Source organism: Thalia democratica, chromosome 5 (assembly GCF_965202585.1).
Source record: "Thalia democratica chromosome 5, ktThaDemo2.hap1.1, whole genome shotgun sequence".
Taxonomy (NCBI): Eukaryota; Metazoa; Chordata; class Thaliacea; order Salpida; family Salpidae; genus Thalia; species Thalia democratica.
In genome coordinates, this window is record NC_139169.1 from 75727308 (window position 1) to 75871486 (window position 144179).

The following is a 144179-nucleotide window of genomic DNA, read 5'->3' on the forward strand; positions in this document are numbered from 1 at the left end:
ACGTCTGGCAACCTTGTTTAATTATTATAATCGTTTTTATTTTTTGTGCACAAAATTGTTTAAATTAAAACATACAAATTTTGTAACTTGTAGGTTTAAAAAATATCTAGGTTTTTTTGCATAAAACATATATGTTTAAAAAAACTTGTAGTTAAAATTAGTATCTAGTTAATAAAATGTTTTTGTTTTTAGTTTTTTGTGTAAATTTTATCAACAACAGAATTTTTATTTCAATAATATTTGAAATTTTTTTATCTAAATTTTTATTTTATCAACAACTATTTTAAAGAAAAAGAAAAACATCTAAAAATTCTTATAATATATGACCAGAAATAAGAATAAGTTTTGTTGTGATAAAGAATTATTTATGACAGTTAAAGTCATTTCGAGTGTGATGAAAAACAAACAACAAATTTTTAATGTTTAAAAGTTGTATTATTGTAACATTAAAATCTAAAAAAAAAGTATATTTTTGTTTAAGACACTTTTTATTTAAGTATGCATACCACGCACATATAAAGTCTAGTTTTTTATAGCAACTTAAAATTAAGCGTTTTAAAAACCATCGATATAATTTTTTAAAGTTTTATTTTGTAACGACTAAAAAAATAATATTTATAATGTTTATTATGTATGGTTAGAATACAAGTTATTTCACCTAACATACAATTTCACCGAACAAAACCATAAATAACTTAAAGAAAAACTTCACATGCTACTCTATGTAATTTATAAACTTTTAAAGTGTATATTTGTAGTTAAAAAGTGAAGAAATCCTTTGGGAAATAACTGCTTCAGTTACCTTTTGTGCTTTCAATTGTTTCTATTATTTTTGAATTAAGGCATGACAAAAAGTCTCAGATCTATTTAATTAGTTGTGTATTGGCATCGTAAAGGTTCAATATTGAAATAAGTCAAATGAAAATGAAAAACAAATACTTGTAAAATATCTAGACATAGTTCAACTCGGTAAATTAAATTACCATTCAAACAAATAAAGATGCCCTATACGCAGAAATATTTAAATTGAACAAATTTTGACCATTTGAATTATAAGAAAAAACGTTTAGCTTTTAGTTAAGAAGTATTTTGTTCTTAAGAAGTAGTTTTGCTTCTACATATGTTTTGCTTTAACATTTTTCGTTTAAAAGTATTATGAATTAAAACTGTAAATATGCTAGAAACTAATTTTTTAAATAGGTGAATTGTAGATAATAAACTGTTTTATTCTCGACTTCAAACTTCAGATACAGAAAAAGTTGTCTGTTTACAGTAGTTTGTTTTCGAGTTCTATACTTATGTATATCATGTAAAAAAAAAGTTTTCAGCCAAATGATTTTTACTTATCAAATAAACTTTCTAAACTCTTTATTAACTTGTGGTTAATTTTTGTTTTACATTACAAATTTTTTTAAGAAAACAACTGTTGTTGTGTATATTGAGTAAAATCAAATTAAATATTAAACTGTTGTTTAAATATAAAAACTTTTATGCAATTATAAAATAAAATGGTTTGTACGATAAAAAAAAGTAAAGGAGTTTATTTTAAGAATGCTATTGATACTATACTTTTGATTTTACGTATAGCTTAGTCACTGTTTTAACTCTTAATAGATCTAAATAAAAAATTTTTTTTATAAACTTTACTTTTAATTTAAACAAAACAAAAAAATATAACTGAAAAACATAAAATATATATTTTGTCTTATAAATTAAAATACAATAGAAAATTTAGTTATAGAGTAAAATTAAGTTTAGGGTAAAACATAGTTAGCTAAACTAGGTGATCCTTATAATTAATTTTAAAAATTAAATAATTTTTATCTAGTAAATAAGGCCAGTGCTTATAAGATTCTAAAAGATACTGACTACGATCTACTTTTTTTAATTTTTTTTTGTTATTTGTGTGAGACTAACTGTAAAAGATTACAAAAGTAACAAAAGCTTTCAAAAAGTAAAATAAGCGTTTTTAGTTTTAGATTAGTATTTTTTTACTTATTGTGAAAACAAAACCTTATTGGAATATTCAAAAACTTTTAGTTAATTAATAAGGATATCATTTGGAGTTTTAATTCAGCTGTTGAAGAATGTTTTTACTATAAAAACGTTGTCAATATATTTCAAATTGAACCTAAACTAACTAAGCTGATTATTAAGTTCCTTTTATATCGTAGAAAATATTTACACACCTGATTAATAAAAACGTTGGTTCAAGCAAGTTTAATTATTAGTTTTGATAATTAGTTTTTTAATCACACAGTAAGTTATTTAAGTTAAATGGTTAAATATCCTTATTAAATAACAAATTTCCATCACAAGAATAATCTTAAAATTTGCAATGTTAGTTGCAAGTTGTAGAATAAAGTAATAATAAACTTTTGGTTTATATAACAGGTTACTTGTAATTAGGCAATGAAAGATATTAATTGAGCTCATTACCAAAACCCAGGTAAAAGTTCAAATGAAACCACTTTAAAACTTACCACTGTTAACCTTAAATATTTAAACTTTTCGCATTTTAGAGTGCGCAATATACAGAGCTAATTGCTGTAAAATTTTCTTGCTAGAAAGAGCCCTCTCTTTATTTTAGTTGCAAACAAATTGGTTGGAAAATCGATCAGCCTTGCGATTAATTAGCTTCTGGATTCGAGATAATTAGGATGCAGATTATAAAAATAAATCGATCAAGTTCGTGATTTCATCAAGAAAAAGTCTCACTACACTCACTTGTTGAAGTAAAAGATTAAGAGATGTTGCTGAAATAAATTGCCAGTCAAAACTTGTTTTTTATTGTCATTATGTACAAGTAAGAAGTTTTGTTAAATACAGAAAGGGTTGATACCTCGTTTGTTTTAATGTTTTACTACTTCAGTAATTCATAAAACTAAACAGGCAGGTGGTGAACTACTTAATCAGCAGTTTTAGTTTATATAAATATTATATAATTTATATAAACTGTTATATTTATAATTTATTACAGCGTTTGTACAAAATAGCTATTATGTTTTAAGTACAGTTAGAACTAAACTTTATAAACATAATGAGTTTTTATTTGGTTAGTTTAATTATCAGCTATACTGTTAAAAGAGCTTATTCAAATACTGGTGTTTGTGAAATAAAAAAAAAAGGAAAACATAAAAAAATATCATAACTTTCATATATATTTTATACTATTAATCATGTAATCAGTGTTAAAGTGACAACAAAACTGTTTAAGTAAAAAATTCTTTATAAACTTGTTTTAATTACTTAAGAAGCTTTAAAATGGTCTTATTGCATGAGATTAACTTTAGAAATGATTTTTGAAATACTTTAGCATTAGTTAACAGTATACAATTTTTGCAGTTTACCCGAAACTTCTTTCTTTTAAACTGATAAAAAGTAAAATAAAGCTTGTAAAAAATATATATATTTTCTCATAACTACTTGTATGTATTATTAATATAGTTTACATGCAGTAGAAACAAGTAAAGCTCATTAATTTTTTTAATTTTTATTTTAAAAAGTTTTTTGCTTATCATAGAATTTCTTTTTGTTTTTAACTTTTTATATTGCATCTGACGTCAATCCGAACCGGTAATGCAATTAAACCATAAATTAATTTATTCAAGTTTTATCTAGCAATAGAACTTTGTAATCGATATTTTTTACTGTGACTTTTCTATTTTTTATTTTTAAAGTTTGTTTAAAAACTGATGCTTTGCTACTTGAAATAAAAATAGTTCTTGAGTGATTAAGAAATAGTTTACTAGATTGTACTTAGTTTGCGTAACTTTTTTTGAAACTTTTTCATTATTTTTAAAATATTCTTTTTTATTTTAAAAAGTTCGATTGTAGTAGAATAACTTTTTTAATGCTTTTTAGCAGCAGTAAGGGTTTTAAGAGTAATTTGTGAAAAGCTTAGTTTCATAGTTTGTCTTTTGATTGTACTGGTATTATATATACCAGTAAATTATATATTTCTCTATTCTGGGCTTACTTATTTTTAAAATACTTTAGTATACTAAAACTTCCTAACTTCCGTACATAAAAATTTCCCTTTTCTTAAATTCAAATTATATCACTTGAAATACTGTTAAGGATGATTTAAGCTTAAAATATTTTTTTATCTAGAACTACAATAAAAACTACACTTTAAAGTACTAATTAATTAAGATATTATCAACATCAAAAGCGATATTTTATAAAATGTTAATAAGTTATAGTTAAACTGTCCAATGTACTGAAAAGTTAATCAAGTTAACATCTAGTTACAAATTTGTTGAAGATTGTTTTCAGGATGTCTGACGTGATATTTTTTTAACTTATAAAGTTATGTTTTTAAAAGAGTTGTTAGGTCATCTACTTTCAAACAATTTAATAATTTGTTCATGTTTAATACATTTAAAATTAGATACAAAACTTTTTTGCTTATTACAACAGTTCGTTTATTTGTATCCCTTACGATCAGACATTTTTTAACTTTTTTTGTGTAAAGTGGACTTTATTTGAATTAAGAATTTTTTGTGTCGGGTCGGTAAGTAAATGCTAATACTATTTGCTTAATTTTAAGTTTCCTATAGTATTATGTTATTATAAAATGTGATGTAGCATATACGTAAAGTGCATAGAGATGCTTTCAATATAATTCAAACAAAGTTAAACTAATTCAATGTAACTTTATTTAAATAAAGTATGTAATTATTTTTCTTGTTTAATGCTAAATATAAAAACAAAATTCAAATAAAGTTTTTTAACTCTAGAAAAAACTATTTAAGTCTCTAGAGATCTTTTTTGATGACCTACTACTCTAAAGAAAAATACAATAATAATAACTATTTTATTTTGTTTACCAGTTTAGAACTATTAATAAAAAGATTTGGGTAACACACAGGTGTTTGCTCTTTGCAAATCGTCTATCAATTTAGACTAAATGAAGAAATGGTAAAAGTTTACTAAAAATCTCCGAAACAAAAGTATTACATATCAAAGTTAGTTGCAACTATTTAATATCGAATTTTTAATGACTGAAATTACAAAACTTTGAAAATAGTTCATGATAAAAAAGAATTAAACATAATACAGTTAAACTTATTTAGGTTTTTTTATAACAAAGCAGGCTGAATTTTATTAAAAAATTTGGTTGTAAAAGTTAAGCAAAGTTTTATCTAATCATACTTTTTTAGAAATGCACGACTAAATTGTTGAAACAGTCAAAGTGCTAGCAACAAGTTTTTCACACAAAAATATAAACAATCGCTCTGTTTACTAACACATGTTGGTCTTTTTCAACACAAAAACTTATGTTTAGTCTAGCTAAAACGTTTTAGAAAAATCTAAAATATCACAATATTTTTTATCCAAACTTACGAACGTAACAACATGTCAGACAAATTTAAAATGTGGACACACGGGCTGAACTCACGAAACACGCACCTGACCGACAAGCTCACGTCCAGTTTTAAGAGTTTGCAGAAGAGCAGCAAAAAAACTTGCCAGAACATGGAGCTGCAAATAGTTGGTTTCTTTGATTTATAATAAAAATAATGATTGATTTAAAATCAAATTTGGACAAAAATTAGATTCAGTTTCTAAAAATGTTAATGCGTTTAATCGACAGTTTTTTTCAGTTAAGTTTTAGAAGGCATAGTTTTCTCTTTCGTCAGTTTATTAACCATGACTTAAGTCTGCAAGTTCAATAAAATGAGCTTATTGTTCAAATTTATAAGAAAAAAAAATGGAAACTACTCAGTACTTATGAAAAATATATAAAACTACTCAGGTGTTATTTGTTAAACGTTTAATTATTTTCACTGCATATAGTCAGAAAATATAACAGTTACAAGGTTTAACAGTAACACCTGAGTTTTTTTAATATATTTCGATTAATTTACAATAGACTGATGTTTGTGTCATAAAAAAATTGTTAAAAAAAATGTTAATATAATACTACTTCTTTTTATCTCATTACATATTCTTAGAACTACTTTATCATGTTTGAAAAGCATAGAATAACCAATCTTTTAACTCAATAATATAAACTAGCTAACATTTTGAATTTTTTTAAACTTTTGTTCAAATGTGAGCAACTACTTTAAATTGGATGTTGTTTCTAACAAAAAAATAAACTGAGATATTAGAGTAAATTATGTAAGTTGTGATACTTAATCAGTTTGAAACACAAGTTGAATGCGCAATAAAAACAAACTTTAAAACAACCTTCATTGGGTAAACAACTTTAAAAGTGCTAAAACTAAAAAAAAACCTTAAAAACTACTTTTATGTCTCACAGTGTAAAATAAACAAAAGTATTAGTTTTGTGTTGTAAAACTGAAAATGTTCATAATATACGTCTCATATAAAGAAAATTTACAAGTTATGAAACTATGTACTTCGCTGTTAATATACATCGTCAGTTGACGCATTTTGAAACTGTACAAATTGAAATTAATTAGAAGGGTCGACGTTAGAACACAAGCCAGATTGTTTAATTACATGGATGCGATTAATAATAAAGCTTATACAAAGCCCTTTGATTATCTTTTTTTACTGAAATAAAAAAAACTTTAAATTCTGACATTAAAAATAGCTAGTTGTATGCTTTCAGATCATTTAATTTATAAATTTCTTTTAAATTTAAATAATTTTTTTATAAATTTTGATAGACGTTTTTTTTTAATTTATATAAACATGTTGTATAAAACTGTTAGTATGTTTTATTAAAACGTTGACTAAAACATTTGACACCACAATGTAAAAAGTTGTTTGATACTTACTTACTTAAACTTTACTTACCGTCTTTATTTTAATGCTTTAGGCGACTAAAAAAAAAGATTATTTTTGTAAAATAAAATTTAAAGGATAATTTATAGAATCTTTAAAAAATAAGATACTGATACCATTAGATTCAAAAAGAAATGTTTATTTTTGTAAGCTTTGGTTGTAATTTTACATTTTAGTTTATAAAATAAAACAATAAATGACATATAATAAATGCTAAGCAAAAAAGAATAAAGAAAAAAGCTTATTTCAAAGACTGAAAAAAGGCTTACTGAAATTAAAACTTATGATAGACTATTATTTTGTATTGATATGTTGAGACTATACTAAAAGCTTTTTTGCTAAACTTTTAAGTTTTTCATTGGTAAAACTAAACAAATAAAAAACTGTAAGTTAATTGAAAAGGGTATAAACTTAGATTTAATATGCAGGAGAAAACAATAACAAAAGTAAGAATTTTAGTATAAAAAACTAACTTCGCTTTGTAAGAAACGTAACAAGTTTTTAAATGTTTGTACAAGCAATTATTAATTTTTTTGTGCTCTATCATTTAAATTTCATATAAAAATTCTGTTCAGTCACTTAAAAATAAGTGAAAGGTTATTGAGTACGAAGGTCAATGTACAAACAGACATGTTTAATTAATGTGATAATAGTTTTGTTATTTTTAAAGGTGTGTCCAGTTACTTTACTACTGGTATGCTCTCTACTTTTTTCCTTTTTGTAGGAAACAAAATAGATTGTTGCCACAACATTTAAACAGTATCTACAATATAAACATTGTATGATAAAAAACTTTATAGTGAAATATTTAGCTTACTTTATGATCGTTGTTTTTAGCATATGTCAACTATAGAAAGCTTTTTTTTTGTCAATTATTTTTAGTCAGTTCTATTTATAAGCATTTAATTCAACGAAACCAAGTCTTCCTATATGCAAAGTGTTCAGACGAAGCTAGAATTGATATAATCAATAAAACCGCTTCTCGCCATAAACAACCGCTTAAACATCTTCCAAGACAATTCGACACGCGCTCGCAAAGATGTTTGGGCTTGAGGTCATTGTTTCTTACAAGAAAGCCTCATGAATCTTTCATGGGCCTCAGCTGCGAACGACCGCGCGGATTAACGCAACCGGCAAGAAAAAACAAACACATTTTCGTTTTGTTTCAGCGAAAAAAAGCTCTGACTCTGATGCCAACTACGAAGCGCTGTTTCTCTCAAAATAGCGACAAATTTGTTGTTTTGCGTTAAAAAGAGTGACATTATGTTTTTTTTAAATGCTAGCTTGTAAATTAAATACTAAAATAGGAAATAAACTAAAATTTAAGTTAATTTACACGCTTAGCTTTGAGCACAGTCTTTTTTTCAATTAAAAAAAATAGTATTAATACGTTAAAATGATTGACTTTAAGTCTGTCACAGTAGTGTATGATTAAGTTAAAAGGAAATTTCAATATTCTAATTTATCTTAAAGGTTAAACCGCTTGTTGTTCAAAGAAAAATGTCAAAAGTTCAAACAAAATGTAATACGGTTGTGTTTACAACCGATCAGTTGTAATTTATTCAATTAAAACGCTCCTTGTTGTAGTTTCGGTTTGACAAAGTTATGCAACGTAATATAGAATTTTAGTTGGAATAAAAAAAAGCACTTACTTTAAACACGGCATCAAACTTTAGTTTTTGTTTTGTTTAATTTTTGATTGCTGCCAGTACTCCAGCTAACAGTTTTTAAGTAACTTCAACTTTCTTCATACAGTTACTTAAACATTTAAAAAAATACTTTATTAATTTTTAAGTATCGATGTGTACCATTTGCAGGATATGGTAATTTTTAGTTTTGCGTTTTAAAAGCTTGGTGTGAAAACTTATTATTTATGTCTGCATGCAGTTTAGAAGAAAAACATGAACTCAAAGATGAAGATAAACTTTCTAAAGGTAAGCTGAACTTTTTTATTTCTCATTTTTATTTATTGTGGTTATGCTAAAAGAATAGATAAAAGTGCAATTTTTGTTCAAATTAGAAAGTACAGCTGTTACATTTTTTGTTGTTAAAGTGTGCCCACTTACGAATGTTAAAGTTCAATTTTAAAAAAGTAGAAGTAAAGAAGACGTAAATTTTTATATATAAATGTTCAACACTTTTGTTTATAAGATTAACTTATTTTAAAAAAAAAACCTATATAAGAAGTTTAGCTATTCAAATCGTGTGTCATATTATAAATAGACAAGTGTAAATATTAAATAACTTTAAAGGTTACTATAACATTTTATTGTTTATCTTTACAACAAAGCATTTTTGTATCTATATACATGTTTTATTCGATTTTTTGTTGCAACATTAGTTTATTCAGATTTTAAGTCATGTTTAGTTATTAAAAAAAAAATTTGATTGGAAGTTAATCATTAAAATGAACGTATTGTTTTTGAAGAAGTGTGTTTATAGGAAAACTGCTAAAAAGTAACAAAGCTTTTTCTTGATTGTACTTTAATATGTAATATTTGAATTTATTAAAACACTGCTGAAACTGTTCAAACAGACTAGTTTACAGTTTAAAGATTTAAATTTTTTTTCAAATACTAACACTTTCGTAAAGTACTAGTATATTTTCATAGTTTTACATTTCTCTTATTAGAAAATTTGGTTGTATATGCTTTTTTTTCGCTGTTTCAAAATATATTGAACAAAGATAACTGAAACCAAACGTATTCATCTAGCTTTTTATATAAAAAAAGTAATGTACTGTTTTAGCTATTAACTTGATAGTATTAACAGTTGTTGAAAATGAATTAGAAGTTTGTAAAAGTAAAGTATCTTGACTTTTTTTAATGTTTTTAAAGTAAAGAAGCATCTCGCAAAAAGCAATGGTTGTTAAAACTGAATTTGTTTAAAAAACCAAAATGCGTCAACTGAATTTAAAATCTTACAGCAACTGATTTGCCAGCATCTAGACAAGAAATAAAGTTGATTTAAAATTCACAAATCAATGATTTATGAGTTGCGTAGATTGCTCGAATGAATGTTGTTAATCACACAACTCACCACCGGAAAATTCTTTGAAAATATGTTTAATAAAAAATACTAAAAAATTGTTTATATGCTGTGCTAGTGTCTGTCAACAATTTGATATGCATTGAGTAGTTTTTAAATAGAAATGGATTGAGTGATATAAGCATTATTTGTTTTCACTCAACCTTTAACATCTTAAGTGCATTATGTTAACCAAGAGAGTGCGTATTGTGTTTAAGTGGAAAAGCTGGTTAGTAATTTCAGATGCTCCAATACTTTGAGAATTGATGCATATGTGTAGCACATATATCAAGTTGTGTGTTTTTATACAAGTCCAAGTTAAGTTTCAGCAACTATACTTGCAATAAGCGAGGTTATTTGTTTGAAATATTTTAGTGTATATGGTTAAAACATTTTGGTATGTACTAAGAGATAAGTGTGTTGAAGTTTTGTTAATGGTAGTGAGATATAATAGAGTAAAAATGTCAAGTAAACCAAGTTGTTTTCTGACTGAAAAAGTTTCCTAAATTTTTTTTTGTTAGAAGTAAAAACATATCTCGATTTTAGTTGTCAAAATTAATAGTTGATATCATAACTACAGCAAGTTTATATGAGGTTTACAACGCTTTTTTCTTATTAATTTTTAATTTTGAAAATTTATTTCAGTATTTTTAAATCGATTATTGTCAAATAGCAAACAGTTAAGAAAATTCAAAGACTTGTAATTTATTTATGAGCCAATACAGCTTTTTTTATCAGTTGCATTATAGTCTTTGTCTAGATAGTAGGGAAACTATTATTGTGCTCTGAGTTAGATTTTCGTTTTACTATGAAAAATACTTTAGATTTCTTAAATTAACAGTTTACTGATAGTTTTTTTTGTTATTATAGTGTCACATAGGAAGTTAAACTTTGTTTTAATTATCCGGATTTATTTCTTGTTTAGCTTGTACTTACGTGATTTTTGACCAAAATGATTTTCTAACAAACGTTTGCTAGTTGTTTAAATAAACTAAAAAGAATAATTTTTAAAAACTAAGTTCTACATAATTTAGCCGAAAGTCTATCAAAATAAAGCTTATACAACATTTTATTTTGAGCTAAAACCATTTATTGTAATGTTGCAACGATAAAAGTACTAATAAATTTTCAAAAGGTACACTAAAACAAACTTAACTAGAAAATAGTGAAGCAAGGTAAAGAAGTTTTTTGTTGTTTAAAAACTTCAAAGGTACTAAAAACATTTCTTTAATTTTACTTACTTTCACTTTAAAAGTTAAAAAATAAGTAATAATAAATATAAACATATTGATTGATAAGTCATTGAGAGTAAAGTAAACCATTGAAACAAACGTTTATTGATAACTAATTTAGTTTTTGAAAACGCCTTGATTTAGTGTAAAAAGACCATAAGTCTTTTTAAATACAATTTCGACTTATAACACGCTTAACCTCCTTACAAATACAACTTATAAATTTTCATCGGAATATAAAAGTTGCGGTGAAAATGGATTTACCTCACTATGCACGTTGTCTGTGCGCTGAAATTTTAATCTTTTCCCGTAATTGATACACGCGTCCAATCCCCTTGATTGGCTGGCATCCAGTGAAAGATGTGTTCTTCTTACGTGTGTATTCGGCTTTCCTTGCTCGTTTTAGAGGCCTGTTGAAAGTTATGAACTTTGTTGAAGTTGAGGGAGGTAATTTTCGCATGTTGTTTATAACTTGAATAATACAGTAAAAGTGAATTGAAGTTTGTTTAGTAGGTACTTACAGTTTGCATTCAGTTTGTCTAACAGTAAAAGTAAAGTTTGTCTAATCTGTTCTTCTTATGTGTGTTCAGTCTTTTTGCTCATCAAAAAAAACTGTTGAAAATTATGAACTTTGTTGAAAAAGATAGCTTTTTATATTATTTGTAATGTCAGTTAAGGTAAACTTTTTTTAGAGCGGTTGGTTTCGAGTATATAAAAAAAAGTCTGCAAAAGTTTATTTTTTACTTGTAGCTTAGCACAGTAAATTCATTTGTTCTTATTTGTGTTCAAAGCACTGCTCAATAAAATAGCGTGTTGAAAGTTATAAGGTTTGCTAAAATTTGAGAATACATTTTTTAACTTCTAATGATAGTGAAGGTAGTATTTAAATAAGTATTACGTTTGTTAAAATTAACTTTATGTATTTAGTTTACCATTTCTTATTAACTTTAAAATCCAATTCAACAGAGTAATTTAGTGTTGAATTATAAATGCTTTTAATCTAAACTATGTATAATGCAAGCAGAAAAAATCAGTTTAATTACTAAATTTTTTAAAACGTTTTTTTTTGTTATATAGTTTAATGGCGTTTATAAAATTTTGTGATGTCTGAAAAACCTACTTCTGAAGTGAAAGAAAAAAACGATGGGACAAACTATCAATTGCGAAAAGTAAGTTTATAATATTATTTTTCATCAATAGCTAAAAATTGAACAACATCAAATAATTTGATATTAAATCTTAGGACCATTTTGAAAAAAGAGTTAAGCTAGCTAGTTATACAAACTTTGACAAAACTTTGTTAAAAATTCTTCTTAAACTCTAAAAATTTGTTTATTTTTTTTGTTCTATAAGCTAATTTTGTGAGCTGCAAAGCTTTTTTTGCTTTAAAGTTTTAAACAACTTAAGTTTTTATTCGTACCTATTTTAACTTTATTACATGAAAAATTTTCGTTAAAAAAACTCAACAGTGTAAACAAAATAGAACTAAGAACTTTTAAATTTTTTAAAAGTTAATCAAAAACATTTATACAGAAGTGTTTCAAAAGTTTCACGAGTTTTGACCAAAAAAAGATAAAAATACTATAAAAATACTGTAAAGCACTTTTTGTGATAATAGTCTTTTATTTCAATCAAAAACTTTGAAAATGTTTGTTTCAGTTTTATAAATATAATTTAGATAAACATACTATAGTAATTAATTTATAGTACTACCAATACTTTGAAATTTTTTGAATTATGATTATCATTTAATTTGATGTTTATAAAAGAAAATTATTTTGTTAGTTTAAGAAGTAAACAAACAAACTTAATTATAAATTTTAATATAAGTTGTAAAAAAAATTGGCTTTTATAGTTGATATATGATTGTATTTATTGAAATACATGATTAAATTTTATTACTTAAAGCACATGGAACCTATAGACTTTTTTAAATGTTATGTTTTATAATTGGACTGAAAAAAAACATACATTTTGTATTTTATCTAAAATTTAGAATCAGTTTTGTATCAATATAAGTTTTCGTTGATTTATCTATTTTCTTTTATACTTAACGTTATTATTAACTTTATAATTGAAAATTTGAAACAAGTCTTGTATGGATAACAATAAAAGTTTTGTTTTTTTTGTTAAAGTAAGTATACTGACCAATCAAAAGAGTTTAATACTCAAGTTGATTGATACAGAAGTTAGGATATCCACCTAGAATAGCCGTTAATTTAACTGCTTTGAATACAAATTATTGCTGTTATTAAGATTGACGTTTGCTGTCTACTAGTTCAGCCAATGTTGTCTGCGTTCGCTTATTCACCTTGTTTGACTGTCAAGTTGTTACAAAACCTAATAAATAATGTGTTTTAAAATTACTTTTACAACTTATATATTTTTTATATGTGACATTAGCTTCATCTGCAAAATTGTGTGTTATTTTAGCCAATATTGTCTGCGCAATTATTCTGTTTTATTTTGTTAAACTGTGTAGTTGTTATTAAAACTATTACACAAGTGTTTATATATACATTACTTAAAAAAAAAGTACAAATTTACAAATAAAAACATTACAACTAATTTTAGCAGCTTACTGATTTACTTTCTTAAATTTTCATTATTGCTTTTTTCAATTTTTTCTAATTGTTTTTTATCATTAAGCTACATATGTACTTTAAAAGTATGTATATTTTTTTCAAAACTTTTTAGTCTCAAAATCTAAAACACTGTTTAAAAATTCAACCATCTACTGCATTTTTTTTTATAGTACATCTATAATTTCTTTTTACATTTTTACCATCTACTTATCTTTAGAAAGAAATTAATACGAACATTTTTAGTTAAAAGTTTAAAATGAATATTAATAAAAAGCTTGATAAAACCACAACTGTTTTTTATTTTGTTTTAAATATATTAGATACATGAGAAGAAAAACATTCTATTTAAAAAATAATAAATGCTTTTTTAAAGCTTTCAAGATAAAAAAATTTCTTACAATGAATAAAAGGTTTATAATATTTGTGTATTCAATACTTAATTAGTACGAAATATAGTTTGTAGTAATTTATTCTATAGCTTTTTTTTATCTCACTTTTTGTTAAATATTTCGTGTATAATAACGTTAAAACTGCCAAAGAAGAATATATTATTTTATAAATAATTATTTAGCCCGAACTGACTAGGTTTATTGTTGATCAATTATTTTATTATTTATTCTTATTTGAAACTACTGCACTTGACTATGAAACACTAGTTTACTTGCTTAAAACTATTTTTTAAAAAGTTACAACAAACAGTGAGAGCAAACTTTAGTTTTAAAAACTATAAAAAGAACTGTTGCATTAACAGTTCTAAAAAATTTGTTTTTAACTCAGTTGTTTTAATTTTATTTTAATGTTTAAATTCTTTTACTAGTTGTGCATACTTATGTTTCGCCTATTCTTATTTGTATTATTGCTCAGTGACTGGAAGTAGTGATTTGTAATGGTTTATTTTGGAAAATAATGTACAGGTAATTGCAAGTGATTATTTAAAATCGGTAAACAAACAGAGGTTTTTTTTTAATGAAATAAAATGTTCAGGATAATATGTTGTTATTTGTTTATACAAGAATTTAATAAAAGTTTAACTTTTTAAACATTCATTTTTTAACCATACTTTTTTACTCAGATAAACTATAACAACAATATATAATTTTTAATGAGAATCATGAATATGAGAATGTTAAAAATTCATTTTTTGTTATAAAAACAAGCTTTTAGAAAAAATATTCCATAAATATATTAAAAATTTTAATCTTTTCAATCACTGTTAAGATTTAAGAGTTCTTCTTGTTTAAAAACTAAAATCTACATTAAATTAAATTAAAATGTATATAAACGTTTTTTTATTAATTCAAAGTGATAAAACTTATAGGTAGGTTGTAAAGTATTCTATTAATTAAAGTTTTAAACTGAAAAAATTACAAATAATTTTCATAAAACTAAATGTCTGTTATTTGAAACAGTACATTCATCATAAAACTAGATAAATGTTCAGTTTTTAATAAATTTTTTGTGTAAAACAGTTTTATAAACGTGAATTGAAGGTGATATACTGTACATTGGGTTATGTGTGATTTTACATCGCTTGTGACAAAAATCGATAAAATGAATTGCACAATTTGCCCGTAACACACCAACTAACTTGAACTTGTTATATAAAGTTTGTTGGTCAAAGATTTTGGTTAACAACCATGTTATCATAAAAAACTTTATAAAATGGATAAAAATATAATAAAACGAGAATGAAATTCAACTACAATTAATATTTTCTTAAAAGTTATTGAACCGCCATAGACTAACTATGTTGTTTTAAAATTTACCTAAACTAATAAAATTTAAACCGTTGTCACAATTTGCAGGTTTGAAAAAACTGTCAGATTATTGAAGCTTTTGAAAAAATACGTTTTAATAAACAGAATTTAGCAAATACAATACAATTAGCAACTAAAGACTTATTAACTGTTGTCATAATAGTCTATATAGTCTGCACAATAGAAGTCGAGTATACATTTAATCATGCCACTTTAATAATATATATTTTATACTTCTAAATGTAAACTAAAACTATAAGTCTATAGTTTTTATTTTTTCTTGTTTGTAATATAGTTTGATATAATTATGCTATAGTTATATTGTTTTACTGTTTTTTGTTTAAATTGACTATTAAGTTATTTTGAGTTTAAAATGTTATTAAGATTAAATTTTGTTACTAACGTTTTATTTAATGATTTTGCTTATTTTCAGTGTAAGAATTATTTTACATAAACTTTTTCAAACTCTATAGTAGTTTTATTACAATTTTAAAACGTAATTCGAAAAAAGCTAGAAAATAATTAAACACTTTAAATTTTTAATATTTAATTTAAAAAGTCAACTATGTCAATCTAGTACTAGCAATTTAGTTTTTATTTCTTGCTTTTAATCATTGTTCTTAGATTGTCGGGTAAAAATATTGAAAGTTACATAACTTAAGAATGGTTTGTATAATAGAGAATAAATACAACTTGTGTGAAATATAAAAACACAGAGTTGCTTATTTCAATTTAGTAACTTAATACTTATAAAAAATAAATTAAAATAAAAAGTTGCTGAAGCATTTTTTATAAACAAAACAGAACTTATCAAAAGACTATACAGAACTGTAAAAATGCATAAAAAAGACACTAAAAATATCAAAAATGTTGCTAAAATGTTTAAAAAATACTTGGACTTGCTTGAATTAATAGTAACAAGAACTATGTTTATTGTTTGTAAATTATAAACCGGGGGTACGTAGTCTTATGTAACAGAATGGATTTCGTATACTAAATTATTCCCGGACTGTTTTATAAAAGTTAACTAAAAACTAAAAACTTACTACCAAGAGAGAGATGTATGAATAAACGAAAATTACCATTAAACAATAGCATAGTTAATAAAAAGTTATTATAATTTAATTCAATTTTTCTCAAAGATTTATTATTGATAAGTAAGTCATGAAATAGATATATTAACTTAATTGTAGTTTACAGACTCTTGTAAAATAAAAACTTGTAACCTTTTATTCTTTTATGCCCAAAGAACTTAAACGAAAGTTCTTTATTTAATTTGAAACGTTAAGTACTTTACCAAATATATATAGTTGTTTTGTTTAGCGAATATACTGTAAAATATTTGTTTGTATTTTTAGAAAGTTGTTTAAAAACAGCTAGACTTTACTTACTTATTTTGAATTTTTATTGATTTCAAAAACCGTACCAATGTTATAAAGTCTCTTTAAAATTATGATTGTAATGAGCTTCGTAAATGTTTTTAAATTTGTAATAAACTATTTTGTTTTCATCTTTATAAGGTTTAATAGTTCAGCAAATGATTGTGTTGAGCTTTAGAGCGAGATTACTTGTTTTGTAATTTTAGTTAAATTTGCTTATTTACACATCGTTTAAAGTTTTGCTGTAAAATATTTTTTGAAAGATTAAACTTTGTTACAAAAATGTTTGTAAAGCATGGTACGTAAATTACTCACTGTTTCACATAATCTCTGTTTCACTGTAAATATTCTTGATTTTGATATTGATATTGATGTATATGATAGTGTATAAAAAAGTAAAATAATTCAGGTTGTTGATTTTTTGTTGATTCTTTTTAGCCATACTAAGTTTTTTAAACTAGCTTGAATTAAAAGTTTATAATAGCTAAAAGTTTTTTTTTTCTAAATGGTGATTTTTTATTGTATCAAGATGTTTTGATTTAGATTTGATCAAGATGTTTAAAGTTTTAATTAAACCTCTCGCCTTTAAGACATTCATGGCTTTTTTAGTTCTTGGTTTATTTCTCTCTAGCCTAATACTTTTAATAAATAGAAAAATGTAACCACTAGCTGGAGTAGTTAAGCGGTATAAAACTCGATTCGTTGCTTTTTAAATATTTAACAGCGCCGGTCTAGCTTCGACTAATTAAAATCAATTATTGTGACGTAATAATTGCTTCTAATTTCGCTTACTATTATCTCTCGCCGTTTTTTTTCTAAAGAAGACACACGTAAACACAAAAAGTGTTTTGCATGAGAAACTATGTCTTACATACCAAACTTATATTGATAACAAATTATTGACTTTTGTGATTATCAGATAGAATGTTAATTTGAGGGCAAAAAACAGTTTAAGTTGTTTTTAAAGCTATTCATGATTTAATATTGATACTTGTATTGTTTAAAGTCATTTTAAAAAAGAAAGTACTTGTTTTACCGATTCGTTTTTATTTATTTACAAACTTTTAGATTTATTATTGCTTACCTGTAGCAAAACCGTTTTTAACATATTTTTTATGAAAACTAATGCTTCATTTAAAAATGCTGTTTTAATAACTATTACCTTAAAATTAACATTAACATAACAATAAAAAATTAAATAGATTTTGAAGGATTTAGAAAGTTATTATTTTTAGTATTTTTTTTTACTTTCTTCTTGAAAAAATCAAATTCAAATAACAAAATAAAAAAGTTGTTATACTTTTACAGTCAAAAAATCAAGAGATTCTAAGTTTAAATTTACTAGATAAACTCTTTCTTTATACTCAATTGTCCTAGTTGATAAGATTTAGATGAGTCTATTATTAAAACTTCTTGTTACTAAATTTGACAATTTTAGTAAATGGTTGTTTACAATTTATTCTGTTAATTAGTTTCTTATAAAAAAATCCAACCACCAAAGCGAACTATTTTCGAGTTTTGAATATATCCTACAACAAGTAAATAGACAAAATATAAAATGCAACCATTGTGCAGATAACAACTAAAGTGCTGCTGTCTACTGATAAGAAAGCAACTCTCAGTTGATAAGTGACGTATGAAGATAGCAGCAACATATATATATAAATAAAACATTCGTCTATCTGTTTTTGTTCAGCGAAGTCTGAGTTTTAAATCTTGTAACTTTGTTTGAATTTTGTAGAATCACTTTTGTGTTAAAGCTAGTGCAGAATTAAAAAGTAAAATAAAAATTGCTAAAAAGTTAAACAAAAATAAATACTAATGACGGAGACAGTAGATGACGATGAAACGTATCTTAGAACGGTTAATTTTGTTGTTGATTTAATTTTAAAGAAAAATTGTTTTTTTTTTATCATTTTGTTATGCTTTGTTCAGCTGTTGAAAAAATATTTAGTTGGTAGAATTGTTATAATGATTGTTTTTAACTCTAGCTTCAACAAATTTAACAAAGTTTACTAGAACAAACTAGTGATAAAACAATAAAGAGAATACTAAATTATTAGATTTTTATTTGTTCGTTAATCACTTTTAAATAAAAATGTAGACATTCACTATAAACAGCTGCGGTCTAAGAAGCCGTTAATTAACACTGTATAACAAGTTTATACCTTTAAGAAAAAGTAACATTTCGCACTGTGTGTTTTTGAATGCATGTATAACTTGTCTTATTGCACACAACAATAAAAAAAGTGATAAACTAAAAATTTTAACATGTACATTATTATTCAAGTTTACTAAATAATATTTTAATGATTCTATAAAAAAAGCAATTCAAATTTATACTTGTTTACTAAAATTTTAAGACCTCAATAGTTGTTTATTTCACTGAAAATTTTAATAGTTCAATTTCGGGTTGTAGTTGTAAGTGAAAATTTTTCTGAATATACTTTATTGAAGTTTATTAACAACATTTTACTAAATTGTATCAACAGGATGATGATATCTACCTGGAATGGTTATCCAAACATTTTATTAGAATTATTAATTATTTCTACTTTTTTATTACCAGGATGATGATATCTACCTGCAGTGTTCATCCAAGCATGGAAGCGACAAATTTTGCCTGGCAGCTGAAGGGTTCGCTTCGAAATTGTGCAAAGTTGAACAAATGGAAGACAATCAGGTTGGATAATAAGACTTGTAAAATAATTGGTCAATACTAAATAGAAGTAGTAACAAAAATCGACATTTATGCAGATAGTTATCTCAAATAAAGCCACTAGATTGAAAAAATTGATTACAGTTTTATTTTTAAGTTGAGAACTTTAATTGTTTTTATAACACTAAAAGTACGCCGTTAATTTTGTATAATAAGTGTTTAGTGTTTATATCGCTAAAAACTTAATAAGTACTTGCTGTTAATTTCCTGAACATAAGAATAACTTAAGATTTAACAAAAAAATAATTTAAATACTGCAACGAATGTTGACGACAAAAGTCTTCTTAGGTGTTAAGCACCTTAAGAAAGACTATAAAACTGATTACGTATAAAACTGGCCAACTTACGTATTAATGACCGTAACACAATGAAACAGTCTTTTTAAAATTTAAAAATATATTCTTTAATTTTTTTTCACTAAACGTTTAATTATTTTGTATTTTCAGGCTTTAGTTGTTTAATGTATAAGTTCAAACATGAGTTTAGTTTTTAATTACATATCTTTTCTAATAAATATATAGCATTTTATGTTGCTTAAAAAGTTAAGGATACTGAAACAAAGTGTACAACCATACTATTTTACTCCCTATTAAATACGGTATAAACATTTTCTAAAGCGTTCAACTTAAAGCATCACACTAATCGTTAGGTTTTAATTATTTAGAAATTAAAGACTCAGTTTTATTGTAAATAATACTTTCGATAACAGGACACTCCAACAAAAAGTGCCTCATGTGTATTCATCCTATATCAAGCATTATCATTGAGAGCTTTACACGAGCTCCTATCAATTGAAGAAGTAAGTGAAGTAAAGATTAATAGCAATTAATCTATGCAAAATTTGTGTTGTGATGAATTATGTTTAAGTAATAAACATTTCATGTAGCACAAAATAGAACTTTTATGTAACTTTTAGTAACATAAGCTGTGTGTTTAATGTTTTTTAAATAGTTAATTATTTCTAACACAGTTGTTTTATAAATATTACTTACATTATTCCTTTCAAACAGAATTCCGACGAAAAACCAGCACAAACAAACCGATCACTTTTGTACGGAAATGCAGTTCAGCTAAAACACAAATCGAGTGGAAAGGTAATTAAATAAATGCAATGTGCTGTACAAAAAAGATTTAAGTTCAAATTTTTTTGTTTTGATATACCATAAGTTTTTGTACACACATTTTACAAATTGAAGCATTATAGATAATTTTACCATAAACTAATTTATGTTCACAGCTACTAGCCTGTTTAAAGTCCTCAAGTAAAGCTTCAGACAAACTATCTTTGGATGTTGGTCTTAGTCAGCAAGAAACTGGTTTGTTTTTTGTTCAAATTGTTTGTATGTGCTTTTTAAAAACCTAAAGTCAGTTTTTGCGTTTTTAGCAACTGATTGCATTAATCGTAGTTGTAATAAAGTGTTAAAAACTTAAACTAGCATGTTTAGAAACTTTAATGTTTCAATGGTATGCTTTTTAATTTGTAGTTAAAACAACGTTTAGACTTTAGTTCTGATCAATTAAATCTTGGTGAAAAGTATATATAGACTTAAAATTTATACAAGTTATGATGATATTTTATAACGTATTAATGATTATATGTATATGTACCTCTTTTTATTATTAGAACCAACAAATAGCTTAACGTTACTTAGTGCTAAAAGTAAAGTACGTTTTTAATCTTAAGAAAAAAACTTAATAACTTATTAGATACTAAGGTATTAGATTATAACGCAGGTGAGAACTGTTGGTGGACAGTTCATCCAGCATCCAAACAGAGAAGCGTTGGTGAGAAAGTTAGGGCAGGAGACAGATTGTTATTGATAAGTGTGTCTTCTGAACGATACCTGGTGAGATACTTGTTTTAATAAATATTATACTAATATAAGTGAGGAGACAGACTTTTACTGATAAGTGTGTCTTTTGAAAGATACCTGGTGAGATACTTTGCTCGCTATAATTAGTTTAAGATTATAAATATTTTTAATATGTGCGGTAAGATGCTGGTTGAATGCTACAAAACATTTGCTTTGTTTAGTTAACTCAAGCAAGCGATTTAGTTGTCTTAAACAAAAGTAACTTTAGTTTCAGTATTTTAAAAGTATCTTTCCTTCCTAACGAATTTAGTCTAGAGTTGTTGTAATTTAAAAAATACTTGATATTTTTGTAAATAAACTATTTCCATAGATACTACAACAAAAAAAAATCTGAACTAAATCGTTTGAAAAAACTCAACCAAAATATTTCTCAGAATTTTTTCACCATAAAACTTTTTAAAACAATATTTTAAAAACTAGTTAATTTTTCTCAGCACTTTTCATCCGAGTCACACACGGTGCAAGCCTCCTTCCAGCAAACATCGTGGAACGTGGGACCGGTATCAAGTCAGGCGGGACAGACACAGGGATTCCTGAAGGGAAACGACTGCTTCCACTTGTGCCACTTCCACGTCAACGACTTCATGACCAGTGTGAGGAGCGAAGAACAAAATCAGTTGGTTTTACATATTAATATAAATGGTACACACTAGGTATTTTTATTACTAAATTTTGTATTAGTTCTTTTAAACTTCTGTTTTCAGTTACCGTAAAGTCTTTTTTAACTAAAATGGAGACTGATAATCGTTTGAAAATTTTTTTTTTAATTTTTAACTAAAACAGTATGAGATGCAAAATTGTAGAATTTATTTTACAAACGTGAGATCTAACTAAAAATACTTGACTATTTTCCTTATATGAGTACACTTTTTCTAAAATTTTGTTTGTTTTGATTTCACTAACTTTAACTAAAAAATATACAACTTCTTCAAGGTCTTTTTTTAATATTTTAGTTTTATTGTACTTAAAGTTGAAATTTATAGTGTTATTAAACAAATCATAGGAAAAACTTAGTGTTTTTCGACGCGGGATTGAAGGAGAATCAGATGACACCGACAATATGGCGTCTGGAACTAATTGGCGTCAAGTGGTCAGGGTCACATGTAAAATGGGGGCAACCTTTCAGGCTCTACCACGTCATAAGTGGTAAAATACGTGTTTTAAAAAAATAAACAACTAATTTATTATAGCACTAGTTAATAGTTTTATACTTATAACTGACATTTTCACACTAGCACTAAATATTTCTTTTTAAGTAGTAGTTAAACTGTATATATATTTTTAGTTTTTATTTTGACTTCAATACATTCTTCTCTCAAAAAGTATTTTTGTTGAATGAAATTGATTTCTTTGTTTTAATAGCTCTTTTGTTTATAAAATATGCTTAACGCTTTCATTTTTTTTAAGTTTATTTGTGTATCTAAATTATAAAATTAAGTTTTTTAATATTTCATAGCTCTATAATTTAAATCATACTTCGTTTTTCTCAATGCAAACAAACTCACAAGATAATTTTTTAGAATATCAGTCTGTACGTTCTGAACCCATTCCATACCTATTCCAAACGTAAAAAAACTTATACGATGTGATTTAATAAAAAATATTATTTCAGTTTATAAACTTTTTGTACAGGTACATACTTGTGCTTGTCAGAAGACAAAAGTTTAATTTTGGCCTCGTCAAGAGAAGCGACTAGGTCGTCGTCTGTATTTTGCTGGCAAATTTCTAAAGTTTGTCTTTTTTAGTTACTTGGAAATCTACAACTAAAATTTATACTCAAGTATAACATCTTTAGAACCAAATAAAAACATACAATTTTGAAACACCTTAATGCTCAGTAATTATTTTTAGTAAGACCTTTTAAAAAACTATAAAGTTTGGATTACTTTTAAGTCTTTTAACATACTTTATATTTTCAATATTCTTAACTCAGGACAAAGTAGAAACTACGAAGTTCAGCGACAATGAGGACATGGGAGACCCGGATGTAAAATTTGGCGAATGTATATGTTTTCTTCAACACGTAGATAGTGGATTGTGGGTCACATATAAGGTACTTTGTGTTCTTTGTGTTAATAAAGATAAGTATATTGAAATTTTTTGGTCGTTTATAAATTATTTTGATAAAATTTGTGATAATCTTGAAAAATTATTCTTTAGAACTTTTGACAAGGTTAAGTATTTTTTGGCTGATCAGGTTTGTGATAATGAATTAATAATTGTTTTTAATGTTTTAATTTTTCTCTAGTTACAAAATAAGCTTGTTGATATATGTCCATTGTGTTAAGGTGATAAAATAGTTATTCCACTTAATAAAATTATTTTACTATAATACTAGTAAATACAAACAAATACTTTTAAATACTTTAAAAACTTTAAAGTAATTTACTAGCTACCAAACATTCATATGAGTTAAATTTTCAGGCTCTCACATCGAAAAGCGGTCGAGACAACAAAGCAAAGAAAGTTGGTTACATTTATTTATTCTGTAAAAATTCAATAATGTTATCAAACAAATATATTCTTATCAGGCAGTACCCCACAAAAAAAAAATTTTTACACAATAACATATGTACTATTTGATTTGTTTTTTAAATTCCAATAACTTATTAAAACAAACATTTTTATTATCAGGCAATAGCCCACCACGAAGGGCATATGGATGATGGGTTGTCGATTTCATCCGCCCAACTTCACACCTCAATAACCGCAAGAATAATACTGAAAACTGAAAGAATATACTACGAGTTTTTAACGTTGGTGGTTGTTTTATCGGTTGTAAAAAGCATAAAAGTTTTCAGATTTAAACAAAACACATTCAAAACTAAACGATATATAAGATAGATAAAAAACTTATTGAATTGTATCATTGTTAACTTGTATTTTATTAGCGACTTTATAGAATGTTGATAGCTTGGTAGTTGTAAATTGCATAAGAGTTAAAAGAGACCTGTTAAAAAGTTTCTTTATCAAAACTACAGCTTAACTTCTTTTAAACAAGCAATAAATATGTTTGAAAAGGTCAATTTAATTAATTGATTTTTCAGCGATCTTACATGGTTGGAGAGGCAAGGTCAGGACAATCCTTCGATTACCACCAACTTTTACGAGTTCCAGCAGTGCGTTGAAGATCTTCTTGAATTCTTTTCCGTTCCTTCTTCTTGCGGAGAGTCGGATGATCAGTACGAAGATCAGCAAGTGTTGTTGCAAGATCTTAAAGACAGGTCTGTGATTTTGTTTTTATTTTTATTTTTGAAGTTTAAACGTTATCAAAAATTTAAAAGTTGTTTCAAGATCTCAAATATAAGTCAGATTTTTATCGTACTTTCTGAAACTTAATGGTAAAACTTTTAAAAATTTAACTAGTTTGCTTATTATAAGTTCTTTATCGTTAAACAAAAGCTCTGATTTATGTTTTTAAAGTTAAGTTTGTTATTAAAAACTTGATTTATAAAAGAAATTTTTATTCTAAACATGCTAACTAACTCCGAGCTTTTCCCTGTTGTTTACAACTTTATATTTTAATTGGCGTCTTTATATTTTCATTAAAACTACCAGGAAAAATTTTTTTCAGCAAAATATTTAAATAAAAGCAATAAGCCAATAACTAAAATTCTGTAAAAATAAACCAAATTTAAAACCACTCAGGCAGAATTTCTTCGAGGAGGAGGGTTGCATCAGCCTCATCCTTCAATCCATCGAGAAGCTTTCATCAGCGATCAATAATTCCTACCTGCAAATATCGTCAGTTCCAGACGAGGAGTGGAAACAATTGCTGGATGACCTTTACTCCTTATTGGCTGCCACCTTGAGGAACAACGCCAACTCTTGCTCCCGATTGGCTGATAAGTTGGACTGGTTCGTCTCACAGTTGGACGGCCACCAGGCCTCTGAAAGTTCGTAAACTGTTTTAATCGTTTAGCATGAAAGTTCGTAAACTGTTTTAATTTAGTTTTGTTTTTTGTGGTGTTATGATAAACCTACCAACTAATATTTTTCAGTTTATTGCAAAAAAAAATTACAAATCTTTAGTATTTTGAACGTAAAACTGTTTCACTCGTTTAGTTATGCATTTTGCGTGATATTTTGTTTAATTTTTCAATTTAATTAGTTGATTGAACATTTTGTTTCTTTATAGCTTTAAATTTAATTAAGAAGGTGATAATAAGATTCTTCACGGTTGACTATCATGTTTTTAAAAACTTCGACTTCTGAAGTAGCTTGGAAAAACTTACAAATGCATAAATACTTCTATTTTCATAAACATTAAACGATTAAAGTTTTTGTATTAATGCGTAGCTACTATTATATAAGTTGTTATTATTGTACGTTTGTTTATAACTGATTACATAAAACCAGTTTGAAACTTACTGATATTTATCAGCTAATGAATCATCTTTTTATTAAAGCCGTGTTTTTTCGAACCTTTTGGTTTTAAATACGTTATAAGTGAAAGAAACAACAATATAATAGTAAGATATTCACCTAAACTTTAATTTTATCACATATACTGGACAATTTTAAATCAGTCTATTAATCAGTGTATTTTTTCTCTGTTTTGAAACTATGATTTTTTAAATAGCGTTGATGTTATCTGTTATTAACTCATACAACAAACTATCCAGGCACACTGGACGTGATGGTAGCGGTGATAGCAGGAAGCAATGACGCAGTCAACATGGTGAACGAGCAGCACATACAAACAATTGTCAACTTCATGAAGAACCACGGGAGAAACTCTAAAGTTTATTTGATGTTTAATAAAAAGAATAAAACCTATCCTAGAACGAGTATAAATCTCGGTAAAATAAGACGAAAAAATTTTAGTTTTGTCACCTTCAGCTGTTATTCCACCGCTCAGCTGCCATTTGTTTTGCAACCATTTACCATTTAAGTTTAAGCTCTAAAGCTTTTTATCTGCTTACTAAGTATAGTTTTTCAGATTGTTACTTTTAATTCAAAGTACATTACTTTTTAATGTTAAGTACACATTGTTTACTGAACGAAAAAAAAGCGCTCAAAAAACTTGGTCTAAGGCCATGGTGTACGAAAAAACCTTTCGGTTATCGAGTCATACACCAGGATACAGTATAATGTCATGTACAGGACAATAATAGTAAATAAAGCAGTTTTTTATTCTGAAACTTCTAGTTTTTCTAGTTTTAACTGTCTAGTTTAAAAATTCTGTTTTGAAATACATTTTGAAATTGGCTAAGTTTTACTAAACTTGTTTTTTTTTTGTTTTCAATTCTTATTAACAAACAACTACTTAGCAAACATTGGGTTAAAATATTTTCTTTGTTATTGAAAAGCCTTAGTTTTTAAGATTGTATAATTTTGTGTTTGAATTGGTTATTTATAGATAAATATATAAGCTGTAAATTATCATCAAACGTACTTATACATCATTTTATTAAATTTATTTGTATGTTGCAACTAAAAATAGTTTATTTTAGTTTATTTTTGAATTTTAAGTGATTAAAAAGTGATTTAAAGTTGATATAACACTTAATTTGATATTAGGTGAAGCCTCAGTCTGGTATTTTGAACAAAACATGTTATTTTATTAATCTTTTAAACAGGTATTGGGTATTTTAAGTTCACTGTGCGTATGCAACGGTCAGGCAGTAAGACAAAATCAGGAACTTATTTGTGACAACTTGCTGAAAGGAAGAGATTTACTGCTACAAACCGCTGAAATCCCTAATATTACCAGGTAGATTTTGTTTGCAAAAGTACCTAAAAATTAATAAGGCTACTTAAATTTTTAAAGCTTTTATCAAGTACTTAGTAAAAGATTGTACAATATTAACGATATTGTAAAAAAACCAAGTTGGTTAATTTATGACTTTTTAATTTGCATTTACGTTACGTAGTTGAAAAACTGTTTTTGTATGAAATTAAAGAATCTGTGTAAGTAAAAATTATTTACTGTTTTTTAAAGTAGTATGTTCTTCAAATGTGAACTACTCATTATTAACAAACAAGTACTTTTATGTTTACAAAACTTCGAATTATTAGTAACAAAGCTTTTCTTAAATACTCTAAATCTATCTTTACTCTTGATAAACGCACCTACCAATTTGTTTACAAATTATTATTATTTTAACAAACTAATAACTTCAATAACTTTTTATTAACATACTCCACAGTGTATAAATCCTTGAAGTATAAAGTGCAAACTTGTACAACATTGTTTTAAAAATTCGAACTATAAGCTTTTAATTCTGTTATCTTTAAATTAAAACTTACTTTATAAATGCTTAACCAGCGTATCGTCGAACATTTACGTGTGAATACGTGGGAATACTTTATCCTTGAAGTATAAAGTGCAAACTTGTACAACACTGTTTTAAAATTTTTTACTATAATCATTAAACTATTTTTTTGATACTTAATACACCTTCAAACAAACAGTTTTTAAAAATTTATATATATATTAACCCTCTCAGCGTATCACCGAACATATACGTGGGAATGCGGGAGGGATGCGCCACCAACGGAAAGTGGTACTTCGAGGTGATGGTAGAAGAGAGCCCTCTTGCGGACACGCCCGCTTTGCTGAGGGTGGGGTGGGCCAACACGAGGGGGTTCCATCCGTACCCGACCGGGGGCCACTTTTACGGGCACAACGCGCTCGGCGACGACGCTTTCTCGTTCGCCTACGATGGCGCCAACTTGTGGAACGGTAGTTTATTTGTTTATTCGTTTATAACTTAAGTATTTTCATTACGTTAATTTGAGTAACATATTAACTATTTACAAAACTTTGAATTTACTTTCAAAAAAAAATTACCTCATTTTTTGTTTAACACTTGTAAACAAATTTTCCTTGGAACTGAGTGAAAATAAATTAAAAGGTAAAATAAAAAAATCTCTAAACAATTATTGTTTTTAAAATAAAACACTGAAACAAAACAACTTCCAACAGACCACCAGGCGGTGACGGTTTCGAGGGCGGGGGAGTCCCTTTTGTTTCACCCGGGCGAGGTGGTCAGCTGCTGCTTGAACCTGAACCAGCCCTCCATCTCGTTCCGTGTGGACGGCATGCCGGTTCAGGGGATTTTCGAGGACTTCAACACGTCGGGGCTGTTTTTCCCCGTCGTAAGCTTCTCAGCCGGTGTCAAGTTGGTTGTGTAGTAATTTGGACTTTACGCTTGAAGCAGATAAATTCATAGACATAAGATGATGTTTTGTGTTGAATAATTTTTTAGTTATCAGGAAGTGAATAGTGTTGGTGAACGTTTAAGTTAAACTGGTGTTCTGAAATGAGAAGCTAACTTAGCTATTTGTGCACAAAAAATGCTTCTAACATTTTAGTTACTAAATCATGTTATTTTAGTTTAAGGTCAAGATTTGTTAATTAACTCAACAAATTTAATACTTTAGATAATTTTTTTTAAATCATGCTTAAACCAAGCTGTATGCTAACTTCAAGATAAACTTTTTTTCACAGAATTCGCTTTCTGCTCGGCGACACCTCCAACGGCCAGTTCCGCTTCTTCCCCCCGGAAAACTACCTTCCCTACATCGAGGCCAAGCTGCCCGACCAGCCGTTGCAAGTCCGCTCCATAGAGACGTACGGTCGCCACGGCAACGACCCCAACACGCTGGTGGGGCCCACTTCCGTCAGCGAAAGTGACGTCATATTCGTGCCGCGCATGATCGACACGCAGAAGGTGAACAAGGTTGAGGAGAAAATTTTATTAATATTTTTTTAGGTGCATCCCCGCTTTCGAGAGAACTGAAAGTTTTAGAGTTTTAGAGAGCCGGTTTTAGAGAGTCAGCATGGAGATGACGTGATTGATGCATGGTTGTTACGTCATGTTGGAATGGTTGTCGAGTTGTGATGACGACATATACGCAGTGTTGGCGGCGAACCGTCGTTGACTCTGTGAAAACTGTGGCTCTGCGATGATGCAATTAACAAAAACAAAAGAATTACTTTTGAATGAAAATATTTTAGATTCGTTAAATAACTTAAGTATGTCGTTGATAAAGTCTGACAAATGTTTTGTTTTATGTGTAATTTTAACAATTTGATCGTTTGTTTTTAAATAAATTAAAACTTTAATATTAAAGAAAATTTGGAAAGCTGTATTGTTTGATCTGTGTGTTTTTATTTTCATAATGCAAGTTATATTAATGTTTGTTTAAGTGGTACAAATCTTTGAAGCCAAAGATTTGTAATCAAGGCACGAATCGTACCTTTAAATACTTTGAAGGTTTTATTCCTATGTTTCTGTAAATGATGAAATTATAGATATACTAAGCTTTTGAATCTTTAAACCAAACTGTTGAAATTCTGTTTGTTTAAAGTTTCAAAGTGATAAAAAAAGACTTAAAACTTTGATCATATGAACAATACTTTGTCTGTTTTATTAACAAACTGTTTTGTAGTTAAATAAAACTTAAATCAAATGCTTGAACTGAATAAAAATTTTCAAAAGGTCCTCCTCACACAAGAGATGAAGATCATAGGAGCGAAGTTGGCTCAGGCTGTTCACGATTTGTGGGCAGTAGACAGAATACAAGACGGCTGGAAATTCGGACCTGTTAGTGTTTATGAAATTTTTAAAAAATATTAAGTAAAAAAAGTTTTATGTTTTATCTTTACTGAGATTGAAAAACTAGTAAAAAAAAGTTATGATCCAGAATGACTGTAGATATGTTTTATTGTTAATAACTCCTTAATCAGCAACCTTTTAATGTACAATTGTGTACTTTTTTGTTATTAATCATTAAAAAATAAGCCAAAAAATATCAGTCTACTTTAACTTAAAAAAAGATTTCGGACAAATTATTAAGAACGTTTGCAGCTTTCACTTAAATGTTTTTTGAAGGTCCGTGAACCGGCGAAGAAACTGAACCCGTGCCTGGTGGAGTTCTCCCTCCTGCCCGACCCAGAGAGGAACTTCAACCTGGCCAAGTCTCTGGAGACCCTGAGGACGGTGCTGGCGTTGGGTTACAGCATTGCCATGCACGACAGGACCGCTGAACAGAGGCTGAAGAAGCTCAAGCTCTCACAGAGGTATAATTGTTTGAAATGAAATATTTTTTAGTTTAAATGTATTGTATGAAAGTTGCTTGCATTAAGTAGCATGTAAGTTCAAGACAAAAAGTACAACAAGCTAAAATCAATCTCCAGAATAATTTATATATTTATCAAACTATTTAATTCAAAACCACAACTGTTTCGCAGTCTGAAAGATCCTTTTTTAAGACTTTGTTTTTTTTTAAGTTAAATAATAACCTTAAAATTTAACCAAGTAATGTTTCTCTTAGGTTCACGATGTTCGAAAAAGATTTCAAATATAGTACTTAAAACTTTTTCTGAAATGATTGTATGATAAATCATGTAAAAAATACACAAACAAAACAATTCAAACATTGTTTCTCATAAACTTTTATATAAACTTTCTTATTTAAGCCGTAAACTTTTTCTCTGAAAAGTTGATGTTTAATGATAAACCATACTTAAGGTTCACGATGTTCGAAAAAGGTTTCAACTATGGTGCTTAAAATTTTTTTTTCTGAAATGCTTGAATGATAAATCATGTTATAATATTCAAACAAAACATTTCAAACAGTGTTTCTTATCAACTTTTATTTTAACTTTCTTATTTAACTTTTTCTCTGAAAAGTTGATGTTTAATGATAAACCGTATTTAAAGAATTAAAACAAAACAGATAAAATAATTACAGGTTCACGATGTCGAACGGGTACAAGCCCGCCCCGTACGACCTCAATGACGTCATGCTGACGAAAGCGCTGGAGGATCTGGTGGATCAACTGGCGGCAAACGGTCACCACATGTGGGCGCGCGAGAGGATCAGCCAGGGATGGACATACAACATGCACCTTGTTATTAATTAATAAAATATATTTCATTTATAATGCTATATAACTAATAAAGAGGGAAAATAAGCCAGGGATGGACTTAAAACATGCATCTTGTTATTAATTTTGTTTATAAAATTTATTTAATTTATAGTGTAATATAACTAATAAAGAGGGGAAATAAGTCAGGGATAGACTTACAATGTGCACTTCGTTTGTAATTTGTATATATATATATTATTTTTATAGTTGACTAACAGAACCTACAGTATGCACCTTGCTAGACTTAGTTGATAGTTTAACTAGTTTATAATAAAATAAAAAATAAATAAGAGACATTATCAGCCAGGGAAGGACTTATAATTTGCATCTTGTTATAACTGTATAACCTTTTAAATAACTTATACGTTTGAAACGTGTTTCTAAAAAGCTATTGTTTAATTATATAAAGTAGTAGTATAGATTTTTTAACAAAACTACATTTTTAATGCATATAGAAAAAAAAAACATCGTAAAATTTTTGCTTAATACATAAATGAATTATTACAGAATGTACTAAGTGTATAAAACTAAATAAAATCAAAACTTATATTACTTTCTTTAGGATGTGGCAAAGAAGAGAACTCCAAGATTGATTCCTTTCCACTTACTAGACAGATCTGTAAAACAACTAAATAGGTAAAAACAAAAACAAAAGTTTGAAACAGAATACTTGTAAATATTCATAAAATAGTTGTAAACAAGGAGAAATTAACTTTCTAAATTTAAAAACTATACATACAAGTGTTTATAGTTATTACGTCATTTTATGAGAAAATCTGTCAGTCAAAAACTCCATAAATAATCTGCTACTCAAATCTGGTCGAAAAATTTTCGTTAGGTGCTTGTTCTCATTATAGACTAGCATTTCATCAATACCGTTCTATTAAAAAAAATTCTCCCAAATATCACAACTATAAATCTTCAAGGTAGACAATACACGCGCAAAGCTTTTATACAGTATAAAAACTTAAATATAGTATCTTAACAAGTAAATGGTTAAACAAAAAAACCATTTCTCAATCCTCTCAACACTTTTACCAAGACACACGACCCGCGAGTGGATAAGGACACTGATCGGGCTGGGGTACTCGATCCAGTCCCCGGTGGTGCAGTCGAGTCAGTCGAACAGCAGCGGGAGGAAGCTGTCCAACGTGAGCAAGGGGAAGATGCGGATCTTCAGGGCGGAGAAGGGGAGAAGCGTGAATAGCGGAAAGTGGTACTACGAAGTCACTGTGAGTTTTTGTGAAACAAATATAAAATATTTAATAACTTTGTTTAATACTTAATAATGGGAAGTAACTGTTAGTTACACGCAGATGAATATTATAAAGACGTGTTTGGAATATGTTGCGCACAATAAGTAAAATTTGATAAGTTGAAATTACTTTGAGCTAATAATAGCAAAATAAGCAACAAACTTGAGGTTTCAAGAATAAAAACTATAAAAATTTTATAATCAAATGAATATATGCAGGTGTTTAAATATTAACTTAGTTAAGTCACTTATTAAAAGTAAACATCATTTTTTAAGATAAACAATAAACACTAAAAGCAAACTCGCCCTCCTATCAAGCAGGTTTAATTGCTTAAAACAAAGTGTTATGAAACACCAATAAAAACATTTTTCCGTACAAACTCATTTGGTACTTTAATATCGACCTTAACACTTTAAAACATAAAAATCCACAGGTACAAACGGAAGGGGAAGTCCGGGTAGGGTGGGCTTACCCAGAAATAAACCCGTGTGTGGACCTTGGTTGCGATGAAAGCGCTTTCGTATTTGATGGGTACAATGTCAGTTTATTTTCAAAATTGACAATTATTTTATTTTTTTACTTTTAAATATTTTTTTCGAAGTTTTGATAATTGATTTAATTATACAAAACTTTTAGCTTTATTTATTAACTGGGTTTGGTTTTATTTGATTGTAGATTTATACTTTTCTTTTTCTTTTTTAAGTCAACTTTTGGTAAAATATTTTAAGATTTTGTTAATTATGGTGTAAAACCACAAAACATTTTGTACATATATTTCAAAATATGATGCATTAAATAATAGTTAAAACAATTATTTTACAGGCGTCCCTGTGGCACAACGGACCACAAAACTTCGGTCAACAATGGAAAGTTGGTGACGTCATCAGCTGCTTACTCGACCTGAACGAGGGATTTATTGGTAAGAGAAATTGTTTTGTGTGCTATGGATATCTTTACATTAAATACTAATGCCATGATTCAATACTAAACTAAAAATAAATACACGACTTGTTGGTTAGAGAAATTATTCCAAACGCTATTATGTTTCATTAATCTTTGGTAATTAATTTTAAGTTTTTGTGCGTTCATATTTTGAATATTTTTTTTCCATAAGTCATAAATTCAACTGATAAAAGATTTAAACTTTCTTAAACTCTAGGAAAGAATAAAACAAGTTCTTTTACTATCGATTAAAAATCTATAAAACAACTTAATTATGAATGAAAGAGATTATATGATTTGATCTGTATAAAAAGAAAGTTCGATAATCAAAAGCTATACTGCGTTAGAACTCAACAGAGATTTGAAATGACTTAAAAATTAATTCATTACAAATTAAAAACAATATTCTTTAATTCACACGCACGAAATTATCTAGTAAGTTCTATATAAATAAAGATAATTTTTATATAAAACTTGTTTTACATCTTAACGGTTGAAAATAACTTATCAACCTACTTTAAAAAGTTCGATATTAAAAATACTTAAATGCAAAATACTTTTACCACAACATTTTATTACAGCTTTTTGAAATTGTATGCTTACTTGCCTTACTAAGTTATCTTTGTGTTATTTTTTTGTCATTTTCGACTACTTTTTTAAGATTTATATATTATGTTTCAACAACTATTTTCCCCCAGCGTTCGCACTCAACGGCGAGGTGTTCATGGATCGTCAGGGCCAGGAGAAAGCGTTCAGCGATCTTCCTGAGGACGCGGAGTTCATCCCCATCATCAGCTTGAGTGAGAACCAAACCGCACTGATCAACTTCGGACAGGTTAAAATTTATTTTGTTGCAATGAGATTTATGATTGATATTCGATATTATTACATTTAGTAATTTTTGTCGTTGTTATTTTAAACCATCGCTACTGTTTGTTTTTTTTAAACAAAAACAGTGATCAACTTCGGACAGGTTTATTGATTTATTTTGTTGCGATAAGATTTAGGATTGATATTAAATATTATGATTTTAAAGTTTTTTCATTGTTAATTGTAAACCATCATTAGTGTATTTTTTTTTACCAAATGCATTGATAAAATTTGGCAGATTCATCATTTATTTTGTATTTCTTAGTAAACGCATTTATCATTAATAGTCGATGTTATTGGTACTTAAGTTTTTTCGTTGTTATTTGCATACCATCGTTGCTGTTTATTTTCTATTTACAGCTTTATTTCAACGGCTGACTAACTACTTTTGCCGTGAAATCATGTTACTTAAAGCAAATCAAACCTTTGTTTATTGTAATGATTTATTCATCTTATTCTTACGTCACACCGTCGATGATTTCCATGAGCTGTGTTAAAAGTCAATCGGGTTTTATACTGATTTTGTTTACTTGGCTGCGGAAGTTATTTTAATAAGCTAAACAAATAATATTTAATTGAATTTAATTAACCCGGCACTTATTGATATCATTACACTAGCTAGTCATTTCAAATGGCATTGTTAAATTAAAAATAATGCTTTTAAATTGAATTAAATTTTAAATAAAATAATAATTAATATTATTTTATTTTGATACTAGTTGATTTAAAGTTTAATTTTCAAAACAAAAAGTTGTTACGTTTGCTATTTTAGTAATCTATTTTGTTTTTGTAACTAAAAAATATATCTAACGATTTACATATAAAATTTAATACAAAAATAAAACCGTTTTTAATTACAAAGTTCAGTTTGTAATTTTTGCTTTTTTGATTTTTTCAAAGCGATTAGCAAGTAAAGCAATATTTTATACAACACTTAGAGAAACAAGTTTTTACAACTTACGAGAAACGACTGTAACTTTGATTATGACGTAACACACTCGTTGTTACGTGTTACCAGCGTGTGCTAATAGGATGACGAAAATGTAATGTCTATAAATATCCATATGGCTCGCTAGTACATGAAAATACGGCGTTTGTGCAAATTAGCTGTAATTATATAGCTCGTATCTGAGTTTTAAACCGCCAAAAAATACTAATTTTTACGACTTGGAATATTAAAACAACAAAGATCTTTAATATTAAAATAAATTCAAATAATATGATGCTTACTTTATAAAATATATATAACTTGTAAAACTTTTTTAAAATCATTCTACGCTTATTTTGATTATTCTTTATAATATAAAGTTTTTAAGCAAACTTATTCTTATTTTCTTTATAAAATTGTACAAAAACCATTCAGAATCCGGACACTATGAAGTACCAGTCAACAATTGGTGTACAGCAGGGCTACAAACCATTTGCCAGGTATTATTACATTTTTAATTTACTTCTTACTTGTGTCATTTATTTGTTTATTATTTTGTTATTCAATGTCTTTTTGTTTTTCCTTAGTTTTGTACATCACTAACTTTTTCACTTAATACGCGTAGCTGATTTTGACTGATAGCGAGCTTATTGATTTTATTAGTTTTTTTAAATATAAACATTTTTATAAAAGTGACACTAGTAGAATTAAACAAGCTTTTTCCTTTTCAGGGTTGTAACTATTCTTAAGCTATCTTTTTAAGTTTCAATTTTAAGTTGTAAAATTATATTAAAACTTAACTCATTCACACTTTTGTTTTGTTTAGATTTTTTATGTTTTAATTTTGTAAAAACAATGTTTTTTTAATTGATATCTTACTTAACTCTTAGAATTAATAATTCTGAAAGTTTTCAAAAACAGCTTTAGAAGATTGACTTTTGCTGTGTTTAAAGATGTACTTATTAAGTTAAACAACAAGTATTTCTAATATAAAAATTATATGTTTCATAAAACTTGTATTTAGTTGTAACTTTTTAAACTTTCTTTAATATTTTTAATTTTATTTTAACATAAATATTTATATGTTTTAAATTAGTACAACATATCTAACTTAGTTGTTTTAAACTCTAAAATTTTTTAATAGACTTACTAATGTATTGTTTGAATTTTTTTGTTTTTTGTTTGTTGAATTAAATGTTTTAAATTAACTTAAAACAGCTGTTTTTTACAGAATATACAGTCAATACCTTCTATAAAATTGATACAAAAGTTTTTAAATACTTTAAGTAAACGATCAATTTATGACAAGTTTGTAAAAAGTATCAAAATTACTGCAGCGACATTGCTTTGCAAGTTCACAAGAATGATTTACTCATCATTAATTTACTTGTTAATTATTTTTGTAATAGTATTCATTGAAAAGTTTCACCAATAGTGTTTGAAAACCTAGTTTCTTTAAGTATTTAAATATTTTTGTCACAATATATAAACTTTAATGTGTTACTTTCAAAGCTACAGACCATTTTTTTTTGTGTAAAAGTTCACTTTTACGAAGGATTTGAAAAAATTTTTAAAAATTTGTTATTACTTCTTAACTAGTTTATAATATAAACACTTTACGCAGACGTGATTATTTAAAGTATATGTTATGCATTAATACTAAAAACATTTAACATTTTCAGCGGTGTCAGCTTCAAGTGAAGACATTTATAATTTTTATAATGAATATTTTATTGCTTATATTATATAAATAACTTTACAGCGGTGTCCAGTTTCAGGTACCGATGTGGTTCACGAAAAACATGGCGCGATTTGAAACTGTTGACGACAATAATGACGTCATACAAGTTAACAAGGGTCAATCCAGGTCATTATATATATATATATACATATATATTAATATATTATACTTAGAATTATATTCAAGTTACTTAATATAGTTTTACCTTTGGTTGTGAGCCTACTTGGAAGAATTTTTATATGAGATTTTTTCAAAGAGCAAAAAGTTTAAAATTTTTAGCGCTAATTTATTTTAAGTTTTTGTTTTTAATATTTTTCTTATATACACGTATCTATATATTTGTAGTTGTATTTAGTATTGGCTGTTTTTAATTTATAATGAAACTTTTTTAAATTTATCATAACTTACAATATAAATTTTTAGTATACTTTTTAAATAATCTTTAACTATTATAAACAAAAGTTTTTAGCAAACCCCATTTTAAATTGTCATGATACTCTTAATTTGATTTGTTGGCATTTATTTTATTTTTAGTTGTGTTAATTTTTTTTGCTTTGTGCATTATGGTTATGTACAATTAAACGTATTACAGACTTGAAAACTATCTTGTTAAATATAAGCTTCGGTAACTTTATATTAACATATTTTTATAAAAACTATATAACAAGAAGACAACTTTAAATTGCGTTAAAAGTAACTTAAAAACTCAAACTATTATCAAGCCACTGATTTTGCTATTTACTAAATATTAAGTACTCTAAAATATGCAAGAAACAATTACGTTACTTCCTTATTAAATTTAATAAAAAGGTTCCTAAATATACTCGGCCAATTAACTTGACCTTAGTAACTTAATGGTCAAGTTCGCTTTATCTTTAATTCAACAACCTTACTTTTATCTGTGAGCTAGCAAAACATTTTTATTTCTAAGATACAAGTTACAACATAAATCTAAATCGGTCATGTGAAATTATAGGATTATGTAATAATCTAAGTTTGATCTTCAGAAAATTTTTGAAACATTAAAATCTAAGTAATTTTTAACCTAAATCGATTTTTTAAACAAATTCTGTAATCTAATTTAGTCAGTTTTCAATCAAAACTTTTGTGCTAAACTTGTCTGTTTTTATTTTAAGTTAATTTATTTTTCTAACGATATCTATTTTATTATTTGTCTACATATACTTACTTAGTATTAAGTTGTTTTTTTAACATTGGCTTTAAGCTATTATTTTATTTAAAGTTTTTTCTATTTAAACTACTTTTATTGTTCTACTTCTTAGACGTTTTAATTTGCTAAGTTTAGTTTAAATATTTTCTAAGCTATTTGGTGGCTCAAAAAGTACAAGTCAACTTTTTTATAATAAAAACCTATGTTTATCTATTATTTGTTGAAAATAATATTATTTGTCATATAGTGTTTTTACTATATAAAGAAAACAGTATCTATCACTTAAAATACAAGCTTACAGAAAAAATTTCAAAACCACAAATAATAAAAACAGTTCATGAGCTACAATTTTTATTAAATTTCAGTGTAACTGTCTTAAAACTAAAACAAATAGAAACAATTAAAAGTCACAAAAACCTTGCTGTGCAAATTTAGAAACAAAAATAATCACAAAAAAATTACAGCGACGGGAAATCACCCAACTTTCAAATTTCGCTGAAGAACATCACGTCACGTGACTCAATACAGGTCGCTGATTGGATATTCTCCAGGCTGAACATGCCAATCACAATAAACTCCGTGGCGGCGAAAAACCGAAAACAATCGTGAGTTTTTGAAAAATATATATAAACTTGTTACACTTTTATTTGTTTAAAGTCTATATAATTCACAGTTTTAAACGTAAATGAACCTAAAACTGCATAAACTGTGCAAAAACTTTACTAAAATTCGAAATTTGCTTTTCAAAAGCTATTGAATAAATATTTTGAAGCATGTATATTCAATCACGTTCTAAATGCAAATGATCTTATTTTTAGCGACGGTAAACAAAAAGCATTTTTGTTTATACTTTGAAAATCAGTTAAATGTATTTTTCGTTTTTATATTTGTTTTTATTTTATTTTAATATTCACTTAGATTTCTTTGGTTCATTTACTTCCGAAAATATAAAAACTTCATTAACTTAAACGTTGTTCTTTTCATTTATTCTAAAATTGAACGTTTTTTTTTATTATTGTGTGAAACTAAAAATCAAATTTAAGCTATTAATGTTAATCATTCTATCTTAAACATAGTTCATGTACTTTTCAAATTAAAAAACAAAAGTTTGTAATTCAAAAATTTTTGAGCAAACTAGTTTTTGGTTTTAAAACTAAAAAGTTCTTTCACAACTTGTCTTGCAACAAATTAATTTTTATAAATTTTTAAATTTAAAAAATAAACAAATTGTTTACTTTAAATACTGACCTATTAAAAATTTTTATAATTGAGTTTTGAACCTTTTTACAATTAGCCCTATAACATTATTTTTTAACAACTCGTTTTAAATAGATCTACTTCCAGGTTGTTGTCCCCGTGTTAAGTAAAAAATTAATTTTATTTTTATTAAAATTAAGATATTAAATTTTTGATTTTTAAATTGAAAATGCATATTTAACAACTTGCCTTGCTATAATTTTTATTTTCTTCGATTTGAATTATTCTTCTACTTCCTATCTTTTTCTTCCAGGTTGTCTTCCTCTTGTTACAGCTTTAGCGTGCGTGTGTGCCCCCGGCAGGACCCCAACCACGTGTACGTGGGGTGGGTCACTTCCAACTTCAAGTGGGACGACTGCCACTTCCGGCTGGACGACGTTCCCATAACGACCGTAGCCGTGGGCGACGACAGCGGAAGGATATTTGAGAGGTTTGTTGATTACAATTTATGTGTTTTTTACTTTTTTTTTTTGTTTGTTTTATAGAACTTTATTAGCAAAAAAATTCACTGTCTTTACTTTTATTTCAATAAAAAGAAGCTTAAGAAATTAAACCATAAAAAAAGAATAAAAATTTTCATAGTATAAAAAGTAAAAAACAAATAACAAAGTTATAAAAACGTTGTTAGCGTAAATACAGTTTTAAGTTTATTAACAAAACTGCATGCACGTAATTTAATTCTTACAATAATGTTATCTACCTACTTTTTATATTTAAAGGGTGAAACGTTCAAACTGCTTCATGGTGGCTTTCGGTGACGTCATAGAGCACCTGAACACGTCATCGTCGAATGACGTCATCAGCGACAAGAAGGCCAATGATTGGGTGACGTTCACGATGGACACTCTGAACGGTCAGGTGACGTTGAATTCCAACGGCAACATGTTCCAGACTTCGTGTCAGGTATGTGTGAAAGGACTAAATACAAGTTTTGAACCGCTTTTAGATCAGATTACAAGTTGAACTGATTTTTTTACTCTAATTAGTATTTTGTGTACAAAAAATTCTGTCTCGCAAAAAAGAGAACATGTTCTGCTCGTCTGGTCCACGAACAGTATCTTTTAAAGTATTAGTACATTTAAATAAAAATAGGTGTGAAACCATACTAGTGCTATACGTTACTTTGAAATTAATATGCTAGTTTAAATAACTCATTTTAGAACTTTTCATGATGTTTTTTGTTTTAACCTTTGTGCAAGCAAAAATTATTCTAGCAGCATTGTTGTTTGAACTTAACTACTTAATAATACAATACAGGCGCTGGGTTGCACGGGGTCAACATCCGGGGTCTCGACGAGGTTGTACCCGGCAGTATTCGCACTTCCAACGTCGAGTAAGGTGTTCGAGTACCAGGCTGGCGTGGCGCAGGTAACTTAACTGTGTGTAGTGGGCACAGCCATGTTTGTATATCATTTAAATTTGTTTTATTCAATATATAAAGAATTGCTTTGATGTTTACTGTTAAACGATATTTTATTTAACTAGCCATATTAAACCAGCGAAAATACAGAAATAACAAACAACTAAACCGTTAATGTGTACTTTTTTACATGTAATTATTTCTTATCAACTTACAACCTGTCTAGAACCCTTGCTAAAATTCTAAGAATTACTGTTTACACCAAGCACATTGTGACGTAACATTATGACGTAACGTTGTAACGTAACATTATATCAAGCACATTATGACGTAACAGCAAACGATGAAGAAGACGCACCCGCAGCTGGTCTCCCAGCAGTCCGACCAGGTCTCGACCCCGCTGATGGTCGTGCAGACCCTGTGCCCGGTCATGTGGTCCAGGATGCGGGACAGGGCCGGACCCACGGCGACCAGGAGGGACTTCAGTAGGGCGGGAGGATGGGTGGCGGAGCTCACTCCGGGGCAGGACTCTGATCAGGCAGGTGAGAAAAAAAAATTACTAGTATGAATAAGTTGTAATTTATTTTAAAGTTGGTATACAGTGCTCAACACTTTAAAAAAAGATAGTAAAGTATATATTTGATATTAGACTTTATAAAATATTTGGTAAAAAATAATATTAAAGACTTGTGTATTATAGTTTTATTGTACTTAACTAATTCTAATAAAACAATTACTTTATTCAAAACAATTTGTTCACTAAATATTGGCTTAAAAACTTTTTATTACCTGAAAAACTTATGTAGTGTTTTTAAGTAGAGTTTACTTAAAAGTTAAATTTAAAGATAATACTACAGAGTCAAATAAGATAGTAAGTATTAATTCAAGAAATCTAATTGAATGTTTTGAATAAGTTCATCATGACAAAATAACTATAGTTAAAGTATAGGTAGAATAAATATTAGTTTTTAAACTTTATATAAACTCAATAATTTAATTTCTAAAACTCAAGATTGTTTAAGTAGATCTTGCTTGAAAATTAAAAAATAATAATACTAAAGAGTCAGATAAGATAATAAATATTGATTCAAGAAAACTAATTGAACATTTGAATAAGTTCATCATAATAGAATAACTACAATTAAAAAACATTAGTTTCAAAACTTTTTATAAACTGATTAACTTAAGTTCTATAAATATCAAAGTTCACTATTAGTGTATCTACACCAAGTTAAGAAAAAAAATTGACATCTTATCTCAAACAAAAAAGTAGTTTTTAGTTATACAGTAGTCAACTAATTAAAACAAGTTTATCATGTTGAAAAAAAAACAATTTTTAAGATTTTGTTCATAAAATGTCATTTTAACAACTTTAGAAAAATGATCTTTTCAGACAACGAGGTAGTGATCCACATACCTGAGGACAACTTCTGCCTGGACATGAAGGAGTTGTCGGAGTTTCCGGACCTGATGGAGTTCCACCTCCAGACCCTCCAGCTTTACTCGTCAATGTGCGCGTTGGGTAATCACGCAGTCGCCCATAAACTGTGCAGGTAATAAAATATTACAATTAAAATCGGAAAACTGTTGTTTTATTATGGCTTATTAGAAAAATGTGCTTAGAATTGTGAAGGTAGTACATACTGCTGTTTATTTTAGTAAAAAATACTGCAATCTACGTAATAGTCTATTGAACAGTTTTGTACAGTTATTTTCTAACAAATCTAATGGTTTTTATTGTTAGCTAATTTATATTAATTAATTAAATTTGGTATCAAATCAAGTCATTTATTTCCATGTCATGAAATACTAATTATAAGATGAGTATACATTCAAAAACAGAATCTTATTTTTTTTGGATAAAGAATTTGCCACTTTATCTAATATTTCTTTATTATGTTTATTTTGAGTATTTAACAGTATATCAAGCGTCGATTAAAAAGCATTTTTTAAACATTAAATAGCATTTATTTGATTACTAGATAGAATGTTAAAAATTATAATGTGGTCAAATTATATTTTAAAACATTAGGTACATTACCATCGGCAGATAATCTATTTATTAAAGTAAATGAAGTTTTTCAAGATTATTATACAGAATATGTTATATTGTTATTATTATTGACAAACAGGCACATAAACCACCGGCAAATAATCCACATTTTGAAAGACATGAGACTAGTGGGAAAATTGAGGTCTTCATTCACGGATCTGCTCATTGAGATGCACCTTGCCTCACATTCAAGAGCACTGTTAGTTTTTGTTGATGAAGGTCTAAATAAAAAAATTAATTACAAACATTTATTAATGTTTTTATTGATAACGACAAAAGTGATAAGATGTGATTAGTGAAACCTACATTATGCATAAACTATAACTAAACAAAAGCACTAAATAAAAACGTTTATAAATACAAAAGACACTATTTTTCTCGAAAATACTTACACTTTTGAGTACTCAATATGCTTTTGCACGATTACATTATTATAAAAACTCTAGTGGCAACAACTATGACCTACTCATATCAAAACTAAATTATTACCTAACTTTTAACTAGCAGTCTTATAAAATACTAAACTGCAAAAATAAGTTTTACTAATAAATAGTTTTTCTTAGTTTTACCTTAATGTTCAAAAAAGAAACTGCTTTAGGTAAAAAAGAAAAATAGTATCGTGTTTATTTGGTTAGTTGAAAAACTAAGCATACTTGTTTAATGTAAATCATTTAGATTTTTGCTTAAAACAAATGTATTTTAGCAGCTGAATCATATGCTTAGTACGTTTTGTAATCAATAAAGTTGTAAGAGAAAATAAATTTTATACTGTAGTAAAAAAGTTGTACCTTTAAATAGACATTACACATGCATATTTATCATTTAATGATTCAATATTTGTTGTTTGTATAGGTATAATTAGTTGCGTCTGTTCATTTACATAGTTTTTGCCACTAGACTGTGTGAAATTAAGTGTTGTAAAAATATATGCACTTGTAAAGTTTTACGTGGCTGCTTTTTTCGTTCTACTTTTCAAGGAGCTTTAGATTGTGTTTTATTTTTCAGTAAGACTTAATAAAAACTTCAAAATACACTCAATTTACTTTAACGAGAATTTACTCTTATTACAATAACTTAAAAAAAAAACTTTACTTGTACACCTTAAAGCTTAAATACTGCTAACAATTTACATTAAATATTTATTGTTCAGCAAAAGTATAGACGAGACGTACGTGTTTCCCTACAACGAGAAGACGAAATCAGTGAAGTTATTTCAGGATACCAACCAGAGAGTGTCGTATCTCCCGGGGGTGAGGGCTTGTTCCAGCTTGAAACCCAGAATGCGATGGTCGCCTGTAACTAAGTTTGTTGAAATATTGATAAAAGTTACGATTATATTCAAAGTTTATGAAATAAGTAGTTAAAATTAAATAAAATAACTCTTAGTTTTTTTTAGAAAAAACTTAAATCTCCTCTGCGAATAATTTTTGACAAAACATTCAAACTCAAACTTAAAAAAATATTTTTACTTATTTAATTTTTGTTGAAAACTTCTAGAAAACTTTTTAACACACTTTTGAAATAGTTTTAATATCAATATAAAACTGTGTAGTTTAAGTAGATTAAATATTAACACTTTTATAAATAAAATAAAACTGTATTGTTCAGGTAAGTTAGTTTGCCTTTTAGTCGAACAATATATATTATTTTACCTGACAATAAAACTTTCCCAGCAACAACGTTGCGATCGACCCGGTCCACTTGCACGTTCCGGAATTCCCCATTTCCAAACTGAGGAAACTGGTCGTTTTCCAGATGGAGGACGCGGTGATTTCCCTAAACAGAGGGTACGTCGACGCAAACCCCTTCATGCAGCTCTACGTTCTTGTGTTAGTATAGTTTATTAATTTAAAATTATTAAAATTTAAAATATGTTATATCAACTTAATAATTAAACTTTTAAGCTGGATGACCATTTTTTTTATCTTATTTATTTTGGTTGGTTGTTATATGACAAATTATGAACCATTAATTTCAAATACTATTTTACCGAAAGCCTTTATTAGCTTTGTACGTGTTTTTGTTTTATTTTTTCTAATTATCGAGTGTTTTGCAAAAGTTTTTTATTTTACTTCTTTATAAAAAATTTTAATCAGTTATTTTAGGTATGTTACATTTACAGTATTCGTTTTTGATTTTTATCAATAAATATTAACGGGTTGTTATGTTGCTCTTGGTGAACTGTTGTTCAACAGGGGAATGGAAACTATTTTAAACTAAAAGTTACCATTTCTTTTACAGTCCAGCTTTAAGACTGGCAACAAACCTGCTTCGCATGGGGTTGTTTGAAGAAGAGGAAACTTTCAGGATCTTGCTTCTTTTGGACACTGATTATTTCAAAACTAGAATAAGCGGAACTCTGACGACTGTGAAGAACTTTGAAAGTAGGAACTTATAGGCTACTTGTTAATTATAATAATATATATACAGAGATGTTAAGTTACATACCTTACATACTGTATATTGATGTTAAAAATATATATGACTTAGAAAACATATTTGTAAAGAAAAAAATTAAGCCTAAACAGCTGTGTAACAACAAGTCTATATATGTTCAAAAAAATTATTTGATAAGTGTTTAAAAACGATGAGTTTTAATTGTTTTATTAGTATACAAAAAGACTCTTTTTAAGCATACGCCTGTCTGAAAAGAATTTATTTTGTTTAATATTTGTTTTAACCTAAAACTACTTTGATACTTTAAACAGCATAAGTTATGGTAAAAAAGTGAAAAAATACAACACTCTAATTATAAATAATATCAAACATTAACAGTTCACTTGAAAGCATTGGGTTTGGGGCTGTTGCACATGCAATTAGAGGAGGCTGTTAAGTTAGAAACCTGCAAACTCCTCCATTTATTTGTGGATCTGATCTTGCAACATAGAGTAGAAGCTACCATCGCGTTCACATCACAATTCTGCGATTTTGTGCAAAAAGTTTGTTTGAAAACTAAGTATAACACTTTTTTGTTTGTTATCGCCCTTTTTTTCCATAAAAAATTTAAAAGTAGCTTTAGCAAAAAATAATAATTAACTCCGTTGTTACTTTATAGATTTAAGAAACAATTTTAAATATTAAAAAAATTAAAAAATAATAACAAGTTCACGTGATTTTATTTACACTTTTATCTTTGTAGAACCAGCGAAACAGGTACCGTGGGGTGATGGACGCCCTCGACATGTCAGCAGCCGTCACCGCTAAAGTCACTAAAGAGTTCAGATCGCCCAGCCAGGAACAAATGAAAATGCTACTCGGGTTTTTTTTTTTAATTTTTTGTTTACTGCTTTTTGTAAGTGAATCTATTTATTACATAATTTAAGTTGAAGAAAAAATGGTTATAAGATTAATTGATAACAAAAATTTTTTTTTTACATAAATTTGAAAAAATAAGTTTTTATCTGAGTAAATAAGACAAGAAATGTATTTTAGAGTCTAGTTTTATTTTTTAAATTTCAAGTACAAAATGTTGTTTTATGTTTTTGATGAAATGAAACATTAACTTTAACTTTTTTTAGTGGCTTTATTATTTTTTTTCGTTGCTTTAATTCCTATTTTGACACATATTAATCAAAAAACTAAATAGGTTTAAGATGGAATCAGATGAGGAGTGCTGTCCGCTTCCTCAAGATCTTCGCGAGATCATGTGGAACTTTCATCTTGATTTATTGTTTGATTGCTCCGTCCAGTTAAAAAACACCGATGAAAGTGATGAAAACAATAATGTGAGTTTTTCAGTTGATTATTGTTTATTTCTAATTTGCTTTTTTTAGTGGAGTTTTAAATACTAAAATCACTTAACGGAAATGATAGTGGGGCTGTAAATAGATAGTTAATTGGTTACTTGCGAATCTTAATAAAAGTATATAGTAAATTTTTGTTACAGTTAAAAAATATTTGGTTTTTTAAATAGCTTTGTTAAAAAAATTTTAACTTTTTGATTAATATATCCATAGTTACTTGTAAGACAATATTTTTTAAATTCATCAAGCCTTGATTTAATTTTTAACAAACTCAAATCAGGTGACGTCATACAAGAAGCTGGCTTCTTACGTCACCTCCCTGATCAAGCGCAAGAAAACCCCCGTAACAGAAACTAGTCAGGACAGGATAAAGAACCCCCAGGTTAACGTGAACAACATAAGTGAGCTGGTATCCGATGCCATGATCAGGTGGGTATAATGTATAAAAAAAAATTATTTATTAAATAAATAATTTAAAAAAAAAAGTAATATATAACAGTTTATTTATTTGTAATGTTACCATTTATAATGTATAACAATATAATTACTTAGAATAACTAACATATTGAGGTAAGAAGTTTAATTTATAAAAAGTTTATTATTATATTACATGTTATGATCAGGTGGACATCTGAGGGCGAAATTGAAAACTCGGAGCTGATCAGGCAGATATTTCATCTGCTGCATAGACAGTACAATAGCGTCGAAGAAGTTAGTTTGATTTTTTTTTATAAAGTTGTAACTGATATTGATAAAAAAACTAAAAAAATGTGTTTTGCTATATTTAAACCAACTATCATGTAATGAAAAAGATATTTAAAAATACAACTTATGTATAGTTTTATGCGAACAACTACCTATGGAAAGCGTTTGATTGTCTAAAAAAAGCTTATATTTTTGATTAAATGTTTAAAAATACTTAACGACTAATATTCAAATTTCCAGCTGCACAGTAAGCTTACAAAGTATGTTTTCTGTGCAAACTCAAATTTATAAATAACAATTAATGACACTAGTTATATAAACGCTTTTCCAGCTCCACTGTAAGCTTACGAAGAGCTACTGTGTGTCTTCGGTCTCCGAGGATGACACGATGCAGTTGTTAGAAGCACTGACTGCTGTGCACTCCATGTTGAGTGTGAAGCTGGGGAGTAGTGAGGAAAGCATCATCACTACGCAACTCAAGTTTGTTGATTTTTGTAGTTAACTTATCAGAAATATAAAACTTAATATTTCACTTTATTCAACATCATCACTATAAAATTATAACTAGTTTTGAAAATTTCTTAACACAAAAACTACACTTTTTAAAGTGAAAATGGGTAAAGCTAGCTTAAAAAACGAAAACGAAGATTAGCTTGTGAACATTTTGAAAAAGTTGCGTAATTTTATAAAATTTAAACCCATCTTATCCAAAAACAACAACAATTTTTTAGGCAACAATTTGAACTCAAATTTCTTCTATTAACACCATAATCTTATAAGGATGCCTAAGTTTAAAAAATACTTCTTTATACAAAAACTTTATATTTTTCCAGCAACATATTGAACCTGAAAGTGTTCTACCAACACCCCAACTTGATGAGGATGCTTGGTATCCACGAAACAGTCATGCAGATCATGGTGAACGCTCTGGAAGGCGAGGATGAAGGTACGAATAATAATAAAAACTGCTTCAATTAGTTTTATATATAACTACAGCAGTGAAACTGTAATAAAAAACATCAACTTTTTTAAACTGAAACTAAAAAACGCATGTGATTAGACTTGAAAGCGAAAAGTTTAATAAAATCCTACTATGACGAATTAATGGTAATAAGATGAGAAGGTTAGCTATTAATTTTATCATTTCAAAAAATAATTTCAACTATTTAAAAACTAATGATTTCTGTTAAACTTTATTATTGATACTTTTAAAACTGAGCAAACTTCAATCAAAACCTACTTAACTCCTATCAATTTTAAACTTTTTGTACGGTTTAAATGTCTTGAAAGTTATATTATATCGTAACACTGTTATTGCTTATTTCTAAGTATATTCTAATAATCACTAATATCAGTTAGTTTTAAACCTAACAATCTGTAAATCTTGTGTTAAACCTTTCCGTTTGTTATAATCAGTGTACTTAAACTATAACACACATTAAATACTTTTATTATTTTATAACATTGTCACAGATCAATCTTCAACACAGTTTCCGCGCATAGTAACCGGGTGCTGCAGGTTTCTCTGCTATTTTTGCAGGATTTCCCACCTGAATCAGGTGGCCATGTTCGAACACATCGAGTTCTTCCTCGAACACGGAAACGTTGGACTTGGTAAGTTGATAATGTATTAAATACTGCGTAAAGTTTGATTAAATATAAATCTGACTTTGCTTTTTGGATTTTTGAGTTTAGACTTGGTAAGATTTTGTTAGTTTACTACTTAAAGATTATTTGTACTGTATAGTTTATTCAATTGATAAGTCGTAGTTAAAGTAATGTGATTTAAATAGAATTGTACTGTGCTAAGTTTTAAATCAGTATAACTTAATTTTATATTACTTCAAATTGCTACTTCAACTAAGCAACAAGGTAATAAACTCTAGCAATAAAATTTAAACAACAAACTATATTTTTGGGCGTAAACATTCAGACTAAAAACTGAAACTTAGTTAAGAATACTTTTTTTTTTCATTATTTTAATCATAACATTAATATAACTAAACAGCTTGCCCATCAATGCGTGGGCTGACACCGCTTGATGTAGCTGCTGCTTCATTACTGGAAAATAATGAGTTGGTACTTTCCCTAAAGGAAGCAGACATCGAAAAAGTTCGTTTTAAACAGTTGTTTTAATTATTTTATAAAACTTTTAGTTTTGTCTCAGTATAACCAAAAAAAAAAAAAACTAAAAAAACATAACGAATATAAGTATATATTACAAATTGTTGTTTCATCGTATTTTTCTTAAAACAGCTAGTAGAGAAGCTGTCAGTTTGTGGGCTTGAAAGCTGCCCTGTCCTGCTGGAAAAGGGTTACTCAGACATCGGATGGAATCCACTAGAAGGAGAAAGATACCTAGACTTTCTGAAAAATACTGTTTTTGTAAACGGTTTGTTGAAATTTATGTAAATGCATACTAATTATAACATTACTTTCAAACGACTAAACTTTTTTTTGAGTTTTAAAATATAAATGTTTGAAAGTTCTGATACAATGCTTGTTATTAGAGTTTAGATATTTTACTATCATTGTTCAAAAATGTTTAAATGATTAGGATAACAGCTAGTAAGTTTATTGTTAAAAACGGTCCAACACAATAATAATACAACAATATTTCTAATACATAACAAAAAAGTTTTGGAAGTTTTAAAACTAAAAATCATTAGTACGTACAAGTGCTTACAAGAAATAAGACATCAACAGAGAAACGTTTAAACTTCAAATGTATAAAGTGTTCTAAACTTACAAAACTTTTAATAAAAATTTAATTCAACAGAGGAGTGTGTGGAGGAGAATGCGAGTATTGTGTTGAGACAGCTGATCAGGAGACCAGAGAGTTTGGGCCCAGGTTTGAAAGGGGAGGGTAGTCAAGGGTTACTGGCTGTCATCAACGAGGCCCTGGATATTTCAGATGACCCCATAAAAGACATGGGAGAAAATTTGTGAGTTTAAGATTTGAACTTTTATTTTCATGTTAACTTATGTGTTGCATTTATTTTTAGTATCATTTTATTAATACTTATTAAACCTTTAAGTTGCAGTGTTTTTTCTTTAATTTAAAAATTATGTAGTAAAATTGGCTAAAATTACAAAACTTTATATGTTAAGTCTAACAACTGAATAAACATTTACTAATCGGTATCTGATATAACTATGGTATTTTTCCAAGTATAAACTTAAACAAAACTTCAGTGATCAGTTCAGTGATGACGACGAGGACCTGGTGCACATCGGATTTTCAGTTTTTTCCTTTTACTCTGCACTGATTGGCTTGTTGGGAAAATGCGCTCCCGAGCAGAGCCAAATAGAACAAGTAAGCTTTTTTTTTTTTGAAAAATTAAAATTTTTCTATTGTTCTTTCTTTAAATAATTTGCACACTTTGTTCGCTTTTATGCGTAAAACTGAGCACTGTGTTGAAACAGTATTTACTTTAAATATTTGTTCAACATTTTAATTTTTAGCATGTTCAAAAACATAATGAACAGTACCTTAAATTTTATTTCTATTAGGGAAAAAAGGAGTCAAATAATACAAGCTAGTATGTTTTAATTTATAAGTAAAACTTACTTTTCAGTTCTTTGAAGAGAAATTGAACAAGTTCTTTTAAATTCTTAGAATTAAAAAAAAAAGTGAAAAGTAATTTTAAATGGTATTTCTAATAGGGGAAAAGTGAACCATTGAGGATAAGAAGCATTCTCAGAAGTCTCGTCTCTTACGAAGATTTGATCGGCGTAATGGCACTATCGTTCAAGTCTCCTAAAATTAATCCTGGTACTTATTTTAAATTTTAAAATTGAAACTTTGATAAATTTTTTACAATACTTTTGGATTGTTTACCTTAAGTTTTTGCTAAACTAGTTATTAATTACATAGTAAACGTTATTTAGAACTGATGATTATTTTACACTATGTAAGTAAAACTTCGAACTTTAAAAGCTTACAAGTAGCTTTGCCAACTAAAACTATATAAAAAAAACTCAAAAACAAACGATAGGCACTTTACAACGTATACATATAATTAGCAATTTAGCTGTTCCATATTTTCATTGCCTTCTCAAGCAAGCATTTCACAACACATCATTTTATTAAATTAAGACAAAATCAAAGCTTAAAAGTTATCTAAGAACTTGAAGCGCGTATCTAAGTTAAAGGTTAAGTGCTAAATTACTCACACATTTCTAACATAAAATTATAGTAACGTTAAATTAATTTTAATTAAGTTGTATATCTTGACTAAATAAGTTTAGTTTATTAAAAGAACCACTAAACTTTGACTTAAAAAAGTTAAATAGTATTTAAGCCATCTATAATATTATTCTATGTTTAAAAAAATCGTAAAAAGTCCGATGAAACGCCAGACTATAAAATGTTTCTAGTAATAAAATATTAAACTTGATATGAGAGTATTTCTCAAAAATAAAAATTTTTATTTAAATGCAAAAATAAAAATATAAAATAAAGTTTAAATAAAACAACATGTTAATGTATATCAATGATCAGACGGAACACCGGAAGAGCTTGATCTCGCCGCCTGCTTCAACCCTGATCACAAATCTTCCATGCTGTTGTTCCTGGAGAGAGTGTACGGATTCGAAACAAACGAGAGTCTTCTTCAGTTGCTGACCAAGTCCCTGTTACCTGACATGAAAGTCGTCGTTCAACTCGATACTGTTCGTAGTTATTGTTTTATTATTGTTTTTCAATTTCTCAAGTATCAAGTTGAAAACAAAAACTTTGTTGCATTTAAAGTTATTATACAAACAATAAATTATAAAGAATCAATAAACAAGAAAAAATAAATTAAATGTACATTTTCAACTCATAAACTGTATTTATAAACAGTCGGGTTTCAGTCTTATCACTTATCATAGAATTCTAACTTAAGTACTTAAATTATTTTTATTTTGCTTTTATTAATATGTCATTTTACAGCCGGATTTCAGCACAACGGACGTGGCACTGGCTATGAACAGGTACAATTAGTTTATTGTAAACAAAAACTATTTTAAAATAACATTTTCTTTCATTTCTAGATTTTTTATTTAGATAGTAGCAATTATTTAATTTAAACACAAAAAACAAAACAAAAGTCTTCTCCGACTTCCAGGTACATGTACCACTCAGTGTTTCCCTTCATAATCAGGCACGTGGAGCTGCTGTCAAACGCCCAGCACAACAACAGGCAGTTGGTGGACGGCCTGGTCCAGACCATGTTCAAAATGTCCAGGGCGAGGGCGCTGACCAAGGCCCAGCTGGAAATGACCAGCGACTGTTTGATCGCCGTTTGCAGGTTTTGGTTTTAGATGGTTAATTAACAAAAGCTTACAAGTTTCTTATAAATGATAAGTTTTAATCAGACAAAAAATTATATAAAAATGACAAAAAAGATTGAATCGTTTATAATGTTTAATTTTTACTCAAAAACTCAGTTGTTGTTGCTGAAATTTAACTAACCTAAACATTTTTAAGTATATACTAAAACTAACTAGTTTACCTGGTTTAAGAATATTTTGGTTTGAAAACTACTTAAACTTTATTTAACTCTTGTTCTTAACGCCTATTTTCTTGAAAGCAAAGTAAGTTATAAACTTAACAATACTCAACAAACACCTGAAAGCGATTGTTTTTCTTTAAAAATAAAAAATACATACTTTTGATTCCAGTGTACTGAAACCTGCATACCTGATAAACTTGTTGAGAGAACTGACTGGAGAAGTTATGCATTTACCCGACGAAAGCTTCATTCCTTTGAAGGTTAATTTTCGTAAAAACTGATGCTTTAAATTTCAATCAAAATAACTTTTAGTAGATTGAAAATATAGTTTAAACCCTACAAGCTAGATTAATTCTAATCTGTTACATCAAAAAATCTAAGCCTAAACTTAAATGATAATCACAAAACAATATTTTAGCTAAAAACACTTTCTAGGTACTGACGCATCATTTCAATAGGTGTTGGAAATATTATTATTTTTACAAAAACTCTACGGTGCACGATCTTGAGACTTCTACTTTGGATGAGAAAAGATTGAGCTTGACTTTGTTCTGGACAATATTCGACTCTGCTGCTCGAAAAGTTGGTTGTACACTAAAGCATTAGTTTTAAAATTTTGGAACTTTTATTTTTGTTAGTATCTTAAAGTTGTGTAAACTGTTAAAAATTACACTTAGTAGTAGAACTTAAGTACTCGTAAGTTTTGTTTGATAATTGGTGTTGTAGAAAAAATATTTGTTAAGCTTTATATCTCTCGAGTAAGTAAAACAGGTGTTAATAATTTACTTTTTTGCAAACTATTTTAAACTTGAATGTTTTATAAACACCCCAAAGGTAGTTTTAGTTTTTAGAAAAAAAGCTAATAAAAAAAACAAATAACCATACAGGAATACAACGCGTCTTTCTTCGACCAAGTCCTCCAGTGCCTGATCACGATCGCCAACGCTCTTCCTCCGGACCTGATCTGCATCACGTCCAGCATGGAGCAAATCAACACCAAGGAGTTGGATTCGAGGTCGGCCGCTGACAGAAGGTTCTCGAACATGATCCTCGACAGGGTGGCCGACTCCGTTCAGAGGGTAAGTGGAAACAGTTTGTTAAAATTATTTATATAAAAATATTAAATAAAAAAATTACAATTTTTCTCGAATATGACCCTAGACAGAATTGCAGACTTTGTTCAGAGGGTAAGTGGAAGCAGTCTGTTAAAATTACTTATATAAAAAGATTTGAATAAAAAAAATATATTTTTTCTCAAGCATGATCCTTGACAGAGTTGCAGACTCCGTTCAGATGTTTTGAAATTTATGTATTGAAATCATTTGTTAACAGAAATTAAATTATAAAAAAATGTTGGTTTTTAGTTTTTTACTGACAGTTATATATAAGAATTGACCTCAGTTGGATTAACAAAGTTGTCTGCTTGTGTGTTTTTTAATTATGCCAACTATTTGATGTGGTTCAATAAACATGTAAAACTTTTTCACTATTAGTAATTAAATCAGCCTTGTTTCTAGTACTAATTTTAAACGTTTTTGTTTACTTTAGAAGAAGAAACGTCATGTATATAAAACTCAGTATAATTATCTAATTACTTGAAAAAAAGTTAAAATTTTGTTTTTAACAGCTTTGTAAACTATTCAGGCAAGTGACTACGTAAACGCTCTTACTTTGGCTCTTGAAAAAGCAAAAAAGAAAAGAAAGTTGATAAAAAACGATTCGTTCAGCGACAGTTCATCAGCAGTTGATGACTTGCATGAAATATTTCAAGTCAAATTCTTCTCAAAAGTTTGAAATTGTTATCTTTTTTAAAAATAAACCCTTTATAAAAGAATCTTTAAGAATTTTGAGTTTTTACGTCATTTTTATACAAATTTTTGGATGATTTACCATTTAAAAAGTAAGAGAATTGTTCTTAACTTACTGTTTTGCTTAAGGTTTGATAAAAAATCTAAATAAAATCTTCTTATAAGATTGACTTTAAGTGTACACCAAATAAGTACACCACGGATTTTGAAATTTTATTCTTTAAGTGAAATGTTAGTCAGTTTAAGTATATAAAATCTTGAAATTTAGAACAACGTAAAACAAAATATAAAAAAATAATTTTAAAGATTAGTATGAATTAAATACACAAAAGTTTTTTTTTTTTTTTTCAACAGTATTTTATTAAATAATTTCAATGATTGTGCTTCCTTTCATCCAAAAATAAAAACATAAAAATAAACACAAATTTAATAGTTTTTAAACTCTCTCTATCACAAAATACTTCTTTTATGTATATTTAAAAAAATGTCTATAAAACTTGCAGATAGTGTTGCCATTTGTTGAGAGTTATTACCAAATGCAAGACGTGTACTATGTGGAAGGCCTGAATGCCGGTGATAGCACATGTAAATCACCCGTTGAGAAGGAAAAGATCATCATGTAAGTTTGTTTAAAACAGTTTCTAATGAATCTTGAAAAAAATACAAAATCATTGTTACTTAATGTATTTTTGTTTCTTTAAAGTTCTTTATTCGTTGATTCAAAAATGTTGTTTAAAATCATGTTCGTTTGCTTGATCACTTTAATATCTAAACACTTTCTAAGAAAACTAACTAAAACTTACACATAAAAGTATATTTAATAATATATTTAAACTAGTATAAAAACTTAATCAAAGCTTGTACTTTTCAGGTTGTTTTGCCGGCTAGCTACTTTGTTGAGGCAACGAACGACTTTGTTTGGTAAATTTATATAATTCTCTTAATATATGCTGGTAATAAACAAGTTATTTTTACAGGTGTCGATGCAGACTGTGCAATAAATTGTCTCGGAGTTCTGGCAAAGTGCTTTGACGCTGAGTTAGTTTTGATTATAAAAAGATCTTACTTATCCTTACACAAACGCATTAAGTACACTTTCTTTAAAGCATCAATTCTTGTTATATTTTATTAGAATTTCATTTTAATTATATGATTGTTATGTTGCTTTGTTTTACTTTGAAGCAGTACTCACTTAATATACTGTATTTCCACTATATACATTTTTTATGAAGATTAATATAAAAATTAGTTAGTTATTTGCAAGTTGTTCATAGTTTTTACTTATATAAAGCAAAATTTTAACTTCAAATTGTTTTAGAACAACAACACTACACACTTGTACTTATGAAGATTATATAAGTATTTGAAAAATGTTCATACTTTTTAGTTAACTTCAAACTTTTTTAGAACAATAACACAAATGTCGTTGGACTCATTGAAGAAGCATTTATTTATTTTCTTCAATAATGCTGCAGAAGATATAGAAACTATGCTGTCTCAAATTGAGAGGTCGTTTGGTTTCTTTCTATAATATATTTCTTTATAAAAACGCTTTGTTATTTTACTACCTGATACATTAATACTCAATTTTAAATAAAAAGTACATATTAAATATTATAAATAAAATCATTTAAGCTTAAACACTTCATAAAAACAGAGCTGTGAATCCAAGGAGGTCATTGGCTAATCGCACAAACGTCGGTAATTACGTCATAAAGTGTTTGTTGCCCACACTGACGACTCTGTTTCGTCACATTGGAAAACATCGTTTCGGAAGATCTTTCTTCAGTTAGTTATACTTTATGTTATAGTTTGAAAATTACAATATCTTAACCTGCAAGTTCTGTAATACTTTTTAAATCTCATTTAAACATATATTTTTAGAAATATGACAAAACATGAAAAAAAAATTCTCTAATTTTAACAGTTTTTTTAAATACATTATTTCAAATTCTACTTAACTAACATAATTTGTTGTAACTTTTTACAACAGTTCAAGAGATACATTTCACTTGTATCAAAATATTCAAAGGGTTTTACAAACTTGGTATGCTGAAGAAAGGTACATATATTGAAAAGTAAGTGTTTTTTACCGTACTTAATTTGAAACTTTAACTCAAAATAAGTTTTTTCTTAAAAGTTTAAGGAAAAATAAAAACTGTTACGAAATTTTCATGCTTATAACCGGTAACTTCTCAGAGTTTATTAAATATCAAAACGAAGCTTAAATAAGTTCATGTCTACAAAAATGTGTATTTTACTTTTTCGAAAATGTATTTATTTATTTTATAATACAAACAGACAGAGGTTGGAAGTTGGCGAGTGCTTGTCGGCGTTTGCGAGCTCATTCCCACTTCCATTTCTAGAATCGAAACTCACTTTCAGCAGCGAGGCATCGTACGCATTGCCTGGTTTGTTTTGTAAAAGTTTGAAAATATTTTTTACTTTTAGTGTCTAGTTGTCGTTGCTTAATTTTTCTACCAGGTTAAACCTTTTAATTGTTCGAGTTTTTTTCAAGTAATGATTTTGTTTAAATGTAACCTTGATAGGTAACTAAAAACTAAGCGTATGTAAACAACACAATGTTTTAAATTTCCAAGTGGACCTAAAAAGTCTGTCTAAAGCTACTTTTGAACAAAGTATTCACATTAAAAACTTTAATTATTCAGTGTCAGCCGAGACGCCCCATATAGACTCATCGACGATCCCTCAACTGCGGAAGATGCTGACAGACATCAGCGTCGTGTCAGCTTCCAACATCAAGTACGAATCCAACCCCGAAGCTTACGACATTGTCATGCCTGTTATATGCAGGTTTGCGTTGTATTAAGCATAAGTATTCAAACAAACAAGTTTTAATTACTAAATTCTTTCTTGATTGCATTGCTATAGGTGCTATTTAAGGTTTAACTTGTAAAACGAACAAAAAAAATTTGGCCAACAAAAACAAGGATTCTACTTAAATTTTATGAATTGCTATGACTTAAGCATTTATTAAAAATATTTTTTAATGCAGATTTCCATTTTTTAAATTAATGTTTTACAAAAACCGCTTGAAACATAGCGTTGTTAATTTTTGGGAAATAATTTCGCCTTAAAAAAATGTACAACAACAAACAAACAGATATGCGTCCCTGTGGTACGGGTACGACCCGGCGAAGGAATACAGCGAGAACTACAGGGTGGTGTCCAGTGTGTCCCAGCAGACCCTGCAGAGAGTCATCACGGATCTGCTGAAGCTGATCGAAGCTGGGTTCGGAGTTTGCGACGGAGAGTGGATGCGAAACATTGCTGGTTTGTATGGTTATGAATATAATGTTAAAACTCATTTGTCTTTGTTAATAGTTTTAAAAGTTTCATATTTGGTTTTGTTCTTAATTTGCCTTTTAATTTTAAACTAATAACATTTTATGAGATTGAAAGTTATTCATACTAGTGATTCGGAATTACAAACTCAATATAACGTTATAATTTATAGAGTAAATTTTGTATAGGTATATAAAGAAAGTAATGTTAAGTTTTAGTTAAACCCTCTTTATTTAAAATTTGCCTTTATTTCAAAGTTCTGTAAAAATCTTAAACAGTAAGGTTCAAGGTAGAAAAGTATATAAAACGAAATTTAATAAACCAGAGAGCACACTGCCTATCATGGCGGGAAGCGGCAACGACCTCCTCCGCACCTCCTTCCTCCCCATAATGACGAAGGTTTCGAACATCGTGCAGCAGACGCGCGTGGTTGAGGAGCAGGTGAAGTCGGGCAAGCACAACGAGGAGATGGATCTGGAGCTGACCATGCTGGAGGATTACGCGAACCTGGTCACCGACATATACGCCGTGTTCCCACTGCTGTTGAGATACATCGATATATCGAGGTTTTTGTTTTATTTGATTTGTTTTTTGTATAAATTAATCTGGTCACCGACATATACGCCGTGTTCCCACTGCTGTTGAGATATATCGATATATCGAGGTTTTTGTTTTATTTGATTTGTTTTTTGTATAAATTAATCTGGTCACCGACATATACGCCGTGTTCCCACTGCTGTTGAGATACATCGATATATCGAGGTTTTTGTTTTATTTGATTTGTTTTTTGTATAAATTAATCTGGTCACCGACATATACGCCGTGTTCCCACTGCTGTTGAGATATATCGATATATCGAGGTTTTTGTTTTTATTTGATTTGTTTTTTATATAAGTTTATCTTGTCACTGACATATACGCCGTGTTCCCACTGCTGTTGAGATACATCGATATATCGAGGTTTATTTTATTTGATTTGTCTTTTATATAAATTAATCTGGTAACCGATATATACGCCGTGTTCCCACTGCTGTTGAGATACATCGATATATCGAGGTTTTTATTTTATTTGATTTTTTTTTATATAGTTTATCTTGTTACCGACATATACGCCGTGTTTCCACTACTGTTGAGATACATCGATACATCTAGGTTTGTTTTTATTTGGTTTGTTTTTTATATAAGTTTATCTTGTCACTGATATTTACGCCGTGTTCCCACTGCTGTTGAGATACATTGATATATCGAGGTTTTTATTTATTTGTTTTTTATATAAATTTATCTTGTTACCGACATATACGCCGTGTTTCCACTGCTGTTGAACTACATCGATATATCGAGGTTTTTATTTTATTTGATTTGTTTTTTATAAAAAAATATCTTGGTCACCGACATATACGCCGTGTTCCCACTTCTGTTGAGATACATCGATATATCTAGGATTTTATTTGGTTTGTTTTTTATATAAATTTATCTTGTCACCGATATATACTCCGTGTTTCCACTGCTGTTGAGATACATTGATATATCTAGGTTTGTTTTTATTTGATTTGTTTTTTATATAGATTTATCTTGTCACCGATATATACCGGTGTTTCCACTGCTGTTGAGATACATCGGTATATCTAGGTTTTAATTTATTTGATTTTTATATAAATTTAATTGGTAACCGATATATACGCCGTGTTTCCACTACTGTTGAGATACATCGATACATCTAGGTTTGTTTTTATTTGATTTGTTTTTTATATAAGTTTATCTTGTCACTGATATTTACGCCGTGTTCCCACTGCTGTTGAGATACATCGATATATCGAGGTTTTTATTTTATTTGATTTGTTTTTTATATAAGTTTATCTTGTTACCGACATATACGCCGTGTTTCCACTGCTGTTGAGATACATTGATATATCGAGGTTTGTTTTTATTTGTTTTTTATATAAATTTATCTTGTAACCGACATATACGCCGTGTTCCCACTGCTGTTGAGATACATCGATATATCGAGGTTTGTTTTTATTTGGGTTGTTTTTTATATAAGTTTATCTTGTCACTGATATATACCGGTGTTTCCACTGCTGTTGAGATACATTGATATATCGAGGTTTGTTTTTATTTGATTTTAATATAACTTTAACTTGTCACTGACATATACGCCGTGTTCCCACTGCTGTTGAGATACATTGATATATCGAGGTTTGTTTTTATTTGATTTTTATATAACTTTAACTTGTCACTGACATATACGCCGTGTTCCCACTGCTGTTGAGATACATTGATATATCGAGGTTTGTTTTTATTAATTTCCTCTACTTTTTGATGATTTACTATACACTGTTTTACTCTTTATTGCTGTTGAACTTTTATTTTTTATTCAATTATGTACTACACTTAGTTTTTTTTTCAACTTTTCTCACCGCTACTTAAAAAGTGAAGTTTTTTTTAACAGACCAACTTGGCTACAAACGAAATCAACCCATGCGATTGAACTTTTTATTCTCGTGTCAAATGTATTCGTGAACTGGTCAAAATCAATGGTAACTTTTTTCTAGAACCAGAAAAAAAATTAATTATGAAAACATATTACTTTTTGATATTTACAGAACTTTCAACGAGAAGAAAGAAGTTATGTAGTGAGGAATTATATCGATAACATGGCCATCATAAAGTCTGAAAGTGATCCTAGACCCGATATTGACACTGTTTTGGTAATTTATTTAAATTTACTACCTTTTTAGGTTATACTTTAAAACTATCATTAAACACTTAAAAATTTTGAAAACTTTCACAACACGAGCTAAAAATCTTAAATGTTCAGTTTTTAACTTAAAAATTTTTAACTAAACCAATTTGCACAGACTCTTGAAGACAAAAATAAATTATAAACCAAGTTAAGGTAATTAAATATTTCTGAGAAATATACTGATAAAAAATACTTTATTAATATTGCAGTGAAACCGGCGATTAGTGAAGCGAAGAGGGAGTATTATTGTAACCTACAGATGTAGGTACCTTTAATACTAAACTTAACTTGTACAAAATAATGATACTAATAATACTTAGGCTACTCTATACAAAACTAGGCATGATATGAGTTAACATATTTTATATAAAGAACTATTGCAAACACTAATAAATACATAAAGAACATCAAATTTAGAAAATACTTTTAATGTGGTCAAAACCTTTACACAAGATTTAATCTAGCAAGAATATACTTTAAGAATGTATAAAACAAAATACAGTTTAACTACTTAGAATGTAAATAAGAAATACTTATAAAAAATAATACTAATCAAAAAATACTTTATAAAACACAACAAAACAATATAAATGTCTATTCATCATTATCAGTTTACTTCAGCAGGCTGTGGCTAGAATCTCCCCATCTGTCTGTTGTATCAGCTTATATATAACATTCCCTAACTCAATGTTGCATCAGGGTTTCTTGTCTGCACTTTATTTTCTCCTTTTGTCAACTGTATTAAACTTGCATCAGTATAAAACTTAACCTTGCGAGCTTTCTCTTAACGCTTGGATGAACTTTTAGCTCAAAACTTCCAACCAAATCTAAAACAGTAATCAAGTGCAACTTGATATCTTGTTACATTATGATAAAAATACTTAATTTTTTATTTTAAACTGTTTTTACAAATTGATATTCAAGTAAAACTTACTGTTAGCAAAAACAATAATAATAAAGATTTTCTACCAATTTATATTTTTACTTCCACAGTCAAACCGTCGATCAGTGAAACGTAAAGGGACATCATAACAAAATTATTTTTTTTTTTTATTAATTTAAAGTTTCAATAAAACTTTTTCGTAAAAATCCAACTCGCAAATACACCTAATAAAAAAACAAAACTCAAAAAATACACTTAAAATTTTTTTTATCATCCCGCAGTCAAACCGAAGGTCGGTGAAGCGAAGGGGGGACATCTACTCCCCGTCCTCCTCCCTCATTGTGACGTGCGCAAAACGGTTGCTCCCCATCGCATTAGATTGCAACGAATGTGACGTCACAGTGAGCGACGATCAGATGGCGAGGGGCCACCAGTTGTTGGACCGGTGCCTGAAGAGGTTCTTGAACAGGGAGACCGAGGACGAGGTGCGGAACTTCATCGGAGAGCAGCTGGAAGAAAATCACGTTGATGTGAGAAGAAACTTTATATATTTTAATTATATTTGTTTTACTTTAATTTGTTTTAGTTATTTTGTATCTAATTATTTTGTTTTTTTAATGTATTTATTTATTTGATCTGACTTAATTATTTTTTTTATCATACTATAATTTTCTACGTTTTTTGTTTTAAAGTAAAAATTTAAACTTATCTTTTACAAACATTTCAACTTGCTCCTTAGAATAAGCTGAAAAACTGTTTTTGTTCTGATGAAACTCTAATCGGTAATATTACACAATTTGTGTAAAAAATGCTGTTTGAAATCTATGGCCTGTTTAATTTTCGATTCACAAAAATAAAGTTAATTTTTAATGTTACTATTTAGCGAAAAATGTTACTATTTAGTGAAGGATTTAAAAATTTAAACCTAAAAAAAGTTCGTTTTAGTTTTAAAAATATTAAAAAATTTTTGCTGTCTAATGATAAAGGAATTCTGTAGTATTTAAATGTATTACTATTTACTAAAAGTTATTTATATACTCTTTTTTGAATAAATAAGTATACCTATGATGAAAAGAATATACAAAGGTATTTAACTTTTAAAGAGCATTTACTTTAAAGCACAGTCAATTTCAGAAATATTCCAACAATACTATTTAGCTTTCAATAACGATAAAGTTGATTTACTTCAAACTAATTAAGTTTCATAAACAAATTGTAGTTAATTAATGTTATTAAATAACAGTTTGCAGTCCCAAGCGGCAAACAGCCGATTGAATGGTTACTTCTGCTTGCCAAAGTTCAGTATCACCTTTATGCGGTTAGTATTTTTAATAGTTTTTAAGCAAATCAAAAGTTTTACTTTTCAAATAATTTTTTAAGAACCTTTTTTATAATTTTACATTTTTATTTTTGATTTGTTAAACACCAACTTTTATACTTAAATAAAGCTTTTAATAATACTTGTTTTAGTCAAAAAAATATATATAATGTAACAAATGTAGCAACTGTTTTTAAGTGATAATAATTATTACTAAAATGTACATTCCTGCTTAGATTGTTCTTTATTAGTCGTATTAGTTTAAAATTATCAAGTACAGCTGGTTTTTTTAAGACTGCTACTTACCAACATAATAGGTATATCACCCGCTTGAATTACTTTATATAATCTATTTGTACAAATAAGTTTTAATATGTAGTTAATTGATAGGTGCACCATCCACTGCGCACGAGGGGACAAGTTTGGAAGAAGCTGATGACAAAACAGCGCCGGCTAGCGGTCGTTTCTTGCTTTAGAATGGTGCCTCTATACAACTTGCCAATGTTTGCTAGTTTATAATTACTTGTAAAACAAATACTTTTGAAATTCGCATAACTTTTGTACATTCTGCCAATTTTTAAAGCTATACCAGCTTGAAGAATAATCATTTTTTTATAAGTTTAATTGTTTTTGTCGAACTTTTGCCGATGTTTTTAATCGTAAAGCTTGTATAATAAATACTTAACAACAAGTTTAATACTTTTGTGCAACTTTTCAATGTTTATGTCTATAATAGTTTATAAAATTCTATTTACTATATTTACTACATTCTAGTTTATAAGTTAAACGTTTCTATATACAAGTTATTAAAAAATTATTGTAGTAATTTTTACTTATTTGGTTTATAATTTAAATAGTCAAAAATTTTAAATTATTTTGATTTATAAAGTTTTGTTTTGGTACATAGGTTTTTAGCTTAAGCAAAATAAGTAAATTTAAAAAACTTATAAAACCTTTTTTTTTTCAGTCATCAAGTGGTGACGATTTTCGCGGAAACTTACGCAGATTGCTGGCTTTTACCGGAAAAAGAGGATTTTTCTGCACTTTTACTGGCCGCTACTCACGAGGTATTAATTAGCTGTATAGATTTTATTATTGTGTTAAATAAATGTAATAATCTAATACCATGATAGTTTACATGAGTATTATTTAAAACTCAAGTAATATTTGTCCTACGAAAATGTATACACTTAAACTAGTTTTTATTTTGTTTTATATGTTGAAACATTATTTTGAATAATATTTTACTTTAACTTTTTTCAAATAATTCTGATAACTAGTTACAGTTTTATTATAACTTTTTGTTTTTTTATATCAGGACAAGAAAGCTGAAATAGAAGAAATGAAGTCAAACAAACTTACTGAGATTGCAGATCCACTCAAGCAATTAATTCAAGTTTTCAGCAGAAGTGCAGTCGCTAATCAGGGGTTTGTTACTATTTTATTAAAAAAAATAAAATCAGGGATCGGCAAACTCTGCAAAGCAAAAATATTTTTCAAGTAATTTTAAGCTAAGACTAAGCAGCTTTAAAACAATATTTTTTTGTAGTAATCAGATTTGGGAAATTAGTTTAATAATTTACTGGTGCTTTATTGCCGCTGCTTATTTTATCACACTTTCGGTTTTAAAATATTAGTTTTATACTAACTAACACAACTATTTTGAAGTAACTGCTTCCTTTTTTTTTTTCTAATGCGATTTGTGAGCTACTTTTTCTAGGAAAACTTAAAAACCCCGCGAATTTTAAAAATCTGCCCACTCTTGTAATATACAATAAATAAAATAGAACAACTTTTTTCTCACAGCGAAATAATAGACGACCACTTGTACCTGTCCTACACGGAGCTGATGGCTGACTCGTGTCACTGCGAGGACGAGGAAGAGGAGAAAGAGGACGAGGAGGGAGAAGAGGAGGAGGGCGAAGGAGAAAGTAACGAGAACAATGAAGACGCGGAAGAGGAGAAAAGTTTCGAAGTGAGAAAAACTTTTTATTAAAGCTACTTAGATGCGGTGTTTTCAATTCTACTCTTAGTTATTTAATTTGCTTGATCTTTAAAACCACAGTTATCAAGGAGTCAGCTAAAAATCACTATATGTCTTTGAAAAATTTATGCTTTACCTTTTTCAAAACTTTATTTACATGAAAACATTAGCAATAATATTAGTACTTAAAAAATTCATACAAAACATTAATTTCAAATGAAGAAAAAAAAAGCTTTTTAAAGCTCTTTGGCAGTTTAAAACTTTTACATTTTTCATCGTGTTTCAAATATTCTCAATAACATTCCAGGAACAAAAGAAAAAAAATTTTGATTACTCTTTAATGATAATACTTACCAAAAATAATATGTTTGCAATAAAAACCAAATGTTCCAGGAGCAAGAGAAGGAGAAGCAGCGGCTGTTGTACGAGCAGAAGCGCTTGGCCGTCAGGGGCGCTGCGGAGATGGTGTTGAACGTGTTGAGCGCCTCCAGCGGCGAGATTAGCGACACCACGCGGCAGACGCTCAGCCTGGGCAACGCTCTGCTGACGGGCGGCAACCAGATGGTGCAGAAGGCCATGCTGGAGCACCTGAAGCAGAGGAAGGACGAGAAGTTCTTCAAGAGTTTAGCAGAACTCATGAACCAGTGCAGGTGAGAGATTGTTTATTTATTAAATATTTTGATCTTTAGTTTAAGTGATTTAAAAAAATTAAAAGAAATAAATTATGCTTGATGTATTTGCTGACAAGAGACTAAATTAATACCCAAAATAAAAAATAATTTAACTTTAATTATAACTATTATCTGTTATTTGTTTTCTATAAAAAATTAAATTATTTTTATTTAAATTTTTAGTGTACTCGACCTAAATGCTTATGAGCGTCAAGTGAAAGCTGAACTTCTTGGAAGTTGTTTGAAAAATGGAGAGGACGAAAGTTTGTTTTAAATATTTATATTTAACTGAAAAAATATTTCATAATATTTCGAGTTTTATGTACTTGTATAAGTTTACACGCCAGTGTTTAAGATAAGTTAGTTTTGAGATTTAGAGTTTTTATTTAAAAAATATTAAATAATAATAATGCTATTTAGCTTTAAACTATTAACAGTAGCTTATATTTATGTGTATTTTCATTAGACGGTATCTACTTCCTATAAATATTTTATTAAATTTTTAACTATTAAAAGTTAATTCTAAGGAACATTCACTACACAGGAACTTTTAACTGTTGTATGTTTATGATTATATTATATGCATTAGGATTCTAATAAATATTTAATTACAGTTTCATCAGCACTCAACGATGACGAACTGACGACTTCTTTGTTTAGATTTCTGCAATTGCTATGTGAAGGTCACAACGCATGTTAGTTAGAATAGTTTTTATAATATTTTGTTTTGAGTTTTATACAAATCATATACTTTATTTGTTTCAAGTTTAAATAAATTTTATAAGGTTTGAAGTATTAAACAACAAGTTTATTGAAACTAACGTCCATGTTTTAGTACATACAAAATTCTAGTTTCACAACATAACTTTGGTAAAACTAACTATTTTTCAAAATCTAACAAATTAGTAAAGAACTATTTACATCTCCAGTTTTGTACAATTTTATTATGATGCACATAAACCGAACAAGTTACTATTACTATCTCCAGCATTTCAAAACTACCTGCGCGCCCAAGTGGGCAACAACACCTCAGTGAACCTGGTGGTTGCCACCGTGGACTACCTTCTCAGGCTTCAGGAGTCCATCAGCGACTTCTACTGGTATTATTCGGGAAAAGAAAACATCGATCCATCGGTAGGTATTAAAAATCATAAACAATAAAATAAGCCTTACTTGTTATCGATCTCTTTGTAAGCTCTTAGTACTAGTATACTCTAATAAAATATGATAAACATTGTTTTTTATATTTGTAATAAATTGTTTTCATGAAATCAAAGATAATTTAAAATGAAACTCTGCGAAATCTTAGAAGTAATTCAAAAAAACTTATTAAGCGTTAGTATAGTTTTCAATCTTAAACTAGAAAAAAGATTAAATACTGTGCATTTAGTCTAAAACTTTTCAGGGTCAAAGAAACTTCGAGCTGGCAATATCAGTAGCAAGCCAGGTCTTCAATTCAATCACTGAGTATATTCAGGTTTGTAGTAGCAATATCAGTTTTTTGCCTAAAAAGTTAGGCATATCATAAAACTTAAGAGTTTGAATAAATATATGATCGAGCTTTAGTATTTTGGATGTTTGATTATTACGTATATATCGAACTAATTACCATTAAAAGTAAATCTGTATGAAAAAATTGACACAAATTCGCTTTCTTTGTAGCGTAGCCCTTTTATAGCAGATCAACTTATTTACGTTTAGTTTTTATACTAGGCTTGTTATGTTTGTTTTCGTATTGTTTTTTTTTTAATTCTAAAATTTTTACTTTCATGCTTTATTAAGTTTAAGTTAAGTTTTAGTTTTTACCAACAAAACATTAGGTAGTCTCGGACAGGACGTTAAAACGTATCCGTGGTTTGCGACTTGATAACCGAAAGGTTCTTCGTTCATCAGGTCCTAGAACCAAATATTTTGGGCTTTTTTTTGTCGTTCAATAAACTGTTACAGTGCAATAACTTTTTATATACTTTTGTCTGAACTAATTGTACCATTTTTACATACTTTTACTCATTTACAATACAATTTTTTTATAACGACAAGAGAAGATCTTTCGAAGAGAAACACTTATAAAAAGTTTTGAAAAATCTAAACTTTTTTTTCGAAAAAATCGTATACTAAAAAAAAATAGTTTATTAGAACATTTATAATATTATAACCAGGGACCATGCGAGGAGAACCAGCAGGCTTTATCGAGGAGCAGATTGTGGGACGCGGTCATCGGGTTCCTGCACGTGTTCGCGCACATGCAACTGAAACTGTCCAGTTCCAGGCAGCTGGACCTGCTCAAGAGCTTGATGGACCTGTTCCAAGACATGATCGTCATGCTGCTGTCCATGCTTGAAGGTATTATGTTTTGAATTGATGATCAGTAGTATTTTTATTAAAAAAACTTAAAGTTTGTTAGTTAGTTACTTTCACAGTAAGAAACTTTGCAATGCCTACTAAAATATTTTTATAGGATTTCTATAGCAATACTTGTGCTTTCCAAACTTACTATCTGTTCAAATAAAATTCTTAATGCTTTTAAAAAGTACCTTTTAGTATCAACACAGTTACGCTGTTACTTTCTTTCACAACCGTTAGCTAAGTTCCAAACCCTAAATGAGCTGAGTTTTAATTTTTTAAACAAACTAATTAATAAACTTTTTTTAAATATATTTTAAAGGCAACGTGGTGCATCAGCTCTAACGAATTATATTTTAGCCTCATAGTCAACCAGTTTTTCAACGAACCAGATTACCGTTGATATTTTTTATACTTTATATTATAAAGGCAACGTTGTGGACGGAATAATCGGACACCAGCTGGTCGACACCCTGATCGAGTCCAGCCACAACGTGTCCCTCATCCTGGCCTACTTCAACGTCTTTTTAAGATTGAAGGACATCACGCAGTCGGAGAAGTTCCTGCAGTTCGACCCCAACGAGTCGGGGATCGTGCTAAGGAGGGACTTTCAGGGAGCGCTGGAGAGCTCCAAAGTTTACAACGCGTGAGTTTTGTTGTGAAAGCAAGTATGAACAGACTTTGTTAATAAAAGTCTAATTTTTTCCGAAGTAAAAGTATGAAGTTGACATTTATAAACTTTTATCAACAACTGTTTGTGTTTTTTGTTAGTTAAACTTTTACGGACTAACAGAGGTTCTAAAAATCATAAAAACTTATATTGGTAATTAGATGTAAATAATCACGCTCCAAAGTTTACAACGCGTGAGTTTTTGTTGTGAAAATGTTGTATGAATAGACTTGATTGATAAAAGTTTAATTTTTCATCTCAGTTAAATTTCTGATAGTTATAAAAACATTCGATGAATTTCAATTTTAAGTTTAGCTTTAGTATTTAGATGTAATAATAATAACTAATCATGAAACATTTTAATCAGACTTTTTATTTTATCAGTTTAGATATAAAGTATTTTATAAACAAATAAACTTTAAATAAGCACTCAATGTAAAAATTCTGTAAAAACATAAATTCAAATAAAAATAATAAAACGCGTAAAACATTTTTAATCAGTGAGGAGATAGAATTCCTGATAAAGTGCGCGGTGTCAGCTGACGATGACGAAGTTGATTACGTGGATTTCACCGAGAGATTCCACGAACCTGCGGCTGACATCGGCTTCAACCTGGCAGTATTATTGACTAATCTACATGAACACATGCCTAAAGACAACAGGTTTGATACAAGATTGTACATATTATAATAAAGTTTAAGTAGATAAAAACTTCTAATAAAAATAAATTTTACAGTAATCTTCCTTTATTGTACCAACATATGTTTCTGTGTGTTAACGAATAAACACACTTCAACTGGGTTCTGTAAAAAAATAATTACTGTAATGAAAGAATAGAAGCATATAAATTACAAGATAAAAAATTCTATAAACATAAACAAACAGAACATTATTGAAAAAAAAAACAGTTTTTGTTTAAAACAAAACTATAGATAACTTCACAATTAAATAACATGATTATAGAGTTTTAAGTAAAAACTAAAGTCGTACTTAATCTAAGTTGTAATTAATAAAACAAATAACATAAAAACTATTTTGACGAGTAATGTTTCAAGGCTGCAAGACTTCTTGGAAATGGCCGAAGCAATGCTGGAATATTTCAAACCGAATTTGGGAAAAATCGAAATTCTTGGTGAAGCTAAGAGAATTGAAAGAGTTTATTTTGAAATTAAGCCCTCAAGGTAATAATTACAACCAATCAAAGTTTAAAACTATAATTGAAACTTTACTTAAATGGTAATGTTTAACTTTTTATATTTCATCTTATCTTAATTTTTACTTTGAATTAAACCGTTAAGTTACTATCATTAAATCATTGAAACCTTTTTAGAGAAATATTTAAAGATTTTTTAATATAAATTTTTTTCAATACCTTTATTTTAAGTATAAAAACTTGTTCATAGCTAGTTTCTAAACTAAGCTGTCTAAATCCATGAAAGAAAATAATATATTTGTAGTACTTTCATTTTATTGTTTAAAAAAAGTTTAGTTCTGAAAAAAATACCTAAAAGTTAAAGTTAGTTTTTAATTAGATAAAAAAGTACTAAACATTTTTCCATTCAGTTTGGAGCAGTGGCAGAAGCCTCAGGTTCAGGAATCGAAGAGACAGTTCTTCTTTGACGTCATAAACACGGATGGGGAGAAAGGAAGAATGGAAGAGTTCGTCAATTTCTGTGAAGACACCATTTTCGAGGTTTGTAAATAACAATAATGAAAATCCTTTTTTTTTTGTGTTTAAAATAAGTGAGGTTTTTACTTAAAAATCATCACTTTTTAAGGTTTGAATAGAAATATATTGTTCTTACAACTTTAAGTATTTTCAAAATAACCACGTTTCTGTTTAACGTTTAGAAAGCAATACTTTTAAAGCTTGTTTAAAATAGTAAAAAATAGATATACTTGATAATAATATGTTATTATTTTAACAAATCTAATTAATGTACAACTTAGATAATAGATAATAGTTAAGTTTCTTTTTAATTACTTTGAAGACACTGTTTTCAAAGAAACAAGATTAAAATAGATGATTTAAAGCATGTTTAAAATCTATTAGGTTTTTACTTAAAAGTATAAAAAATATAACTATTAATATAAATGGGTCAAAATCAAATATACTATTAAGCTTTAAAAATATCTTGAGATTTTTATAGGCTTTAAACCGGGTTAAATTTTATATTATTCATGGATTGAATTCAGCTTTAATAACTTTCATACTGAAGAAAACTGTTTTAAGTAACTTTAGTAAAACTTAACAGATGCAACTGGCATCAGAACTGAGTGCGGAACCTGAAAGTCAGGAAAAATCAACATCAAGAAAGAAAACTGAAAATGAGGAAGAGTAAGTATTTGTTTTAAATAAAATAACAAACAAAACTTATTTTTTTTTTTCAGTCAAGCTGCATCTTTATCACCTGTGTCCAAAATTTACAACTCTTTTAAAAACCAGGTTTTTATTTACTTGCTAATTTTTTTTTAATCATTGAAAATTATAAATTTATCATAACTTATTTTTGCAGCAAAAGAAATTAAAAGGAATGACCTACTTTGAAATTGTGCTGGCAATCATTTTGTTCACGTTCAACTTTCAAATAAGCTCCGTTGAGTTTTTGTTCAGCAGCATAAGGTTTGATCTTTGCTTTAACTGTCCTATTATAAAAAAGTAGTTCACTATGTAGTTTCATTATCACCAGAGTTATTATTTTATAAACAAAACATTTGTGGAAAACAATTTAGATTTTTATACACGCACCAATAGAAAGTTTTGTTAAATACTGTTTAAAACGTTTTACAATACTAATTATATACTTGACAATAATTCTTAATTTTTCATTAAAAAAACAGAGGCTTGGTTAACTTTTTCATATCGTTGTTTTCATTAAAGAAGAAAACTAAAAACACATCTGCAGTAGCATCTACGAATCAACTTAATGCATTGGTCAGTTTTTTGTTTGAAATACTTTTAGCTACGTGACAAGTATTTTGCATTACTAAGCTAAGTTTTGAAATCTTTAAAAGTAAATTTTTATAATCAAACTATTGTTTGCTTTATTGTTCAAACTTTTTTTTCTAAAAATTTTTTATCTGATATATATTTTTCAATCAATACTGCTGTTGAAGTTTCTACTAAAAAGTTACTGACTTTTTTTAATAAACTTTAATGTATTTCTGTAAACGCCTACATTTTTTTAATCGAAATCTTAACTTACAAAGCTTCATAAAACTTTTCAGACTGATAAAAAAATTATATACACATATTAATTGCTAAACAGAGTTCGGAGCAGTATTATGACGCGACAGTCGATGATGACGTCACGAACGAGGAAGATTATTTTACGTCACAAAACGATGACGTAACAGACGATGAGCACACGACTCTCAAGTTGGACGCGTTCGGCGTAGAAATCAGGTTCGTTTGTTAATATTTTAATTATTTTGCTTATAGTTTTTGTAAACTTTATATGTCTTTTATCGACAGGTTTCTGATATAAAAAATATAGTTACAATTATTATAAGTTATTAACCTACGTAAAATTATTTTTTAAACTGTTTTTGTTTTATTTTTAATATTTACTAGACGTTAAAAAAAAGTATTTGTTAAAATCCTTTTAAATAGTCTCTTGTTTTAAAAAATATCTTATAAGATGACTAAGAATAATATTTTTGATTTAACAAAAATCTTGTATGTTGTATTTTATATTTATAAAAAATAACTATTTAGTTATTTTGTTTATTATTCCAGGCTGGACGAACAAACTGAAAGGTTTTTTTTTGGTTTTAAACGCAATTCGTTTGAAATTTGAAAACAAACAAACGAATACTTAATAATAAAAATTGATTTATCATTTTGTGGTATAAACGCTTTCCAGTTTTTTTTATGAATTTTGCCTGGTGTGCTTTGTTTACTGTTTCGAATCTAAAATGCTTAATTTTGATTTTAAAACGAGCTTAATCAATAAAATTATCATCGGTTTGAATACACACAACGAGATTAAATAATCTTAAATATTTAAAAAAAATTGAATAGTTTTTTTTTTAATCAAAAATAAATTGCTTTTTGTTTTGGAACGAGCTTAATCAGTAAATCATCGGTTTGAATACATGAAACTAGACTAAATAATTTCAAATATTAAAAAAACACTTGAATAGCTTTTTTTGTTTTTAATCAAAAATAAGTTGCTTTTTATTTATAATTGTTTTTAGTTTTCAAAAGATCAGTTTTAATGCAGAAAAAAAAATCGCTTAAAAATTTGATAATTTTTTTACGTTTATCGAAACAAACCACAGCAACAATGGTATAAAACTGATAAACGGGGAGAAGGAAAAGCACTTGAGGGGTTTCGGGGACCTTTCTGTGGAGGACATAACCGGACAGACCGGTGAAGCGTCCACGTCCACCATGCTAAAACCCCCTAAACCGAAACAACCAACTTCGAAAAAGGTTCGATTGGTAAACATTTAAAAATTGTGTTTCAGAATTAACTTTTGTGCTTTAGAACTACTTCAGTAATCTATTTAGAATTTTATAGGCTTTATATTTATTTTTATAAAAAGTTTGCATAACTTGGTAACTTAACTTTTATTCAACACAGATCTGTTTTTGTTTAAGATAGTCACCTTATAAACACTTTTTTTTTTACACCAACAACAGAATAGAAACAGCGTCAACACAACAATAACTTCTTCACAACTGAGTTTGCAGCCAATACGTGTGCACGGAAGACCGAAATGTTACCAGAAGGAAGAGAAAATTGAAGACAAAACTGCTTATTATGTCGAGAAACTGAACAAAATCCATCAATATGTCGTTGTAAGTGTCTTTATCTATGCTACTTTTATTAGTTTTCTAGTTGTATTTAACTTATTTTTACCGTTATTAACGTTCTCTTGCTTGTAGGGAATAAGTAACAAACATCTTCTTAGATAGTTCACATTTGTTTCTAATGATATAGTTTAACTTTAAACATACGGACTATAAACTTACAAAATAGTTGTGTTTGCACCAAAATAAGATAATTTTATTTTTTCTAAGCGTATCTATAATTTAGTTAAAGAGTTGAATAAAGAAGTAGAATTAATAAAACATTAGAAGTATGACTAACTATAACAACAAAACTATTTATATATCAAAATGTTTGATTTAAAAGTATGTTGATATACGCTAGCCATTGTTAGTTAAAAATAGTTGTTATTTTATTTTTAAAAAAATGCTATGATATTTTACTTATACAGGGAATGTTTGCAAGAAACTTCTACAATTTCCAGATATTAGCTCTCATCGTAACGTTTCTAATTAACTTCGTTCTTCTGTTTTTCCGAGTAAGTTTCATAGTTTACTACAACAATACTTACAATGAAAATAAACAATTTGTTTTGATAAAAAATGTATTGATTAGTCTTTAAAAAAAATATATATAAAATCTTAAATAAAGTAATATATTAAACCTAACACTCCACAGTGGCAAAACATCAACGACAGTCTCACATCGAACGACGAAAACTCCGAAGTCCCATCGGAAGGAGAAACCGCAAGTGACGACGCAAGCACCGATGACGCAACCGATAATGACGTCATAATGCTGGACTTGACGTGGCAGTACATGGAAATAATTCTCGTGACGCTTTCAATTCTCCACGTGTTTCTCAGCTTCTCTATGCTCATCGCGTACTATTATTTGAAGGTTGAATATTTGTTGTTTTAATGAACCATCACCCTCCTAGTTTTGTAGTTCTATGTTACTGCTTTGTTGTTCTAATTTTACAATTATAACAGTTGAGTTTTTTTATTTATGTTCAAATGTACTTGAAGTTTTTATAACTAGTTAACATTTTTCTTTTTGAAAACCTGAAGGCTTTTGTAAAAAGCCATAATTTTAGTTATTTTAAGTTAGTTATTAGCTGTATTAACAGAAATGAAAAAGTTAAAAGTTATTAAAGTACTTTTGTAGACCAAAAGCTGTTTGCTGCTTTTTTTATTTTTTAGATCAGAGTAAATAGTACATATTTTATCAATTACTGTCTTAGCTATATAGTATTAACATCTTTTATAAGTTCAACTTTATTCTTTAAGCTAACATATCTAAATTCAAGGTTCCGCTGATAATATTCAAGCGAGAGAAAGAAATCGCGCGAAAGTTGGAGTTTGACGGTCTATACGTCACAATAGACCCAAATGACGACGATTTGGCGGGAAATTGGGATAGACTGGCCATCTCGTGTCCAAGCTTCCCTTCCAAGTACTGGGACAAATTCATTAAAAAGAAGGTTTTTATTTTTCAACTACCCTTTCAAAAATTATTTTGAAAGTTGAAAAAACTCAAATTTAATTTTCAACATCATCAAACTATAACGAATAAATGGTTGCTTTGTGAAACTTTAAACCTAGTTTTGTAAGAAATTTGTAGATATGTTAAAAGCTTGTAGTTTATTTTTTAAGAACTAGAACAAACATTTGCGGCATTACTTTTTGTTCTAAGTTTTTTATTTTTAACTCAATATGGTACCGACTAGAATGAAGCCTTCTGAACTTTAATGTGTTATGCTATTTTGCTCAGAATTTTCACTTATGTAATGGCAAAACATATTTTTTTCTGAAAAAAATGTTATTAATTTTTTTATTTATTCTAAAAAAAACAAACAGTTTAGTATATCACAAACACACAGCGTATTTAGTAGCATTTTACTATAAAACAAACGAAAACAATAATTACAGGTAATAGACAAATACTCGGAGCAGTGTGAGCCGGAAAAACTGAGGCAACTTCTCGGGATGGATGACTCAAACGACAACTTCATCTTCGAAGATGAAGACACTAACCAAGGACTCATACAAAAAATGTAATTTTATAAATTTTATTTTTGTATTGTAAATATGTATATACTTAATTAAATACAAAAAATTATGTAGTTGCATACTACTTGAAACAGATAAGTAAATTACATATACCTAAAATATCTCGGAAAAACAGTTCAACAACTTGGACCGTGCTTTCAGGTAAGTTCGAGATAACAGTTTACACAGTATTGTACAATTTAATACTTTTACGCACATAACAAATTAAGTATAATTAAGAGTTTTTTAAAAATATAATTTGTACTCAAAAAACACAGACGGGCTAGCATAGACACAAAGTACGGGTTGTGGAAGGTCGGGGTCATCTTCAGCAACTTCTCCTTCCTGTACCTGGTCTGCTACTTATTAATGTCTCTGCTGGGCCAGTACAACCGCTTCTTCTTCTCCGTCCACCTCCTCGACATCGCCGTCAGCTCCAAGGCGCTCAGGACCATCCTCAAGTCGGTCACCCACAACGGTAAACAGGTTGGAATGTTTGAAGGTTTTTGTAAATGTTGGTTTTGTGTTATGCGTCTTTGTTCAATCTTTGAACAGAATTACGTTAAGTTTATCTTTTAAAGTTTGAATTTTCAGTAACTTAAAAATTTATGTAAAAAGTAGAGATATGAAATTATATTTATCACGACTATAAAACTTTACAAGTATATTCTTAACTTTAAATATTTATTTATTTTTTTTTTAATTTATACAACCAAGTTAGAATGATTTTTTTATCTATCTTCGTTTTTAACTTTTTTATATTTTTATTCATAAAAGTGGAAAGGTATCAAACAAAAATCTAAAAACAATTTCAAAGTTTAAATCATTAGTTTCTTACATAAATTGCTCTGTACACAACTAAACTTGTTGATTGTTTTTGTATTATTTCAGTTGTGCCTGACAAAAAATAACCGATATAAATAGATTGTCATATTAACCTTAATTTTTTAGTTTTTGCATCATTGAAAGTCATAAAAATTTTAAAAGATAAAGGCTCTTAAAAATATTTTACAGTATACTCAAATTTTAAATTATCCAATTCTATAGTAATATGTTAAACTTTAAAGTAGTTAAACTTGTTAACTATTTATATCTATTTTTTTTTTATTTCAGTTGTGCCTGACAATCGGTCTACTCACCATTGTCGTCTACCTGTACACCGTGATCGCCTTCAACTTTTTCAAACAATTTTACAACAAGAGCGAGGAAGAGGGAGCTCCCGAGTGGAAGTGTCACGACATGTTCACTGTTTGTTTAATAAAAAAAATTTTTTAAATATAATATAAGATATTTAAAAAATATATATAACTGCAAATGTTTTGGAGTATGACACTTTACTTTAGTTAATAAACAAGTTTTGCAAGTTGTTAGTAAAAGTTAAAAATAAAAAATAAACTAAAAAGACTTGAAATTTTTCCAACTTTTTTAAGACATACAAATTAAGATGACTGTTTTTTAACTTAGTTGTATAAAGTTTTGGTAAAACTTTTCTACTAATTGGTATATATTTGTTTGCCTGTTTCATGCACACTTCTACCAACTTTTTTTTATTAATTCTACTTCCATTTATATTTTATAAATCTTTTTTTTTATTAATAGTGTTTCTAATATAGTTTTATAAAAGTATTTTTTTGACAGTTTTTCTAAATAACTTTTATAAAACTATATTTTATTCACAGTGTTTCCAATAATTTTTTATACAACTATTTTTTATTCACAGTGTTTCCAATAATTTTTTATAAAACTGTCTTTTCTAAACAGTGCTTCCAATTCCACTTGTACGCGGGGGTGAGGGCGGGCGGTGGCATCGGAGACGAGCTGGAAGATCCGTCAGGTGATGATAACGAGTTCTTCAGGATCGTCTTCGATATCTCCTTCTTCTTCTTCGTGGTGGTCATCCTGCTAGCTATCATACAGGGTCGGTTTGAATAAATAGAGTTTATCACATTAGTTTAACTGCTTAATATTTGTTTTTATTGTTTATGTATCTTAGATTTTGTAAATTTTTATAACTAAGTATCAAAGATGTAGCTCAAAAATTACTTAACTAGACAACAGAAATTAACTTACTATTGTTAAAAACTCTAGTTCAAAATATACTTATCATGTAGAAATTTCTAACATTGATAGTTTATTTAAAAATGATTTTTTTAATTTTCACCATGTTTAAACCAATTTTCAAAAGAGTTTACGTCAGATCACAATTTTTAACCCTTCAAAACTTACTTTTCAATGTTAACTAACGTTTACAACAACTCCAGGTTTGATAATCGACGCGTTCGGAGAGCTGCGTGACCAGCAGGAGCAGGTGAGAGAGGACATGGAGACAAAGTGCTTCATCTGCACCATCGGGAACGATTACTTCGATCAGACCCCGCACGGGTTCGACACCCACACGGAAGAAGAACACAATCTCGCTAACTACATGTTTGTTTGTTTTATTTAAAAAAAAAAATATATATATATATATATATATATATATATTAATCACACGGAAGAAGAACACAATCTCGCTAATTACATGTTTGTTTGTTTTTATTTTTGTTGTAAAAATGATATGTATTAATCAAACGAAAGAAGAACACAATCTCGCCTACTACTTGTTTGTTCATTCTATTTTTATGAAAAAAATTATATAATAACCACACGGAAGAAAAGTACAATCTCGCTAACTATATGTTTGTTTGATTGTTTTTGTTGTAAAAATGTTATGTATTAGTCACATGGAAGAAGAACACAATTTCGCTAATTACATATTTGTTTGTTCATTCTATTTTTATAAAATGTTTTATGCATTAGTAACACGGAAGAAAAATACAATCTCGCTAATATTATATTTGTTTGTTCATTCTATTTTTATAAAAATTTCTTTATATTAATAAGTAGGAAGAAGAACACTATCTCGCTAATTACATGTTTGTTTGATATAAAACTTTCATAAAAAAATATCACAAACTTGCTAACAAAATTTTTGATTATTTTATTGTTTAGTGTCTATTAATTACAAAAAGAAAGTGCAAAAACTTGGTAATTAGATGTTTATTTATTGTACATATATTGTTACAAAAATAATTAAGCTTTACTATATAATTTTTTAAGGTTCATCCTTATTTAACATCATTTTTGCAGGCTCTTCCTGATTTCGATCATGTTGTTTTTAGTTTCTTCCTGATGTATAAATATATTTTTTTTAGGTTTTTCCTGATGTACCTGATCAACAAGGACGAGACGGAGTTCACGGGTCAGGAGACTTACGTGTGGAGACAGTACCAGGAGAGGTGCTGGGAGTTCTTCCCTGCCGGTGACTGCTTCAGAAAACAATACGAAAACGAACTCGCTTGATTGGAAAAATTGGTAGAAATAAATTGACTTGTTTGCTTGATAGAAATTTGCTGGAAGTAATTATTCAAAAAATTTTTAGTTGTTGGTATACATGTTTTTAAGAATACAAACTTGCTTAAAATCTATGGATAATTTTTATTACTTATTAATTTTACTACTTTAGCTTAGTGAATTATTTTGACTTTTTTAAATGTATATACAAAAAAGAAGCAATATAGACAAATTCATGGTTTATGCCATTTGTTTTAAAGGATTCATACGTATTTTATGAAGTTTTTAACATTAATTTAGCACACTAAACAGCTTTCTTGGTATAAAATAATGCTGTGCACCAATATTTTTACTATGTTTTATTATTACTGTAAACTTTATAACAGAATTAAACAAATATTTTACAAAAAAAAATTTTATATTCTGCTCTCATTTTTTTGAATGGTCATTACTTCATAAAAGTTTTTGGGCTTAATTATTCAACCTCCTTTTAATCTTAAACAGTTAAGCTTTTGCTGCTTAAATTTTAAATTATGTTAAAACCTTATTTATTCAATTAATTTGTGGTGTTTTACTTTTGCCTTAGTTCGAAGTTTTTTTATACTTATGTAACATTAGCATACTTTGTACTTATTTATTTTACAACTTAAATGTATACTGTGCCTTTGATGTTGACTTTGTGAAAATTTAGTATGTACTTTTCAGTTTGAAGACAAAACTTTTCTTTTTTTTTAATACGATTAAAAACTTGCATGTATAAAAAAAAACGTACTTACAAAAAAATATTATTATCATTCAAACACAAACAAAATAAATAAAAATTCTTGTGTTTGTTACATATTTTTTTCTATGAACTACTTACTAAAACTTATTGTTAAAACCAGTTCTAACATAAAATTTACTTTATAGTTTTTAAACATAAAATAACCTTAGCTTAAACACTTTAAAATAAAAATTTTAAAACCAGTAGTTCACTTATTGAAAATGAAAATAAAAAGCATACTTTTTCTTAAAATCGTAAGACAGTCCTATAATTAAAACGATAAGTTTTAATTCATGTGTTGATAAAAAAGAAAAGAGATAAAAAAAATAGTGAACTCTTAAAAATAACGTCAATAAATTGGTGTGGAGAAAGACCTTTGATCTTTGAGCTGCTTAGAATTTGCTTTTAACACCTTTTTGAGCTAATCTTATAACCAATTTTGCTTTTTACGTACATTTTAATTTTATTTTCAATGGTAACAAAGACTCAAGAAAACCAGCATAAATGTTTTCCTTCCTCAAAAGCCAGAAGTCAAAAATGTTCATGAAACTTATATTTAACATAAAAAACTATTTATTAATGATGTTGACGATGTTTCAATAATTACGAAGTCACTTTGTTCACTTAATTTATGTTAACATACTTAAACACTTGTATAACTATTACTTCGAAAAAAATTATTTAGTATTTTTATACTTGACCAAGGAAAAAATATTCAAGATCCTACGCTGCTCCTCTTAGTACAACTGATTGAGTTAGATGTAGTACAAAAACAAAAAATCTTTATAAAGTTCCTTATTAGCTCTATTTAAAAAATCTTCAAATAGTTAGTAACTTTTTATAAATGTTTTTGTTATATTTCACCAAAGTTACTACTGTTCGAAACAAACAAGTCAAGCTGAGGCTAATAAAAAGAGATGATTAGAAAAACAAAACTCTTTTTTTTAAATTACAGTAGATGAGTAAAAAACTTTATGTTTGCAATATCAAATTTTTGAAGGCACTACACTTTTAAATTGCTAGGAGAGAAAAATATACAATTTAAAGGATACTACTTATTACAATAAGAAAAACTTAAAACAGATTTTTAGGACTTATTTTTGAATAGTTTTAGTGGCCACATACTGAATGTGTTCGTGTTTAAGCGGCTAACTCGTTGTTTTGTTTATATGTATTTTCTGTAAAGTTTTATTACATTTAAAAAAATCTGCAGCTCAAAATAGCTTAATTAGTTTATCAATGTGTACTTTCGTGTTGAATAAACTTATCGCGATATCTATACGTATGCTATTACTTTACTACTTAATTTGTTTCTTGTTGTAAAAAAAAAGTGGTTTAAACGCGGGAGTAACTAATCTCTTCTGCGGCAGCAATGCTGTTTTTGGTATAACTGCAATTCCCACCAGCACATTCCCACCAAAATTTTATTTATTTTTCTAATATTTTTGTTTTAATATTTCTATTATTTATCGTTTACTATCACTTTCACCCCTTTACCTTACCCTTGGTCGGTGAAAGGTTCTTGGGTGGGAACTGTGCTCGGTTAGGAATTGGTTCCCACCAGCACAATTCCCATCAAAATTTTCTTTTTATTTTCTTTATTTTTTTATTAATTTTTAATATTTTTGTTTTGTTTTAGTATTTCTATTATTTATCGTTTACTATCACTTTCACCCCTTTACCTTACCCTTGGTCGGTGAAAGGTTCTTGGGTGGGAACTGTGCTCGGTTAGGAATTGGTTCCCACCAGCACAATTCCCATCAAAATTTTCTTTTTATTTTCTTTATTTTTTTGTTAATTTTTAATATTTTTGTTTTGTTTTAGTATTTCTATTATTTATCGTTTACTATCACTTTCACCCCTTTACCTTACCCTTGGTCGGTGAAAGGTTCTTGGGTGGGAACTGTGCTCGGTTAGGAATTGGTTCCCACCAGCACAATTCCCATCAAAATTTTCTTTTTATTTTCTTTATTTTTTTGTTAATTTTTAATATTTTTGTTTTGTTTTAGTATTTCTATTATTTATCGTTTACTATCACTTTCACCCCTTTACCTTACCCTTGGTCGGTGAAAGGTTCTTGGGTGGGAACTGTGCTCGGTTAGGAATTGGTTCCCACCAGCACAATTCCCATCAAAATTTTCTTTTTATTTTCTTTATTTTTTTATTAATTTTTAATATTTTTGTTTTGTTTTAGTATTTCTATTATTTATCGTTTACTATCACTTTCACCCCATACCCTTACCGTTGATCGGTAAACAGTTATCGGGTTTGATTGGTTGGGAACTGTGCTTGGTTGGGAACTGTGCTTGGTTGGGAATTGGTCGCGGGTTGGGATTAAGCTGTTCCCGTTGTTTTTACAAGATTATGGCTGATTGAAAGGTAAGTTACTTTTCTTTTCGCAATTTAAAATTAATGGTAGTCAATGATAAAAAATTAAAGAAAATTAAGATGTACAGACACATCTTGAGTTTTTTTAATAGTTGAATTTTATTTTTGAGAGATTCCGCACGGAGCAAAGTTAATTTTTATAAATTGTTTTTTTTTAACTTATAATTGTAGAACTATAATTGTTTTTATGGTTTTGACATTGTTTTAATAAGTATTAGTTAAACCTTATTTCACTATCAAACTGCTTATAAAATAAAATTAAAGACAGATAGATTTATGTCATTAAAATAGGTAAAATACATTTTACTACTACATTGGAACATTTTAAATTATAGTAGTCAAAAATTTAGCCCATTTTTTAGATTTTTTTTGTTAATTTGTTTTTGGCAATTAAAAAAAAATAAATACCTTTCTATATAATTTTAAAAAGTTGAAAGTAAGTTTTTTTTAGTTTGTAGTTAAGCTTTAAAAAGCTATACAACTCAATAACATATTAAACTAAGTTTACTCTACAACATTTTTTTTAACATTCTTTAAAATAGATTGTGTAAACTTAGAGAGATGCAACCATTTTGTCTTTTCTAAAAACAATAATTTAAAAAATAAATATTTCAATTAAACGTTTGTTATTGTACACTGTCGGTCCATATTTTTAAGTTGAAATTATTTTAAACGTTTTGTAAAAAGCATATCAATAAAGATTTAACATATTTAATATAAATAAATTTTCTTTAAAGTTAATTCTTTAGTTAAACATTTAAGTCACCTATTTAAGTATAACTTAACATTTATACTTTATAAAAAAAGTACTTAGTCTTAAAAATGTTTGAATACTTAGCAAATCCCAAAGTCTCTGTTGTATGACGTGTTAGTCGTTTGTTGGCAAATGCAACCGAGGCCGACCAAAACGTTACTTACGTTTTGAAAGCGTGACCTTAAAAACTTAAAAATAAGAACCTTAAGCGAGAATTACTTGAAAATCACTGTGCCGAATAGCGGTCTACTGTACACAAAAGACAAAAAGAAAGAGAAAAAAAATACTTTAATAAACCGAAGCAGACGGAGAAATGATAACTAAAATATATTTTATTTATGTAAACTTTTGCGTTAAGTATTAGTTATGTTTATATATATTATTATTTTTTATTTTATTTATTGTGGTGTTCGACTCGATAGCCGAAATATTTTTTGTGCACCATATCTTAGAACCAAGTAATTTGAGCGCTTTTTTGTCGTTTTATAAACGGTAACATCTCTAATTCGTTTTTTAGTCTTCGCAATCAACACGCATAGCCGACTTCAGCTGGAAGCGAGCCTATCATCAGTATTACTAATTTGAAAACTTATTTATCTATGATATGACGATTAAGCAAAAAATTTGTGAAGATTCAAACTTTTAACCTTCAAGTTTACTACTGTATAGTGTTTTTAGACTGTTTTTTTAAACAGTAGCGTAAGTTAAAAACACATTGTTTATGAAAAATAACGATATGTATTTGTATGCATTTTCCTAGAAATTGTCAGATATATATACTAGTGGTGCGCAACTTGCAATATTTACTTTAAATTTTCTTTTGTACGCCGGCCTTATTAAAAAAATAATACAAAATGCTATCCGTGTAAGTTCAAAATAGTACTATAAAAGTTTAAAAATAACATTCAGTACACTTGAGAAAGCCTTTTGCTATAAAAAACATGTACTTAAGTTTACTGAACTTTTAATTAAAAGTACATTGAAAAAAAGTGACTTCATGAGTCCAAAATAAATTGCGGGCTAGATATTTGGGTAGCGGATCCGACTCACGAGCCGCATTTGCCAACCCCTAAAATAGATACTTAATACAGCTGAGTAGCTTAAGAATTGTTCAATGCAAATCATTAGCATAATGTAGCAAATAAAATTTGCTGAGTCATAAAAAAGGTTTCTTTATGTTTTCTTTAATTTTAGTCATTAAAACTTTACTTTTGATAATTTTTTTATATGTTTCTACAAGTTGGGTTTGGGATAGGGGTAAAAATAAATCAAAAATTAAAAAAAAAGTATTAAAAAAATTTGCTGACCTAGCAATTATGCAAAATTGCTACACTATGCTAATGTTATATTCTAAAAGTTTAACTGCTTAGGTGGTTTACCTTATCAAGTGAATTACAAGTTTTAAGATTCAAGAAAGATAAGCTAACAATTGTTAGTATTTTCATGATGCAATATACCAGGTTGTGTATTTAGTTTTGAAAACAATTCAATAACCACTATAAGTATCTTTAAAAAATAATTAATGTTAAACATTTTTCACAATGATAACTTCTAAGAAAAGTTTGAAAAGTGTAAATGACAAATGAAACAACAACTATTAAGTATTGTTTATTAATTGTCAGAAAAATTCCTTCAAAATACTTGGTCGCAAGACCTGGTGCATAAAAAAACCTTACAGCTATCAAGTCGCACACCGGATACCTTTTAACGTTTTGTCCAGGACATGATACTGTATTGATTATAGAAAAACATAGAACTTACTCTTATCTCTACTATGCAACAATAAGCTTTTTTTGAAGGTCAAGCAAGCAACCTACCCCTTCAAATTAACATTAAACTAAGCAAAAAAAAAATGAACATTTTATTTGACTGAGAAAATCCCTTGGTGGCACGACCAAAGTCTTTTCAGCCTTAAAACTTCCAGCCTCAAAAATGAAAAATTTTGCAACTTTTTTGAATGATTTTATTCACATACTCAAATCCTTGACAACCAACTTTTTTACATGATTTTAAGTGCTGACAATTATCAAGGCTCATTGTTCACAAGTAAAGTGTGCTTTTAAGTGAGCCTTCTTTATAAAAAAAAAAAGGCAACAATTTTTTACTGATTGCTAATAAGTTAAAAAAAAATTAATATTAATCAATTTTTTATTATTGAAATAAATTATTACCAAATTATAAAAATATATTTAACCGATATACATCATAAACATTTCAATTTAAAAACTGTATAGGCAGGAATAGTCGCGAGAAACCGCTGTTATGATCTTACCAAGCGGGATTTAGTACGAAGAACAATTTTTACATATAAGGTAGTAAAATTTCAAATTGACACAAAAAATCTATCATCATACAATCAATATTTGTTGTCATCATCAATTTTTTTTTAAATAAAAAAACACATTTAAGGTACCTTTCACAGTATCTTTTCAATATTCTTTACTATTTTAAAGTTTTTTACTTTAAACTTGACTTAGAAAAAAATGACCCAAAAACGTGTACTTTGGAAAACTTTGAAGAAACTCAGAAAAACTGGAAAAAATTCTCAAAAACCAGTGGTAACCCTGTTCAAATAATCAGGATCACTTTGTTGGTAGCTTAGGCAGAAATCATCAGCATTCAATTGCAGATGAATCTTAGTAAAAGAAAAAAATATCATTTGTATTGTACAAGAAACATTGGAACATAAGTGACCAGTAACTATACAATAAGATATACAAGACACACTGTGGGCTACCGATGTTGGTGACCCAACATCTAAAGCCTCAGTTTGGTCAGGGTGACTTACTGTGGGCAGATAGTCAACCTGACCTTTTTGTTCAGACTTTTCCTGCAAGCGGGGTGACCTTCTAACAGGCTTATTTTCAGGACCCGCTGCAGGCAACTTATCATTAATATTCTCTAAGTGGGACATAGTACTATAACTTATTTATAAGTGCTAATTTGTAATTATCAGTGGAAAATATATAAAACACTTAAAGCTACTCTAGGCTATTTTATATAAATCAAACAGACAGTTTTAAGTGATGACTCTTTATATAAAACAAAACAAGAAATAATAGCATATACAAAACTATAAATTACTATGACAAACTTTTTAGAAACTACAATCTATTTAAATTTCTTTAAAAGACTTTAAACAATAAACTAAAAATTAAATAAAACTTTTAGTAAAGAAGAAACTGTAAAAGAATAAATTATTAACTATAAACCTGGCTTAAATATTAAAACAATTAAATACCAGTTAAAATGTTCACTTTTAATACAAAACAATACTTACAATACACAATCACAATTCAATACAAGGTAGTTCCAGCTGCACACCAACTCACCAACTCTTACAAATACACTGACTGTCATTTTCTGATATTTAGTTGCATCAGAATTAGTTTGAAACACGTCAGATGATTCTCATTGGCTGGTGCAATGAAGCGTGTCAAACTCAAAATATTCTCTGAGCTCAACTTTGAATAATGAATAATGCACGTATTCATTACAACACAATTTCAATAAAACTAGGTATATTCTGAGCAATTCTCATCAGTAGAGTACAAAGCTAACAAGAGATAAGATTTTACAAACTTATATAGTAACCAAGTAATCAAAAAGTAATCAAGAGATTAATAAAGGACCAAAGCAGTTAGTAACAATTAAAATCATTTAAGTTTATTAACTTTACAATTAATCTACAGTAAAAGTAAATCTCAATATAATGAAAACAAAACTTATGAAGTATTACGAAAATAAAGAAACTGTACAGTCAAAATCTTTTTGCTTACATAAAACAGGTTTCCTTAACAAAATACAAATAGCTTCTAATTTAATCAAGTCAAAAACATTACTACAACTTTTAATAATTGACACATTTAAAAAGGATAAAAGAGTATGTCCCAAAGAATGTAGAAAATTTTTGCTTTTCAGATAAGATTGGTAATATACAGGTCAAGATTTTTAATGCATCTAAACTTTCATCCATTGCAGATCATTTTTAATAATTCAACATGTGCAAACAGTGCAAATCTAAATAGATTTAAAATTATTAAAACTTGTAGTTTTGATTTAAATAAATTAGAAGCTATTTGTACCTTGTTAAGGAAACCTGTTTTATGTAAGCAAAAAGATTTTGACTTTACTGGTTCTTTATTTTTGTAATACTTTATAAATGTTGTTTTCATTATATTAATGTTTACTTTTACTGTAGATTAATTATAACGTAAGTAAACTTAAATGATTTTAATTGTTATTAATTGCTTTTGTCCTTTATTAATCTCTTGATTGCTTTATGATAACTTGGTCACAATATAAGTTGATGAAATCTTATCTTTTGTTAGCTCGTTCTCTACTGATAAGAATTGATTGAAATATATCTAATTTTATTAAAACTGTACATCTTATTGTATACAAGAAGCAACAAAGTTATTATGAAACATTATAATAAATATGTGTATTAATTGATTATATTAAACATAACACATATTACTATATTATATTTGAGTAACAAAATGTGTTCTTTCAGTAATATAGTAGCACAAGATTCATTGGATTAAAGGTACATATTATATAGTACAAGATTAATGTGCTTTTCGAGAACTGATTGTGGGTTCCACTTTAGTGGTAGTGATCAAATGAATATACTGTATTTGTGGCTTTAAATTTCAGCACCAGCAAACTCTTGCTTTGGAATATAAGCTTTATGATTTTCTTCCTGGATTTTATGTTAACATTTTAGCCTTGTGAGTGTTTTCTAGATAGAGGGCACTAAGGGTTTTTTTACTTAGAAAATAGTTTTTATTTATGTTAATCAAAGTTAAATATTAAAACTACACACGATGTAACACAGTTGCTATTGACCAGATAATTCTATTGTTGCTAGCAGTAGAGTTTGAGACTGGTGGTTTGTGAACCATAAAATAAAACCAAATGGTTTATTAAAATGTTGCGGTTTTAGTTAATAGTTGAAATTAAGTCATCCGTTTCAAGTGAACATATAAAAATGAGAACCTATAGTGTTATAAAAGCCAAAAGTGAATATCACAACTAATTTATAAAGCTGAAAACTGTGTAAAATTTTTTAAAAACTTTTGAATTATTTTTTTAATGATTTAATTTTTGTAATCATTTTTAAACATAATGCCCCTTAAAACATTTCATACTTAAATTTACGAAATTGTTAATACATAATGAAGTCTTTACATGTTCAGTTTGTATACCCTTACCCTTGGCTCACATTTGTACTAGTATTTTTAGTTGAAACTCTTAAAAAGCTATCTAGTAGTTTTTTTGCTCAAAAAAAAAACAAGTAATTGAAATTTATATATTTTTCTATTTGTGGTCAAAAATTAGTTTTGACTTTTGTCATTGTTTTAAGGATATCCTAAAATTATGTTTTTCAATGTATCTACCAGTGTACAGTACATAATGGCAGTTTAACTTGAGAAAAACTGGAATTTGGAAGATTAGGAAAAACCTAGATTTAATACTTTTTGTTAAAACTTAAAAGCATGAGCATTTCAAAAGTTTTTTGAAATAATGTTACTATTTTTTAGATTTTGCCCTTGAAAAATTTTTGAAGAGTTTGATAACCAGAGTTTAAATTTTTATCTAACCAAGTCTTAGAACATGTGCCTTAGAATAAAATACTAATTTTTAAATTTTAAAAACAATCTTGGAACATTTCGCCAACCTGTATAATAAAACTGCATATCAATTTTGTAAATTTTATTCTTTCAAAGCCATAAAAGGGAAATATATTTTTTAATTTAGATTTTTATTTCCTAAGTAAGTTTTTACCATTTATTAGAATTGAAAATAACTTCTAAGCCATAAGCAATCAAAGTTTGAGAGTTTTATAGGTTTAATATAACTACAAAGAATGTTTTACTAACTCTTTAGACAATTTTTGAAAAGTCTTTTTAAAACTTTCTCAGACTGTTTTTTATGAAATTTAGGAAAGCTTGTCAAAAAACATTTTTAATTTTTTTATAATTTGCTTTTCAAAAATAAATCAAATTTTATGCTTGATGGTCAATAAATTTTGGTTTTAAAATTTTTGTTCCAACAAATTCTTTTTTAATATTACATGTGACTCTTCAGTGGAATCAAATTTGAAAAATAAAAAAGGAAATTAGACTATTATTTAAATTTTAAGTTTCCAAGAAAATTGACAATAAAGAAATGTATCATAGGTTTTTATGTGAAACTTTTTACAAAAATGGTTATTTCTCATAATAAAATTATAACTTGTAATTCTATAAATTACCTTGAGTTCATACTTAAATCTTTATTTTAAGAGTGTTTTAAATTTTCTTTAAAGCAGGGTTTCCCAATGTGGGCCAAGTGGCACCCTTGGGGACCATGACAGATTTTCAGGAGGCCATGAGCAGCAAAAGGGGGTGGGGGGCATGAGCTGTAAAGGAGCTACAGGGGGTCATGAGGTCATAATTTGAAACTTACACTAGATATTTGCAGATGGAGAGCAAAAACTAAGTATTAGATGTTTTTAATGGTATTTTTCAGAGTAATCATGTTGTAGGGGGCCATAGCTTATTTAATTTTTTTAAACTGGGATATTTGAAAAAAAGTTTGGGAAATCCTGCTTTAAAAGGTTCACTAAAAGAGTTTTAAGATAAAGCATGTATCAAAAATTAGTTAAAAGTTTAACAGACTATTTTAGTTGTATTAGAAACAAAAGTTTTATGAATCAGACTCTGAAGAAATGACTGAAAATAATAATACATATTTTAAATGTAATAGAATACACTAAAGTAGCAATACAGCATCTTTTCATTAATTTTTAGTAATTCCGAGCACAATTTTTATCTTATGATTTGTTTTCTATTAAATAAAGGCAAAAAAAAATCTACTTTAAAAACCTGAAACAAATAAAAAAAAACTTCAAGAATTGTTGAAAAACTAAAAATATCAAAAAATAAGTAGAGTGTACCTGTATTAATTAGGGTTGTCACACACTCTGAGTAATTTGAAATTAGGTGACTTAAGGGTGATTTTTTTGTTCAAAAAAGTTGTAATCCATTTTAAATATTAGCGTACCTAATGTACTAGTAAATTTTGGGGAACCTTTGAAAAACTTTGTAAATTACGGTGTTTTAGTTTTATAGGTGTCATATGTAGTAATCAAGTAGTTGAAATTATGTCAAAAAAAAACATTTTTATCTTAATAAATAGTTGTAAACAAAAGTAAATGTTCTTTTTCTTGATAAATTTAATTATTTACTACGTAAATAATATATTTATTTTAATATTACAAATTTGACATTATAAGTTGAATTTAGTATATCATTACAGCCTATTTTTCTAAAAATACATTTTCATTTTATCAAAAGAGTTAAATCTATATTTTGCTGTCATTATTATTATTTTAATTAATTTAGAGTTTTTTTCAGTTTTGATTTTTTTAAATTTTCAACCAACACATTTCATGGTTTTATTTATTTATTTTTCGTTTTGGGAAAGCCTGAGTGCAATTGCTGGGTTTCTTCTTGCATTTGTTCTGATTCCTGCCGCCTTCAATTTCGAACTTGGGATCAGAAGGAGGTATATTAAATTCCTTACAAGAGTTTTTGATGTGAGTTTTACAGTTTTAATTAGTAAATGAAGTTTAATTAATTTTTATTCAACATAACTAAGTGTTGTACTTTGAAAAAATAAGTTTGCTTTTAAACTAATATTTTTCTCAGATACTTGTAAATATAGTTTACACAGTATCTGAAAAAAGTTTAGTTAGTAGATGTTTAATAGTTTAGGGTATTATAAATATCTGTAAGACAGCTTATATTGAAAGTTAAATAATAATTTTATTTATCTTTGAAATTCATCAGCTTTGTACTTACTAAATGTTGTTTAAGGTATTTTTTGTGAAGTTAACTTAAGATTACTTTGCAAATTATTAATTTTTGGTAGTTACACATTTTGGAACTAATTTTGATAAAAGGTAAAGTTTCTAAGTCTGAAAAAAGTTGATTATAATGTTTATTCTTAATCTTATGTGAACTTGTGAAAAATTTAAAATCAAATTATTACATAACAAGCTTTAAAGCAATATCTGTTTAGTTTTTAAATACATTAGTTGTTTTCATATCATATTACTTTTAAAACTTTAAGTTGGATTAAATAAACTTTTCTAAAATTTAAAATAAATTAACTTATTTACTAAGTATATTAACTATAGTTTTAGATAATCTTTAGCAACAATGATGTAAGATTATTTACTTTGGTTGACTGAATATTTTAAATGAATTTTACTTCGAGTATTAAAATTTATTAATAAGTTTTGAAAATTCACAAAAAGTAGTTATTAAATACAATATAATAGAAATTAGCTTCTCTAAACAAACTAGATATTTAACTTTTTATAATTAAAAACCAAAACTTGTTTCAGTTGAAACTATTATTAAAAACATAAAACAAATTTCACAACTGCTTTTAATTAAACAATGATCAAATTATTATTTTATTTTTATAAAATATCACAAAAGTTTATATATCCTGTCATGAAGTAAAAGGGGCTGCAGATCAACATTAGCTACTTTATATAAAGTTATTTTTCATACTTAAGTTTAAATTTTTTCTGTCATTTCTTTATATTATAATAAGTTTATTTATTTATTGTACCTTAATATTTTAGTGGGGAACACAAAGGATAAAGTCTGAAGAGAAGAAAGGAAATGTTCAGTATCATTTACAATCACCAGGTTAAAATTATGAAATTTTATATTCATTAAGCAGTGTTGTAATTTTACTTGATGGTATCTTCTCAACTTATCACTTTAAAAAAAGTATTTTAAACTACTTATGCTTTGTTAGTTTATTTGCTAAAAAAGTCTAGGTGGATTTAAAAAACACTATTTCTGAACAAAATAAGTTTCTGTTTACGTTACAAAGTGTAGTGTACTTTAAAGGGGAACGGGTCACTTTTGCACGAGCGTCACTTTTGCACGAAGACACTTTTGCACGAGGGGACACTTTTGCACGAGGGTCACTTTTGCACAAAGGGTCACTTTTGCACGAAGGGACACTTTAGCACGGCGACTCTTTTGCACGAGCGTCACTTTAGCACGAGGGGACACTTTTGCACGACGTCACTTTTGCACGCAGGGTCTTTTTTTCACGAGGGGACACTTTTGCACGGCGACTCTTTTCCACGAGTGTCACTTTTGCACGAGGGGACACTTTTGTACGGCGACACTTTTGCACGAGGAGACACTTTTGCACGGTGACTTTTTTTTTTTTAATTAAAAAAATAATTAATTTAAACAATATTCACTTTTAAACGCAAGTTGTTTTACATAAATAAAATGTGGTAGTTTTTTATCGAAATTTTAATGTAAAGTTTTTCTTTGAAGTTTTGCGTAGAACTATATAATAATTAATAACGTACCACAATTCACTAATTTATATTTATTAGCTTAATTTAAATAAACTAGTTGAATACACATTTTTAATTTTAAATAAAAACAATTTGAATACATTAAATGAAAATAATCTGAATTTTGTTACTTTTTAAACAGAAAGATAAACTTAATTTAGTAAGGCTTTAAAACACGAATTCTAAGTATTATTTTTACTTATTTTCTCTCGATGTTATAATTAGCATTATATAGCTGTTAAAAAATATTTTAAATTTATTTTAATTTTAAACAATTGTTAAATTATAAAAAAGATTTAGTTAGTTTATGAAATGTAAAGGTATTTCAGATTTTACCTGATGTTTATTTTTATTTTTTAGTTTAAAAAACAATAAAATAGCGCATTTTTCATGATTTAAACTTAGATTAGTTCATTACAATGATGTTGCATGATAATGTTAAGCCAATGAGAGAGTAACATTTCGAAGTTTGAACTTATGTTCATCAAAAGTATCAAGAGATGCTTACACTAGCATTCCATGATCATTGATTTTGTTGTTAGTCACTGCATTTAAATACTTGATGTTGTTCGTTCTACATCAAAGCGTAAATAAATATAAGTTTGTAGTTTAAATTTTTCTTTTTATGTTATCCTATAAATTTTATATCAAATTATGTTTTTATCTTTGTTATAATAAATAAACTATATGTGTTATTTTATTTTTTCTTCATGCGTCTTCCAGTTTAAGTGGTCTAGGTTTTGATGCCTAGGTTCATCATATGAACAATAAACTATATGTGTTATTTTATTTAATAATAGTTAATAGGCATAGTTAATGATTAACATATTAAAATTCAAAATAAACTAGAACAACTTACTTACACTTAAAGTATTTTTTAATCTAGTTTCTAAATAAATTAACTTTATTGTCTCTGGTATGAGTCTTTTATAAATAAAATTATTTTATTTTTTTGTTAGTTTGTATCTAACATTAACTTTTACTGTTTAAGATTTTTAATCTTTTATTTTTTGCCTTTAATATAGGTATATTATAAAATTTTAGTTTTCAGTTTCTTTTTATGTTACAGACTTGGTAGTAGCTAAAAAACTTTTAATCAGCCTACATGCAAAATTTATTTTCCGTGCGAAAAAGTCATCGTAACAAAATGTCTCTGTGCAAAAATTTCATCGTAAAAATGTGACGTTGTGCAACAATGCTGCCGTAAAAAACTGTCATCGTGAAAAAATGTCGCCGTGCAAAAGTGTCACCTCGTGCAAAATTGACCCTCCGTGCAATAGAGTCGCCGTGCAAAAGTGTCCCTTCGTGCAAAAGTGTCGCCGTGCAAAAGTGTCCCCTCGTGCAAAAGTGACGCTCGTGCAATAGAGTCGCCGTGCAAAAGTGTCCCCTCGTGCAAAAGTGACCCTGCGTGCAAAAGTGACGCCGTGCAAAAGTGTCCCCTCGTGCTAAAGTGACACTCGTGCAAAAGAGTCGCCGTGCTAAAGTGTCCCCTCGTGCAAAAGTGACCCTTCGTGCAAAAGTGACCCTCGTGCAAAAGTGACGCTCGTGCAAAAGTGACACCCACCCACTTTAAAGATAGACATTTTTATTAATGCAAAGATAACATAAAAGTAAACTAGGTAGTTTTCATGTTGTAAAACATCTAATAACAATATAAAATATTGATAAATATACAGAGATATTAATAATAAAAAATAATATAGTTTGATTGTTGTCAAACATATTATGATAGTAAGAATAATAGTAATTTTTATTAATAACAGAAATAATAAGAAATGAGAACTCAATCAACAGAAAAAGCAGTTATTAATACCTTTTTCTAATAACTCAAATGTTGTTGTTTGTGAATTTTTTTGTTTTAAGTTTTAAATGTATCTATTATTTTACAGAAATAATAAGAAAGGAGAACTCGATCAACAGAATAAGCAGCTTGTCAGACTGCAGAGAGGCAAGTAGAAACTTCAAACTGGATGATATTTGCTACCTCGCCAAAAGTGGTATTGAGGTAAGTTTTTTAAATAATGAATATTATGTAAACTTATTAAATATATTATATAAAAAAAATAAGTTTTTCGATGATTTAATTGCTTAGAGAGTTGTTTTTTTGTATTTTATATATTTTTAATATTGCTACCTCGCCAAAAGCGGCATTCAGATTAGATCATTGAAAATATTTATTCTAATAACATATTTAAAATATTGTTGTGATTTTTCTTTAAATTTTAGTAAAACATATAAAATTCTAGTTTTATGAAGTTTTACTTTTATTAGATATGATATTTGGTCCAAAAAAAAGCGGCATTAAGGTTGGAATTTCGTAAATATGTATGCATTAAGTATATAAAGTGTTAATGTGTTGTATTTTTAGATGCTTAAAAACATTTAGGCAAGTATTTTCTCGCAGTATGAAAATACACTCACTTATTTTATTTTGTCTATGTAGTTTCTTAATCTTTTATAAATTCAAAACGGCATTGAAGTTAGATTATGTTTATTTTAATATTTGCGAATTTATTTTATAAAGTATATATGTATATATGTAATGATTTATAACATTGAACTAAATAAAAAAATTGTACCTTTAGTCTTTTTGAAGAAATTTTAAGTATCAAAAAAAGTTTTTAGTATCATTTACTATCTTAAATTACAACAGTGGTTTATACAGCTTTGTTTTAGTTTTACTTAAATGTTTAATTGACTTAACAAGGTTTTAAAACAACTTATTTTATAAGTTTTCGAAAATTTATTGTTATGTATTTTTTTACAAAATAAACATTCTGTCTATACACATTTTATGTATTTGTTTACACCCATTAAAATACCACTCAAAAATACTTTACGATCATTTAGTTACTAATTTACATTGTTTTTATGTCTGCAATATAATTTTGTTTTATCTGAATATTTAGGATTGTAAAAAAAAAATCTAGCATTAAAACTTATTAAACAAGTTTTTAAAAAACCTGGAATTTGACAATTTAGGCTAGAATAACCTGGTATTTGAGAAATTTTGAAAAAAAACCTGGAATTTTCAACAAAAAACACTATAAAACATGGAATTTCAAACAACTTTTACATGTTTAGTATTAAAATTTCGATTTGACACAAAAAATCTATCGTATAGATTTAAAAAAAAATTATCATTCAAAACTTTTTTTTATAAAAAACAAACTTAATGAGGCTGTAAATATCTTTTCAATGTCGTTATACTATTTAACACATTTTTTTTACTTTAAACTTAACGAAATATAGACTCTAAAGCGTGTAGTTTTAGAAACAGAGAAGAGGTTTTGAAAACCTTGAGAAAATTTTCTATAAACATTTGGCAACCCTGATTAAAAAAATGTATATTTATTATAATTAAATATTTTGTTTAAAATAGTTACTATATTTATTAACAGTTTGTTTTTACTTTTATAAGTTTTTATTCAGATTTAGTTTAAAGTATTTGTATTTACTTTATTTTAGAAATATTATAAAAACAAGAGATAAATAAAAATAAAAAATAAACAGGCAATTATTGACGATGAGGTCACGAAAAATTTCACTGCTGAAGGTAAATTATTTAAAAATAATAAATTAAATTTTAAAATTGAAATATTTACTGTTAAAATAAATTTGGTGTAAGTTTTAAAAATATTTTCATGATAGGTATTAAAAAATTTTTTCTGAAGTGGAATTTTATATAAGTAATTAAATTTAATTTCAAATAAAACTGATTTTTGTGTTTACTTAAAATTAACAAATATGTAACTAGTGTTAATACACATTTTCTTTCATGTTTATTGATCAGTTAAGTAACCTTAAAATGTAGCTTTTTATTTTCAAAATATCTTGTTTAAAATAAAGCTTAAATTCTTAATATTGTTAATTAAACAAACAGAGCTTCCTTCTTGGAATCTACTGACAAGAAGTAACTTCAAATATCAATACATCAGGTTTGATTAAATTATTTTTACTACCACTTTGTTTTCTTTTAATTCTTAGCTTAATAGTTTTTTAAATAATGTTTTCAAATTAAATGTTTTAATAAGTAAAATTAATGTACTAAGTTTATCGTATTTATTTTCAAAATACTAAAGAAAAATAATAAATAATGTTTCAAAATAGTTTGCAACCATATGGTTTTAAGCTAGTTTTTATTTTAAAATATTTAAAAAAAGCAAATGAGTAACAAATTTAACGTCAGCTGTCCGTACAGCAAGTGAGTTTGGATTAATTTGCTCTAAATTATTTATTAAATTTACTTGATAAATTTTCTCTTAAAAAGCTATTTAAATTTAAAGGTTACTTTTCGTCAGCTGTTGATTAAAAATGGCTGGTAGTAAATAAAATTTAATTCAGAACTTCTTACCAAAAATTTTATTTGGAATTTACATATTTAACACATTTTTTTTGTTGTTAATTTATAAAACTGTATTTTTGAAACGAAATGTACTTTTTAAAGCTTAATGGCAAAACTTGTAATGTAATTTAAAGATCAAGTGTAAATATATATTTCCGTTTTTGATATTCCTGTATTTGTAGTTTCAAGCATGCATATGTTGTATCACTATGCAAATTTGCACATTTAATTTATCATTGTTCGTGCATGGAGTACAACAACTTCCATAACTATCCACTTTCCAACACAAAGCTATACAATGTAAACAAACACAATGCAATAATTTTACAAACTTATACGGGCACGTGTGTAGTTTTTGAATTAATTTATATGCAGGGTTGCCAAGAAATCTAGGAAAACCCTTGAGTTTGAAAATTTAGCCCGAAAAAGACCTGGAATTTTGGAAGTTTTGAGAAAAAAAAACTAAAATTTTTAACAAAAATCACTAAAAAACCTAGAAAAACCCTGAATTTTATACTGTTTTTGCATGTAAAGTAACTATTAGAAAAAAATATTGATTTTTTATTTTTACTTTCAATAAAAAAAATATTTAAGTAGCTTTACAGTATCTTTTCAGTGTTGTTATATCATTTAAAGTTTTTATTTTACCTTAAGTTTAATTTCATACTGAAAACAGACCAAAAAAATTGTTTTTTTTAAACCTTGAACAAATTAACTAAAATCCTTTGGCAGCCCTGTACATACTCTACAATAATAATTTTTTTTTTAAACTTCAAAGTTTTTTTCAGACTTTGACTACTACGCATGTGAATTAATTTTCTCAGTGCGTCATATTCCTTTTGTTGTTTATTTTCGGTCGTCGAAAAATAAACAAAACCCGTGCAAAGTTCGTTTTACTTATTTTCGACTGCAGAAGAACTTTGAACGTTGCAAGACTTATTTTGGTGTTTCATTTGGTGATCTCTAGCCGACATATTTAGATGTGTTACAACTATTTTTCCTCAGATATCTAGTCTGATAACTTTGGGTGTTTTTAATATTTTTATACAATTTGGTTTTTGTTACTTTTATACTTGAATCAAAAGTTTTTCAAACTTTTACACGCAAATGTTTATAAGCTGTTTTTAAACAATTTAAACTAACACAATCTCTATTAAGTTGATAAAAATGGTAATGAGTAAAGTTTGTGTGAACTTAGACAAAAACAAAAAGTAAAATCTCTATTCTTTTTTTTTACAAACAAAAATTCAAAGAAGTTTTCATTTGTATGCAAGGTGTATTTTGCATGTTTTTTAATCTGAACCCGGCAGATTTAAATGTATGACAACTATTTTTCCTCAAATAACATAAGCTGCTTTATATAAATATTTATATAAATAACTCTAAAGTTTTGTGTAGCTATTTATTAAGATTAATTTTTTAAGACTCTTTATTTATGTAAGTTTAGAAAAGCTTAAGCTAACTGAAATCGTCATAACTTGTGTAAGTTCGGTGGCGATCACGTTAAAAACTAAAATTATAAACTTATAAATATTTAATACACGTGTTTAACGAAATAAACGTTTTTATTGATTGTTCTCGTTGCAGCGCAATATTACCTTCGGGTGTTTTAACACGTTTTCACTTTTTACTTTGCTATTTGGGTTTTAATTTAATGAAGGTGTATTGAATATTTATGTATTTATACATCAATTAAATTAATTAGTAAAAATTAGTAAAGATAAATTTTTTTAAATACTTTCATATTTATTGTTTGCATCAAAATTTTAAACAAAATTAAAATTATGTAATTTTCACCTAGCATGTATTTTACTGTTTATGTTTCAAGTTAATAAAATTACAATATTTTTTCGTATTTTTATAGTTTACCTTATATAAGCATAAACTTATATTATTGGTCAAAACACGTTCATGCTCTTTTAATCAGAGTTTTAAATAAATTTATAAACGGATTTTATTTTTTCATGTTTAGGAACTTTAAGGGATAAGGAATTTTTATAATTTTTAATAAATTTATATGATGACACACCACATTACGATGAGAAATTAAAGTTTATACGACTTACTATTTTTTTTTTGCAAATTTTCAGTTTTACCACACATTAGGCATGGTTTGTTACATTTCACATATTATATTTAATTTACTTGTCAACCTTATGAGTTCATGCATTATCATGTTCTTATATTAAATTTTTAATTTATGATTTCAAAATATTCTTGTATAGTTCTTATATTAATTTTACTACTTATGAATTGTAGAGTTGGTTTTGAGTAAACTATCTTTTTAGCACGTAATTATATGTTCTTCAATTGTTATAAGTTAGCCATGAGTATTGGGTTTTTCATAAAATTTAAAAACATTTTTTTTAATTTGTAGAAGTTATGTGTAATAAAACACTAAACATTGAATACACATACACAAATTTGATTGAGTTTTTTTTTTGAAAAGTTACCAGTCATCTTTTTAAATTAATAATAGTGCGAAATGTTTATTAAACTTAGTGAAGTGTCAGTTAATATTTCTACCAAAGCTTTTTCAAAGTTATACTTTAATTATTTATTGAAACTTAATGTTTTTGTTGTAACTTTAAATATACGCTATATTATTAAATTAATTTTTTTAATAGTTGCAAAATTAAAAGTTTTTTTAATTTCGACTGTATTTTTTCCATTGTTTTATATTCCCTTGTATTCAAGTGTGGTTCGTTTCATCTGAAAAAAAAACATTTTTTTTAGCATATTTTTTTAACGTTTGTTTTTGAAGATAAAAAAGACTAATTAGTTGTCAGAACAAAATGTTGACTTTCTCTGGCAAACGTTTGGAACACAACTTGAACAAATTAACTGATAAAACAAGTTTTAACACAAATCTAACTATCCGCAAAAAGTTCACAAAAGTTCTTATAAGATTTATCGTACAATACAAGTATTTTGCAAAAGTATGCTGAATGCTGCAATCTACAGTATTTAGGAATATTATTATTACGTAACAGTTGGCGCCTTTAACCTAAATTTCTTGTTTGCACTTTAGTAAATTTGAAATTATTTATTTCATATTTAAAATGTGTTTTGTCTGAATTATTTATTTTCTTAGTTACGGTATTTATTTTTTGCAAGAGTTACTGGAATTCCCAGCATTTTCTTTCGTAAAAGCTTGAGCCTGAATTTCTTGCTTATTATTTTAGGTTTTAATCAAGTTATTTTAACAAATATTTAGTTTTCTCATTTAAACTGTTATTTTGTCTCATTAAAAAAGATGTTATTTATTAAAAAATAAAATGTTGCAATCTTCAGTACTTTTACGTGACAGTTCACGCATCCAACCTAAGTTTTGTGTGGTTTTAAAAAAGCTATTTATTTATATATTTAAATTTAAGTTTTGTGTGATTTAAATTAAAATATTTAAATTATTTTCCGCAGCCTCAGACTGACGGTGCTTTGGATCGTCGGAATGTTTCTGAGATACTTCATTTTGTTTCCCGTCAGGTTTGCTGTTGTTTTAATATAAAATATATTTATTAAATTTAATGTATTCTTTCAAGAATTTATTTTACAAGCTAAGTTTCATTCAAAGACCTCGTCAACGCTTAAATAAATCTTATTCAAATGGAAATAAATTCATTATTTATTATTAAATTATTTAAATTTATTATTTTATTATTGTTACTTTATTTTGTTGTTTTAATATAATGTTTAATTTAAAATTTGTTTTAGGGTTAGCGTTAATTCTTAACAGCCAGTCAGATTAAAATTATATTGAATATTTATTTTTTGAGATTTTTACTAATATGACTGGCAAGTTATTTTGTTGGTTTGTATATAACTGCTTTTTACAACATTTTTCATTATTTTATATTCGGTTGTTAGTATTAAATATTTAAAGATAGATAAAAGTTCAAGTAGTTTTAGTGGGGGACAAATCAACAAAAACTGAAAGTAAAAAAAATTCATTTGGAATTTTTATATTTTTTCAAAGTACAAAATATTAAATGTTTACTGAGTTGTACATTGTTTTTTTACGTAATAAAATAAACAAAAATATATAAAACCACAAATAAATAATAAAAATTGAAACTAGACTTTAAACAAAAGTTTTATATTAATTTACAAGAAAAAAATCCAATAAAAGTTGCAGAGTTAAATGTTCTTTTTACTAATAATTCCTAACGAATTTAACAGTAATTAAGACAAAAGTAATTTTTGATAATTCTATATATAATTCTAAGTATACTATAGATTTAACCATAAATTGAAATTTTGAATCAGCTAAATAGTTTGGCTTATTTATTCAACAAAAACTACTTAATATTTCTTGATAATTATTTTTTTGTTTTAGTTTTAATAGAAATAAAATATGTACAACTTCTTAGTTTATTTTTATTTTATTTTATACAGTTATTATAGACGTATAAATAATTTTTATTTTGCCTTATAACTGAATTTTAAAGTAATATGAATTAGTTTCGTAATTTTTTTTCGGATTTTAAAAATTGTGCATTGAGAAAATAACAAGAGTTTTTTGCAAAGTTTTATGTATGGAAATGAACAGTTATATTTTTTGTTTTTAAGCCTGCATGCCTGTTAACACTTACGACACTTGGTGGATAAAAACATGAATGTTCAAATTAAAAAAAAAGTTTTAATACAAGTATTTTTATATTTTATTTTTATGCTTTAAAGTGTCACTTAAGTTTAGTGAACAGTAAACGGATAACAAGTACAAAAGTTTACTAATAATTAGTAGGTTATTTTATTTTTACTTTTTTTTGCGCTTTCAAATTTTAATACAAAGTTTTGAGTTAACAAAAGAAATAAACGGAAAAAGCCACAACTAATTATTTTTTCTTCTTTTATAAATTAGACTGATAAAGTAAACAAGATCTGTTTTACAACAACGTTTTATGCGATGAAATTCATCATGAAATTCATGTAAATTACACACACTACAAACAAAAATTATACCAATACAAAAATTTTCACCCATTACTGTAGTGCGAAGTTTTGAATTGTCAAAAAAAAACATTCAATACAAAAACCACGTTCAATCAGTTTTCTTTTCGTCTTTTTCCCGCTCGATTTCGAAGCTGATGCTGGTCTGAACCCTGCAGTAGTTGGCCGCCAAAACCACCAAAAAGTCCACGAAGCTCGCGTTTAATATCTTGTCGAACACGTTCCACGCCGACCGCTGGCCCACCACGAAGTAGAAGTTTGTCGAGCTCGCGTAGAAACACCACACGCTCGATAAAATTCCCAACACTCTCCTGATCGTCTGCTGTGAGAGTTTCGATGACAGTTTCTCTTCCAGTTTGTTTTTGTACACTTCACCGGCGATTCTCTCGATAAAAATTCCTGCGTAAATATTTAAGTTTAAAGTATGAACATTTGTATGTATTACTATATCATTCAAGTTATTTTGGTGGCCAAATAAAAAAGTGAGAACTTGAGCATTTTTTGGTTACCTCTGGTTTGGATGAGTTGCTTGATCTTTATGATGTTTTAAAAAGTTGTACTTATACAGGGTGATTTTAATGTAAACCACTAAGATTTTAATAAATTAATGTTAAGTTTTTAGTCTAATTTATTAAGCTTACATCAAGTTCTCAAAAAGTTGAAGTTTTTGAAATTAAATAAAATAACAATGATCAGCACAGCTTCTAGCTGAATCAGCTTTTTAGAGTTTATTTCAACTTCTACAATTTCGAAAAGACATATTTTATTCTACTTTATTTTTTGCATAATAGTCAAAATTACTAGTAAGTTTATTAAAAAATAAACAATCCCCTAACCTGAAACTTGTGCAATCGACCAGGGCAGCATCGCCCACTGCATCCCGTGCCAAACCCACATGAACATGAATGGCGCCAAATAATTGAAATACTTCTTCCATTTACCAACTCTACTGCCGCCTAGCGGATAAAAAATGTGAATTTTTAGCCACTCGTGCGTGCCTTTGTCAAAACCCTTCCACAGCTGGGTGAAATTACGGCAGGTTAATATAGTGCACGGGGCCCCGGAAATTTGCAGGTTGTCAAGGGAGGATAGGTCCGCGTGGCAACCGTACAAGAAGGTGTACTTGACGCTGAAGAATACGTTGGCTAAAAGGGGGAATATTAATAGGGCAGGCAAAACTGGGAGATTTTCGATAAACTCGTCGTTTTTCAGAAGTGTGATCAAGTAAAAGTAGTGGATGTAGAATGTGATGGCGAAAAATAAGAAAATGTGTTTTGAGATGTTTATTGTGAATTTTTTGATTTTTTCAAAATTCCAATTCAACGGATTTTTTTTTGTTTGTTTCAGGTGCTGGTGGTAAGGGAAAACCGGTCCGGTGAAAAACAGTGGCAGGTAAAACTGGTACCCTAATAATTTCCCCAACTCCGTGAAAAATTCTTCCTTGTTGTAAGGCTTCTTGCACAATGTTAAATTGAAAGATTGGGTTTTCAGATTGCCGTAGCCCAAGCATACAAAAAACAGAGCGAATTTGAAGTAGTTTGGCACCAGAGCGGCGAAGTAATTGCTCTCAAGCAGAATTCCGTAGCAAACCAAAGTCGACATGTAATAAACCCACTGCACCGAAGTTTTGCGTATGAAAAACGCGATCAGAAAGCTCAAAAATATTTCCCCGTACCAAACTGCCAAATATGGTGACACGAATTTCAAGCTCCATACAATCGTAAAAACCCCCGAAACCAAGAACCGCTTGCCAGGGACGAACTTTTCGGTCAACCTCATCAGTACAAAATGGATCATGTTAGGTATTAAAAAAGTCGTTTTGAAGGTTTCCAGTAAGACTATCCAGTTGAAGTCCATCCTCTCAATGAGTCTGCCTGAATAAATAAATTCTTGTTATTTATTTAAATTATTAAATAACAAATAATGATTTGAAACACAAACGAGTGTATATACAAATACACTAAAATGAGCTATATGTTAGATAATTCTATACTACCTTCAATCCATGAAGGTTTCGACTGCAAGTATCTTTTCTTCCTGCCAAAATCCAAAACTTTTTGGTCTTGCGAAAATGTGTACAAACTCCACGCAGCGTAAGCGAAGTAGACAATTAGACCGGCAAAGTGTAAATATTTTTCTTTTGAGGGGAGCTTTGCCCAGCTATTTTGGTTCTTGTTGCATTTGTTAGTTTCTTTATTGTTTTCTTTTAAGGGATGTTTGTTGCAAATTTCAATGTTTTTATTACTCATCTTTTCATAAGTAGCTGTAAGAGATTGATGTATATTCCTGTACATAAAATAAAATTAACGTGAATTAACTTTATTTATGATTTTGACTTGAAAAACTGAATAAAATAATTTTAAAGCAATTTTCTTTAAATAAAGTATTTGACTGTTTTAAATATATTACAACTTTATATTAAACCAATACATCTCAACTGTACTACATGAAGTTGATAGGGTGTAGTAGACTAAAATTTATTCAATGCCTTAAGTGCACCCTAAAACTGGTATATTTGTTTTGTTTTAACTGTATAAAAATTTAAAAAGCTACTGCGACATTACAAACTTAAATTTTTTTTTTAAATAAAATGTTTCTTTTTTGATAATTTTTATACATAAAAGTGTGTAAAGAAAGAATTCTAAATAAGGTAAAATAAAACAGGTATGTATTATTAATATACAAAACACGTTTTAAGTTCTATTTAAATCTTTTAAACTCAAAAAAAACATTTATATATAGTTTGAAACTAAAACAACCAAAAAAAAACTAACAAAATTATACGAGTAGACTTCGTAACAAACTCTTCTAAGCAGTTAAATATATAGTTAAATAACATCAAGTACACATTACTATCCATATTTACCAGTTAAAATTCAAGCTTTTTATTTATTTTTTCTTTGTTTAGCTAATAGTTCTCTTTAAAAAAAGTTTAATGTCATAAGCTTGTATGAAACATGTATTTATATTTGTGAAATTATTGTATAATAAAGAGTTGTTTATTTGTAAACTTTTTCATGAATGTTTATTTCCTTGTGCCCGTTATGAGAATAAATAAAACAAAATTACAAAATTACTTGTATTACGTAAATGTTTTTTATTCCAAATATAGACTAATGTGTATATAATATTTTACTTTGTTTGGATAATATCGAATGTTCATTAAGTGAAATAACTTTTAATTTAAAGACAGAAATACAAAGATTAATTGCTTTATTTAAGAAGATACATATCGAGGTGCAAGATTGCACAGATGCAGTAAAAATAATACTTAAACTACATTTTTAAAAGTACCAAGTTAAAACTATTAACGGTAAAGTTTTTTGCAATTATGTTTTTCTTAAACTTAAAATTACTTATCTGTCATTTATAAAACTTTTAAAATAGTAAAAGGTCAAAAAGGTCTAAAAAATTCTTAAGAAAGCAAATTTTAAGTACAGTGACTTATTTTTTTAAGAAAAAAACAAGAACAATAACGTAATAACTTCTAAGTACTCAAATAAGCTTGATAATATTTTATATTTATTTGTTATTTAAATTTTTAATCTTTAAGACCAAAATACAAAATTAAAACGTGTTCATATTGTAATGTTCAACTGTTCTTAAATATACTCAAAAAAATAAAAGTTTGTATAAAAACAATTATGCTAAAGTAAAATATTTTTTATTTAGCTTACATTTTCTATACAAAATATTAACTCAAACATTTTAACTTTTGTCTTATGGAGTTTTACTGTTTTATTTCATTTAAATACTCTCTTCAGTTGTATTTTAATAAATATAATAAACAATGTCTATGTATTAGTTTTTTTAGGAATGTTTTTAATTTTTAACTTTTTTTAACAATTTTGTAATGGATATGTAGGTCTATATTTGTTTTAAATAGTCTTATTTAGTTAATCATAATATTTGACATGTAGTATATATTATTTATTGTTTTTATATAACTATACTTTTGGTAAAGTAGCATATATTTTTTACGTTTCCTTAATTATTTTTTTTTATCTAACATAGATATAGTATTATATTTGTTTTTAAAACTCTTATTGAGCTATATGTAACTGATATATTAGACATTTAATATGTATTAATTTATGTTTTTTTTACTATTAAGCTTCTGATAAAATAGAATCTATCTTGTACATGTGTTCTCATTTTTTTTTTTTTTAATTTTTTTAATCTAACAGAGCTTTAGTGTTGTTTTTATTGGACTGATTGAGTTAATTCCGGTTAAAATTTAAATAATATATATATGTGAGAGAACTATTGTATGATACTTGTTTTAAGTATTAGTTGTAATCTTCATATCAAACAAGTAAGAAATTATTTTCTTTATAGTTTTGTATTCAACAGGGTTGTAGTGCTGTTTTTTGCACTTGTTTCACTAACAATATGCAGTATATATAATACATCTTATTAATATATAGTAGTAATTTTCACATAAAACAAACAACAAATTATTAGTTAATTATTTTGTATTCAACAGGGTTGTAGTGCTGTTTTTTGCACTTGTTTCACTGGCAATATGCGCCTCAATAGTAGCTCAATTCCCCGATGGAAAGTTTGTTTATTTGTTACTATTAAAATATTTGAAAATATTGTATTACAACTTATAATATTTCATATTAACCTAATTTTTAATGATAAATAAATTGTCTTGTCATTATAGATTCATTTTAAATTACAAATTTGTTAATATATTTTTAGTTTTTAAATTTAGTCTTAGTTTTTCCAACGTAAATTAGATTTTTTTTTAATAGTTTATTTATAGTATTACGTATAATCTTATTTAACTTTATACTTTTTCTACAGAATGAAACATAATATAGTACTTTTTTAACAATTAGTTTATAGTAAAGCTTTTCCAAAAGTTATAAACATTAGTTTAAACATTTATGTCTTTTTTATTTAAAGTCAGACTTTTGTATATATAAACAAAGTTTATTAAAATTTCCAAATACATTTTGATAATATGTGTATAAGTAACATTAAAAAATTTATAACAACTTTAAACTTCATAAAGCCAAATATTGTGTACCATATAAAAATACCTTAACAAACCAAATTTATTTTAAAAAATATAAAGCCAAATATTGTATACTATATAAAAATATTTTAACAATTTTAATTTCCTATAAAAGATATAAACTAAATAATTGGTACCATATAAAAGTATTTCAACAACTTAAATTTCTTTTAATAGATATAAACTAAATAATTTGTACCATATGAATATACTTTAACAAACTTAGTTTCTTTTAACAGACATTAACGGAATATAAGGTACCATATGAATATATTTTAACAAATTTAGTTTCTTTTAACAGATACAAACGGAATATAGTGTACCATATGAATATATTTTAACAAATTTAATTTATTTTAACAGATATAAACGGAATATAGTGTACCATATGAACGTAATTGCATTTAGAATGATGTGTAGAAGTGTTTCTGCTATTGTCACCTATCATGACAGGTATTAATTGTTATAATAATAATAATTAATTTTAGCATGCATTGTTTTTTATGTTTTGAATAACTCAAATAAATTGTTGTTAAGGTTAGATTATAATTCGAATTAACTTTATTTTACTTGGCTATAATTACCTAATAAAGCAAAAAAGTTGCTCAATATAAACTTGTAGCATTTTTTAAGCAAAAAACTTGTTTTAAAGAAATTGCAAAAAGAATACAATAAAATGTTTTTTTGATTTTTGTCATTGGGTAAAACTAAACATTGCACTTAAAATTTTTCACTTAAAAAGCAGTTTGTAAAAGTTAAAGTGTTTGTCATTGAAAATTTTCTTTTGTCCTAGACAATAAAATTTGAAGCACTGAATTAGAAAACTTGAAGTTTTTACTTTAAGATTAATTGTTGTGTTTTTTTGTTTGACACACTTTATTTTATGCTTACAAATTTAATTGAGCAAATAAAGTTAAATTTAACAAGTTTTGTAATTTTTACTATATTCTTTTTAAAATAAAAAACTTTTTGATTGAATAAAGAAGCTGGTTGTTCAAATTAAAAAAAAATAATAACACACTATTACTTTTTAATTTAAAATTCAGCTAAACAATTTTACTTCGATTCCCAAGTTGAAATATAGTTTTAAACTCAATTTCTTAAACAGTTGACATGTTTATATCAACAAGTATAAGAAAAAGTAGATAATTTTTTAACTTAATTCTATTATAATGTAGCAAATCATATTTTAATTTGTTGTATTGTTTTTCCTAAAAAATAATAGCATAAAATTATTTTCTTAATTTATACTAAACCCTTCAGCCATTTGTCACCTTTACAAAATTGTTTAATTTTTTCTAAAATATTTTAACGTTGAATTCAAAAAAACCTTCTATCTGCGGGCGCTTTTTTTTGCTAGATCATAAAAATTCGGTAGTTAAGTGCGTCCATTGGCACAAGGTTTACAACAAAGTATTATAATTCAATAAGTTCTAATTGTGACGTCACACAGGGAAAACATGCCCCGCTCAGGAGGTATTTGCGTGGCGAACCACACAACGGTGATAGACGCAGTCATACTCATGCAGGATCGTCCGTACGCCATACTCGGACAAAAACACTCCGGATTTCTCGGTTTGTTTGTTTATTTTTAATTAAAACAAACAAATTTGGTTTCTTCTTATATTTTAGTTTATTTTTTAGCCATATTGGGACAAAACACTTGGTTTTTTAGGTTGGTTTCTTTGTTACGGCTTGTTTGATATTTTGTTTATTTTTTATTGTATGTTTTATACTTTAGCTTATTTTTACGTCATATTAATGCAGCAACACTGTGCTAAAAGTTCTTTACTGATAATGCTAATGGCTGTTCGTATAAAATTTAACTTAAATTAATCCCTTTCTAAATCAGCAGCAACAACAGGCATGTTGCCAACATCCAGCAATATGAAGATGGTGCTCTTTGGCTAATTTCAAAATTAACTTGACTGATTAATTAAATTGACTGTTCTGAGTAAAAAGGTTGATCAAAGACAAGGTCTCATTTGATAGCGCAAAACACGTTTACCAAAACGCTTTAAACAAAAGCAACTTCAATTATAAGTTTGAATATGACCTGACAATTGATAATAAGCATCAAACTAAAAAACAGAAAAAGATGATTCAAATTTTTTAACCCACCTTTTTGCGAATCAGTGAAAACAAAATTTTGAAATCTATTCCTAAAACTGCTCAACAAACATTTCCCGAAGTCAACTGAACTCTACAAAATCTTTAACAGAAGTTCAATAAAGATTTCACATAGTTATTCCCCAAACATAAAAGCAATCATAAGTGGGCACAACAAAAAGATGCTCGAAAAACCGCTAACAGACTTAAAATTATGTAACTGCAAAAACAAAAGACAATGTTCAGCCATGAACAAGTGTAATTCAAAAAATGTAATTTACAAAGTATCTGAAAAAATGAAGATATGTCGTTTATTGGATCCACTCGAAGACCTTTTAGAAAATAGATTATACAAACGTAGAGCATCACTTCCTAAACCCAACAGAAGAAGCCCACCAACTGCACACAACTTGCCAACTTTATATGGAAATTGTATGAAAAAGACGAAAAATACACAATTAAATGGAAATTACTTAGACAGACCAACAGCAAATTCAAACCAAACTTCATGTGCTCATTGTGCAACCTAGAAAGACTATACATAGAAAATGCTAACAAAAGAAAAATCTTAAATAAGAGAATTGAACTAGTTAAACAGTGTCCTCATTACCTTAGTCCCTAGGGAATATTTATAGTTTATTTGAATGTTTTTTTCTAAATCCTGTCGCATATACTAAGCTTGTGTTATTCAATTTATTGTTTTGTAATATCTATTTTTTTGCCTTGACTTACAATCTTTTCATAAAAAAAACATTTTTATGTTTTAAAATCCCCTTTAAAATCCTAATACTTACATTTTTTCAAAGCCTAGTATATAAAAACTATTGCTTTAATTTGGTACAAAACTAGTTTTATTTTTCTTTATTATTCTGAATTTAGATAATAATTTAGTTAACAAAATACTAATATAACTACTTACCTATATTTTAATTTAGTAAATTCTAGTCAACATAGTTTTAATCAACATAGTTCTCCAGTACCAACGCAGGGTGTCAGATAGGAAAAAATTAAAAAGAAAAGGGCATTGGTAGAAGCTGCCTAAACTTGTATAATTAAACTAATCTTTTTACATAAAACAAATCCAACTTTTGTGTTATTTCTAATTTACTATGACGTAATACAGGATGGGCGATGGACACCATCAGCAAATCTGCCAAGCACGTTTGGTTCGAAAGAAGCGAAGCGAGCGACAGAAAATATGTGAGTATGCGAATGTTGGAACATGTAGGAGACGATAGAAACTATCCAATACTTTTGTTCCCTGAAGGTAAGTATTTGTTTATAAAATGTATTTGGTATGTATTTTATATTAACTTAGTCAGAAAGGCAACTAAACCTGGAGTCCTGAAAAAAAACCTTAAAATTTAAAAGAAAATTTACATGTTAAGTAGTGAAATTTAGATTTGACACAAAAAATTTATCATACAGATAAAATTGTTTGTCATCATCAAAATTTCTTCATTAAAAAACAAATTTAAAGTAGCTTTACAGTATCTTTTCAATATTTTCATACTAACTAGCACAATTTTTAACCTTAAATTTGTTTTTGAACTAAAAATAGACCCAAAAACGAGTACTTTCAAAAACCTGGTGGAAATTTAGAAAACTTGTAAGAATTTTCTTAAAAACCAGTGGTTACCCTGGTAAATTTGCAAATTTTAGAACTTGTAGGAGAAAATAAAATATATCTAATATTACTATTTTGTGAAGGTTAATTACTAATTATTTGTATTATTTTTAAATATTATAAAATTTGTTGTAATATATGTGGAGAACGACTGAAACTATCTTGAAGGTAAATGTTTATTATATTTTTTATTTATTTTGTTTTAACATTCGGGAGATGATAGCAACTACCCGATATTGTGGTTTCTTGACGGTTAATATTTGTTATATAATATTATATTTATTATTTTACTGTTTTCTTTGAGTATTTGTAATACTTTATTTTTTGTTAATTATAATTTTTAACATATCTAAATTGTTGTTTCTTGAAATTTTTTTAATTGCAATTTATATATATATATATTGTATTATAATTCCACGAAGGTATTTTATTGTGAATATTAAATACACATTATATTCCTTTTCCCAAAGATGTTTATATTGCAAATATTTAATAATTTATATTTGATTAAACCATATAGGTACCTGCATCAACAACACAGCTGTCATGATGTTCAAAAAAGGAAGTTTTGAACTACCAACCACAGTGTATCCTGTTGCTATTAAGGTAATATTTAGTGCTTATAAGTTTTTTTAAACGTTTTCCGTAACTTCTTTCTTTTTTTAGGATAAAATAAATTTTCGAGGTACTGTGGCTTTGACTTAGTGACTGATTTCTCAACATTGTTTTTGATAAAAAAAAATTAAAACAGTTATTAAGATATCAAAAACAGATTAACTGTACATTCAGTTGGCCTTTAAAAAATATTAAACTTTATTGTTATACCTCTTTTCATTTGTAATTTGTGATTATTTTGTAATTTTATCAACATTACATTCACAACAACACAATTTGTCTAAAATAACTTATATTTTTTTAAAGTAAATTTGTAATTGATTTAAGAAAAATAACTTATTTTATCATACAATTTTTAAGGAATACATTAATTCCACCATTTTCACTTACAGGGTTGTGACACTAATCCATGGGTTGGTGAGACTTTTTAAAACTAATCCCGCCACGGAATGCATTTTTAATTATTCGATTTAAATAAAAAAGACAAAAGTAATAATAAAATAAATAATATAAATAAAATAAAAATCTCAATGATAATTATTATAAATATCCCAGTACAACCCGTGGTTCGGCGACGCGTTCTGGAACTCCTCCCGGCACGGCATGCTGTTGTATTTGTTCCGCGTGATGTCGTCGTGGGCGCTCGTCGCGGACGTCTGGTACCTGCCGAGCATGACGAAGCACGAAGACGAGGACGGCATCCAGTTCGCGCAACGGGTGAAGACGTGCATAGCGAGGCGGGGAGGCCTCATCGACAGCGTTTGGTGAGAGTTGTTTGTATATAACATGTTTTGCTGTATAATATATTAGATTGGGGTGGCTGTCAATTTTGCACGAGCGTGCAAAATTGCACGAGTGCACAAAACTGCACGGAGACAATTTTGCACGGATACATTTTTGCTTTTATATAAATACTATTTATTTATTATACTATGTTTTGCTGGTATATAAAAGTCTTGCTGGTGGTCCACAGATTACAATGGCTGATGACTTTTTTGTATAAAAGTGTAGTGTTTGAAGTTTACAAATATCTTAAAAATAAAATGCGTTTGTTAATATGCGTTTGTATAATATAAAAATTTTATTAACATTTAAAAGATTAAAAGTTTAGTGAGTATATTGTACTTTGATAAGGTCTTTTTTTTTTTTGTTCACTATGATTATTTCCATACACAGGTTTGCCAAATACTCAAGCTAGTTTGAAATTTTATAAAAACTCATGTTAGATTAAAAATTTCAGACTGCTCGAAAAATGCAGGCTGATTTAGGCTTGTTGTCTTTTTTTATTAGCGAAACTCAAACTAGTTTTTATGACTTAAAAATTTAAAAAAATTCATAGTTAGTATGTTCTTCTTCTACATACTAACTATAGAAGGTTTCCAAAAAACCTGAAATCTTGGAATTTGACAACTTAGGCCAGGGTTTCCAAAACTTTTTTTTTTTCAAAAGACCCCCTTTAAAGAAATTAAAAAACAAGATTACTCGAAAAACACCTAAGAATTTTATTTTGCTCTCTATCAGCAAATCCAGAATATCTAGTGTAGGTATCAAAACTACAATAAAAAACACATAAAACCTTTTTTGACCTCATGGCCCCCTGTGGCTCCTTTACTGCTCAAGGGTGCCACTTGGTCAACTTTGCGAAACCCTGATTTAGGCTAAAAAACCTAGAATTTGAGAAGTTTTGAAAAAAATCTTTAGCTTTGAACAAAAATCACAAAAAATCATGGAATTTCAAACAAGTTTTACATGTTAAGTAATCAAGTTTTAATTTAACACAAAAAATTTCCATGTAGATAAAAACTTATTGTCAACATCAAAAAAAATTATCAAAAAACACATTTAAATTAGCTTTACAGTATCTTTTCATATTTTTACACTAGTTAGCACAATTTTTAACCTTAGCCATTGCTTTAAACTAGAATTAAACCTAATAACGTGTACTTTTAAAAACCTGGAAGAAATTTCTCAAATAAATTTTGCAAATCTCTAACTAAATCCTTGTGTTTCTTTTTTTGTAGTTTAAGTCTGAGTAACAGCAAAACTCATACTGTTTTTCAACTTCAATTTTTCTATAAACTCAGAATACTTTTTTTTCAAAAGGTGGCAACCCTGTATACATTAACATGTCAATTTTCAAGATACATAGGTATTGTACATATTTTGAGTTAGGTAATAATGATTCATTAAACTCATTATCAGAGAGCCTGGGAGGCGAAAATTAAGTAGAGGGTGAAAAACCTTGAATCCTGGCAAGAAAACTTGCATTTTGAGACATTTTGAAAAATAAAAACTAGGAAAATCTGAAACTCTGAACAATTTTTTTTTTTTTTAATCTGGAAAACCAGGAATTTGACTCTATTTTTACACATTAAGTAACAAAATTTCGGTTAGGTATGTAAAACTTATCCTAAACACATTTTTTTTTGTATATATATGTTTTTTTCATTTATAAACAAATTTAAAGTACAGTATCTTTTCAGTGTTGTTATACTATTGATAGCAGTTTTTTACCTTAAGTTTAGTTTATACTAAAAATGGATTTTTTTTTAAATCTGAAATAAATTTACAAAAAACCTTTTGTAACCCTGTAAGTATTATTTTTACTTTTTTAATTGTAAATAAATTTAATAAATCCCTACAAAACTGATCAAATTTTCAAAAAAAAAGTATATTATGTTAAACGAAGTTAGTTTTATATATAATATAATTATCAGGGACGGACAGTTGAAGAGAATGAAGGTGAAGAAGGAAAAAGTCGAGGAGAAGCAAAGAGAGCTGGGACAGGTGTTCGGATGGAAAAACATGCAGCAGACAGAAGACGAAGAAGAAATTAGTGAGATGGAAGAAGTAGTAGTTACAAGTGAAAGAAAAACAGAAGATGAAGAAGAAATTATTGGGATAGAAGAAGAAATAGTTACAAGTGAAACAAAAACAGAAGAAAAAGGTGAAGAAAATACCAGTGAAACGAAAGAAATCAGCAGCGAAACTAAAAATGAAACAGAAGAAATTATCAGTGAAATAATAACAGAAGAAAAAATAGACTCAAATACAGAAGAAATTAGCACAAAAGTAGAAGAAAACTCCAGTAAAACAGAAGAAGAAAGCAAAAGTGATGGAAATGAAATTAACAGTGCTTCGAAAACAGATGAAGAAAATAATAATGAAGCCGAAAATAATACCAGTAAAACAGAAGAAGAAAGCGAAACAAATGCAGAAGAAGTTATAAGTGATGAAAAAACAGAAGAAAACAGTAGTGACATATCTCCATCAGATGAACAACCTGTTAAAATTGTCACATTTTCCATATCGAATGAGCCCAGTTGTGTTGGAACGCAGTAGAAAATAAAAACTTATCAAATCATATTTAACTTAAATATCAAGTTACTTTTTTGCCATATTTTTTTTGTTCCTGTTTTTTCTTAACATCTTATAGAACTTTTGTCAAAATTTTACATTTTTGTTTAAATCGCAGTAATTTCATATTTTTTTCTGGTATTATGGTTTGTGTACTTTATTTATTTTTATATTTTTTGAACATGCTTTTTGTTTAGATTTCAAACATTCAGGAAGTTAAATGGACATGACATATAAATTGCTGTAATCTTTTTTGTTTTTGAGTTTAGTTAATTATAGTTACAAATAATTAGTTTTTTTAGCAGTTTTAGCAAACACTATTTGTTGTACTATCTTTGATAAAGATAAATAATTTACTAAATAAGTTTAAAGACTTTATATTTTGCTTTAATTTCTAAGTATAGTAACCCATGTTTTAGAAGTAATGTTAGTTTTATGTAAATACTTCAATAATATAGTGTTTTAATAATAATGCAATTATTACTTAATGAAATTGAAATGTTATTTAATTTTACCTTTTTTTCTAGTTTTTCTTGTAATAAAGTATAATATTAATGAAATAATACATTGATATTAGTTCTAAGTATTGGTTTTATCTTTTATATAACATGCCTAGTTTTAAACCAAAAACTTATTTCACTATTATTTAAAAGATTATCAGTATATAATAATTTAAAATAAACGAAGTACAGTAACATCTCGCTTATTTACGCACATTGTGTCCACAGAAAAAGTGCGTAAAGATATGAGAGATCGTAAAGAAACGAGATGTACAAATTATACTCACTATAATGGCTGTTTTTTAATATTGCTTCTAGTTAAAAGCAGACTGAGGACTTTCCTACTTTTGACTATTTGTTTACTTAATTTATAAATATGAAAACAACAGATAAAACTGTACATATATTAAAAATAAGGATTTGAATTTCTATAAAATAATAATACGAGTAGAAATAGTTTTACTATTTTAATAATAAGTAGAAATTATCTATATTTTTATTTATATGTGACATTTATATTCTTTTCTACTTAGCAAATTTAATTTATAATTAAGCATTTCTTACAATTATAAAATGGTGTTTAATAATATATAGGGCAAGACTGCTGTATTATTTCTTTGTGTTTTAAACTTTCATTATTTTATTATACTTTTATTATTAAACACAGTCATGTTTATTTCAGATGATTTGATTTAATGTGTTATTGTTAACAAAATTTCTGATATACTGAGGTATAACTAAATGTTTATCAATTAGTCAAGGAACATAAATTTACAAAGTCTAAAGATATAGAGAGGTGTTTTAGCACTCAAAAACATATTTTAATTCAAAAATATGCATTAAACCTAATTTGTGCAATATTAAAAAAATGAAAGTTTTTATTTTCTGAATTTTATAGAATTCTGAAATGCGTAACTAAACGAGAGTGCGCAACGTCACGAGTGCGTAAAAATTCGAGAGGTTACTGTATTTTATAAGAATTCATTAACTTGTTAGCAATGAAAGTTGTGGTAAGGTTTGTTTTAAGAAAATTAACTATGGTTAAAAAAATGTTATAGTACAGTACACTACCGCTTAAGTACGCAAATTGAACCCGACCAAAAAGTGCGTACTTAGCACGGGTAGTGCGTACTTTTTAAAGACATAGTATAATATGAACTTTAGTTGTTTGTTTTCTTTCTTACAACTAGCCACCAAATAGTTAAGCCAAATAAACAAGTCTTTTTATTTTAAATAACATTTAAATACATAATTCTAATCTGCAAAACTTTTTATTAGATTTAAAAAAAAAATATTTTGTCTTTAAAAAGTTTCTAAATAATTAATACATACTATTAATATAGAAAGTCAATGGTATAAAAAAGAATATTAAGCCATACTTTGTTTTGTTAGAAGTAAAGTACCAAACTACATTGTGTTTACCAAACATTTTCAAAGCATCAATGTAGGTACATTTAAATTAAGTTATGACTTAACTATGTTGTATTTGCAGGTTTGTTTTTTTGCTTTGTCATCTAGATTTATTAATTTAATAGCATTACAGCCCAAATATCATTATTCTTTTCACTTTTATGCAACCACTACATAAGTATTTAATTTATTAATATTTAGCAACAGGACTGTCACAATTGGCCACTTAAACTACTTAGGATTACTCACCGTAGTTTAAAATTTGTGAAAGTCTTAGGCTAACTCAGCAGGTTGGCCAATCTACCTTTCTTGATAAGTGCGTACTTAAGGCGTGATGCGTACCAAAAAAAGTGCGTACTTAAGCGGTAGTCTACTGTACTTAAAGGCAATATGGTAGAACTCAGTAAATAATAGACATTGCTTCACATTTGACTAAAAATAAGGCAAAAATTATGAAAACAAAAAAATCTTGCTTCATACAAAAACATAAGAGAAATAATATCTGAAGTATGCAAAGAAGCCATAATATTTTTAAGTACTACTAACAGTTTTAGGTTGAATAATTTCTACCAGAGCCACTGTTGAGTTGCTATACAGAACATCTACTGTTATGTTAGTGTACAAATCTATACTTTTTTACGCTCAAATCATTTTTAAAGACCATTTTTTACTTTTTATAGGAGAATTTCCCGAAACAAGATTACATCAAACACTTAATGCTGCAACGTCGTACACACGGACTTTTTACTTTTATTAAAAAAAAATGTTTATTACAACTTTTAATTATCTGAGCTCGAATAGCCGTGCATCCATTATAATGACATAAGTAATGAAGCTAGGCATTAAAAACAATTTGAACAACAAAACTTTTATAACCTTTAGCTTGTGATATTCGAACAGTAGTTTGTTTTTAAGTCGTTTACTTAAAATAACGTTTTGATTTAAATCTATTTCAGTCGTAAATATTATTTTTGTGATTGTGGGATACGTCACTGTTGAATTACAGCAATAACAGTCTTTGAGGCGTTCGGAAACGTTAGTAAATTACATTAAAACAAAAGGTTCATAAGACGGCAGTGACACTTGAATTTAGTTAAAAAGTAGTTTTTAGTATTTATGTAGCTTTAAGTTTAATATTTTTTCTAACGCTTATTTAAGTTTTAAAATAGAGCTTTTAATGAACCTAAATAAAACATAGTATATAACATGTATAATACAACCAGTCTTACTTAAAAGGCTTGAAAGTTTTAATTAAAAGAAAAACTAAATTCTAAGAAATTAATTCAAGGCGTTCTGAATTTTTTTCACGTTTTCAAAAGTACAAGTTTTTGGGTATATTAAAAAAGTTAAGTTAATTAGAGTTTAGTAAAAAGTAAAAAACTGTTTAAATATGTATAAAAACATAAACAATGTATTTTGTAACTACTTAAGACCTGTATTTTAATGTTTTTTTTATATAACTATCTATCTAACATATATTTGTTGCAAATTGAAACTTCACCACTTGACATGTGAGATTTTTTTTTAATTCCTGGATTTTAGTGATTTATTATTCAAAGTTGCAGATTTTTTAAGCCTAAATTATTAAATTCAATGTTTTTTGCAACCCTGAGTAATACTTTTAAAATAAGAAGTTTGGAACAAACAAATACATTGTTAGGTTTAGTAGATTGTTTTATTATGTGGAAACGAGCCAAACCACTTTTAAGTTATCATAAATTTTAACGAAGCCTTAGTTTACAACTCACTAAGTACTTACGACTCTACTTAAGAAATCTTTATTCAATTTTTTAAACTAAAATGTTTGAAATTAATAAAATAACACAATAGTACAAATAAAATAACTTACTGTACTTCATAAGTTTGTTTAAATTATTTGTTGATGTCATAAATTCACTTATTTCAAGGGAAGCTAGTTTTCCACATAACCACAGGGCGTAGTATCAGAAAGTGAGTTTATCATTTTTGATGTACTTAAAATTATTTAAAAAAGATTTAAAAAAATTTAAGAATGGACAAGCTAACAACCGAAAATAACACCCGAAAAAAGTAAGATGTTAAACATGTAAACCTTATATAATATTCTTCAGGGTTGATGTCAGGTTATATAACTTAAGATTATAAAAATTTCTATTACTAATAAGCTCCAAAACTATCAAATCGTTTCATTGAGTTATAAGACGCCGACTAAAAAAGTAACGGTGGGTTTTCAAAGTCATTTGCATGAAAGTCACTTGGCAAAAAAAACAACAATTCTAGATAGATAAATATCAAATACTAGTAAATTACCAACTTTTCTCTGCTTCATAAGTTAATAGCTTTAAAGACCTATATTGTTATTTTTTGGGAAATGTTAGGCTAAATGAGAGATATCAGGCTAAAATAGAAAGATTTTTCGCACTTACCCAAAAAAAATTAAAATCTTCCAGAAATTGTTTAAACCAAAAGAATTGAAGCAATATTTTGTTTTTTTCATTTAACTATATACATTATTTATGTCCATACTTGTTTAACTTCTTTGAGCACTAAATTTACTTATCACACGAATAGTATTTTTAGTTATTGTAAGTAGCTATTGTAAATGGATTTTTTTTTTTGCTATGTTTTTACCTCATCTACAAAAGTATTTAGTTAACTTACGGCTTAATTTATGCAAAATCAGTCTGTTATTCAAATAATTCCTTTTCATTTTATTTATTTTTATAGAGAAATCATAATGAAATTTAACTTTAAAATAATCAACTGAACTAAAGTTAAAAACTTTCATTGTTTAATCCAGTGCTTCTGAAATGGGGTTCCGCGACGCCTCTCAGGGGTTCCGCGAAGCCTTTCGAAGTTTAAAAATTTATGTAAAAGTTTTACATTTTATGTAAAATTAAAGTTAGGGGTTCCGCAGAAAAGTTGAACTTTGGAAAAAGGTTCCGCCACTAGAATAAGGTTCAGAAGCACTGGTTTAATCGACTATAAAACTTAAAGGTCAGACGTGACCATATTAGTCATTCATTTTTGAAGAGTCCGCAAAAATATTACTTTTTTGTTCTTAGTTTTAACTATTAACACCTTAACTTTCATTAATTTTGAGTAAGGTGAATTAGGGATAACGGTATAAAAACAAAACCTTTGAAAATTTGCTGATTTGGCAAACATGCAAATAAGACTGACCTTTAGGTTTACGATCCGTTTAATTCAAACATTTTGAGTACTTTCGTTCCTTATTGAGTTTTAGTTATTGTTTAAATTTTTGTTGAGTTTTATGAGTAAATTCAATTTTTTTTATTACCTTTGTTCATCGCTTGAAAAAATTATTTAATGATGTTTAACTTTTTTTTTCTTTATTGAAGAATGGACATAATTTCTTTGACTCCAGTTACTTTTTAAGTAAACTACGGTTTTGTAAAAGGTTTTAAAATAAATTTCTATACATAAAACCAATAAAATACTTGTAAAAAGACATTTTATGCTTGAAAAGAAAACTCTAGTGCTTGAGGTATCCGATTTGAAAAGTTCGTTATTTAATCTCAAAGCCCTAAACTAGCGTTTTATAATAAACATAATTAAATGAAAGCATGATCAATTTTTTTTGATTATTTGTAATTACATAAGAATTTTGCATCTTACGTAAATTTTAAAGGTACAAGGAAATTATAGATAGATTACAAAAAATTGTGGGTTGAATACAAACTGCAAACCTAAATAAATATTTCTATAAAGATGCACAAATATGATAAATACTAAAAACTTACTAAAAACTTAAAATAAGTTTGTTTTTATGATGATGAATATTGTTATACTGGGATTTTGGTTCATTTGTAAACTTTAGTAGCTTTTAAAATATTTATATTAGGCTTAACGTAGCTAATTCAAGACCAAAGTATCCTAAGTACACACTTTTTTGCTGTGTTCAAAGTGCGTACTTAGCTGGCAGATTACTGTACTTAGAGTTGTACACTTGAAATAATAAAAGTTTTATTTATTATAGTTTAAAAACGCTATGGATTTTAAAATTTTACTACAAAAATAAACCTATTTATGTCTTTTAACCTTAAATATAGTTAAACGCGGGTAAACTTTATTATAAAAACTTATATAGCTTATCAAAACTTATTCTATGTTGCTGTTAGCAACCAATCGTTAAAAATATTATAAGCAACGGATTTTCCCCTCCCCCCAAAAAAAATCCCCTTATTTTCATAAAAAAGTTGTGGAAGAAGAAAAAGGACCAGCTATTAGTTATAGTAATTTGTTTGGATAAAAAAGTTATTTTTTAATCGATTGAAAGTTTAAATACCACTAAAACATTTTTATATAAGATATCTAGTTTAACAATAATTTTTTAGTAAAACTATGAAAGTTAACACTGTTTGATTAAAATTAAACAATTTTAGTTGATAGATACGTTTTTTTGTTTAAATTTTAGAATTATTATTGATAGCATAAATTAGTTTAAAACTGTTTACTAAATTACAATTGTTTTAACAAAAGTAGACTTACAAGACTACATTTTATAAATTATTTTTTATTGCTAATCTCAAGACTTAATAAAAAAAATTGTATTAAAGTTTAGAACAAATTCTTCAATAGCATCTTGTTATAAACTTACTTTTATACATTTATTCATTAAACAATTTCTTATCATTATCAATATTTTGTAGCAATTAAGTACGTCAATTAACTATGATAAGTTTACTGTTAATTGAAAAGAATGAGCTATTACAGTACAATAACTATAACAAAAGGTTGTGTAGGAGAAAGAATACGATTAAATGATACAATGCATATTGAGCAGCTAGAATTAAGGTAGCATTAACTTTAGAAACCACTAACAGAGGTCATTCAAATTAGCTTAATTTGAAAAAGATGTTTTTAAGAAATAGTATACACAAAAAATTAAGAAAAAAAATGTAATAGTATGCATTTAAATTCAATAACTAATAAATTCTAGTTTAAATGTATTCCTAAACAAAAAAAATATTATTTTTAATTTTTATACATAACACTGTTTTTTGAAATATCAAGTTGCCATTAGCTAAAGCAACTAGAATAAAACCAAAAAGTAGAATAATTTAAACAAAATTAAATTAAAGTATTTTTATATAAAATATCGTCAAAATAAGTTAAGATTTAAACACTTCATCTAACATAAATTCAAAACAAGAATAACAAAGTTTAGCTAGAGCCATTATTAGTTTCTAAAAATGAAATTAAGTTTAATTTTGTTTTTAAAATTGTTTATAAAACTACTTAAATAACTACAAAACCAGATTAAAAAAAAAAGTATATATAAAATAAACTTACGATTTTGTTTGTATAAAGAGAGTAGTTCATTAAGATTGATAAAAAATATTTATAAACATATATATCAACTTTAAAAAAAAAGTATTAGTTCAAAATGATAAGTGTACGAGCTTTGACCATACTAATGAATTAGGTTTAAAAAAAAAATTGGAAGCCTTACAAACAGTTTTGATTAATGTAAACATCAAAAGTCGTAATCTAGACAACAACCAAAAACAAGTATAGTTTTTTAACTTAATTTCAATTCCATCAAGTCTATAGCTCTAATTGTTATAACCACACTTAAGTAACAAGTTTTAAAATGAATTTTTTTTATATAACTTAGTTATTAAAACAGAAACAAAAATTTCTGTTATAAAAGCGTAAATTAAGTTTCACTTTCTGACAAAATAGAATGAAAAAAAAAAGTTTTATCAAGTTGTTAAAAAAGAAATAACAACTTTACATTTAAAATTGCAGTGTAACTTACTATGCCCATAAATATATTTTTTCAACTTTCAAAGTTCACACTATTTAGGTTAAATCATTTAAGAGACTTTAAAGAAACATTAAGTGGTATGAAATTTTTGCAGAGGAAAAAAGAAAATTTAAAATAAAAAAGTTTTATTCAAGCATTTTCTGACAGTAATCTTTGAAAAATAGAAGTTTTTCAGTTTTTTGTTTTAGAAAAACAAACAAAAACGTACCAAGTTACTGATTTTAAACTTTATTTGAACCAAACTAGCGACTGTACTGAATTAAAGATGAATTTGTGGTTGAATTTGATACTTTTCTAGTTTTTTGCCAAAACTCCAGGTAAATTCTAAATGTGATTCAAATTCAGGTTTTGTTGAATTGGTAGTTCTTTCTTGATAAAATGTTTTTGATTTCTTTCTTCTCTAAAGTTAACGAGCTTAATTTAGGCACTAAAGACGAGTTTATCACCATGACAACTTACATAGGGCTAGTTGGAGTAGTATGACAGAACATTTGAAAAACAGGAATATACAAAAGACTTAAGCTTCAGTCACTCTGTGGAATGATGTCGGTGCTTTGATGTTGTTGAGCTTGAAAGAGATAACCTTTTTTTTTAAATACTGTGAGGTTGCCAGAAAAATTGTGCATCAAACATTTGAAGGGTAGATTAAAAGGGCTGGTAGTTAGAGTTGAGATTGTAAGACTAGTTCGGCTGTAGCTCATGATAATTTTTACGTTTTTGTTTTAATTATTTCTGCTTAGTTTAACCTGTTAGAAAATGTTATGAACTTATTGTTCACTTAAGTTGAACTTCTAACTAGAAATCTATTTTGCTTATACAAGCTCTTTTTATAAGAATATTAACATTAAATTCAAACTTAAAACTGTGTTCAGTTAACTTTAAGTTGTTAATGTTTTGATAAGTAAAAAATTTTTTATTTAGCTTAATAGCTTTAAAAGCTATAGTTTTTATATGCTTTAGTTTTAACAAAAAAGAATAAAGTTATATATATTTTTATAAAAGTACTTGGTAAATTTTGTTATGCTAAATTTTTAATAGATAAACTCACCAAAAGTCCATGTGACTAACTTCAAAAATATTTTATTATACAAAATTCAAAAAATACTTAATTTTTAATTTACTGTAAAGCTAAACATTTTTTTATTTTAGGGAGTAGTAATACTATTGAAACAAGTTTTCATAATTTGTACTTAAAAACGTTGAAAAATTTTAGAGGGTAAGTTTCTTTTGTCAAACTTTAAATCAAGTTGTTTAGTATCACATAGGTTTTTTTGGGTACACTATCAAATTCCACTCGATCAAAATTCACCCACGTTCAAAATCAACCTGATTTTTTTTATACTTACTTTATTTATTAATTTGTTTTAATAAAAACAAATTATATAGTAATCTTCCTTTATTGTACCAACATATGTTTGTGTGTGTTAATAAACGGTTTTCAACTGGGTTCTGTAAAATAATAATTACTGTAATATAAGAATAGAAGCATAGAATAAAGTAGGTGTATACATGTTTTCATAAAAACTAAAATTATACAATTTCTACAGATTTTTACAAGTTAATAGTAAATAATAGGTAAAATACTTAAAGTTTAATCCGACTGTTATAAAACTATATAATACTTGTAATTATTAAGTCTAAACTAAGTAAAGTAAACAAAAATACACAACAAAACAACAAATCATAATATAAACAAACCACTTACTTTAATGGAAAGAAATAGTGGTTTAAATTTATTTTACTGTTGTCAACAATTGCACAAAATACATCCAATAATTACGTCACAATATATATATAAAGATTATGACAGCTATTTAATTTATATTATAAAGTTGGTTAATTTAGTTTTATGTTTGGAAAAGCTATGAAGTGCTTTAATATGAAAAGTGATGTGTAATCTATTTTGAATAAAAATGAAACAACAACCATTATTTAATGAATCAATAAAATTTACCAACGGTAAAGACAATAAAGTCACAGGAACTTGATATAACGTGTGTTTTATATATTAAGTGTTTATAATGATTAAATCTAAAATTATAACAAAATCAAAGTTAGATACAATTAGGAAGCAGATTTAGTTTAAATGTAAAAATGTAAAAATTTAAAACTTAAGAAAACAAAAAACAAAAAAGTATTTTAGTTTTCATTACTCAGTTTAGACTTAAAAATTACAAATATTATATAATTTTATAACGGTCGGATTTAACTTTAAATATTTATATATGATTAACTATTTACCTGTAAAAATCTTTAGAAATTATTTAATACTAATAAAAATATGTATAAACCTATTTCATTCTATGCTTCTATTCTTAGATTACAGTAATCTTTTTTTAAAGAAACCAGTTGAAGTGTGTTGATTGGTTAACACACAGAAACAAATATTGGTACAATAAAGGAAGATTACTTTATAATTTGTTTTTGTTTATATTATGTATAAGTTGTTTATTAACCTCGATCGGTAAACGGTTCTCGGATTTGGCAGGGTGGATTATGAACGTTTCCCGTTTTATTGGTATTCTAATTACGCTTATGTGAAAAACTACAAAGTTTGATAGAAATTTAAAAAGTTGTGATTTTAATCTTGCATAAAAGTATCACAAACATCGCTACTAGTTGTAAAACCTATATTAGGTATTGAGTCTTTTTAAGTTCCAATTGTAATACTTTCAAATTAATAATAAACTTTAATAACGTAATAACCACTAATTTTAGTTTTATATTTTTCTATAAGTAGTTTATACAGTTTAATAATTTTTGCAGTTGCTAAACAACCTTTTTAAATTAATTTAAAATAATTAAAGCATATATTCTATTATATATAAAGTTCAAAACTTCATTATGATACAAATAATAACTCCTCGGTTTTTTACAGGTTTAAGGAATATTAAGGAAATTTTTGTGGCCCCAATGGTAAACTTTTAACACAGTTATAAAAAAAACGATTAAAAAGCTACTAAAACAAGTAACTTTTGTTTAACTTGTTCTATACAAAAAAAAATTAAGCATGTAAAGTTTTATACAAACATCTTTTGGCCAAAAAATGTTTAATTTAGATTTATTTTAAATATTTTACGATAAGATGTCATATTTTTTTAATCTGTTGCGTAAATAACTTGTCTGACATGTAAATATTACTTCCGTGTCTGAGCAACGAACAAATACTTTGAATAACTTTGAATTTTTTAAGAGGCTTATCATGTTTGAATCTAAAACTTTTAAAAATATAAGCACAGAGAAAAAAATTACGTTACTCAAAAAAGGTAATTTTATGTATTTGACACAAGAAAAAACTCTAAATCAAAGTTTTTAGACCAAGTGCAAACAACTATTGTAGTAGTTCATTTTAAAAAAAATGTCTGTGAGCATTTTTTGAACACCTAAAAACTTGTTCACAACACCTTATAAAAACATTTCATCAAAATTTCATAACTTATGTTTTTCAGTAGAAAAAAATTGCTTATTAGTATATTAATTTGTACTCAAAAGCTTGTCATGTTTATCACAATTTAGTGCAATAATACATATTTATTGAAAAGTATTCTCATTGTTGAACAAGCCTTTAATAATAAATGTTCAAAGATTCAAAATATATAGGCTATTTAACTATAATACAAGTTTTATGTTTCAGCTGTTGAAAATTATAATAAAAAGGTAAAAAAAAACAACTTTAGACCAAATTGCAATAAAATAATCGTTAATAACCGCTGGTTTTTACTTTAAACCAAGCTAGGAGCAAATTTCAAAGCACTTGATACAAAAAGTTTAATTTAATTTGTTTTTATCATTTTTTACGGGCATAAAATATGGCTAAAGCTTTCTTAAAGCGTGCCGTACATCGACAAGCAACTTTTTATAAATTTCAAATACCCTGTAGCCTTGTTAGTATTCATGAGTGGAGAAGCGCCAATAGTCAAAGAAAGTAGTTGCGCAATAAAAAATGTTCTTTTGTTATCAGTTGATAATATGATGATACAAAACTTAATATTAAAATTGATAATAACATAATGTATCTTATTTTACTCTACTCTATTACAATAACCCCGATAACACCAAAGAAGTTACTAATTAGCAGAATATTTAGTACTAAACTTAATAAAAATAAAACATTTCAAATAAAATTAAATTCAATATTAAAGTAAAATAAATATTAAAGAAATTTGTTTTGAAATTTTCTTTTAATACTAATATAATAAAGTGATACAGGTATGCGATATGGAACAGTTTGCGGTTAAAGCTATTGATATTATGATGCATATATTATTCATTAAACGAAAAAAAGCGCTCAAAAATTTCGGTTCAAGGACCTGGTGTACGAAAAAACTTTTCGCTTATCGAGTCATACACCAGGATACAGTTTGTTGTCATTTCCAGGACAAAATTCATAGAAAAGTACATGTTTTAAACAGGTGCCAATATAAAATATATTCGGTTTTTCAAACTTTTTTCAAACTTATTTTCTCTTAATACAACGAGATTGGTACTTTTAGAATAAAGTTATAAGGCCTATAAACATCTTTGTGAGCTACAAACAAAGAAACATTTCTTTTGTGACATGTATAGTTTTGAAACTTTATCTTTTGTTTCAGAAATAAGTATAAGATTTAATTTGATTTACTATTGAGAGGATTTCTTTGTTTGAACAAAGAAATAAAATGATATACTACAAAGAAAAGATAATATATGTTGCCTCGATAAGCTATTTTTATTATTAAAATACAATATAAAACTTCATATCTAGTTTTTAAGAATGATCTAAAGATTAAACAAAAACGTTCGTTTTGAAAAAAAATGTACATGTTTAGGTGAACACTTGAAAACTAACTTACATTACTTACATTAATATTTACATTTTAGCTATTCTTTATATATATTTTTTTTTTACTAAAACTTATTTTGGCAGATACAAGTTTGTGAAATTTTATTCTAAAATTTTAATTATTCTCATAACTTTCTAAACTACATTTTATCCTAGAACAAGGGTCCTACTTTTAATTTAGCTTTAAATATTTAGTAACTAACAAAGTAGATATTTTAAAAATGGCTAGAAAAACATAAATTAAAGAATAAAGCTTTATTTAAGCTGTCCTAGACATGACATTAAATTGTATCTTGGTGTATGACTCGATAACTGAAAGGTTTTTTCGTATGTCAGGTACTTGGCCCAAATTTTTTAGCGCTTTTTCGTTCAATCAACAATATATTTAATTTTAGATATTTCTAATAGCTATTAAAATTTTTTTTTAAGACTCAATCAAACAAAACATAATTACTCTAAGTTTATTTTAAACACACATAAGTTTATAGAAGTTACTTTCAAAATTATTAACATGACAAGATCAATAAATAGTGTAAAGTCTTGCATAAAAGTTTTATCATAATGAATGTATTGATATCAAACTATTAGTAAAATGTAACATATCTAATAACATGAGTATCAGTGATAAATGTTCAAGTAATTTGAACAATTTTAAGTAACACCAAATATATTAAAAAAATTCCAAATAAAAACTGAACTAAAGTTATTAAGAGCATTTTTCAACCAAAAACAATTTTAAACACATTTTTGAACACATACTTGCTTAAACTATCTACATTTTAATTTACATAAAACCTATACTACTACTTAAAAGTTTATTTACATGAATTCCTATATTCAACATATTAAAATAATCAAGTTTAATAACTTTCTACAAGACATACAAATTGAAATCTGTGTAGGCCTGAACCATTTTCAATTTAGCTTTATTTGCAGTCTGAGCAACTTGAAAATTTGTTTTTCGAATTTGGCCGACGACGATGTCACTACTGAGCACTAAAACCGGAGAAGAAATTTTCGACACAAATGTAAATTACAAAACAACTTTAAATTATCAAGTTTATAAGCCGACCAAATATTTGAGTCGCATTGAGCTACCTTACCCCGAATACTTTTAAAAACATTAAAAAATAAACGATTAAAGTAAGTAGTTAGATGTAAGAATAAGCCGATGTTCATAAGTTTAATTATATTTTGAATAATTTTCTGAAAATATTGTTTAATTTATTATTTTAATTTTTTTTTTTTGAGTTTGATTTCTTGTAAATGAGATACTTTTAGCTTTTTATTATAAAAGTTAAAACGCGAGTATTTTCTAAAAGAGCTTAAGATGAGTTTTGCGAAGTTTTTTACTCAAAATAGTCGTTTTATACAATGGTTTCAACTTTCAAGCAATATAAAAATATACAAATAGATACATATAGCAAATTTTTAATTTAAAAGTTTTAATTGATCTACTTTTTTTTGTTTCAAATTCTAAAATTCATACTCATATATCGATGGAGTTTTATAAATTTGACGACATTTTTATAAGATGTTATAAATTTGTGTTTGAATTAAAATATTTAATAAGTGAGCATAATCATTGTAATTACTAATATTACTAACTAAAATTTTGTTTATTTAAAGTTGAAGTTTAATTTGAATTTCTGAAATAATTCACACGTGTTTTAAAATATCAAACAGCATGGAACTGGGCAAGCATTTTTGTTTTAATTTGAAAACTATCACAACTACCACTTCAAGGAGTAACACCAAAATAAGCACTTACGACATGTCTATTTTTAACCCAGCAGTCAACGTCAACAACTTGAAAATGTATTTAAAAAAAGTTTGATGTTTATGGTAAGTTTCAGAAGCTGGTACGAGAAGCACTTGTAGAAAATATTTCAATAAACGACTTTTTCACAAAAAAATAAACGACAGTGACGCGTCAGCTAATTATAGAAAAAAAAAATTCGAATATTCAACACGTGGACACGGAAACCAACTTATTCTTTGTTTGTTTCATTTAATTCTCTTTTTTCTTACTTTCTCGCTTTTTAAAGTATAAAACGCCTCAGTGTATTCGGTTGTAGAATCACAACAGGGCGAGACCGGTAACCTTTACGTGTAAAATTACGGCTGTCTTCTGTAAGTTTGACAATTTTTGAAACCTAGCTGCCGAGCTTTCGTCAGAAAAAGTAGCGACCTTCAGCAACAAGCGAAGTTTTGGACTCTGCCTATGACATCACAGCAATCTTCAGTGCGTGGGTTAGTATTTAATATATTTATTTAATATTCATACTGTTGTTTTAAATTAATTTAGTTGTTCTAAATGATTAACAGTTTTTTATTAAAACAGGTTGTGACGGGCGACTTTCGCAAAAACTTTGGTGAATTTTCATGGACTTTCTGTGGAAACTTCGACAGCTTTTTCGTTAGTTGGTGTTTTAATACTGCTTAAGTAATATTACTACTGTTATTGTTATAAGTTAAATCCAAAAATTTAAGTTATGACAACGGATAACGATGCACTGAAACATTTTGCTAGTTTCCCCATAAAAGTCGGTGCCATATTTGAAAAACCGAAACAAAATATGACACTAAAGTTTGTTTAGAAATTAGCAAAAACTTGCATCAAAACTTAAAACCATTTAAAATTTCAAAAGTTTTTATTGTTTTTTAATATTTTTGTTCGAGTATACTACACGTGTACGCGGAAATAAGTTATTTTTTTGTTTGTTTCATTAAATTCTTTTTTTTTTCTTCTCATATTTTTAGGTATAAAATACGGTGTATTAGGTTGTAGATTCATAGCAGCTTGTGACTTTAAAAAACTTTATGGGGAAATTCGGCGTTTTACTGCAGAAGTTTGGCTGTTCATGGACTTTTCTGATGACTTTTCGACTCAAAGGATAAGTACTTTAATTATTTATTAAGCTACTTGTAATGTAATTTTTGTGGTCTATCTTAGTATATTTAAACAACAAAGGGTAAAAACGCATAAACTCGTAAGTAAAACATTTTGCTACTTTCTCCATAAAAGTTGTTGCCATATTTTAAAATCAAAAATGAAATACGACAATAACTTTTGTGTAGAAATTGGCAAAACTTTCGGCCAAAACTAAAACGGTTTGAAATTGCAAAAGTTATTATTGTTATTTACTATTTATGCTGTTATTGTTGTTATTGTTGTTGTTGTGTTGTTACTAAATATTATTATGTGCTTCTTTAGATTTGTGACTAAAGTGTTTTTCTAATTTCCTCACAAAATTAAGTATTACATATTTAGTTTTTAATTTAGAAGTATGTAATGCTTAGTTTCGTGTGGAAAATTGCAAAAATTTTCAACAAAGCTCGACATCAAGTCAAGTTAGTAGTTGCAGTTTTAAATTTTATGATTTTTTTTTTTAGTTTGTTAATATTGTTATTTAAATATTGTTGTTATGACTGCTTTTATGTCCTTCAATATTATCTGCAGTTTTTCAGATTTTAAATATTTTTCTAATTTCTTCACTAGAGTTGGTGTCATATTTTTCAATTAAAAACGAAATATGACACTTACTTTAGTGTAGAAACTAGCAAAAACTTGAAAAGTTAGTATTAAGTCAGTCGTTAGTTGTCGGATGCTAAAATGTAAAACTCTTGTTGTTTGTTTTTTTCTCCTTTTTGTTGTTTTGATGACTAAATTTTGTTGTAGACTCATTTAGACTTGTTGTTATAATATTTTTCTAATTTCTCCACAATGGTAATCAACATATTTCGTTATGTATTAAAAAGTATGTTGCTTACTATTGTGTAGAAATTACAAAAACTTTGAACAAAATTGACATCAATTCAAGTTAATTGTTGTATTTTGGTAACACTTTTGGAATTTTTGAAATAGATAGATAAAAGAAAAATAGTTTTTTTTAAGAAAGTATTTCGTAAAATGTTGTTAAAACTATTATTTAATGGTTGTTTGGTGTTTAACTGATAAACTATGGGAGTTTAAAAAGCTGTAATTATCACAATAATAACTGTTTTTTTATGAAACAAGTAAAAGAGGGTTTTAACTTTTTTATTTATATAAACTCTTTTTAATCGTTGGAAAAAACTATAAATAAAATTTTTTGAGTTACGCAGTATTATTGTCGTAAGATTAATTCAGAATTTGCTCTTGGCTATCACAGTTTAATAACTTAGTTTCAATAAGGTAAACTGAGTTGTTAAACTGTTATAATCATAAGTCAAAAATTACTCGATGAAAAAGGTAAGTTAACGATGAAATATCATATAAGAAAATAATAGTATTACCCAATTAAAAACTGTGTTTAAAAAGTAATAAAAGACAATTTTACTTGCATTTTAAAATACTTATAAAGTTTTTAAGTACAACTATTTATTTAAGTTATCAGTTTTGATAAATTTACAGTCATTTAGTTGTATTGCTTAAATATTTTACAGGAATATGCATAAAGCTTTTGTTGTAATTAGAACTGGACAGATTTCAACTTAAACTAATAACAAAACATTTTGAGAATGTGTTAAATCGGTTGAAAAAGTGTAAAAAACGGTGCGCGAAAATAAAATAATAAAAGTTATAAATACATTTTAATAAATTGTTTTTATTAGAATTTATTAGATGTAAAGATATGTATTTAGCATTTTTTACAAATCTAAAATCACTTTAATCAAAGTAAGAGTATTTTACATTAATATTTTTTTCTTAAAAAAGAGATGAGTATCTGTTGTTACGTCATAGAACATTGTGGAGATGTCTTGGATAGATGTATTGAGTTGTGACATCATACCATTCAGTGCATCTTTCAGAACATCTTCAAAAGGTTTCACAACCGCAAGTTTGAAATAGATGTTCAACTTTTTTTTTTTTTTTAATTATTTTTTGTTTAAATAATTATAACTAGATATTATTCATTAGTTTTGATAAACATCAGGTACAACAAGATATTCTTAAAGTTACTTAAAATAATCTAACAAAAATGATTAGTTTTTGTAGAATCAGTAACAGTCGCGTATGAGGATATTGCATATAAGATTGTTATCGATTCTATGAAAACTAATCAACTTTCTACGTCTACTGTTGTTATCGTAGTCTGCTATATAGTAGAGTAAAGGTATACGAAAAGTTTTGTAGCGTAAAAAGAAATAATCAAAAATAATATTGTATTGTTTTTAAATAGTTCTATAAAGAACTCCTCGAGAAAGATTTTATACAAAAAAAAATTCAATGAAAGAACTTTGTTTTTAAAACGTAAGTAAATGGTACAATATTAAAATACATTTTTTTTAATAGAAGTGAAGTTTGTGTTTAGTTAAGGGGCTTAAAATCTTTTATGAAAAACACTACAGTTATCAATTTTTATTTTGTTTCTTAATTTGTAAATAAAAACTTCATTGCAAAATAGACTTTTAACATTTATAAAATAGCAAAGGTTAGTTGTTTCAATATTTTTCTGTTGACCATCGCAGTATGGAAGCTTTGTTTAATTTAAAAGTTAAAATTCTAAAGTAGGGTTCAATTCCCTGGTTTACAAAACTCTAACAGTTAGTTGCAAAATACTTTTTTAGTTTCTCATAAGGCTAAAATGTTTTTATTAAGGTATTTTAGAACTCAGATCTTCACAGCCACGTATGTTCATGTTATATGCAAATTTAAATTATTAATCACCAAAGATTGACAGCTACTTATTTAACCAAGTACTTTTTCTGACTAAACCAACTCGCAACAAAATAACTAAAGTTTGTGTGTTGCTTTAGAAGGAAAAGATTTACCAGTATACGATCTACTTCTTAAACAAACTTGCTTATTTATTAAATTTATGGCAACTTGAATCGATAGAAAAAATAGTAAAAAAGAACCAAATAAGTTATTAAAATTAGTTTTTAGCAACTAGATTTATTTGTTTTGAAACTCTTAAAAATGTCACGTGAGCTAAAATCAACCAATAACAGTCGTTTACTTTAGATGAGCACAAGAAAATTAGGTGTGTATAAAAAACCGTTATGACGTCACAGAAGCCTTTTGTAGAAGTACTGCACCGCTGTTTTGAGTATTGTGACATCAAAGCAGCGATACAGGACTTCTTCAACTGGTCTTACAAAATGTCTGTTGGTTTAAATAGTTTTCATTTGTTTTACTGAAAAATTTAATAATAGATGTGGTTTTGCAATAAAAACTTTTCACCTGAGTTGAAGATATATTAACATATTTTGTTTCAATAAAAAAAGTAGATTTCTAATAGTTTTTAATTTAAATTTTCTTTTTATGAACTAGTTTAGGTTTATAAGTTTCAGATCTAGTTCATTTTTCTTGTTTTAAAGTTTCAGTTTGAATACTTTGCTGCTGGCTTAAGCAGTATGAATGCTTTGTTTAAAATTGAAACAGAGCTTTTATACTGCTTCATTCTGCAACGAACATACATCAATAGAATCTTTAAGACATACTGGTGAAAGTTTTTTTTGTTCAAAAAAAAGTTTGTAAAATAAATAGACTTAAAAACTTAGTAATGTTTTATAAATGCTGATAAAATTCAATCTGTTAGCTTTTTTTTTGATTCGGAAAGTTTAGTTGTTTTAAAATTAAAGATCGTTTTATTTTTTTTGCAGGCTTATGCATACTAATGATTTTGTTTGAAGTAAAAACAAAACTATTAGTTTGCAAAAGTCTACAATAAACCTGCCTTTAAACGATCTTCAACTTGCAATAGAAAGTTTTAGTTATGTTATTTAACTGATAGTTTTATAAATATTTATCGAAAACATTTGTTAGTTTTGTTAATAAGCCAATAAAACTATTTTTGATATTTGTACAAAAAAATAGTTTTATTGCTTATACATAAAACTTATCAACTTTCTACATCTACCAAAAACTTGGAATTAAGTAATTGTTTGCAAAATACTTTTGTTAAAAGTATTTTTATTTATACATTACGTAAGTATTTAGCGCCTTAAAAATGTGTATCAAAGCTTACTAAGTTATCTGGTATTTTGTTAGTTTATAAGTTTATTTTAGTTAGGTTTTTAAGATTTTGAGAATACGGTTTAAGGTAATTATTATTTTTTGATTAAGATAAGGATATATATAGAAATAAGTCTACGATAACCATAATTTGTCGAATAATTGAGTTCAAGACTTTTTTTGATACTTTTTTTATTAGGTTTTTTATTTCTTAATGTAATCATCAGTCTTGCCTTAATCAAAGAATAATTGTCATCATAACAGTATGAAATTTATATTTTTTAAGTAACATTTGTTTTTTCTTCCAATTTTTAGAGGTATTTACTATGTCAACTGAATTCCAAGTTTAGTCTAAACATATAGTTGCAAAATAAAATGTCTTACACTTTTTTTCGTTTGCCGAAAGCTTTTAAAGATACAACTACGTAAACAGTAATTGAGTAAGTTGATAAAAATAAAATCAATTTCCTTCGTCATACATTGAGATATTTTCATTTGAAGCTATAATAGCTTATCAAAACTAGTTTGGTTTTGTTACTATTTTAAGAACACGTTTGTAGGTTATAATTGTAAGCATATTTTAGTGGAATAAAGTATAATTTTGCAAACAAAAATACTTCAAGTTCAAGTTTACAATAAATGCAATGTGTTCTAGTATTTAGAATAAAGGTGGGCTACGTACGGCCTGCATTGTATTTTATAGCTAGAAAGTTTTTTGCGGAAATCAAATCGAAAAAGTTCTCTTTCGCAAATGTAATTTAAAAATAAAAAAGTAAAAACTTGTAAATTATTTTAGCGAGAAAGGATTTGTTAGTATACAATTCTTTTTATTAATTAAATTCCTACGAAAATAAAAAGATCTAAACTAGGTTATACTAATAAAGCTTTTTAAAACTATTAAAATGCCACCAATTACAGCTGTTTATTTTAGATGATCACCTTCAAGGTAGGAAACAAAAATTGATTCAAAGAAGTGAGTATAAACACTTTTGTTTTTGAAATTACCATAACATGATTTTACTATAAGACTTTTGTAGATGCACTACTATATTGCTTGGAATTCAGGGCAGCGTTTAAATGCATTTTTGATTGGACTTATGTCAAATAGTTTATGTTGAATAATTCTGCTCGAGTATACATTATATAAAAATATAAAGTAATCAAACAAAGGAAATGATATATTTGTTACCGAAATGAATTTTTCTTAACTGCAAGAGAGCTTTATTCGAAAAAAACAATTTGTTTTAATATATATCGTTTGCAAATGAAAAGTTTATATCTGAGTTTTAAGTTTTTCTTTATATCTGGTATTTCAATAAACAATTATATTTCAGGCAATATACAGAATAACTTCATTTTTCATAAGGTTTTCAAAGTTTCAGATTGTATATTTTCTTGTTGGCTTAAGCAGAATAAAAGCTTTGTTTGAAATTAAAACAGAACTTTTAAACTGCTCTAGTCCGCAACAGGCAAACACAAGCAGAATATTTCTCACAGTTACTTAAAAAAATAGTTTTTGTTTTGTTAGGTAGTTTATAGTACATAAAAAAGTAGGTGAAGAATATTGACTTTAAAAGTTGTTATAAAGTTAAAATTTTGCTTATTAGATTTTATTTTCAATTACAAAGTTTAGTTGTTAGGAAATTAAAGTTTTATTTCCTAACAACTAAGTTCTAACTATTTCCTTTAATGTTTTATTTTTTTGTTGGCTTGTGCATATTAATCAGTTTTTTTTGAAGTAAATACAAAACTATTAATTTGCAAAATTCTGCAATAAACCTGACAAAAACAAACTTTATTTTAAAATAAAAGTTTTAGTTATTATTTCACTAATAGTTTTACAATTATCTAAACAGCAATGTATTTATTAAATGATGTTTCGAGCCATTACAATCTAAAGTACATTTAGTTATACTAAACTTGATTAAGTATTTTTTAAAGTTTGTCTTTTTTTACAGTTAATTTCTTGTTTTAAAAAAGGCTCTACAAATTAAGAGATGAATTTGAAATATCAAGTTCTTTTATTAGTAACCTACAAAATTCTAAAATAAAAACTATAAACTAATTTTTTTGTTCAAATTTTACTCGATTAGAATGAATTAAATGCTAGAAGCAGTTTTAATTTTAATTAGATTATAGTAATAGATAAACGCTTGCAGAACAAAATTTTAGCAGTTAGCTTGAATGTTTAGCTTGATTTTTTTAACTTCAACTCAGAGATAAAATTAGTAAAATCGTAAAATAGTTTTAATTACAAAATAGATGTCATTATTTTAGAAACAATAATAACTTAAGTTTATTGAGTTATAATAAAATGTTTTAAGCTTTATAACTTATATTTCATAAAAATAATTAATAAAAATTTACTCGAAAACAGTTGATAACTTTTTTAATAAGATAATAAATATTATTTGATATATATACAAAAAGTACTTTTACTATATTATAAAAAGTTTGTCAAGAATCCACACCTACCAGTTATGTACATTTTAGTGAATGTATATAAAATGTTGTAGATAAGAGTATTTTTCTTACTTTGCATTTAAAAAATGTGCATCCTAGTTCATGAAATTATCTGGTATTTTGTTAGTTTTATATTTATACATGTTTAATTTTATCAGTATTTTGAGATTAAGTCAAAATAATTGAGTTCTTAACAATCAAGTAAGGTTTATACCAAAAGTATGTTATGTTATTAATTTGTACATCAGTGAAGTATAAAATAAACTTGTTTTTCATTAGAACTACTTTTTCGTGATAAAAACATCAGTCTTATAACTAGATAACCGAAAGGTTCCTTTGTACTTAGACCAAACTTTTTGTGCGTTTTTTTTATCGTTCAATAAACAATACTTATAAATACAGTTAAACAAAAAAATCTTCAATATGTTTATTTATTTGTCGAAACTGTATTTATAAAAAGCAAAATAAACAGTTTTTTTGATGAGTCAAAATTTAAAATATCCTTCATAGTTTAATTTAAGGATATTTGCATTTGCGATCATAATAACTTGATAAAAGTAGTTTTATTTTAACATCACCTACAACAAATGTTTGTGGTTTCTAGATTTGAGTATTATTAAGTCTTGCAAGAGCTGATTTCGCAAATAAACAGTTTTAAGTTCAAGCTAACATTAAACAACATAGTTTTTATTATGAAAATAATCATTAATAGTAACAATAAGTTTTTGCTTTTTTACCGTTGCTAACCAAAATTTTATATTACAACTAATTTTGCAAGTTTTAGAAAATAAGATATAGAATAAATAAATAAAAACATTATAATATGTGGTAAATAGTAAATAAAACTGATTTGTTTAAAGCAGTTTCATTTTCAAAACAAGTTTGATTGGATCTTAGTTACGTATATGCTTAATATCTTTATTTACATCATTATGGATTAGACACCAATAAACATATTTGACAATTTGTTAGCTATTTAACCAGGGTGCACGACTGTTAAAATTCTGACAAAATAAATTTCAATAATTCTGTTTTATCCAAAATTATCTCTTATGTTCAGTTTTAGAAAGAGATATATTTAAAGTTCATAACCTTAGTAATCAGACTTATCTAAGCATTTTTTCGTTTTCTATAACTTGAACTGTGTTTTGAAATTATAAAAATAAATAATTAAACTTGTTTATAAATAGCAATTTTTAGTAACTAACTAATTTTATGTTTTCAGTAACTATTTTTCGGACTACCATGATCATATTGTTTAGACTTATAAGAGCATCAAAAAGTATAAGCTAAGATGTTTGACAACTTTCGTAGTAAAATATTAAACGGGTATATTTCAAAGTAAACTGCGAAAACTCAAAGCAATATAATCCAACCAAATAGAATTTTAAACTAAATTCTTATTTAAAATTTAAAGCAGGAATGTTTTGAAAATACTTATAAATTGTTTAGTTATACTTTAAAAATATTTCACTAAAATGATATGTTAGTAAGTTTACAATGTATTTTGTTATTTATAAAAACTTTGAAACAAAAATGAAAGTTATAGTATCATTTGGTCCTTAATAGATATTTACTACCTAACGAAAAAATTCCTAATACTAACTGTTTAAAAAGTAGTTTTACTATATTAACTATTTATAATATACAAAAAGTTACCGTTTAAAATACTCATTATTTCTAATCACTAAAGATACAGTTAAGTAAGTACAAATTATAAACCTATTAATAAAAAAAGTAGCTGGTTAAACTAATTAAAACCAACTAAAAAGTTTAAAGAACAATGTTTTATAAGCTTTGGAAGCAGCTTTGATAAGTTTTGATGTTTTATAAACTAACTTAATCAAAATGGTTAAAAGTTTACGTATTTAACATAGTAGTTTTTTTTAAAGAAAAGTGATATTAAAAATATATTTTTAAGGCCAATACTACTTATTGCTCTTTAATAATTAAAAAATAGCTTATGTAACTTAACTTATATAAATGAGACAAAATATACCGGTTATTTATTTTATTATTTATAGAAGGCAGTTTATTTGACCAGTTGCCTCGCCTCTGGCTTTAATTAAACTGTAGATATTTTTAGGAGTTTCTGGTTTTCTTATTGTAACTTGCTGCCGATTGGATAAAACTAGATTTTTAAAACTGTCGAGTTTGAAATGTTCCTTCATCATTTCGTTCTATAATGAAAGAACTAGAGTTTTGGTTTCACTAGTTATACACAAAAGTATTGATTGGTACTCAAGCGTTTGATATTGGTTGAAACCCTGGCGGAACTTTTAAACGTGCTTTGAAGCCAGGCGGTGTTTTTGTTATTTCACAATTGTTGTTTTGAAAATTTGCAGTTTGTAGAACATTCTGTAGCAAGACAGTGCTGTTAAAACCAGGTGGTACATCCAAAGAGTTGGCATGTTTAGAAACTAAAGGTTGAATGCTATCAAACCCGGGTGGTGGTAATACTTTATTTTTCGTATTCTTTTCCCCACTAATGCCAACAAAATCTGCTTTTGTTAAATCATTTAATTTTCTATTTTTCAGCAGGTCTTTACACTCGAATCCGGGTGGGACGGACGTCAGCTTTTCTACAGGTGATGTCTTGTGGCTGAAATCACTGAACAGGGTTTGTTCCGAACCCGGCAAACTGATACTATAATGAGGTATGGGTTTAAACCCCGGTGGAGGCACCTTTGTAAATGAATTGTTAGAGCTTGTTGAAGCGGCTTCGAACCCTGGTGGCGTGTTCAACGAATTATTTGAGTGTGAAAGTTCCCTAATTTGAAGTGAGTTTACTTGTGACACATTAGGTGCGGTTTTGGACCCTGATGGAGGCACCCTTATAATTGATTTGTCAGAGCTTGTTGAAACAAGATTATTGATAGCTCGAAACCCTGGCGGGGTATTCAATGGTTTAGTTTCCGTTTTGAGGTCACTGTTATTCTGATCCCTATCTTGAAGCAAAACTAGTTTTTGGTTGTCAGGTAAGGGTTTAAACCCTGGCGGGACTTTTAGAAGACTTTTGTTTGAATTAGTTGTTTGTTTCGGAATGCAAGAGTAAATTTCTCTTAGCATTGGAGCGTTTGATGGAATTGTATTCTGCTCGAACCCAGGCGGTACTCCGAATTTCGCTTCTCTCTTGTCATTTGTTTGAACTGATGTTGCCTGAGTGATATTCCGAGGTTTTGGGTTTAAATTCTTGAAACCGGGAGGGGCGTTTGATACTCTTGATGTTTTTGGCGAACTCTGACTGTTTGCAACAATCAATTTGTGAGTAGTAACAGTTTTACTTATCGGTTCAAATCCGGGTGGAACAGATAACAAATTGTTTTGGCTTTTATTTTCAAAATTGTTACTGTTTTTTACAATTTCATCCAAACTTGAGTGCATATTGACAAAGACATTATTAGCAGTATTTCGAGAAACTTCCTCGAACCCTGGGGGAACTTTAAGTGGTTTTTGTAATTTTAAAATATTTCCTACCAAACTGCTTGTCGGACATGGAACACAAGAATTAAGTTTAGTCGAGGCGGGAGCTTTACACTCAAAATCAAAAGTTTTTGCATTTAAAGATGATATTTTTCGCTCCAACTGGTTTCCTTTTAGACTTGTGTCAGAAAGAACTTCGGTTTTCAAACCGGAATCCGTGGATTTAAAATCGGAAGTGTTTTTCTGCAAATTTGTACAAGTATCCTGTTCTGTACCTAACGGTTTTTTCTGTATATTTGCTGAGGACAAAACATTTTGCTTCGTCTCTCTTAACGACGCTGTTCGAACTATCAAGTCAGACGTACTTTTTTGCAAGTTTGTACAATCTTCCTTTTGCGTTTCTCTTGCTGATGCTATTTCTTCTGAAGGACCTGATTTTAGACTGCTAAGATCTAATGCTGGAACTTGCAGACTTGTATTAAAAGTACCATTTGTAGTTGAAGATGTTTTGTCTTCAGACAGATTTTCTTGCAAACTTGATTTAGAAATAACTTTAGTTTTTGAAGATAAACTTGTCTGCTGATTCGTTTGCGAATTCGGTAAATTTTCTTTATTCAAATTAACATTTGAAACTGATTCTTCGTCTATTCCGTCTTTTTTAAGTTCAACTTTTAAGTTTGAATCTTCACTGAGTTGTAATGTGTTTGAACTTTTTTGTTTCAACTTGCAAACATTTTTTAGTTTGTTTTCCAAGATTATCGACAAACTGTTTAGCATGTATAAACTCTGTAGACAAAAAAATAAAAAAACCAACACATTAATGGAGTCATCGTGAGCCTTGTTTTCGACAAATTGAATTAATTTCGTCGTCGTTTGACTAAGTAGTTTGAACATCAAGACATACAAAGATTTTTCTTCGCATCTTTTCTTGTAGAAAAGAGCATCCATAAAAGATTGGAAACTCGTTTTTTCTTCCTCTTCTATCAGGCTTTCGACAAAGCCTAACAACTTACAATAAGTAGATTTATTTTCATTTTGAAAGACTTTTGCATCGTAAACGAATTTACCTGCACCAAGTAAAATTGAGCAGGTAAAAGCAACAATAAATTGCATTTTTTTGTTTTGCATTCTACTACTTTATTTTTAATTAGAAAAAATCAAAATCAGCTTATGAAGATTTTTAGTTTCAAGTAAATACGTCATAGATAAAAATTTTGACACAAATTTCTGTAAATTTATATGATTATTTAAAAACTATGTAAATTTTGCTTTTAAGATATCTAAATGTGTATTTTTTACCTAGACTTAAGGTTGGTAGCTAGTTAAGTAAGAGGCCAATTTTACTAGAAAAAGTTGCTAGAGGGCCGCACTGAATAAAAAAGTCTTCTGCAGGCCTCAATCACTTAAAATACTTGTATTGATAAATAAAATTACTGTTTTAAACAAGAAAGTTAATAAAACAAAAATTTTCAAAGCACTTAATATTACGAATTAACAAAGTAAGATATAAATTGTAAGTTTCAATAACTTTGACTTTTATATTACATTCCACTAAAAAAAGTATGTTTTTTAAAGATAAGTATTCCGAGGGCTCCTGGTCTAGATAAATTTATTCGATATAAAAATATGTTAGCAGAAATTAACAACAAATTCTGTGATGCTGAACAGGTATTGTGTATATTTATCAAACCAAACTTTGCTGGCATGTAAATTTAAAATCAATGATTTATCATGAAATACTAGTCCTTCATAAACAATGTACTCCAAGTAAGAATCGCCAAGAAGACTCGTGTATATATATTGTGAACCAAAGAGTAGCACAAATAAATATTGAAACAACGGCCCTATAGAAATGTAAAAATATTTTATAAATTTTTGAAGAAAACGAAAATTCTAATGACTGTCATAAAATCCTGACAGAAATCTGGCGAGCAAACAATATCATCTTTTTTTTCTTTTTAATGTAATCTTGTAAGACTTCTTGTCTAATAAAATAGACAAATCTAAATTCTTAAATGTTACATACATAGTTTAGCATTCTGATCTAATTTATGATCAAAACTAATTAAAAATTTATGTGCCTTAATTGATAAATGCAAAAAGTGAATTACCTACTTTTACCAATTCTAACAATATTTCAACGTTTTTATATCTAACAAAATAAATATTATACATTAACAAAATTCAAATTTAGTACTCTATGTTTTTACTTGCAAACTTACTTATTAACAACGAAGAAAGTTAAGTAACAATTTTTCTAAACTTTAAATTTAAATTGACTTGACACTTAAAAATACACCAATAAAAGCACTTTGAAATACTTCATACAAACTCTAAACAAGTACGAAATAGTTTAATAATCAGCTAAATCTCAGCTATAAGCTTTATAAATTTTTGTAAAAAAACTTATACAAAAATCATCTCCTAAATACAATTTCAACCTATTACAATTGCAGAAAATATTGAAATGGCGAATTGTACCAAAATATAAAAATATAATACCTAGTACTTTTAATTTTGAATAATTTACAAAAAATCAACATAAAAAAAAAGAACTTTTAACCTACAAAACTTTATGAAAATATGAAGTGCTAGTAAAAAACTTAAAATTTAATATATTTTTACTAAAAAGACAAAAAAAATTCTTCTAACTTTAATTTAACTACAACAACAAAAAATATAAAGTTAGCTGGAGTAGGAAGCTTGATATGAAAGTGCACATTTTTAAAATGTGGAAATTTTAGATGTTTACTGTAATGTAGATACTGCGTGTCCCGTTTGAATTGTGGAAGTTTGAATTGTTCTTTCTCAAGTCCAAAGACGTTTGTAGTTATATTTGGCAACAGCAATGCTCTTTTTGATCTCAAGCGTGACATTCAAGTTGTTACTCCGTTTTTATCCTGTAAAAAATATTTGATGAAATTTGAAATTAGCACGTCTCTTGTTGTCCAAAACAAATTTTAATTTTACAAAAATTTGTCCCAATGTTACGTTAGTACTTTTAATTTATAACTTTCACTTTTGTTTCAAGTGATTTTGTTTATAAAACTGACGTTTTTTCATTTGGAAATTATCTCCATATTTTACAAACTCTACAAAATTTAAATGTGATCAAAAATTAAGAACATATTTAAAAGTTACTGCCCTGCTATGGCTACTTAAAAATTTTTATATATCATTTAAGCTTACTCGTATATTTGTAAACAATTTCGTATTAACTGTATGTGCAACTATACATGGATAAAAGTTAAGATTTATTAATTGAACTACTTCAAGACTTTTTTATTAGCATGATACAACAAACTGTATTAAAATTTAACTAAACTACTTCAAAAATTAATCGAATTAAATAGAAAATATTTTATTTAACACCATAGCTGTACATAAATATTACTTAACTCTACTAAACAAATCTTTTTATGTATGAATGTAATAAATGGTACAGTAAAAATGTTTAGATTTTAAGAACTTGAAAAAAAAAGTTAGCTACATCACATAGGTACTTCTACTTAATTTAAATTAAAACTGGTTGTTTTTCTATTAAAAACACTTACTAAATAGTAACTATTTGCACACAACACAATGCTTTTAAATTCGTTTTTTGTTTTAAAAATAAATTATATTATTTAATTTCGAGAACAATGAAAAGCTTTGAATTAAATTTATCCAATAGTAATAAATACATACACTATTTTATCTTAAAAATATTTAATTATAACTTAAAATTTAAATAAGTCTCTTTTTTTCTACGAATAGGTTTAAAAAAAAAATTTGGTCAATTATAAGAACAATAAGTTTATTTATATCACTTCCCACATTTTTTTCATCTTATAAGTACATTAATTGTTACAATACTCTTAGCTCAAACAATCTTTTACAAATCCCAGTTTTTTTTTTACTTAAACTATCTTGTGGTACATGAGTTTTAAAGTTTGTTACTATACAAAAGCTCTTGTAATAAATGCATTAAAATTAATGAAAAAGTTGTTTATTTGGTAGAACAACTTATTAAGTTACAGTTTTACTGAACAAATAAATTAGGTTTTAGTTTGTTGTAGTTAAAAAAATAATAAGGATTTTTTTGACCATGATAGCAAAAATTCAAATTGTTATTTTAGTTCTTTTTGATTTAAAAGCTTAGCTTTAGATAATCAATAAAAAATGAAAAGGATAAAAAGAAACATAGTAAAATTTTGCGACATAAAACAAACTAGAAACTATTTGACAGAAATAAGTTGCAAGATAAAATGTTGGAATCTGCTAGTGTAACTTAATTTAGATATTTTTATATTAAGTTGAACTCACTCAAAACAGCTTTATATGACTAACTGTAAAATATTTATTTAGAAGTTTATAAGAAAAAACAACTGTGAAAAAAGTTAAAAACAGAATAGTTTTTTCCAAACTGGCTTTAATTTTGACTCTAAAAATAATTTTGAATACTGAATGTTTACAAAACAGTGCAACTAATATTTCGCGAATGTACATTAAATCATTTATAATTCAATAAATAAAACATAAAATAACTATAAAAAAAGATTGTTTTGCTTTTTTTTTTAATTATAGTTTTATTTAAAAAAAATAAATCAAAAGCTTATAAGAATACTTATATTGTTTTACAAGATACAAAACTGAAGCACAATGACAGTCTATCTAATAAAATATTATGAAAATTATATAACTATTCCAAAAAAGACCTTTATTTATTTAAATTTTGGATAAATACAAAAAATTTAGTTTTTATTTTCGATTGATTATAAAAGTTTTAGAAAACAATTTTTTTTATTAGGAAACTTTTTAGTCCCTGGTATAATACCAGCCCTGACAATAAAAAACCAAAATGTTCAATTCATTCTTAAAAAGACTATAATTTATATTTTAACACTTAGGTTAGGT

At 27.1% G+C, this 144179-nt stretch overlaps 3 protein-coding genes and 1 long non-coding RNA gene across 4 annotated transcripts in view; 2 read left to right on the forward strand and 2 right to left on the reverse strand.

Annotated features, from left to right (window-relative positions):
- Positions 1 to 12097: 12097 nt before the first annotated feature.
- On the forward strand, positions 12098 to 79426 carry LOC145836091 (ryanodine receptor 2-like). The gene is made up of 104 exons (XM_082943892.1): positions 12098 to 12190; positions 19312 to 19425; positions 20171 to 20260; positions 20472 to 20555; positions 20699 to 20777; positions 21196 to 21308; positions 21770 to 21951; positions 22339 to 22481; positions 22968 to 23065; positions 23269 to 23388; positions 23760 to 23801; positions 23970 to 24091; positions 24383 to 24559; positions 24984 to 25231; positions 25961 to 26079; positions 26918 to 27051; positions 27788 to 28023; positions 28267 to 28462; positions 28792 to 29023; positions 29786 to 29890; positions 30179 to 30366; positions 31041 to 31200; positions 31781 to 31854; positions 32261 to 32450; positions 32908 to 33012; positions 33297 to 33393; positions 34115 to 34251; positions 35650 to 35714; positions 36977 to 37081; positions 38591 to 38731; positions 39637 to 39813; positions 40103 to 40286; positions 40641 to 40751; positions 41081 to 41285; positions 42137 to 42296; positions 42876 to 42995; positions 43947 to 44099; positions 44470 to 44625; positions 45038 to 45180; positions 45572 to 45735; positions 45936 to 46054; positions 46383 to 46521; positions 46820 to 46968; positions 47163 to 47250; positions 47576 to 47724; positions 48078 to 48190; positions 48718 to 48858; positions 49253 to 49356; positions 49501 to 49636; positions 50024 to 50189; positions 50440 to 50560; positions 50911 to 51019; positions 51749 to 51918; positions 52181 to 52221; positions 52356 to 52538; positions 52912 to 53002; positions 53178 to 53324; positions 53630 to 53821; positions 54387 to 54530; positions 55054 to 55169; positions 55422 to 55471; positions 55528 to 55588; positions 55958 to 56059; positions 56208 to 56338; positions 56544 to 56628; positions 56852 to 56961; positions 57220 to 57364; positions 57675 to 57844; positions 58182 to 58422; positions 60305 to 60392; positions 60459 to 60563; positions 61763 to 62011; positions 62725 to 62799; positions 63190 to 63302; positions 63767 to 63866; positions 64118 to 64227; positions 64606 to 64774; positions 65177 to 65433; positions 65638 to 65717; positions 66069 to 66149; positions 66443 to 66588; positions 66860 to 66931; positions 67614 to 67797; positions 68227 to 68443; positions 68969 to 69130; positions 69524 to 69649; positions 70032 to 70161; positions 70724 to 70806; positions 70860 to 70914; positions 70985 to 71091; positions 71310 to 71403; positions 71738 to 71874; positions 72208 to 72228; positions 72753 to 72906; positions 73117 to 73275; positions 73698 to 73784; positions 73925 to 74146; positions 74556 to 74729; positions 75178 to 75302; positions 75576 to 75783; positions 76411 to 76545; positions 77059 to 77215; positions 77559 to 77724; positions 78492 to 79426. The coding sequence occupies exons 1-104, from the start codon at positions 12125 to 12127 to the stop codon at positions 78637 to 78639; spliced, it is 13944 nt and encodes a 4647-aa protein (XP_082800018.1). The 5' UTR covers positions 12098 to 12124; the 3' UTR covers positions 78640 to 79426.
- A 10523-nt stretch (positions 79427 to 89949) lies between these two features.
- LOC145836963 (glycerol-3-phosphate acyltransferase 4-like) lies at positions 89950 to 114261 on the forward strand. The gene is made up of 13 exons (XM_082944731.1): positions 89950 to 90120; positions 91180 to 91246; positions 93810 to 93925; positions 95434 to 95476; positions 95804 to 95858; positions 99686 to 99751; positions 105702 to 105776; positions 106605 to 106694; positions 107695 to 107816; positions 109474 to 109617; positions 110498 to 110583; positions 111148 to 111356; positions 113310 to 114261. Exons 1-13 carry the CDS (start codon positions 89974 to 89976, stop codon positions 113932 to 113934), a joined length of 1845 nt encoding a protein of 614 aa, XP_082800857.1. The 5' UTR covers positions 89950 to 89973; the 3' UTR covers positions 113935 to 114261.
- On the reverse strand, positions 101307 to 103464 carry LOC145835526 (protein-cysteine N-palmitoyltransferase HHAT-like protein). The gene is made up of 4 exons (XM_082943170.1): positions 103212 to 103464; positions 102540 to 103089; positions 102052 to 102344; positions 101307 to 101614 (listed from the first exon to the last, which is right to left on the reverse strand). The coding sequence occupies exons 1-4, from the start codon at positions 103462 to 103464 to the stop codon at positions 101307 to 101309; spliced, it is 1404 nt and encodes a 467-aa protein (XP_082799296.1).
- Positions 114262 to 141907: 27646 nt separating the features above from the next.
- LOC145837126 (uncharacterized) overlaps positions 141908 to 144179 on the reverse strand; it is a 15712-nt gene continuing 13440 nt past the window's right edge. The window contains exon 4 of the long non-coding RNA XR_014369917.1: positions 141908 to 142183. This is a non-coding gene — a long non-coding RNA (uncharacterized LOC145837126). The remainder of the gene's footprint in view (positions 142184 to 144179) is intronic.

Excerpts from the sequence above, each read along its gene's own strand:
- LOC145836091 (XM_082943892.1), top strand. The coding sequence starts at position 12,125 with ATGTCTGAAAAACCTACTTCTGAAGTGAAAGAAAAAAACGATGGGACA. Across the intron at positions 23,389-23,759 it reads GATTGTGGGTCACATATAAG|GCTCTCACATCGAAAAGCGG; the intron begins GTACTTTGTGTT and ends TTAAATTTTCAG. Across the intron at positions 74,730-75,177 it reads ACAAATTCATTAAAAAGAAG|GTAATAGACAAATACTCGGA; the intron begins GTTTTTATTTTT and ends CAATAATTACAG.
- LOC145836963 (XM_082944731.1), top strand. The coding sequence starts at position 89,974 with ATGGTTTTATTTATTTATTTTTCGTTTTGGGAAAGCCTGAGTGCAATT. Across the intron at positions 95,477-95,803 it reads GAAAAATTTCACTGCTGAAG|AGCTTCCTTCTTGGAATCTA; the intron begins GTAAATTATTTA and ends TTAAACAAACAG. Across the intron at positions 110,584-111,147 it reads TGTATCCTGTTGCTATTAAG|TACAACCCGTGGTTCGGCGA; the intron begins GTAATATTTAGT and ends TAAATATCCCAG.
- LOC145835526 (XM_082943170.1), bottom strand. The coding sequence starts at position 103,464 with ATGAGTAATAAAAACATTGAAATTTGCAACAAACATCCCTTAAAAGAA. Across the intron at positions 103,090-103,211 it reads GAAACCTTCATGGATTGAAG|GCAGACTCATTGAGAGGATG; the intron begins GTAGTATAGAAT and ends TTATTTATTCAG. Across the intron at positions 102,345-102,539 it reads AAACAAACAAAAAAAAATCC|CGTCAAGTACACCTTCTTGT; the intron begins GTTGAATTGGAA and ends CGTATTCTTCAG.